General features: G+C 34.4%; 10 protein-coding genes and 1 pseudogene across 13 annotated transcripts; 6 read left to right on the top strand and 5 right to left on the bottom strand.

Moving 5' to 3' along the window:
* Positions 1 to 503: 503 nt before the first annotated feature.
* Positions 504 to 4,992, bottom strand: LOC122598870 (annotated as a pseudogene).
* Positions 4,993 to 22,631: 17,639 nt separating this feature from the next.
* LOC122600906 (G-type lectin S-receptor-like serine/threonine-protein kinase LECRK1) lies at positions 22,632 to 25,265 on the top strand. Its single transcript, XM_043773683.1, has 2 exons — positions 22,632 to 23,946; positions 24,106 to 25,265. The coding sequence occupies exons 1-2, from the start codon at positions 22,713 to 22,715 to the stop codon at positions 25,095 to 25,097; spliced, it is 2,226 nt and encodes a 741-aa protein (XP_043629618.1). The 5' UTR covers positions 22,632 to 22,712; the 3' UTR covers positions 25,098 to 25,265.
* Positions 25,266 to 27,124: 1,859 nt separating this feature from the next.
* Positions 27,125 to 30,558, top strand: LOC122600385 (G-type lectin S-receptor-like serine/threonine-protein kinase LECRK1). The gene is made up of 3 exons (XM_043773095.1): positions 27,125 to 29,185; positions 29,266 to 29,619; positions 30,252 to 30,558. Coding segments are annotated over exons 1-3 (2,361 nt in total). The 5' UTR covers positions 27,125 to 27,179; the 3' UTR covers positions 30,253 to 30,558.
* Positions 30,559 to 31,398: 840 nt separating this feature from the next.
* On the top strand, positions 31,399 to 34,547 carry LOC122599161 (serine/threonine-protein kinase SAPK3-like). 2 transcript variants are annotated; one of them, XM_043771617.1, is made up of 10 exons: positions 31,402 to 31,510; positions 31,633 to 31,756; positions 32,455 to 32,529; positions 32,792 to 32,893; positions 32,988 to 33,041; positions 33,138 to 33,230; positions 33,332 to 33,424; positions 33,501 to 33,605; positions 33,741 to 33,839; positions 34,085 to 34,547. In XM_043771617.1, the coding sequence occupies exons 2-10, from the start codon at positions 31,634 to 31,636 to the stop codon at positions 34,361 to 34,363; spliced, it is 1,023 nt and encodes a 340-aa protein (XP_043627552.1). In that variant the 5' UTR covers positions 31,402 to 31,510; position 31,633; the 3' UTR covers positions 34,364 to 34,547. The 2 variants fall into 2 exon arrangements, with proteins under 2 accessions (XP_043627553.1, XP_043627552.1); XM_043771618.1 differs by lacking the exon at positions 34,085 to 34,547 and having other exon boundaries at positions 31,399 to 31,510; positions 33,550 to 33,605; positions 33,741 to 33,833.
* A 2,662-nt stretch (positions 34,548 to 37,209) lies between these two features.
* On the top strand, positions 37,210 to 37,845 carry LOC122598822. The gene is made up of 2 exons (XM_043771309.1): positions 37,210 to 37,542; positions 37,654 to 37,845. The coding sequence occupies exons 1-2, from the start codon at positions 37,242 to 37,244 to the stop codon at positions 37,668 to 37,670; spliced, it is 318 nt and encodes a 105-aa protein (XP_043627244.1). The 5' UTR covers positions 37,210 to 37,241; the 3' UTR covers positions 37,671 to 37,845.
* A 4,959-nt stretch (positions 37,846 to 42,804) lies between these two features.
* On the top strand, positions 42,805 to 43,660 carry LOC122600940. The gene is made up of 2 exons (XM_043773719.1): positions 42,805 to 43,191; positions 43,427 to 43,660. The coding sequence occupies exons 1-2, from the start codon at positions 42,879 to 42,881 to the stop codon at positions 43,441 to 43,443; spliced, it is 330 nt and encodes a 109-aa protein (XP_043629654.1). The 5' UTR covers positions 42,805 to 42,878; the 3' UTR covers positions 43,444 to 43,660.
* Positions 43,661 to 57,458: 13,798 nt separating this feature from the next.
* Positions 57,459 to 59,765, bottom strand: LOC122599367 (40S ribosomal protein S3a-like). The gene is made up of 7 exons (XM_043771873.1): positions 59,666 to 59,765; positions 59,519 to 59,566; positions 59,323 to 59,428; positions 58,464 to 58,601; positions 58,189 to 58,374; positions 57,882 to 58,082; positions 57,459 to 57,709 (listed from the first exon to the last, which is right to left on the bottom strand). Exons 1-7 carry the CDS (start codon positions 59,674 to 59,676, stop codon positions 57,617 to 57,619), a joined length of 783 nt encoding a protein of 260 aa, XP_043627808.1. The 5' UTR covers positions 59,677 to 59,765; the 3' UTR covers positions 57,459 to 57,616.
* A 2,147-nt stretch (positions 59,766 to 61,912) lies between these two features.
* On the top strand, positions 61,913 to 63,434 carry LOC122600297 (trihelix transcription factor ASIL2-like). The gene has a single exon (XM_043773003.1). The coding sequence runs from the start codon at positions 62,210 to 62,212 to the stop codon at positions 63,251 to 63,253; it is 1,044 nt and encodes a 347-aa protein (XP_043628938.1). The 5' UTR covers positions 61,913 to 62,209; the 3' UTR covers positions 63,254 to 63,434.
* A 4,805-nt stretch (positions 63,435 to 68,239) lies between these two features.
* Positions 68,240 to 70,402, bottom strand: LOC122599800 (light-harvesting complex-like protein 3 isotype 2, chloroplastic). The gene is made up of 3 exons (XM_043772385.1): positions 69,956 to 70,402; positions 69,193 to 69,330; positions 68,240 to 68,626 (listed from the first exon to the last, which is right to left on the bottom strand). Exons 1-3 carry the CDS (start codon positions 70,311 to 70,313, stop codon positions 68,391 to 68,393), a joined length of 732 nt encoding a protein of 243 aa, XP_043628320.1. The 5' UTR covers positions 70,314 to 70,402; the 3' UTR covers positions 68,240 to 68,390.
* Positions 70,403 to 85,328: 14,926 nt separating this feature from the next.
* LOC122602036 (pentatricopeptide repeat-containing protein At4g04790, mitochondrial-like) lies at positions 85,329 to 89,133 on the bottom strand. Of its 3 annotated transcripts, XM_043774769.1 has the most exons (5): positions 88,814 to 89,133; positions 88,473 to 88,548; positions 88,044 to 88,255; positions 85,587 to 85,727; positions 85,329 to 85,508 (listed from the first exon to the last, which is right to left on the bottom strand). In XM_043774769.1, coding segments are annotated over exons 1-5 (582 nt in total). In that variant the 5' UTR covers positions 88,966 to 89,133; the 3' UTR covers positions 85,329 to 85,507. The 3 variants fall into 3 exon arrangements, 1 of the variants encoding a protein (XP_043630704.1); XR_006324145.1 differs by having other exon boundaries at positions 85,329 to 85,727; positions 88,473 to 88,724; positions 88,814 to 88,858; XR_006324144.1 differs by lacking the exon at positions 88,814 to 89,133 and adding an exon at positions 88,615 to 88,777 and having other exon boundaries at positions 85,329 to 85,727.
* A 7,076-nt stretch (positions 89,134 to 96,209) lies between these two features.
* On the bottom strand, positions 96,210 to 98,155 carry LOC122601832 (pentatricopeptide repeat-containing protein At1g62910-like). Its single transcript, XM_043774567.1, has 3 exons — positions 97,128 to 98,155; positions 96,288 to 97,004; positions 96,210 to 96,213 (listed from the first exon to the last, which is right to left on the bottom strand). The coding sequence occupies exons 1-3, from the start codon at positions 98,153 to 98,155 to the stop codon at positions 96,210 to 96,212; spliced, it is 1,749 nt and encodes a 582-aa protein (XP_043630502.1).
* Positions 98,156 to 109,435: the final 11,280 nt, after the last annotated feature.

Below are 109,435 nucleotides of genomic sequence, written 5' to 3'. Positions count from 1 at the left end.
TATGACGAAGTAACATAAGAAAAAATTCAAACTGGAAACGCCCAAGTGTGGCTCAATATATTAAAACTATACTAATCTTAATTCCCTACAAACTATTGTAACAAAAACTAATTATATCTCTAATCTAAATAAGTGCAACTTTATTTATACACAAAAACATATCACTAATCTGCACATCTTTAAATACTAGACAACATCCATCTTCACTTTTGAGACAATTGATTTAGTCCATTTGAACACGATGCGGTTAGCGATACAATGATTCAACTTATTTGCACTCTGAACCTAATAATCTACACATAGCATACACAATTATTGACCAAAGCCCACAACCAAAAAAGCTCCAGTTTTAGAATTTACAATCTAAAATGTGATCCAAACTTTCAAGATCCAAAATGGTTTCTCACACAAATAATAGTCTTTTGGTTTCAAAATGAATGCAATTTTTAATTCGAAGCAAAACAATATAGCAACAAAGACTTATTCGGAGTTTGAGAAGAGTATGACAAACTTAGAGCCTCGATCATAAATTAAAATTCTTTGATAATTACAAAATAATAAGGAAACCAAGTATCTGCTCCAAGACCTTTAGAAGTAAATGTGATTTTTAGTGTCAACTCAACCATATATAAAGACAACTGAATTTAGCTAAACACCATTTTTGTCGAGTCATTACCAAGCTCCTCGTGGTTGTTCCAAACTCACCTTCAGTGAATCTACATATTTAAGATTTTGTTAAAATATAGCAATAAAAACAAAACCAAAAAAGGCTCTCGATGACAAAGTAATTAAACAAAATAATAAGCCAAACACACCATTTCATATTCCTTTAAATTCTCTACATTTCGGCTGAGGCATACTTACACACCTCATCATAAAACCAAGAGAAATTGAATACCTGAGTAGATGCAGTCATTAAACAAAATAATACGCCATACTAATTTGTTTAGTAAAAACAAAAAAACATACCTCTCATCTATGAGCTTCGTTTTCTCACCAATTGGAACTTTTGGGTGGTCATATAACTCATATTTCTTGATAGTGTACTAATTGTTATTTTGTTGCAAGAGAACGTGGCTGGCTACAAGTATATTTAAAAGAATTAGCAAGCAATCCAATGCAAGCCAAGCTGTTTTAACTTTAAACCGGACATAACATCATGAGCTGTACATCAAAATTGCCGGTGTCAACCAAAACCCACTTTTATCCATTGTATAAACCATTCGAACCACCCATTTTGCCAGCAGATTTCATCAAATAGATGAATGATAAACCATGTAATTTAAAAATGAGAAAACCAAGGAATCATTACCGATGATGTGATTAATGTACTTGTATGATTAGGCTGCTAACTCACAGATCAGCAAAGCTAAACAAAACATCGAGTTCCAAGTGAAGTGTATCCAAACCCACAAACACCTGTATCATTGACTACTTAGCGACCATTCATTGAGAATTATAGAAGCGGGACAATAGGGGAACAACCAAAATATAATTAAAGGGCCAGACTACTACCTTTTAAACGCATACCAACATCTAAACTTTAATATGGGTAGACCTTAGAATTTGGTTAGCATTTTTCATAGTCAAGATACATGCTTGATTGACGAGCAATGACAAGATTTCCTTCAAGTACTAACCGCCGATCCCAGCTTAAACAAAAGACACGGGGAAAAGTATTGTACACTTTTTATATACCACAAACTACTTCAAGCAACTGCATTTTAAACATTAAAATGTAAGGGGGTATATGTTTATAGTTATGAGATATATAGACTAAATATTTTCAAACACTACTGGTCAAATTTTAAAGTCGTGTTTCTTGAAGTCAAACCTTGTTCAATAACAAAATCAGCCGATACCCATCTCAAATGAGTTCTTAATTTCGATTTTTTTTGGAAAAAAAATGGGTAGAAGCTTAATGCCGCTATGACTAAAGTATATATTACAACCAGGTAATTCACCATTAAGCATATACTTAAGACCAGAGCCGGTATTTGGGATATAATACCTCGCCCTTTTGAAGATAGAGTTAATGCCGCTATGGCTAAAATGAACTGATTTTTATGAAGTAAGTTGCTGGTGTCATATAATAGCTATTTAAAAGTCACAACAGAGTCAAACTATATTTAAATGCAAAGTCAAACTGAAAAGATTTCATAAAAAGAAGTATATCCACAAAAATGGATCAATTCTGGTTATATTGCATTTGACAAGTCATTCAGGTAAAGTAAAAAAAAATTGTCTAAAAGAAAAAGATTCAACATAGTAACTTGATGCGGAAAAAGATAGTTTTGTAGAAACTTATTCGCTTTTTACCTAAAGTTGTCATGTATCTCAATAGCATTTGTTCTGGCATAATCATCGTAAGTAGTTCCACTCCCTTTTTATCCTGCATCATTTAATTACGTAAGTGAACATGCTATTGACCATAGCCCGACTCTACCAAATCTATCCAGATAACCACAAATAGAAGGGCAAACAGAAATATGAAAATAACATGTGCATATACATACTGTCTTAGTCAACACTATCACCTTAGGGAGTATTTGGAATCAGTGCATTCGAATTGGAGCCGAGTCACGTTGGAAGTGACTCAGCTTGAAGCATTCAGATTGGAGCCCGTACAAATTAAACAACTTTAACGGCACTAATCTGCATTCGAGTGGAGAAAACAAACTTTTTTTATTTTACCATTTGGGTTACTACCCATTAAGATTTAACCCAAAAGTTACATTATATACTAACAGAATAGGTGACGGGGTCTCACGGGTACGTCACCCATAGTTAAAAAAACAAAACTTGAGACTACCTGACCCGTTACCCAACCGACTAACCAGCCCAAGGTCTCTGTAAAAGTATGAATCAGAGTACCTCCTCTAAAGCCATGATAGTTGCGGGGACATAGTCAAGTTGACGAGCTCCATGATTGGATACAATAACTCCCGCAGCTCCAACTTGAATAGCTAACCTTGCTGTAGTATCGAACACACCAGCAAAAACAGTTGAGCTTTAACAAACCTGAAGTTGAACTAATTGAGGTGGCTATTTCTTCCATTTTGCTTATGTATATGTCAATTTGGGTTGAGATGTTATATCAAACAGGTCAAATCAAAACTTTTAACTAAAAAGGGGACTGGTTGAAGGTCAACCAAGTGGGTCCGATTCAACCCGTAATATAAAAGAACCCATACTGAGCAGAATCCATTACCCAACACTACCATCTTTCTGCCTATAAAGAGAACTTTATACAAAGGTTCAGATTTTACTTACTATCCTCAACAGTGATCACACCCTCACAAGGATTGGCATTGTAGTGATTGTTTGGAGCCACTGCACGTCCTGCAACCATATTCAATCCAACATTTATATGACCATCTGTTGCACGTCACCTCACAGAAGACCAACCCTATCACACGTGACTAGAAAAACAGTAGGAAATCATGCCAAACAGCAACAACCGCAGAATGGCTGCTGGGTGAATTGTAAATGTAGAAAAAAATATTTGTTCAAAATATATTGCAATGTACCTTTCATCTCAAAGTGCGGTCAATCTGACCAGCAACATAAGAAGCTAATCCAGAGTCGTTAGCCTGCATTTACTCATTATGTCAGGGGGGGGGGGGGGGGGATGCTGAAATGATATCTGTTTGAGACCTATTAAATCTGCATGTGATATTATTTACTCACTTCACTCATCTTGCCAAGGTCCAGAACCTCAAAGTTCTTCAGTGTCAAAAATGGGGGTAAAGTAAACCTGTTTTCAGCTTCTCAACGTCCTAGTCATGGTGTGTCAACATTTAGAGCTATGCCTTTGAACCCGGCTCATTCAACTCTTCTCACAAGTTGAGCCACAACGTTGTGGTCCTTGTACACCTGAATTTGGGCCAGTAAAGTTATAGCTCCATACAGAAGGAAGATGGATAAAGCAATAAAATCATAAAAAAGAAACAATGGCTCACTTAAAGCTGGAAGAAGCGGATTCCAGGTCCTAATGATGCAACCTCCTCAACACTTGATGTTGCCCATGATGAAAGCGTCTACAATATGAAACATTTAAAATCGTAAACATAAAATTTCAGTAAATCATTAAGGAGGTGTTCGAATCATGCATTTGTGAACAGTTATCTGGTTTGGTTTATTTGATATCAAATAATCACCATCAAAACGCACATCTAGATACCCTTTAAGAACAGAAGATAGTTCAGAGAATGGGATCATGGTCATATATGTTACCCTAAACTAAGGCTCTCGTTAGTTTGCCACCCAAAAACGGTCAGAAGAAAAGTTTGATTACTAACCATAATAGTCCCAGCTGCAGATGCAGCTCTAGCTATTGCATATTCACCTGCATCAAGGATATAGACCATATTATTATGAACTTGACCCGCAATGACAGTGTAAAATACCACTACTCAAGAACAATATCGACTTAGGTATGAACTATGAAGTATGATCTATATGCACAACTGGAAGATGATTTACATGTTTACCTTCAGGGTGAGCCATCTTTTGCATAGCCGTTGGGGCGATCATTATGGGCATAGATATTTTGAAACCCGAAATGGTTGTGGCCATGTCAATCTTGCTCACATCTACAAAGCAATGCCGATTTCAACCAAAACCAACAAAAGCCAAGCTGTTTTAACTTTTAACCAGACATAACATCATGAGATGTACATCAAAATTGCCGATTTCAACCAAAACCCACTTCTACCATTATAGAAACCATTAGAACCACCCACTGTGCCACCAGATTTCATCAAACAGATGAATGACAAACCATATAATTTAAAATTGAGAAAACCAAGGAATCATTACCGATGATGTGATTTATGTACTTGTATGGTTGGGCTGCTAACTCACAGATCAGCAAAGCTAAACAAAACATCGGGTTCCAAGTGAAGTGTATCCAAACCCACAAACACCTGTATCATTCACTACTTAGCGACCATTCTAACCCATCACCCATTCACCAAGACTATTTATGATCAGAACATGCACTTTTGAGCTAATAAACCCAACGTTTCTATAAGACCGTATAATTCATCATATATTTATTTGGCTCAGACATGCTCTAGCAATAGTAATGATTCAACATGGCTGCATCAAAGAAAGTTGTCATGTGATAGGAATCACATTCACACCTCAAATGCCACGCCAAGGAACACATAAACTCAAGTTTCTTTGAATATATATACACATCATCATAGCCAATAAAAAAGGGACAATTATCATCCGTGGACTTTGTTTCGGTCTATGAGAAAAATATGAAAAGTTAGAACACCTAATAAGTTATCATCAAATAGCAAGTGTTCAAAAAGCAAGAAAACGTAATCGGTTTCATTTGTTACCAAGGAATCAATCACAAATTGTGACCAATTTCAACCGGCATCAAAGGTTCCAATAAAATTGCAATTTTTCTCATACGATGAATAAACCGAAAACACTAATCATATTCAACTCGAACTCAGAAGCCAAGTCAAGGGCTTCAGCCTGACCCACAAATTTCACAGCACCCCTGCAATTTGTAAGACATAAAATTTTATATAAAAAAAATTTACAAATTTCTTTTAGACATTTCAACAAACACTTTATATGCATCACCATAAATTATATTTCTTTATATTAGTAATCACCTAAATCACAAATATGGAGGTGAACTCACAAATTGTAATAATTACAACCTCTTTTAAAACAAAAAAAATACTCCAAAAGTCACAAATAAACTGCCTATAATTAGAATAAAATAGAGTTGAAAAAATAAGAACACTTACAGATGAGTAATCTTTATACCTTTCTCAGCTCACTGAAAAACACATTCTTCCCCTTTTTATAACTTTTCTGAATACTACCAAGCAAAAATAAACCAATCAATCGTCTTTCCTTCGGGGTTTTTATTTGAACGGCATATAGAAGAAGAAACATAATCCAAATGAGAAAATAGTAGGAAGTCTGTGTTATTTTTGAGAGAGAGAAAAAATATGATAGTGTGGAAAGTGGAATAAAAGGCTGGCAACTCTTTAACCCTCAAATTCAAATTTTAAAACAACCGCCCAATTTTTATACACAAGATGCAGAGAAAGAAAATAAAGAAAATTGGCTAGACCCTACCTCTCTCTCCCATATTCTGATCAAAAGGCCCACCATATTCTTTCAAAAATACGAAAAGCAACTTTTTCACATAGTATAAACACCTCCAATAACCTCAAAAACTAACATAGCCTATCTATCTATTTGACAGCTCCTATTTTGTGACATCAACCGAACTCCTCCTCTAGTAGAGGAGGAGATACATACATAGAGGAAGGGTTATTTGAGAACTCACAAATAAAAAAGAACGCGAGAACAATTCTGGACCACTCATTTTCTTATATTTTCTCTCTCTTTCATTAAATAAGAAAATTCACCCAAATCATTTAAAATGTTTTATCTCACAAACCGTAAATCGTTAGACGAAACAAAAAGCATGGGTAGTCTTAAAATTTCGTCCTCTTTCGTTAGAGATCCAATTCGATATAATTTTGACGACTTTTTAATTTTCGTTTTTTTTTTCTCATCGCGTTTATCCTACACATGTGTAAAATTATTGTTTTCACATGTAAATTAGTAAATGAACATATGTACACAACAATGAAGGTCAAGGGCGGAGCCCGTCAATCCATGGCAGAGCCATGGTAGCCAAGGACGGAGCCCGTCAGTCCATGGCGGAGGAATAACGGCTAAGGACGGAACCCATTAAGTAGAACACCCCTCACTGGTCACCCCCTATGACCTATCACCCTCTATGACCTATCACCCTCTATGACCTATCACCCTCTATGACCTATCACCCCCACTAGCTTTGGTTTATGAATCTTCTTAAGGGCGAAGCCCGTTCCGAATCATAATTTTTGTTCAACCTATACATGTGTAAGTTATGTGTAACTACCAAAAAGAAAACGAAAATTAAAAAGTCGTCAAAAGTATATCGAATTGGATATCTAATGAAAGAGGACGAAACTTTAAGACTACCCATGCTTTTTGTTTCGTCTAACAATTTACGGTTTGTGAGTTATAACATTTTCAATGATTTGGGTGAATTTTATTATTTAATTGAAGAGGGAGAAAGAGAAAAAGAATATGTGGTCCAGAATGGTTCTTGAGTTTTTTTTTTAGGAGTTCTCAAAATAACTCACCCCTACATACATAATGTCATAATGAATTGATATCTATAAACCCTTATAAAGGGTATTGGAATTAAGAAATTAAGCATTATTTCACTTCCCAAAATACCCCTCCCTATGCATAAAATCTATCTTTTTCATTCTGTCAATCTGTCTAATTACCCATCGCTCCACCGCCTCCCTCCATCACCCATCGACCTTCCATCAGATCTCCACTGCCGCCCTCCATCATCTCCATTGCTGCCCTCCATCTCCACCGCCGCCCTTCATCACAATTCACAACCGCCACCATCTTTCTTCTCGACGGTCGACCACCGCATATCGTTCCCTTTTTTCATCGGGGAAACTCCATCATCCATTTCTCATCGTCCGATTTGTTGATTAAAAATATGGGTTATAAACATGTTCTTCGATACACAAGTTTATATATATACATGATTACATCCATATATCCTATCAAATATTTGATTATTTTATGATTTTGCTATTTTTAAAATTTAAGAGTTTTATCCGATTCAAGTGTGGAATGAAATAAGGAGCGATCTTGAGCGGATATGGTGTAGCATCGACCAGACCCTACGGTATTTTATTTTTTACTAATTTTGGTGATTTTATATATTAAAAATTACATTACAAGATATATATACACTAATGTAGACGACTAGATGGATCATCACTTGTATAAAACAGGATTGGCTAATTAGGTTACAAATGAATTCAAGAAATCTAACATCAAAGGTCAATGTACTTACGGGTATAAAGTAAATATATAGGATACTACTCAGTATTTGATTTTTGCGGTCTTATTTTTATACTTTTTAAATGTTGATGGACAGGTACAAGATAGATGTATTAGGATGAGCGTTGGTGGATAAGTGAAAAAATGAAGGTACGTTGTATATCACCCCACGGTTCTACACTTTCTTCAGGGGAGGGCTGACGTGGATCAAGCATATTTAGGATGTTCATGAGACAAACAAATGTAAATTACTTAATTTGCGGTGAAGTCGGGGAACAATCACACTTCCAACGAGCCGAAAAAGGATCAATGTGTGTATATGTATGCATGAAGTAGTATTTGGTCACACTTCATATTATTGTTATTTGGATGCCACTTATCGTTCTTTTACATGTTGGTATGCAGTCAAGACTGGTCGACCTAAATGCTGAGTTATGAAGCAGTTCGATCTTGGATCCATAAACGATGCAAAGGTATTTGCTATTTCAATTATCTATGTTTCCAGTTTTGAAACATTATCTGTTTATACCTTTTAAAGTGATCTGTTTAGTGGGTATGCTATGATCACACATGATGGATGCTTCTTTGAAACTAATAGAAACAACAGTCATAGTGTCGTACCTTATCCCCCTTATGGGACAACATATCCAAACTAATGTTGGATGAGTGTGATTTGTGATAAACTGTTTGTTTAGTAAGGAATAGGAATTGTTACCTATTAGCTTTATTTCCTCGGTTGATTTTGTATACTATGTGAAGACCTACTTTTAAGTTTTTGTATGAAATGCTCTTTAGATAGAAACTGGTGAGAACACATGGTGCTGTTGTCGGGCTTCCCACCGAAGTTTTAATCAAGTCACCTAAACAAATTGGTTAAATAATGATGTTTAATAAAACTAAAAAAGCTTTTCGTAACATGAAGCGTGGCAATTTTATCTACCCGATAGTTTACCTTGGATGTACTAAGAACTAATGGTATGTACATGTCTGCTTGGTAAGGAATAATTTTTTTAGTTATTGCCAAGATAAAGTTCAAGGCCTTAAGATACAAAGCTGTCTGACTATATTTTCTTTGATGTCTAGATACAATTATTACAAGATAAAGTTCCAGGCCCTTAAGTTACAAAGCTGGCTGACTATATTTTCTTCCATGTCAAGATACAATATCCTTTAGCTTTATGGAATAACTATTTGTAACTGTTTGCAGCTTAAATCTTCATTGCTTTTTCACATTGTCGGAACTAGCCCCGTTTCCGAAAACATTGGACGACATGTACACCTATAGTTTATCTGGCTTCATGATCATGGACGGTTCTACAATGAGGGTAGTGGGGGCAACTGCCCCCATTCCATTTTTGATACAATGTAATTTTTTAGAGGTATATTTGAAATAAATAAATATTACAACAAATGTCATCGTCGTTGTCATAAGTTTCTTCTTTGGAAGTACATTACTTATGCTAGAAACATTATTTTTGAGATAAATTCTCTATTGGTAGAGAAAAAATCTTGAGTTTTAATTTTTAATAAAGTTGAAAAAGGAGTTTGAAAAAGGGTGAAGATTCTCCTAAGTTAAAGGTTACTTGAGGGGTAAAGTTGGAAGCTAAATTGTACATCATGGCTCCAAAATTGCAAAGACCAATATTCATGTAAAAGATAAATATTTCCATAACTGGCACTCACCTGTGCTAAACTCGGTCTTCTCAACTCCGATCATCAACGAAATTCTTTTAGGAGTCCGGTTTTTTCTAATTACGGGTGAGGGTCCATTTTTTTTAACCCCCCCCCCGCGAAGATGGATCTTATATATAATAAACGACTTTTAAATTTGACCGCTCACAAAAAATATACTGGCTTTGTCCCTGTTCATGATAGTGAGGTATATTATCTTTTATTTTTTGGTTTTGTTACTAAATTCTTACATGCACATCACTTGAAATTTAAGTTTACGTTCTGCAAGTTTTATTTACCAAATTTGTACCATGTTTTTATAAGTTTTCATACTTTTCTTAATCACCGAGTTAAGATGTATGGACCTGTGGGACTCTAGGTTCATGTTTGTAGATTTCTCAAGCTTACAATTTACCAAATGCTCACAATTTAACTTCATGTTGTTATCTCCTTTAAAAAGATTAGTTAACAGATATATATTTATCTTTAACTTTTGATTTGTTAACGAATTGGAACTAGCGCAGTTGTCCGGCAATGCGGCGGTGATAGTGGCAAAGGCGATATGGTGGTGGCCGTCGCGAGTGGTCTAGATAATTGATGTAAATGTAATTTTTATATATTTTAAAAATAAGGGGGTCATTAATTTTTATATGCGTTGAAGTAAAGATATACATAGATTTGTCTATCTATTATTATGTTTCAGGATAGTAAAGATGCTCACCATGTAAGAACTTATGAGGTTCTTTGAATGATAAGGACTTTCTTGAAGGTGTCACCATGTAAGTTGTATGCCAAGGATTTGCAGATATGATTATGAGTATAGCCAAGGCGTCAACTGAGTGGTTATATTAAGTCATATATCATATCATGGGTATAGTTATTGTGAGTATTTAAATAAAGTATGTTTCTTTACGGATTATTCCAATTAATAAACTTTTATGTTTATTTTGTTTGGTCTTGATATATAATGGTAATTTTTACGGTTTGGTTTGCAATTATTTTCGTCGTCTCATCTCGCATGCTTTGTATTATAATCACCGTTTAGCCGCCGCAACGCGCGGGCACCTTGCTAATATTATAATGTAGGTAAGAACTTTAGCAACTTTTGTATACAATTATTTGCATCAAATCAGTAAATATTATGTGTTCGCCCTTGCTTATCAAAGATGATAAATCATTAACTATTAACAAAATTCAAAATAAGAACATTGTAGTAGACTAGTAGTATACTTTTTTGGAAAATGATTAATACTCTTAAAATCATGCTAAAAGCTTTAAAACATGATTAGTGTTACATACTAATTCTCTTTTTTAATCTCATCTTCTGATTTTGCTACATGTCTCAATCTAATAGTTAAGAGAATTTTTAGGCAATTATATTAAGAGGATTTACCATTTCCCTACTTTTTTAATACAAAACTTTTAGTTATAACGTTTAATCCAGAGTACTTGATTATTTAATTGGAAAAAACTAGCTCATGTTCATGGGTTAAGGAATTAGGCCCAAACCGTATTATATATTTACATTATCTGGTAACTAGTATTGGACATGATCCGTTGAATAATGAGCCCAAATTTGTAACCACGACCATCTTGAAATTTTTGTTATTATGCTTATATATGCATAATTATCTATATTATTTTATTCAATAATAATTGTAGACCTAGTCTTCGAAAGTTAAAAGGTTAGAATATGGGATAGGAAATAAGGTCGCGTTTGGTTCACGGGATTTGATGAATTTGATAGAATTGGAATTGAATTTCATTCTTTAGTGTGTTTGGTTGTTCAAATAAAGAGAATCTCATTCCGTAGGAATGTAAACATTCCATCAAATGATGGAATCTCCATTTCTTGGAGATAGAGGAAAGAATTTCACTCCTTCCGTCACTTGAATTTTCAAAAAATAAAAAACATTCCGTTAAATTTTATTCTTTTAAATTTCAATTCATTCAAAAGATTTCATTCTTTTCAATAACTATATGTGAACCAAACGCGCCCTAAGAGTATTACATTATAATATATCTATCATCTTTTAACACACACATATCACCCTGTTTATATAAATAATTTTACATCTACCTTGACCACCAACAATCGCATTTACCATTTCGTCACTGACGTCACGATCATCACTGCATTCGTCGTGTGATTCTTGTATACGACATACAAGAGCTGGCAATTCGTGTCTTAACACGTCTTAACAGATTTGGAGTGTACAAAATTCATAAGTTTCATATATAAGAATCACTAGTTTAACACTTGATTTTGATAATTTAAGCCCAACAATGAAACGTTTTATGTATTAAAAAGGTTAAACTATGAATCTTAAAATACTAAAAATGATTACTTTAAAAGAGTAAAGAATTTGCATAGTAGATTTTTTGTTTAACAGGTAAACCAACTGAGTTTGATCAGTGGTTGGAGTTCATGTCTCTGGAAACAGAGGTCATGGGTTCGATCCTCATGCCTAGCAAGGCTGGAGGTCCTAGTCTACCTATGGTAGAATCTGGAAGCAGCCTCTCTATCTTTGATGGGGTAAGGCTGTCTACATATCAACCTCCCCCATACACCGTCGAAGACGATATTAAGACCCAAAACCCGTGGAAGACGGCATTGGGAGTTACTTTACTTTACTTTTTATTTTTTGTTTAACAGGTACCCAATTTTTACATGGTAGATTAATCCTATATCTTACCTTTAAAAATTAAAAAAAAAAAAAAAACCGATTTTTATATTCTGAGTCTGTATTAGTGAGGGCGGGGTCATTGGTACATCAAGACTAGTCACCATTTAATCCCGATGATTAGCGAGTGACACACTAGTCACCAACATACCTCTCCTCAATGTCTAAATTGCAGAAATCTCGTCGCAATAACGATAATAATGTGGCCCGATTCCTATACAGGTTTGTTTCCAAAACACTAATCTTCTTTTTCAAACTGAAACCGTAGCTTATGATATTAACTGTGCAAAGATCCTCATCATATTATACATCAACTAATAATTGGAAGTAATAATAATAATTCTTAAATTGATTTGTATGTCCCTATAAAATAATAATAATAATTCTAGATTTAACTCATTCTTGCAGCACTGTCTTTTTTTTTTCTTTTTTTTTTTAATATTTATTTTTTATATCTGTTGTTTTGTTTTTGTTTCTAAATTAATGGAGATCCCATTTATATGGTTGCAGGCAGGAGAAGATGTGAGTGTGATTGTGTGAGTGTGATTGTGGACCAGTTGATGTCTTGACGATGACCTCGAAATTGATCGAAATGAATATACCAAGTGAACATAGGTACCTTTACATGCTTTTATTGTTATTCACCGATACATACATAGATACATATATTTTGTCTGTATTGTGTTATTTATACTGTTAAGCCTAAAATTACAAATTAAAGATGAGGGATTTATATATATATATATATATAGGGTAACACTCCAGTGAGAACAGTCTTAAAATAAAAACGGTGAGAACACTTAAAAAACATCATTTTGATGCATTAAAAGTTCATAAAACTAACATAGTGCTTAACTAATTATTATTATTTAAGTGTATAACAACACATTGGCCTGTCAAAATCAAGAAAATCATGTTTTTTGTTTTGTGCATCCAAGATGGATGCATATTCTTCAAAATAATGCATCCACCAAAAAACGTGATTTTTTCGATTTTGACGGATCAATGTGTTGTTAAACAGTTAAATAATGATAATTAGTTAAGCACTATGTTAGTTTTATGGACTTTTAATGCATCAAAATGATGTTTTTTAAGTGTTATCACCGTTCTTATTTTAAAACTGTTCTTATTTGATTGTCCCCATATATATATATATATATGCTAGCCTTGTATCCGCGCGATGCGGCGGGACATAAAAAAAATGCTGGTTAATTAGCGGTACCCGTGCGATTACCGGATTACCGTACCTATGGCTATGTGTGTTTTAGACAGCAGAAACGACGTTTTTGGGGGCAGTGGCTATGTGTGTTTAGAGGGAGGCAGTTATGAGGGGATGTATGTGTGTATTTTGTCTTGGGGGATATATGGGTGTGTTTTTTGGTATAATATGTGAGCAGCTTCAGGGGAATAGAAGGGAGACAAATTCGGCATAAGGTTTTCTTAAGGGTATTTTCGATATTTCATGATTAAAGTGTTTGGTGGTAGTGTAAATTAAAAGGGTAAAATAGGGAATTTAAAGGTAGAGTGTTTAATTTGAAGAGAGATAGTTTGTTTATATAGGGAGTATAGATATATATTAGGTTAGGGTTTATGTGATTGTTAGACACCCAATTTGGGTGTAGAACCCCTTGCATCTTATTTTTTTAATCCATAAAAAACATGGGGGCCAAACATTTATAGATATATTAAAAAATTAGTATGTGATGAGTTTTACACCCAAAACTTGGGTGTCTAACAACCACATATTTCATTTTCTCTCTCTGTCTCTCCCCCCCCCCCCCCCTCTCTCTATATATATATATATTAGGTTTTTGGTAAAATAAAATAAGTATTAAAGTAAAATAAATAAAACAATAGGTTTTTCTTCACTAAAGATCACCATGCATCATGAAAATCATTGTGCATCAATTGCTCCGTGAATCTTCGTGCATCAATTATTTAAAGGGTTAAATCCATAAAAAGGTAACATATTTACACGAATATCTTATTAAAGGTAACCTATATTGTTTTCACCTATTTAAAGGATCTTATTTTCAAAAAATTCATAATAAAGGGTATCTCATTAGTTTTTGACATACGGAACTCGTTAAGTGCCACATCATCGATGCCACGTCATCAGTTTTGCTGACGTGCCACTTGACTTTGACAGTCAAGTGCCTCGTCAGCAAAAATGATGACGTGACATCGATGACGTGTCATTTAACGAGCTCCGTCTGTCAAAAACTAATGAGATACCCTTTATTAGGAATTTTTTGAAAATAGGATCCTTTAAATAGACGAAAACAAAATAGGTTACTTTAATAGGAAATTCATGTAAATAAGTTACCTTTTTATGGTTTGTCAAAATTGAGAAAATCATGTTTTTTGTTTTGTACATCCATATTGGATGCACAAAACTCAAAATGATGCATATACACAAAAAATGTGATTATTTCGATTTTGACTAATCAATGTGTTGTTAAACACTTAAATAATAAAAATTAGTTATGCACTATGTTAGTTTTATGGACTTTTAATGCATGAAAATGATGTTTTTAAGTGTTCTCACCATTCTTATTTTAAGACTTTTTTTACCAGAGTGTTACCCTATATATATATAAATGTATATGAGAAAGATAATTAGAGTACAAGCAATCCAATAAGTAGAAGGGAATCAATCCTGGCGGTCCGATCAAGGGCTCAGATCAAGCCTTCATCCTACTCTAGCCAGCAGCCGCCACCGGCTTCTTCTCCGGCGAGACTGTCGCCGCCAACCACCACCTCATTCTTCTCCGGCAAGACAACCACCATTTCCACCATCATCTCCGACCACCCCAACCACGGCGCCGACAGCAAGGGCTTCGCCGTACCGTATCAAACCGCCACATCTCCTGGATCCCGCCCATCAAATCCATATGATTCCCATATGCGTTCGGTGACAACTAGTTTAGAACGGATGAGGGCAACGCTGGTACCGTATCAACCGGAAAACGAAACTAATGATTGTCGGAGATGTCTTTGGAGATGGTGGCAGTGGTTGTCTCGCCGGAGAAGAAAGAAGGAGGAGGTGGTGACGGTCGCTGGAGAAGAAGGTGGTGGCTAGCGACAACAGTCTCGCCAGAGAAGAAGGAAGGATGAAGAAGATGCTTGATTCAACGGTGGAGATTGATCCTCTTGTACTTATTGGATTACTTGTACTATATTTAACCCACTTATATATATATATATAATATATATATAACGGTGGAGATTGATCCTCTTGTACTTTTTGGATTACTTGTACTATATTTAACCCACTTATATATATATATACATATATACATGGGGGATGAAAATATAAGACTGTCGGAAATCTAAGTTTAGGTGTGGAACACTCACATATTGTTTTTTTAATCCATAAAAATCATGGGGGCTCATGCGTTTATTCATTAAACAAGAAATAATAAAATATTAGTATGTGAGAGGTTCCACACCTAAGATTAGGTATCGGACAACCTTATATTCTTTTTTCCCATATATATATATGTTATTAGACAACTCATTATTTATTTGATTTGTATAACAAAAATTAGTGTTTTGGCCCAATTTATATACCCAACTTATTTTTACGTTCTCGGGACAACCAATGCATTATTAACAATAAAAACTTTCGTATTATCGAACACAGGCTACTTATATTTGCATATGTGGTCTTATATGTTGCTCCAACTATATTATTTTTCTCATTTGCCTCAACAATGTAGTCAAGTCAAAAATCAAGGATCTACGTAAGTTGGAATCCTGAATCCGCCACTGTTTCACACTACTGTATGTTCCAAGTTTATGTTACAATGCCAAGCTATCTTGTGTAAAGCATGTAACTTCTTTCATATGGTAGCTTTTTTATTTGTGTTTGTGTAAGTAAATGTGAGTTATGCTATGTGCGAAACAACAAAGTTCCACTAGTGCTTTGATTTGTGACTAGTCTGAGTAAACGGCTGCTTTCGATCTTCCACTCTTAATTGCGAGTGTAATGACATTAAAGATTGATGGGTGACCAGAGTGAGTAAAATATGGTTTTGGTAGTACGAGTAGAAAGACTTTTTGTTACCCAGGGGCCACTTTTGTGACCCCGAGTCTTCTTTTGTGTTTGCAAGTTTGCAATTTTTCCACACGCTTTCTGGTTGGTTTCGATGTTCATGTGTAGTGAAAGAATTTTACGAACCAGGGCCAAGAAGTTAAACGGATGGGTCAACAAGTAAAGGTGGACAACTTTATCATGGTAGACCAATGTATCATTATTGTGTGGAAATTGACTTGCAAAAATGCTATGTGGTCCTTAGACATCACTTTACCCACCTCTTTCACCTATCTCTTAAACACGGTCTTATATAGTAGAAGTTAAAATGGTAATTTAACCACTAATTTGAGACATTTTTAATCTTCTCCAAGATAGACTATATCCCACTTCACCTATCTAATATGGCGTTGTTGTTACTTATTCTTTTAAGGATGTATTTTTAGTCACAAAAGGAGCTCTGGTTAACGAGTCCATCTCCTATATATATAATATCAGCCTAGGTTCAAAACTGACCATAGACACAAACTCATCATAGCTCTCACCTTCAGGATTCTTTGCATTTGGTTTCTACCATGAAGGTGACGGTTATTTTGTAGGAATATGGCTGACGAGCAAATCGCAAATCACTGTTGTTTGGACTGCAAATCGCGATGACCACCTGTCTCTTCCAACAGTACCGTTGCCCTTTTATAAAATGTTAGTCTATATTGTTTGTGAACTAGCTACAATCGGCAATCGACTAAATAGGCTTTTTGGATAGGATTCTGGCAAATTGGTTTGCATTATTTCTTTAAACAATTAGATAATTCTTGGTCAGTTGATAGTTTTACGAGGAAAAGGAAGAGTTGATCACTTTTAAACAAAATGGGTACATTAATGCTCTAAATTAAATATATTATAGTTATTCGAATTTATAATAATTTTAATAATTTTTAATTTTATTTATTTGGGGAAATATATGAGTTTTAAAATTTAGTTTGGGCAGAGGTAAAATAAAACAACAATTAATGTAAAATAAATAACACACCGTATAAAGATGACATGTGACATAAGAATTTTAAAAAATATATATAATGTCAAGGGTATTTTAGAGATTAACTAATGTATTATTTTCTCTTATTAATAGAAAATAACTTTGTAACGTTTCAAATAATATAAAATTACATCAAATTCACATCCAAATTTCTCTTTAATTAGTTCTATAGCCAAAGTAAAATATATAACCTCATCTTCACTATAATAGAAAAAAGAGCTTTTGTTTTGTTTTCGTAGTTTATCCAAAAGTCAACATTTAAGAAAAATATTATGTTCCATTTTGTACTTATCTATTTATAAGTCTTTATTATTATTATTATTATTATTATTATTATTATTATTATTATTATTATCATTTTTATTATTATTATTATTATTATTATTATTAATCAACTATCACACTTTTTTTTAACATCAGCCTTAAAGTGTAATACTTATGCATCAAAAAAAAAAGTTTATTGGTTGTGCATCATATTTTTTTAAAAACTTTGTGAACTAAAAACATCACCGTGCATCATCTTATGAATATTGATTCATTTATATAAATTAAGATGCATTGATATATTTATCAAAATTATGGTGTACCAACTCATTTTTATTCATTTGTCTAAATTATAATACACTTAAAATTGTTGGTTGAAATTTGAGCTATCAACAATTTATATACAACATTATTTAGACAAACGAATCAATATGATCCGGTGCATAATAATTTAGATAAATAAATCAATATATATATAAATTGGTGCATCATTATTTAGACAAATGAATCAATATGCATAAATTGATGCATCATAATTTAGATAAATGAATCAATATTCATAAATAGTAATGTGACATAAATGTATAGTACAATAATTACGTTTAAATGAAATTCAATTTTACAATTTTTTTTCCAATTTCTATATAAAATGTTTAACTGTGAATTCAAATGTATCATAAAAATGTTATTTGTTGATAAAAAAAATAAGTAGAAAAAGGATTGGAAACTTATTTTATATAAATTACTTTTTGTTTTTAATTATTCTTTGATATCCGTTAGATATTTTCATGATTAACAACTTTGATTTTTAATTTTCTTTATTAGAATATATGTTGAAAGAACTGAAAGTAACAAATGGGAAGCTAGTTTTGCGGCACGTTCATCTTGGGTATCAAATTCATCTTTTGAATATAGCATTCCAATTCAACAATATTACATAAGTGCCATTGCTAGCTTAAATTAATAAAATCTCATCTAATATACAATCCAACGGTTGTGATTATATCTTATTTATCTTACAATAATAGTTATTTTATAATAACTAACCTCTGATATGATATTATGATATTTAAGTGGGTAAATATAAAAACAAACTAGTGTTATACTCGATCATTGGTCGAGAATAACTAAATGTTTGGAAAAAAAACAGAAGGAATATAATAAAACTGAAAAATAAAAAAAGAAAATACGAAAATTAAATGAAAAAGTTATAAAAAAAATCCAAACGTTACATCTAAAAAATATATAAAAATCAAATTTTTAAAAATAAAAAAATATATATAATGTAACAAAAGAAAACGAGAAAAAAGGATAAAAGATAAAATATATAACATTTTAAAAAGTTAGGAAAAAAAACAAAATATAAAAAAGTATAAAAAAACAAATGTTAAAAAGATTGAAAGAAAACACAAATTATATAAGGTTAGAGGGTATAGGTAATAAAAAAAAGAAACAGAAGGTGGAAAAAAGAAAAAAGAAAAAAAAAAGAGCAAAGTGCAAAAAACAAATAAAAAGTGCAAAAACAAAAAGCAAACAAGAGGGTTTCAAACCAGTGACCTCCCATCCCGCAGGCGAAGTCACAAACCACTTTACGAAGCATCACCTTTTCTCTTTATTTGAAAAACTGTATATTTAACTTGGAAATATAGATTAGGGGGAAAAAAGCTACTATTTATGTAAATTTATTTTAAATAAGTTATAATAATGTTTAGATGGGAGAAATATGAGATTCACCATTTTATAAAATGGCGCTAGGTGAAATCATCATGGCATTTCATAAATTAAGGAGAGAAATTTGACGTAATCAAAATGTTAGTAGTATTAAAAAATGAGTAGTTTGTTTATGAAATTTTTTGCTAATATATTCTATATATATTTGTATTGTCAAAAATAATTTCAAAGTAATAAAACAATTTAAACATATATACTGAAATAGATACACAAACTTCATCTCATGTATGATTTTTTTTTTTCGGTAGATATGTGACTTTATGAATTAGATTCAGGAGTTACTTTAGCTGGCCTTGAAATCATGTATCTATAATCCCTTATAAAGATGATTGAGTTTAAGAAATTCAGCATAATTTTTGTTCTTAAAATACCCCCACTTTATTTCTAAAGTTTCAAACTTACCCTTTCACAAAAAAAAACCCACACTTCCTAGAAATACATATCCACGCAAACAAAAAACCCACCGGTGTTTTTCTTTATTTTTCTTCTGATGCCGCCGACGTTAGAATCAAATCCCCACCGTTGTTTTTTTTTTTGTTTTTCTTTCATGTTTCGTATGCGATCACCATAAAGCCGCCAAAATGCGCGAACACCATGCTAGTAAATGAATAACCCAATTACTTGAGGTTGAGATAATGAGATTAATACATTTAAATCAAATATGTGTCATAGGATGAAAGGTCTTTTATAATCATGTAGTTAGCATGAAAAGAAAGGAAATTTGTTTTATATTTACTGCATTTTAGCAATATAATAGGAATTTATAGTTGTAGAATGCATGTTAATAAGTTTATTTATAGAATGGGTGGATATGAAAATTTTAAGGTTTAGATTGGATATACATAATATTAAGTTATTTAAGTGAGGATATATGTTATTTTGATGTTTATAAAAGGGATATAGGATAATCTCCTAATATATTAGTAATAATATTCTTTTAATTTAATTGTATTTACATTTTTTATATTTAAGTTTACATATTTAACAATCTATATTATCTATATAAACAAATTACCCCTTAAATTTAACACTCTATCTTTAAAATCTCTAATTTACCCTTTTAATCTATATTACCATCAAACACTTTATCCCTGAAATTCTAAAAATACCCTTAAAAAAAAACCTTACGCGTGCCTTTTCCCTTCCCTGCAGTTGCTCACATAGTATACCAAAAAAGCTCACATGCGTTACTGAATTTAATAATCAATCAATATAAAAAACGCTCACTCTAAAACAACAACGGCGGTTTGCACTTTCAGCCGGACTAAGAAACAGTTGAGTTGAATCATACATTCCTGTAATAACACGATATCACTACTTAACCAGCTTTTTTCCTATGCCCCGCCGCATCGCGCGAGTACAAGGCTAGTTTATCTAATATTGAAACTGTGACATGAGCTTAAATCTAATTTATACGGCATATGCCATTTTACATATGCCATCACCACCAACAATCGTTGTCACCATTTTATCACCAACGTTACTATCATCACCGCATTCGTCACGTGACCCGTTCGGAGTAGACGAAATTCACAAGTTTTAAATATAAGAATGACTCGTTTAATACTTGATTTGTTAGTTGAGCCTAACAATTATGGGAAAAACGAAAATGCTGCAGAAAAATTTCCCTCTCCATGAAAATCATGGAAACAAGCTATTTATGTATTAAAAAGGTTAACTCATGAACCTTAAAATAAAATAAAAAAAACAATTACTTTAAAAGATATAAAGAATTTGCATAGTAGATTTTTTGTTTAACATGAATTTTTTACATGGTAGATTAATCCAATTTCTCACCTTTGAAAAAATAAAATAAAATCCGATTTATCTATTCTTTGTCTGTATTAGTGAGGGGTCATTGGTACATCAAAACTAGTCACCATTTAATCCCGATGATTAGTGAGCGACACACTAAATCTAATCAGTGATCACTCAATGTCTGAACAGAAGAAATCTCGTCGTAACTCGTAAGCATCTTGATGATGATGATAATGTGGCTATACAGGTTCGTTTCAAAATCACTAATAAAAACTAATTGTCAAACTGAAACCGTAGCTTATAATATTAACTCTGGAATGCAATTATATATCAATTCAATTAATCAGTAATTAACATAAACTTAATTGACTGATTTGTATATAAATAATATTTCTTAATTTTAACTCATTCTTGCAGCACTTTTTTTTTTTTTTTTTGCTGTTTTGTTTCTGTTTATAAAAGTAATGGAGGTCCCATATGTTTTCCATTTACATAAAGTAATGGAGATTTCATTTATATGGTGGCAGGCTGGAGAAGATGTGAGTGTGATTGTACGTGGTCCAGTTGATGTCTTGACATTGACCTTTAAATCGATCGAAATGAATATACCAAATGAACACATATACAGGTACTTTTACAAGCTTTTTATTGTTAGATAGACACATATATATTTTATCTGTATCTTTATGTTGTATATGCTTTTACTCTAAAATTACAAATTAAAGATGAGGGCTTTATATATATATATATAAAGTATATATTGGACCAACTTTCACACTGCTGTATGTTCCAAGTTTATGTTACAATGCCAAGCTATCTTGTGCAAAGCATGTAACTTCTTTCATATGGTAGTTTTTTTTGTTTGTGTTTATGTGTAAGTAAATGTGAGTTATGGTATGTTAGAAAAAATAAAGTTCCACTAGTGCTTTGATTTGTAACCGGTTTGTGTAAAGGGCTGAGTGTGATTTTTCAGTCTTTATCATGAGTGCAATGACATAAAGATTGATGGGTGACTATTAGACATATATTAGTTAGCATATATTAGTTTCTATATATCTAGTTACCATATATTAGTTAAGCTCTGATACCATATTGTATTATTATTATTGTATTGTAATTAAGAAGGATTACAAGGCCATATATATAGAGTAGCCTAACTAATATATGGTAAGATATATAGAAACTAATATATGCTAACTAATATATGTCTAATAGTGACTAAAGTGAGTAAAATTTGGTTTTGGTAGTACAGAGTAGAAAGACTTTTTGTTACTCAGGGACCACTTTCATGACCCCGAGTCTTGTTTTATGTTTGCAAGCTCGCTGATTTTTCCACATGCTTTCTGGTTGGTTTCAATGTTCATGTATAGTGAAAGAATTTATGAACCAGAGACGGGTCAACAAGGGCAAGGTAGCCAACTTTATCATAATTGCGTGGAACTTGACTTGCAAAAATGTTATGTGGTCCTTACATAGCTTGGCATGCTGGATGAGTAGTAACCATGTATGTAGGGTCGGTGTAAGGAATATGTATAGCAGAATTTAGAAGGCTAATTTAACCACTAATTCGACCATTGACACCCTTTTAATCTTCTCCAACATAGACTATTCACTTCACTTATCTAATATGGCGCTGTGGTTACTTATCCTCTTAGGGATGTCTGTTCTTTTAGTCACAGAAGGAGCTCTGGTTAACGAGTCCATCTCCTATAATATCAGCCTAGGTTCAAAACTGACCACAGACACAAACTCATCATGGCTCTCACCTTCAGGACTCTTTGCATTTGGTTTTTACCAGGAAGGTGATGGTTATTTTGTAGGGATATGGCTGACGAGCAAACCGAAAATCACTGTTGTTTGGACTGCAAATCGTGACGACCCACCTGTCTCTTCAAACAGTACCATTGAGCTCACTGAAGATGGTTGGTTTCTTCTGCACTCTGTTTATGGTAAGAAAAACATAGCAGAGCAAGAGGATGCGGTAACCTCAGCTTCTATGTTTGATTCTGGTAATTTTGTACTCTATAATCACTCTGAAGTCATATGGAAAAGCTTTGATTACCCTTGTGATACAATATTAGGAGGCCAAAAACTTACTTCTGAAGCGCAACTCGTCTCTAGTGTATCTGATTCCCAACACTCGAGTGGACGTTTTGTACTGTCCATGCAGTCTGATGGGAATCTTGTTGCTTACCCTGAAAACAGTTCTAAGTGGGACTCTGATTCATACTGGTCGACTGGAACGTTTGATTCCCCTTATCGGTCATTAGTTCTCAATCTTGATGGCTCTCTCTACTTAGATTCGATTTTCAATTCGTCGACAAAGATGGTCTTTAATCAAACTATGAGCTCATGGTCGAGAATGAAAGTGACAATAGTCTTTCGTGCCACTCTCAGTCCACTTGGTAACTTTGTTATGTATTCCCACAGATTCACAAATCCCTCTAGTAACTTGTCTGGGAGTATGGAATGGGAGGCGTTACAGGACCCATGTAAGGCTAGAGGTATTTGTGGTGTTAATAGCTACTGTTTTACCACTGATGGCAACGCCGAGTGTCATTGCTTTCCTGGCTTCTTATTTTTAAAAAATTCAAGAGATGGGAAGTTCCTTGGCTGTTACAGAAATTTCACAGACGAAGAAGCCTGCAGTCAAAGAGGGCTAGAACTTTCCTACGATATTACTGCTCTGGATCATATGGAGGTTGGAATCTATCCTTACTCTGTGATGAATCTTAGCAAGGAAGGTTGTAGTAAATCTTGTCTTGATGATTGCAATTGCTGGGTAGGCCTTTATCTAAATGGCAGTTGCAAAATGCTCAAGGTTCCAATCATTTACGCAGTGTATAATAAAAACTACTCAGGTACAGTCTTTATTAAATATAGTTACCCAAATGATCAATTCAAGAATCCACAACCGTCACCAGCCTTAGTGGACCAAGAGCCAAAGATAGTAGCAGAAAGGAGAAAACTTGTTTCTATTCTCGCCATAACACTTGGTTTTCTTGCTTTTATGTGTACAGTGATGGCACTTGCCAGTTTCCTTTTCTACAGAGTGCATGCACATAGTCATAGATATGGAATTATATCAGACAATGTTGATTTTGGGTTGAGTAGTGATCACTTTACTCTGCGATCATTCTCATTCGACGAGCTTCAGAAAGCCACAGATGGTTTTAAAGAAGTGATAGGAACAAACTCTTACGGGGAAGTCTACCGAGGGTTTATTTCTGAGGGCAAGAAGGCAGTAGCTGTCAAGAAACTGCGTAGGGCATTTGAAGGAGAAGGAGGGTTCCGAGCAGAAATTACTGCTATTGCACAAACTCATCACCGGAACTTGGTCCGTTTACTTGGTTTCTGTATAAATGGAGTGACAAAGTTACTTGTGTACGAATTTATGAGCAATGGCTCACTGGCAGATCTTTTCAACTCCAAAACACCACCCGGCTGGAAAGAACGTGTCAGAGTGGCACTGGATGTAGCAAGAGGAATCTTGTATCTTCACGAAGAGTGTGAAACTCGTATAATACACTGCAATATAGAGCCTCATAATATTCTTTTTGACGAGTCTTGGACTGCTAAGATATCTGATTTTGGTCTATCAAAGCTCTTGAGTCCAAATCAGAGTGGAACCCTCACCGGTGTTAGAGGAACAAGGGGGTATCTGGCACCTGAATGGCACAAAAACACCTTAATATCCACTAAAGTGGATATTTACAGCTTTGGGGTTGTACTGCTGGAGATATTGTGTTGCAGAGGTGATATGGAAATTGACATTTCCTGTGACGACAAAATGCCTTTTACTACTTTGGCTTACAGTTGCTTTGTAGCCAACGAGTTAACTAGGCTGATTGGAGATGAACAGGTAGATATCGACATGTTTGAAAAAATGTTGAATGTTGGACTTCTGTGCATTCAAGGTGATCCAGATGCAAGGCCTTCCATCAAAGGTGTTATATTGATGTTAGAAGGAACAGCTGATATACCAACCCCTCAATCACCAATCCTTCTTTGATTTAGCTCAATTGTTACTTTTTTAATATTTTTTTTATGTGAATGATAGCTTGTCTAAATCAGAAAAACCATATCCTATCCTATTATAAATTTATAATGTATATATTGAATTGAATAGATATCAGTGAATTTATAGTTATGAATCAGAGAAACCAAATTCTTGTCCCAACTTATGTGTTGCTTAGCTAAGGAGCTCAGGCTGATAGATTCCAGCCGTAAATATGTATCTTCTGCCAAATAAGCATGTGTGCTTTAAATCTTTGATCTGCGACTGAGTCGATGTTACTCGTCAAACACATTAGTTCAAACCTCTTAGCCTTTGGGGCTGGGGTGTTGATTTTGGATCAGCCTTTGGGGCAGATGAGTTTCGGGTGGCGGATTTGAGGGTGAATTTTGACAGCGTTAATCATCCATCTCTGCATTAGAGTAACCACCGGAATAATTGGGTCCCAAAGAAAGTAAATGTTAGAATCTGGAGGTTGATGCTTGATAGACTTCCAACGTTAATTCAGATCCACAAGATTCAGATACACAAGAGAATAATTGTGCCTTCATCGTTATTATGTGTGTGGTGCCTATTACATGAGGAGTCTATTGATCACGTGATTACAGCCTGCCTGATCGCTATGGTAGTCTGGAATCTGATTGGATTTTAGTGTATGATAAACCCGATATATGCTTTTCAGGTTGTGGACTTGGTTAACCTGCACAAGAACTTACCCGGAGATAAAAAATTGGAGGAAAAAGATTGATGCTATTATTCGTATCGGCATTTGGAGCTTATGGAGAGCAAGAAATGAAGGAACTCATGATCAAATCTATCTTTCTCCTAATATCATTGTTGAAGAAATTCGCTCATTGGCGTATTCATGGATCTTGAATAGAGCTAATCAAGAGAGGTATGAGTGGGATAGATGGGTGTATTGGGCCTAGCATTGTTTATCTGTAATCTCGATGTTACTAGCTCCTTCCTAGTATCCACCTTTGCCGTTCAAAAGAAAGACAGTAACTGTGAATGTGACCAGTAGTGCACGTTTACATTAATTTTTCAAAATAATCAATTTTATTACTTAATATTCACCTGTTTGTTCAAAGAATTCAATTAATTGTTTTATTAAATTTTTTTAAGGTGTAAGCATTGGAAAGCTTTATACAAATATTTTGGTAAATCCTTGTTATATTCGAAGTTTTCGGTGACTGTCAAACTTCCACAATTAATATGCTGTTTTTTTTGACATAAATACGTTGAACCAAACATTTCTGGAACTTGAATTTTATGGAACCCAAATCGTATACCGGAGAGGCCTGGAATGATTTATAAACTTGATTGGGAACACTGTTTTTTGTCAATTTGCAAATTGCGATCTGGATCGACCACAATTCGGTACGGCCGTACCAGAACAAAAATCGTGGCTGGTTCTGGGATCCCTATGATTCAACATGTTTTTGGGTTGATTCGAGCATTTGTTAATAAAATTTTAGACTTCTATATTATAATATACACATAGTTATCTTAACGCTGGGCAAATTTTTAGGAAATACATTAACATAGTTATGTTATTCCTAATTGAGGAACCAAACATGATCCTCAGCATGGAACATAACTAGAAATTCCTAATTAGGGAACCAAACATGAAGTTTAGAAGGAGATTTACTTGGTTTATTTGGAGGGGAAACTTTGCATAAACCCCATGGAATGTGACCCACCAAAGGTGAAGTCCTTACCACAGTGTATCAAAATGGCCTTAGGGTTTATGCTTGAATATCCAAAAGGATTTGGTATTATTGGGTAAATGCCCTAGTCGACGAGAGAGATCATGGACCTATTTATCGTGGATTAAACATATAATTTGTTATTAATCTTCATTGAATATTTAAATTGGACTTGAATGATGAGAATAGTGAAATAATTCTGTGGTCAGTCTAGACTTGATTAGTCGTGCTGACTGGCACTACTGCTCTTTATGGGTCAATGCTCCAAGTCTTTGCTCTTAATTTTAGTATTGGAAAAGCCTCATTGGCAGCCTCACTAACATACAAATCACAATTTACTAATTTATTAACCATTTCTTTGCTGCATATTATGTCTCCATTACTGTTTGTTTTTCTCTTTCTCCTCTTCTTCCAGACCTCGGCTGATGGGGGATCAGGTGACACCATAAAATTGGGATCTTCACTTGTGGCTGGTGCACAATCTGGTGCATGGTACTCACAGTCTGGTCTGTTTGCATTTGGGTTTCACCCACAAGGTTCTGGGTATGTGGTTGCCATCTGGTTAGTGAGCATTGATGAAAACACGGTTGTCTGGACTGAAAATCGAGATCATCCACCCGTTTCTCCAGATGCCACACTAGAACTTACCAATAAAGGGGAACTAGTTTTACTCTCTGTGCGGAGCAGTGTTAATAAGACCATTGCAGCCAATATTTCCTTTGCTGTGATGACTAACAGTGGGAATTTTGTGCTGCATGACCGTCGTATGAATGTAGTGTGGCAGAGTTTTGACTATCCTACCGATACGATGTTACCAGGTCAGCTTCTGTCTGGTGGGTGTGAATTGGTTTCAAGTGTCTCTAAAACCAACTATTCTAGTGGACGTTTCCGTATTAAGATGCAGATAGATGGTAATCTTGTTATGTATCCAGTGAACACAGAGGAAGTGGGTGTGGATTCTTACTGGGCTACAGATACTGTGATTAATAACTCAAAGTACTACCTATACCTAAATGATACGGGATTGCTGCTTATGAATGGCAGTAGTTCAAACATCATCATGGATTTGTATTCTAAACCTCCTTATCCTCTCATGTATCGTGCTACACTTGGTGATGATGGGATCTTTCGTCTATATTTCTACAATCGTACTAACTCCCCGCCTTCAATAGTATGGAAAACGCCAGATCGCCCTTGCGATGTGAAGAACTTTTGTGGACTTAACAGCTATTGTACTATGGATGACGAGCGGCCTTATTGTGTTTGTCTGCCCGGCTCTGATTTTATAGATCATGATCAGAATATCCGCGGTTGTGAGAGGAATTTTACAAAAGCATGGTGTAAAAATGGGAAAGAAAACGTGACATATTACAACATGGTTCCCAAAGAGCAATTAGTCTGGATAGACCATCCTTACTATCAGGAGCACATGGAGGATAACACTCGCTACAAAGAGGACTGCAGTAAATCATGTTTGGAAGATTGCGATTGTGATGCAGCTCTCTGGCATCAAGGTATCTGTGAGAAACACAAATTCCCATTGCGGTATGTAAGAAGAGTTTTTGATGATGAGCTATCTACAGGTTTCTTCAAGACAAGCACTGTAAGCTTTAACTTCCATGTCAATGAATCCTCTAATACAAGTTATGGGGATGTGGGACAGGGGGTGACCACAAGAAAAAAGACATGGGCTTTAATTCTAGTTATTAGCATTGGATTTTCCATCTATTGTTTCATTTCTTTAAGTTTGTCGGGATTTTTCATATTCAAATTCCGGCTTCTAAAGTACAAGAAGTTGTTGGAAAGTAGAATGTTGGGCTTCGCTGAGGACCTCATCTTAAGATCGTATACTTTGAATGAGCTCAGAAAGGCAACTAACGGGTTCAAACAAGAGTTAGGAAGAGGCTCATTCGGAAGGGTCTATAAAGGGTGTATCTACAAGGGAAAGAAAACAATAGCAGTGAAGAGACTCGAGAAGGTGGTAGATGAAGGTGAGAGAGAATTCCGAGCTGAAATGCAAGTGATTGGGAAAACTCATCACAAAAACCTGGTCCGCCTTCTTGGTTATTGTGCAGAAGGTAAATCCGAGAGGCTTCTCGTTTATGAATACATGAGCAATGGAACCCTTGCTGACCACCTATTCAAATCAGAAAGGCTGCCAGAGTGGTGTGAGAGAGTGCAAATCGCGCTAGATGTTGCAAGAGGAATCCTTTACCTTCACGAAGAATGTGAAACACCCATCATTCATTGTGACATTAAACCTCAAAACATTTTAATGGATGATTTCTGGACTGCGAAAATCTCAGACTTCGGATTGGCCAAACTACTAATGCCCGATCAGACCAAGACATTCACCATGGTTCGAGGGACAAGAGGGTAAGAGTACTACTTCAATTTCAGATATATGTTATTTAACGGTTTCATAGTATTGATACACCATATGTATTGTGTTACAGGTACTTGGCACCTGAGTGGCAGAAAAACATCCCCATATCAGTGAAGGTTGATGTTTTTAGCTATGGGATCGTATTGCTTGAAATCATATGTTGCAGAAGGAATTTGGAAGTACGAGTATCCGATCCTGATGAAATTGTTCTTTCTACTTGGGTTTACAAGTGCTTTGAAAGAGGGCAATTGGATCTGCTTGTTGATCTTGAAGAAGTGGAGAAGGAGACATTAGAACGGCTGGTTAAAGTGGGACTTTGGTGCATCCAGGATGATCCTGCTATTCGACCCTCTATGAAGTGTGTATTGTTGATGTTAGAAGGGATCACTCCCATTGCTAATCCCCCTTGTCCAACTTCCACCTGGTAATTCTTATTTCTGTGCCCGATAACAGTTTCACTCTATTATTTTGAAACTTTACCAACTAATACGCCTCAAATCGTTACAAGATTCTTACAGTCATAACATGTATGAAAGTAAGAGCTTCAGGTCAAAAGGGGTTCAGGTCACAGTGGGTATATTATTTTGCAGGTCAACCCAGGTTGGGCTGACCAACAAGCCTTTTGTTAAATTTATATATTATAGATTCGATATGATTTTACCCAAACTGTATCATTGTGAGAATTTAACTTCAAGTAAATTTAACAGGGGTTTTGTATATTTGAATGCACTTTAGGATGGCTCTAGAGTCTAGACCCATTACCTTTTCAGGTTATTCCTACAGCATAATCCATTTGACCCATTACAGATGAAGATAAAGTAACTTGATCCATTTATAGGTATATAATGATCACGTCTTTTTAAGAAACTGTCATGCCCTATATTCATTACTGTCGGCTATTCTTGCTTTGATTTTATGAGAATAGAGATTTGTAGCCATTTTGTTTAGGTCAGAATTTATATACAAATATACTACTTTCGACACGAGCTAGCAAAAGTTCCATTCAAATCTTCATTGCTTTTAAATTGTTTAACCATGTATTATCCGTCTTTGTAGATTACTTGAAGAAGACCTGACTGTCCAAGTTGCCTGTATTTTAAACATCAAAAGTACATGAATACTGAAGGCAAAACCTTTGCTTGGTTAATTTGGAGGTCTTCACCGATGCTACTTCAATGGCCAAAACAGTTTTCTTCTTAATAATAGGTTGTTTGAATTTCACAAGCTACCAAGAAATAAATTCATTTGAACACATGTATGCTACTTCCCTCACTTTGTTATGTAAGTTGTCTATATTATGTATTTACAGCTCCAAAACATCTCATCCTTTTTTTATCATGCAAATAATTTTCTGTGCGACCAACCAAATATGCTTGTTTTACCGAGTGGTTATGATATTTTAGAGAGGCTAAGGTAATATTACTCCCCGTGGGTCGAACAATGGGTCACTAGGAATATGCATTTATTTTCATAAAGGGCATACATATTTTCTCATATGACACTAGAAAGCGCAACCAAATGGTTTGTGTAGGGTAATTGGGTCCAGGCGGTGTCCAGCACATCGGTCAAGGAATCTGTAAATGGAAGGTGAAAGTTATTCAGTTTTCACCCACTCTTTGGGGTCCAAAAGAGACGTATTTTTGAAAATTCGTTTGAATTCAATATGATGCTCTCGAAGTTATGAGTTACAAGTTGCTTCAAATTATGTACTTGAAGGAAAAATATTTGGTTTAAAAAAAGTTTTAACTTTTAGGAATTATACTAATGTAATGGATGTCAAGTACAAAATTTCAGTTGAAACAATAAAGTCATTTTTACCTTCTCTCATGTTAGTCAGAGAATTAGTGAACGAATGTATCCAACACCAAGTCATTTTCTTTAAACCGACCATAGTCTACAACACTCTTACAGCTCATTACTTATAGTAACAGAGACAGAGACAACATTAACCAGAAACATCAATTGTATGATATTTTCAAACTGGACCTACATTACATTCCAATATCTATCTAATATATATTCAAAACCAAGTTAGTTGGCCATATTACAAATGTCACAAATGTACAATATGTTAACTTGCCAGCGCCTTGAAGGCATCTCTCTCTTTAAATGCAGGACTGCCCTACCTCCCTTCATTCTTGTTTATATTCATACGTGTCTCTTTACCATTTCAGCAATTTTAAGATTTTTTTTAACATATCAAATTCCTTGTTGAAAACAATACCCTTTATATATCCTTTCTTTTCAAACTTAGTTAACAACGACTCTTTCTCTCTATACTTCACAAAATACTACTTCTAAAACCCTGTCTTCTTGTAAGTCTTTTTCTTAAAAAAGAAAAAATTAATTTAAGTTCATTTGCATGTTTTTCATGTGGCTTATCATATTAAATATTGATTGTGTGTTTTGGGTTCTTGTTGGTCTTTTTTGTTGCCAGAATGGAGGAAAAATATGAGCCGTTAAAAGAGCTCGGTTCCGGGAATTTTGGAGTTGCAAGGCTGGTTAGAGATAAAAGGACCAAAGAGTTGCTAGCAGTCAAATATATTGAAAGAGGGACTAAGGTTACATTATAATTTATTTTTCTTTAATTTCTTGCAAGAACCTACATTTATGACAATAGCAAAGTTTGAACCACTGACCATTAAAAAGTTGTAAACTGCTACTGATATGCAAACTATTTTTTCAAAAATATGCCGCTAAGTCCGAGCCCATTGGTTAGTCACTGTTTAATTTGGTTCTCACTATATATGTGATGATGATCAAGAACATGTACTGTTGTGTGAAACTGAACACTCAGCTGCTCAAAAGCTACAAAATCTACATAATTTGGCATGTTGGATATTAAGACCTTTTACATTCTCTACATGTCAGAAGTTGAGACATATTTAAAAAAAAAACACTTTTTTCGACAATATCCAACTTGCCAGGGTCTGGCATCGGTCACGGGGATACCCCGGTTAAGTCTTGTACATTTAGGTCAAAGACTCACCTACTCTGGCTAACATAAATAGGAAAAACCTCCTCGTTTACCCGTTTAATATTACCCTTGCATATACAGTTATACACCTACTCATCTTGTCTGTCCCTGCCCAAAGCAATATTCAGTTTATATGTACTGATACTAATGGGCATAATATAAGTATATTCGACTTGAAATTTTTCCATATTACAGTATTAAAGGGATTTTCAAGACAAGGAAGTGTTTAACATGATATATGTGGCTTTGTGTGATTAATGAAACATCTTATTCTTGTTTCAGATTGATGAAAATGTTAAAAGGGAAATAATCAATCACAGATCACTCAGGCATCCAAATATCATTAGGTTCAAGGAGGTAAGTCTGAGCTTCTCCCCATGACTTTCGACGCATTGGTGATAGGATTGTATCATCATTTGTAAACTTCAAATTAAAATGAAAGTTCATATTGAAGTCCACGTTTTGCTATTCATATGCCGGAACCACAAAAAGTTGGGCCTAAGGGATAGTATAATGCTAAGAAGTTTAATACCCTTTTGTACTATAAAGACAATCTGGAAACGTTGCTTGTGCTGTACATTTACCACACCCTATTTTGAAAGCAATAATTTATGTACAGGTCTTTTTAACACCGACACATCTGGCTATTGTGATGGAATATGCAGCTGGTGGTGAACTCTTTGTCAAGATTTGCAGTGCTGGTAGATTTAGTGAAGATGAGGTTAAACACTACAGTACTACACTACCTTCTTTCTTATACCTACACTTAAAACTGTGAAAAACTAACACTTGGTAATGATATTTCTGATAAGCAGGCTCGGTTTTTCTTCCAACAGCTTATATCTGGGGTCAGCTACTGTCATTCAATGGTAAATATTGTATCTTTAGCAACCTAATGTATTCTGGTAATTTTGAGTACTTTGTATCGTTTCTACTTCAGAATTATACCTTCTTTTATGCTCCAGGAAATTTGTCACAGAGATCTGAAACTTGAGAACACTCTCTTAGATGGAAGTCGTACCCCACGTCTCAAGATTTGTGACTTTGGTTATTCAAAGGTTTAAAATGACATTTTTCATTACTAAATATTTAGGACCATTTGATATCGTGTCACATTATTAATTTTCTTGATCAGTTACTCTTTTCGGTTTATAAACAGTCTGGCTTATTGCACTCGCAACCAAAATCGACAGTCGGAACACCAGCATACATTGCTCCCGAGGTTTTATCTCGTAAAGAATATGATGGCAAGGTACCTTTGGTTAAAAAAGTTCTTTATGCAAGAAAAAATTACCATAGTTTTTGTCTGATTGTTTACTTTTGGTTAGATTGCAGATGTTTGGTCCTGTGGGGTGACTCTTTATGTTATGCTTGTAGGTGCTTACCCTTTTGAGGATCCCAGAGACCCTCGAGATTTCCGTAAAACAATCGGGGTAATTAATATATTTGAATAAGTTACAGAACGTATAAGAATTCATGTCAAGTTGAAACTGTGTTTGACCATAAAAAGGTATTTTGACTGGTCGGATTGTAAGTTTGTAATGCTGGGTTATTCCTTTTTTATGCAGAGAATCATGAGCGTTCAGTACTCAATACCTGATTACGTGCGTGTTTCACGAGAATGCAGACACCTGCTTTCACACATTTTTGTTGCTAATCCATCCAAGGTACCACTTCTTTCTAAATTATGGTGGCCGAATTAAGCTGTTGAAATACTCTGCTTTTTCTTATTGTTATATGACCCAAGATAGATGTAACATGTAATCAACATGCTTAGTTATATTTTATGTTGTTTACTTGTTTTTGTTCCTACAAAGTGTCATTTTGACATATGTACGTTGTTATTGCGACAAAATGTGCAACCTTTTACTTGAAGCACATGAAACTAATGGTTTTCCAATTGTGGGTAAAGAGGATCACAATAGCGGAAATCAAGAAACATCCTTGGTTTATGAAAAACATGCCAAAGGAGCTGGTGGAAGGTGAAAAAACAAACTATGAGAACACAAGCCGTGATCTTCAAAGTGTTGATGATATTAATCGGATTTTACAAGAAGCTAAGACTCCCGGGGAAGGATCCTCCACAAATGAAGAGATTGTCATTGGAAACGGGTCATTTGATCAAGATGATGATGAAACTGATTTGGAATACGAGATCGAATCTAGTGGAGATTATGCGGGCCAAGCTTGAAGATTCGATCACAAATACTATGCTTGATTATATTTTTTGAAGGTGTGTTTTGGGTTTCTAATTTCTTAGTGTGAAGCTTTCTTTTGTATTCATGGGTGAATCTTTTTTGTAATATAACAAGTTTGTGTAGGTTGCATTTGGTATAAGATATTAATGTGCTATGTCATGATACATAAGTTTTGAATTTGAAGCTTCTGATAAAATAGAATATATCGTGTGCAAATTGTGTTTCTACAGTTAGTTCATCGTATATATGTTACCGGTCTAATTGGGTACTAACTCGGGTTCAAAGAATCATCTTGAATTTATAAGCAAATACAAAAGACAAATCTATATATGCTGTGATCGAGCTCTTTGATGCGAAGTTGTCAATTTGAACTCCTTGACACAAGAAACATTTTGCCAAAAAAATAATTAAATAGGGACTCAAACCGAAGATGGTGCCTTTTGATCCGAACTACGTACACCCAAACTCTTGTTTGGGTTAGCTGGATGGGTTTCATATGATCTAACTACAAATTTGGGCCAATAAAACATATAATCTATTAATCCGAACCCAATAGCGCGCACAAGTTGCGAATAGATCGCACTAGTTATGGGTTGACCTGAATTATATTCACTTGTACAAAACGGTATATCAATAGTATGATATGAAGGTGGAGGCAAAACTTGAACATAGTATAAGTATGAACATGAATTAATTAATAATAATAATCAGCCTAACATATGGCAATAACCTATGTTGGTCCCAAAGTGGAGGAGTAGTAGAAGACTAATTCAATCCGTATATCACTTAACTATATTGTTATATTGGAATTTTTTACATGTTTAGTCAAGGGTCAACGCATTGGGTGTAATGAAATATTTCCACTAATTACGTAAGTAATTAATTAATCGTTGCTTGGTGGCTAAACCATGTAGCTCAATCTTTAAATATCTAATTAATAAATACTTTGGTACTTATGACATTTGGAGTATTGATCTCACCCGTCAAATAAGAAGACAGCCATATGTTAGTTTAAATGTTGAAGGTATTCTTTGACTGAAATTAGTATCAATAGTCAATGTTAAATACACATGATTTTTTTTTTTATCTATGTACTACGAGTATGTACTACGAGTATTACGTTAATCTGTTCAAACATACAACATATAATATCAAGGCCGGCTTAAGCTTTTTTGAGGCTCTAAGCGAGACTAATTTTGAGGGTCTCCTTTAAAAGTCTCCAATCATTTAGTTAGTTCTACAAGAGACCAATTTTAAAACTTTTGTCAATGATTTTGATTCATGCCACTATCATATTTGATCGCTAATTAGATCACATGCATAACAATGAGGAATCTGTTATTGTTATTGACGTTTTCATGTGTCTTCTTTGAAACCCATCACCCACCTATATACATATGCATATAAAGATTTGTAAATACAAATAAAACTCATATTAGAAATCAATAAAAAAAAAAAAAAAAGAGTACCTAACAATTAAAACATACGAAACAAAAATAGAGTTAAAATCATTATACATAGTAAATAAAGCCAAGTAAAAACTTTAGTATATACTTAGTAGTATATAGAGACGGAGCCAAAAAAAATTTTTTGAGGGGGTAAATTTAAAAGTTTCTTATTATATTTATTAGAGTCATCTTTGAGGAGGAAAATTTTTTAAACAAAAATTAACTCTCACCGGAGAATTAGAAAAAATGGACCCTTAAAAATTTTGTCAGGGTGCCAGTTATGAGAACATCTATCTTTAACTTGAACATTGGACTTTGCAATTTTAGAGCATGTGATAAATTTTGATACAATTACTCACACAAATAAAACACTTTCTTCAACTTCTCTTTTTCAACTTCGTTAAAAATCAAAATAACTGAAGATTTTTACTTTACCAATGCAAGATTTTATCTCAAACTAATGCTTCCAACATAAGTAGCATACTTCCAAAGAAGAGACTTATGACAACGATGGTGACATTTGTATGTATAATGTATTTTTTATTATTATTATTATTTAGGAACAAAAAATTACAAATATACCTCTAAAAAATTATATTGTACCAAAATTGGAATGAGAACAGTTGCCCACACTGCCCCCATTGTGGAGTCGTCCCTAGTAGTATATACATAATAAAAAAAGTATTGTTGACCTTAATACATACTCAGTAATATAAGTATAGTAAATATCCATTCAACTAAGTGTGGGCCTTAGGCACCTGCCTAGCCCACCACACCTATTAAGCCGGCACTAATAATATCTATAGTTATAACTAATAAGAGTGGATATATATCAAAAACCCAATTAAATATCTTGTATATAAAAAGATGCTCTCACTTATACTTAATTGATAGAAACTTTTTATGCTTGTATGCACTTACAATTGTAGAGGTCAATTAGTCACACTCGGTTTCTTCTTACTTTTCTCGCACGAAATTTTTGGTGCCATAAATTGATCATCAGAATCACGGTAGGTGTTGAAAAATGGACATCTACATATATACATACAAAGTTGACATATATGAGAGGAAAATATAGTTGACCTCAAAACTAGAATTTGTTCTACACTTATGTCACTTTTATGACCAATAAACTTCAGACTATATCGTTTAAGGAAATGGAATAAAAAATAAAAATAAAATAAAATAAGAAAAATGTAGGTGAAACTTGAAAGTGTGAATGGTCTATAATAAACGATTAATTTGTCAAATTAGTAAGTCATTGACCTTCAATATTCTCCCACTCTATTCCAAAGTCCCAATCCCAACACATAATGAACCCACTATTACACTCTATTCTCTATAAATATGTCTTTATATAGAGTGTAAATAACTAAATAAGTCAAAAGAAATAGAAAATAAATTCACAAAGTTATATCTCAAAATGAAGAATTGTTGGAGTTTGGCTATAGTTTTGATGCTTATGATGTTGCTAGCTATGGTTAGCGCCGCGCCAAATGCTCGTCAGTGCAAAAAAGAGAGGTCACTCGCTCTGAATGCGTGCAAAAGTGTGATGTATGGTCGACCTCCATCGTCGTATTGTTGCCAACGAATTCGTGTTAGCCATACTAAATGCATATGTTCTGTGATCACCCCAAAAGTAGCTGCTCTTGTCAATGCCCACCGTTTTTTAAAACTGATCGAAGGTTGTGGACGCAGAGTTCCTCATCACTTCAAATGTGGAAGTAAGTTTCGTTCGATCCTTTTGTCATGGTTTAATTATTTTGCTGAAATGAATAATTATATATAGCCTTTATGGGTAAATTATAATTACCGTTTGATAATGGGTTTTGTAGGTCTTACATTACCATGAAAAATGGTAGAATGTGATTAAAAGGGGTTGTGCCATCTCTGCTCAAAGTCTATGTTGGATCATTAAATTTCATAGGTAGCTTATTTGGTTTAGCAAAATGCTACTAGCTCGTGCCTCAAAATTAAGGGTTGTAAGGAAACGTTTAGTTTATCATTCCATCTTATATATTTCGAAATAATAGCATGGTTGTAATGGAAATTAAGCTTATATGGCCATGGGCGCGTTACATTTATTTATACCAGGTTTGATATATTTGATCTGGCCCGATAACATTAACATGAAGACGGTTTTCATGTACGGTTTTTCATGTTCGGGTTAAATAAGAGGGGCCAAAAACCAAGTTCAACAAGTTACCAATATGTTGTTCTGGTTTGGGCCTACTTATACGTTCTATCCTTAATTGCCATCAAAAATTTATATCTAACTGAGAAGTTAACTCGCCTCATCCAATCAGAACCGACACAATATAACAGAAAATATATATATAATATATATATATATATATATATATCATTCAAAATGTGAATTGTTTTCTAATACTACCGACTACCGAACTATTTAAAAAAACAAAAGAAAAGGATGTATCATAATATCGCATGCTGATGGTCTACTAGTTTGGAATTTATTTAAAAATTCTTCTACATTATAACCTATTTAGTGAATTCTACGTAAACAGTAAACATAACCGTATCTTATGATTAATGGCTACATGATTTGTAAGATAAATATATAAAAAAAATAGCACTTTGTCAACAATGTTGATTATTTCCTGGAGTTGTTAGTTACTTAGGTGTCTCTACCCTTCATAGGGAGGTCTTGGGTTCTATTCATGTCACATGTCTTTTTTTTTATTTTTTATTTTTTTCACTAAACCCATTGTTGGACCATATACAACCTTTTTCTTTTGAACAAATTCCCATTTTAACTTTTTTATTATATTTTAATTTTAATTTATACTATTATTAAATGTGCTTATCATTATTATTTTTATCATATCTCCATGACTTTATCTCACTAAAATTACTACATTTGACGGTTATATTATTATTGTTGATTTAAATGATCAATGTTTATATACGTAGAATGCGCAATAAATTTATAAAGTAACTTTTTAACTATATTTGTTATTCCCGGCCAATAGCCGGGTAATCAGGTATAACACTAGTTTAAATTTAACCCTCTTTCTCTCCTATTTAATGAGTTTTTACGTAAACAGTAAACATAACCGTGTCTTATGATTAGTGGCTACATGATTTGTAAGGTAAATATATAAAAAAAATAGCACTTTGTCAACAAAGTTCATTATTTACTGGAGTGGTTTGGTAATTAGGTGTCTCTACCCTCCATAAAATTTCTATTCATGTCACATGTCTTTTTTTTTTTCCTTTTTTTTTTTTTCACTAAACCCATTGTTGGACCATATACAACCTTTTTCTTCTGAACAAATTCCCATTTTAGCTTTTTTATTATATTTTAATTTTAACTTATGCTATTATTAAATGTGCTTATCATTATTATTTTTATCATATCTCCACGACTTTATCTCACTAAAATTACTACATTTGACAGTTATATTATTATTATTGTTGATTTAAATGATCAATGTTTATATACGTAGAATGCGCAATAAATTTATAAAGTAACTTTTTAACTATACTAGTTTAAATTTAATCCTCTTTCTCTCATATATGATTCTCTTAATAGATTATGAATTTTTATAATAAATGTGCATTAAAAATTTATATAGCTATAATATTTTAAAAATCGAGAACGTACCCTAAACAGTCCTCCAATGTACCCTGCAATATATGTCTTGCACACACGAATATTTTGGTCATTTCAATTCATATATTTGTCATTGAGACTTGAGAGGTTATCACCTTTGGTCCTTATCTTTTAACATTAAGAAAATGTTCATGTGAAAAGTATTTGAATTAGAAAAAATCATAAAAACTTTTAAATTATAACTTAATTTTCATAGGTCAATAATATATGTAAAAATATTCGTTTATATATGAACTATCAAGTTATAAGGGATGGTTATATAAGGCTTTTAGGTATCTAAGATTAGGTGTGGAACACTCACATATTTGTTTTTTAAGCCATGCATTTAGTTTGTAAAAAATATATTAAAAAATAATTAGTATGTGAAAAATTCCACATATAAGCTTAGGTGTCAGACAACCTTATATTCACTTTTTCCTTATATATAAATTATTACCTTAAAAAGCATTTGCCCTTTCTCAAAAAAAAAAAAAAAAAAAAAAAAAAAACTTGATCTACCCAACTTACACATCTTTTTTATCACTAGTTTGAATATCATCACCTAATATACCTATAATATCATTAAATCTTAACCACCCATTTTTTCTTCTCTCTGTCCTCACATCTCAGTTACTCATTTTTTCACTTTCTCTTCCATAAATCATTTTATTTCTCTAATTCATTCAAAATCTGTTATCTTAAAAACCGTACATTGATAAATTATAAAAATTATATGAGTATTTTTAAAATTTCATGATCTTTCATTAGAGATGTCATTCGATATATTTTCGACGAATTTTTAAATTAGAAGACAGAGTCCGTCAAACAGATCACCCATGATCGATCACCTCTTATGATATGTCACACTTTGTGACCTATCACTCTCACTATCTCACCGTCACACTATGTAAGTATTTGGCTAGTTATTATATGTACATAGATGTTTCGGAAAAGAAAAAGTATGATCCCAAACCACTCAATATATCGCATTCCATTTTTGGAAAAGTTGCAACAAGAGCCAAAGTCACAAGGCTTAATATTTTTCATTGGTTTCGGTTCACTTTTGTTTTCGATAATTAATATTGAAGTTATATCCCGGCCTAAAGTTGTATTCTACTATCCTATTTTTGAAAATTTATTATTGATGGCAAATGGTGTAATTATTTAGATATAAGGATTAATGTAGTTATTTTAAGAGTAAAAGAATTAATATTATAAATTATTTAATTAATAGTATAAAGATGGGTTTTTACATGCCCATGCAAAAAAATCAACGTACATATAATTTTCATGATGGCAAAGGGAGATTTTTCAAAAGTAGTAATTTCTATCTAACTATTCGCATAATTTGCCGGTACGAAAATAATTGTCATTTTTTTATAGAAAAAATCCCGACTTCACATAGTTTACTAGTGTAGCTCTTATTGTTGGTGACTTGTTTCTAGGAATGGAAGAATATCTATACCACATATTCATAGCTATTCATATATTTATCACACGAGAATAAGTATCCGTGCGTTGCGACAGTGAGATGGTGGGGGTGATAGCTAGGTCAGAGAGTGCGATAGTCAAATGCCTACGGCCTCCGCCCTAGGATTTAAAAATTCGTCAAAAGTATATCGAATGACATCTCTAATGAAAGAGCATGAAATTTTAAGAATACTCATACAATTTTTATAATTTATCGACGTATGAGTTTTGAGATAAAAGATTTTGAATGAATTGGAGGAATAAATGATTTATGGAGGAAAGAGAAAAAAGATAATTAGTTGAGATTTGAGGTGAGAGAAAGGTTATTATGGTTATTTTAGATAAATATAGAATTGATGAGAGTGGTATTTTGGGGATGTACTTAAAATCAATATTTAAAATTTCAATTTAATGTTGAAAATCTGAAAGAAATCTGCTTTATAATATATTGTATAGATAATATAACTTTTAAAGCATATTATATTATACATTATACAAGGTAGTAAAACATGTTTGTAGTAAATAAAAATGAGTTTGGGATACGAATTTGACTTCCCTTACGAGTAGTCGACCAATAAATCACATCTAATCTAGTTATAAAATTTGGACATTACCAAGTTTAGGAAAAGCCAAAAAAATGGGGTTTGGTGCTCCGTACCAGGTAAAAAGACCAATCACGCGTAGCAGGTAAAAGACCAATTCAACCCGGATTGTTTGTATCAAAATAATTTCGTTTTAACTTATACTATAACTATCATATTTTTTGTTTTGTTTTAATATAAGCAACAAATTAATAAAAATTGATAATGTACTTTCAATTATATTTTTTCTAATGTTGGCAATGAATCCAAAAATTAGTAGTGTATATGATGTACTTTCAAAATTCGATCTACTGTCAACATAACGTACAAAATTTATAGAGTGAACAAGTATTATATGTTGATATTTGAATAAAAATTGAAAAAAGAATGCATACACTAGCACTTTTTTAGACAATAAAAGAAAATAGAAAATATTTCACTATTTTATAGCTTAAACCCAAATAATATCAAAAACATTGGATTAAAGTAAACAACTACCTAATATTTGGTATTACATGGAATTCAAATATAATTTGATATAACTCGTATGCTTGTTATATTAAGATAACAATTTTGGTACATGTGAAAATTATAATATGTTTGGTGAAGCTATTTTATTATAATTTATTGTCATGTCGTTTGATGTTTTATTATAATTTATTTTATTTTTTTTGTAATTTATGTGGTGATTTTAATTCGTTTCAAAATGGACTTAATTACCATTAAAGATAAATGACTCTATCATTGGATGTTAGTAGTAAATAGTCCTACACTCCTACCCAATCAAATCAACATAAGGACTATGTCCAATACAAGATTGATGTGACTTTTTTAATAAGCCTTTCAAAAGCTATCGAAAAGAGTATGGTTTTTTATTCTCTTCAACCTATTGATCAAAGATCTTTTTTTTTTTTTAACTCTTTTTGATTTTCTCATTTATATCCTTATAAACTAAAATTATAAATTAGATTAATAAAAGATGATATGATATGAAAACAATAATACATGAATATATATCACATATCATTACATGGTCTATATGATAAATTGACGACATTTCTTAGTAGAATTCCCAATTTCCATTCGAAAATTTCTTATGTAATAAATGCTTATTTTTAGACTTCAATTTACAAAATTCTCGCAAGGTATTTAAAAACCGTATGTATAAAGTGGTATTATCTTTATGTAATGTATTCTTGGGTCGACAAATTGAATTATCGGATAAAAAGACAAAAATGCCAGTCTTGACTACACCGTGTGAATGTTCAACATATATATGAAAGCCAAGTTGAAAACATGGATCACGACACCACTTTATAAATACAACTCATGACTCATCATATCATTGCGAAAAATAACTAGAAAATTTTCAGAATAATATAGATATCTAAAAATGAAAGTTTGTTCATATTTGGTAATAGTAATATTCTTGATAATGGCAACGATGTTGTTGGCTAACACTACTAATGCAGCACCAACGGCTGCTCAGTGCAAGGAAGAAAGAAGGCTAGCAGTGAACGAATGCAAAAACGTCTTGTATGGTCGGCTTCCATCCCCTTCTTGTTGTCAACGAGCTCGAGTTAGCCACGTCGAATGCATATGTCCTGTTATCACCCCTAAGCTGGCCGCACTGATTGATGTCAATCGTGCTGTTAGACTTATTGAAGGTTGTGGACGCAGGGTCCCTCGTCACTACAAATGTGGAAGTAAGTTTTTTTTTTTCTCGTTCACTATAATTATTTAGTCACTTACAATATATGACGTGTGTAATTAATCTTCTTAATTTTAAGGTTCTCTACAGACAAATATTCATGAATAATGTAACATCGTTTTACATGAGTTTCGTTACATGTGTGTGATTAATTGTCTTTTTTTTCTTTTTTTTTCCCTATCCGCAACCACATACACTTCTATTTATATAGTATTTTCCGATTTTTACAGGTATTACAACACCTTAAAAAAGTGACGACGAATGTTAGGGCGAAAGCGGTTCGGGAAGTAGGATCAGAGAGCAATCTACCTCGATCTATTAAGTACTCCTTAATTAATAATGTACTCGTATGTTTGATGTCTTATCTAGCTTAAGCTTAGTAATTGGCTAATTGCTTGTACGCATTTAGTTTTAAGAAGAGTATGATAACGGATAATAAAGGAGGCCAAACTTAATTTGGTTAATGCAATACTTTATCATTTTTTTTTCTATAAGAGACACTCAATGACATTTAGGGATGAGATTTAACCCCGGAAATCTGAGATCCAACCTAGACCCTTCCCGAACCATCTTGTGCTCATTGACATGTATTGGGAGTTTTTCAAAAGTGCCGAGTTTCGTCATATGTTGTTTGAGCTCCATATATTAACCAATTTGGATGTTAATTTGGTATCTTAAATGGTAACTACTAACTCGTTAAGTTGTTAAAAGAAAAGACAAACATTTATGTCGATCTATCTTTGAATGAATAAAAATCAATCTCTAGTGTACATTTATATTTCGAAAAATATGATTAGAAATCGGTGAGTATAATACATAATTTTTCAACATACATAAGAAAGTTACAAAAGTACATACATAAAATTGTCCTAGATTAATTGTTAATCACTCTTTAGAGTTTAGCCTTTTGATTGATCCACTATAAAATATTTTTGGTACCACTACAAGAAAAATATTAATTAGTGACGACTTTGCTTAATAACGATTAAAATTTGGTCACTAATAACCTCAATTAGTTACCATTAAGAAAAAGTGGTCACTAAATTTGGCCACTAAACAAACTTAGTGGCCAAAAAATAACATTTTTTCGTCTCTAAACAAAATTAGTCACGGACCTTTAGTGACGAAGAGTGACAAAAAGTGACCACTTAAAATTTGGTCACTAATTTATCATAATGACCAAATTTTCGTCACTAATTTTGTTTAGTGACCAAATTTTGGTCATTATGATAAATTAGTTACCAAATTTTAAGTCGTCACTAAAGGTCCGTGACTAATTTTGTTTAGAGACGAAAAAATGTTATTTTTTGGCCACTAAATTTGTTTAGTGACCACTTTTTCTTAATGGTAACTAAATGAAGATATTAGTGACCAAATTTTAGTCGTTACTAAGTAAAGTCGTCACTAATCAACATTTTTCTTGTAGTGTACGTTAAAGTAACAGCATGTGATTTATATATTGTATTTACCTATATAAAAAGAGAGATGATCTGTACACCACCTACTTTTTATCATACACCGCTAAATTAATTATATTGACTTTTCCGCCCTTTACACATTTAATCCCTTCATTCCTAAAGATATTCTATTACCTTCTGCCATTTCTCCATCTATTCAAAATCAAAATCCCCAATAAATCCCTAATAAACCATAAAAATTCCTGATCTTATTTACCTTGTTGCTCTCATTTTTTGAGAAAATGTCACAAATGGTTCATGTGGTTTGTCACATTAGCGTTTTGCCCTCTGTGCTTTTTTTTGTTGCTACTGGTCCCTGTCTTTTTCGTTTTCATTGCCGGAATCCCCTGACACTAACTTCCGTCCAAAATCTCCGTTTGAAGAGGGTATTTTTGTCCAAAAAACTTTCACACCATATTTAATCCTTTTTATATGTTTTTCTCATTAAACCCCCAAATCAAAAATTAAAAACCCTAATTTCTCTTTCTTCTTTCTTTCTTCTTCCTCCCTGGTCTACAAACATCCACTCAATCAATCAACATGCCTTATTGTTCGTGTGGAAATCCATCTATACTTCGAACATCATGGACTCCTCTTAACCCAGGTAGAAGGTTTAATGTCTGTTCCAACAAAGTAATGAATTGTGGTTTTTTTCAATGGGTTGATCCACGTATGTGTTATAGAGCTGTCGAGATAATACCTGGGTTATTAAGAGCAAAAAACAACCTTTAAGCTGCTCTGTGTAAAAGAGAACAATAAGTTAGAAGGTTGAAGATGTACCTAGTTTTTAGTATGATGTTCTTTCTTTTTTATATTTATATTTTGCATCTGAAGTTAGCTATGCAAGTAGTTTTAAGTTAGTTGTTTGTTGTGTGTAATGTAATGTAATGGTTTTTAGTAAGTTGGACTGGTTTGTTAATGTAATTTTGGAATTGTATAAACTGCAAAAATGTTGTTTGCATAATCCGCAAAAATGAATGGGCATACCTAAAATGCATACATGAAAATGCATAAAAATGAAGCTGCATACATAAGTCATAAAAATGAATGTGGGTGCATAAAAATGTCATAAAATGCATCAAACAACATAAGTCATAAAATGCACACAAAAGTCATAAGATGCATCAAACAACAAACTCCATCAGTCATACAATTCATATAGAGACTAATAAGTAATTTGCCACTTAAACCAAAATTTTCTTCTTAGAAAACATCAACAAGTGACACCAACATAAGTCATACCAAGTTATTCATAAGTCATAATTGCAATATTTGGCCCAGCATGCCGAGTATGGGCTCCCACGCATTGGCTCGCTTCATGGTGCGGCTTGGTGGAGAAGCATTATCGAGACGAGAAACGTGTTGGATATGCTGTTTTTTTTTCATGGCTTATAAATTATTAAAATCACGATGCACACAGCACCGACAAAGTAAGTTTTGTTTTTACGGTGGATCAAAGTCCCCGTTGACGATGCTTTTTACCCTAAAGAAAAGTGATTTTTACCCCAAATTGAGAAAACTAATTAATGATAACCGGCCTTTTAATTAGAATTGAAACTCATGGGTATCATATTTTTGACTTAAAAAAATTAGTAATTAAACTTATGTTACCAACAATTCAATATAATTATGAAATCTTTATTGTCACTTTCTAAATGTATGTTTAAAAATTGGAAGTAAGTTCGCCAATGGGATAAAGTTTACCCTTGTTAAAGAAAACCTCATGGACTTTGTGAGTGTTGGGGTATACCTATCTCACATTCGGTAAAGGTTGAAAATCGGCAATCTAAACGAGCCGCAATTAATCAACTGCCTAATTCATAATCTTAAGACATGCCTAATTCACCCATGAACCAGGACTAATGTGAGTGTCTAGGCTTAAATCTAAGACCGGCCTTATGCTATATATTATAGCAACAATGGATCCCAATTTTGGTTTGAAGATTTGAAAGAAATTATTTTATAATACATACATATATATAGGTTAATGGATGTAGGCCATCTTTGTAAACGTACAATAGATCAACATGGTTATAAAAAAACGAAGTTATATAAAATAATTATTTCATATCTTCTAACCAAAAATTGGGATTTTGTATTCGATCATATATATATATATAGGAAAGTTAGTTTGAGAACCCTTTAAAAAAAAAAGAACGCGAGAATCAATCCTGGTCATTGATTTTGATCTTGATGATATTTAATTTTCTCTCTCCTCATTTTCACCCAATTCATTCAAATGGTTTTATCTCACAAACCGTACATCGTTAAACGAAAAAAAAAGCATGGGTAGTCTTAAAATTTCGTGCTCTTTCATTAGAGATGCGACTTGATATACTTTTGACAAACTTTTAAATTTTGATTTTTTTTTTAATTTTTTTTTTTAGCGATAATCCTACACATGTGTAGGATGTATATCCTACACATGTGTAGGACGTCCTACACATGTGCAGGACATGTGAAGGGTATACATCATACACATCCTACACATGTGTAGGTATGTCCTACACATGTGCAGGTAAAAAAAAAAATTCGAAAAAAAAAAAATTTCGAAATTTAAAAGTTTGTCAAAAGTATATCAAGTCGCATCTCTAATGAAAGAGGACGAAATTTTAAGACTATCCATGGTTTTTTTTTCCATCTAACGATGCACGATTTGTGAGATAAAACGTTTTGAAAAATCTGGATGAAAGTGATGAGAGAGAAAAAAGAAGATGAGATGTGTGACCCAAATTGGTTCTCGCGTTCTTTTTTTTTTATGGTTCTCAAAATAACCCACCCCTATATATATATATATATATATATATATATGAAAGCCTTACGTGTGAATTTCAGCATGAAAGCCAATTAAGTTGAAAGCATATATATATGCATCGATCACGACACTTCTCCTCTATAAATACAAAAACTCATGTTCGAATCATCGTGAAAAATAATTAGAAAATATTCAGAATATTATATAAAAATTTAGAAATAATGACAGTTAATTGTTCATATTTGATTATAATAATCTTAATGGTTGCAATGATGATGTTGTTGGGTAACACTCGTGCAACACCAACGACTGCTGAGTGCAATGAAGAAATAAGGCTGGCAGTGACCGAATGCATAAAAGTATTGTATGGTAGACTTCCATCCCCTTCTTGCTGTCAAAGAGTTCGAGTTAGCCATGCTGAGTGCATATGTCCTGTTATCACCCCTACGTTGGCCGCGCTTATTGATGTCAATCGTTTTGTTAAACTTATCGAAGGATGTGGACGCAGAGTCCCGCATCACTATAAGTGTGGAAGTAACCATTCCCTTCTCACTTTAGTCACTTACTAAAACATGTTATCTTTTATATATCTATATGAATTTTTTGTACTGATGCAAAATTTTTCGAAGTATTTGGTGCAACTAAGAACTTCGCTTCAGATTTTTGCAAAACTATGAAAAACAGTGTTGAAGACACCGGTCTTGCTTTTTCTTGAGAAAGCCGGTGTCTCCAACACCGGTCTTCTTCTCCATTTCTATCTCTCCCAATGTCGGTGTCTTTGTGACCGGTCTTGCTAGTACGTGTCAAGCCGCGAAAAACATTTGTCCAAACATTCAAATTAATTAATAGTTTTGCATCTCGAATAAGAAAGAGGACCAGTGTTTGTAACACCGGCTTTCTGTCCAAACATTCAATTAATTAATCGTTTGCATCTTTCTTGAATAAAAAGGAGGACTGGTGCTTGTAACACCGGCTTTCTGGGTTTCTATCCACCAATCAAAAGCTACACATGTACATGAACATATCAACTAAAACCGGTGTTGGAGACACCGGCTTTGTCAACCAAAAAAAGACCGGTGTCTTCAACACCGTTTTTTATAGTTTTGCAAAACTCTGAAGCGAAGTTCGTATTTGCACCAAACGCTTCGAAAATGTTCGCTTCCTTACATAAAATTCATATCTATATATAAGGTTCTTAATTGATTAATTTTAAGACAAATTTCCATGAATGTAACATTGTTACATGTTTTATAAATTTTTAAAAATTGCCGCCTTTTATATTTTTTGTTAATTTATGATTTTTTTATAATATTATCCTTTTTAAATTTTTTTGATACCGTCTCTCTGCAATCACAGTTCAATTTATATTTCCTGATTTTTACAGGTATTACGACACCATGAATAAGTTCGCAGATGGTTCGAGAAGTATAGGATCAGATGAAGCTTTACAATCTACCTTTTATCAGTACTATTGTATATTTGTATATATTTAATTAATTTGAAGTTGTGTTTTATCGCGTGTTACAAGTTTGCAATAGTTTTTTTTTCCCTTCTAGGTTTGGTTTTCTTATCTTACTAAATTGTAATGTTATTTGAAAAGGAGAGTACTAAGAAAATAAAGAGAAATATATATCATTTTAGTCATTTTTGGATTTTCATAAAATAAGCGACAAATTTTAAATAAGAATGTGAAAATTATAATGAGAAAAGTAAGTTTGCAAAATGATATCATCAATCACAAAGGCGATGGTTTGAGATTCTGTAAACATGAGATGTGTCAATAATAAAATCACAATGAGATATTACAAAAAGCGTAATCTTAAAGTATAACAATAGGATATGACAAAATCATTTACGATCAAATCTATCTATTATATAAATAAAAGAAAATTGTGATAACATAAAAATTTTTAAAAATTGTCTTCTATGTTTCTCTCACACATCTTTTTAATTCAATAATGACATCATTATCATACTTTTTTTAATTTAAAATTTGAAATATTTTTTTTCTTTTAAATATATATCATTAATATAGATTTTTATTAAATTAAATGTCCATATTTTTATTATATAAGATTTTAATCACCTTAATTTGTCGGTATAATAGGCCGAAAATTATGGTGTCTTTCCGAATAACGGTTTTACTTTTTTGTTTTTACATATCGTATGTATTTCAACGTATGTCCACAACTACACAATTTTTGTTTCCGTTTAGTTTCGTTTTTTACATAATAACTTGTTATAACTTTTCAACTTATTTAACGATGTTATTATAAATTTTAATATGACAACATATTTCAAAGCTACCTCGACATCATCCGGTTTATTTGTAAAACGTTTATATCCCGGGTTCATTAGCTAGTATTATAAAATTGGAATATCTGAAAGTATAAATGAATCGCAGTAGATAAACAAACTATAATTTCATATCTTCAGACCGATATTCAGAAATGCCATTAAAATACGAAAGCGTTTCCGTAAAGGGAAATTAAAATAGAGGGATCGGACTAGTTGACTTGACTTTCACAAAAAAAACAACTTCAAAATATATATGAGTTGGTGTATGATTTTTCCTCGTAATTAATGTACGCTGTTTCTTTTCAGATATAGCTAGTGATGTACAAATATTTTATTTAGGGATAAGTTCGACTGTTCTCTTATCAATCAATTTTTCAGTTTGAATTTTGGTCAGCTTTGAAAATTTATGTCTTGCAATTTTGTATCTTTGTGTTTGTCGAAGTAATTTATCCGGTCTCCGGTGGTGTCAAAGCTAGAAATAAGAGTATGTTTTTTAAGAATACAAGTGAAAGTAGCATGGATAATATAGACATAGCAAACAAATAATGATTAAATGAAGCATATAATAATATAACTTTAACAATACAACAACCAATAAAATAGACATAGCAAACAAATAATGTTTATTTATTAAAACTAGATTTAAAAAAGAAGGTTCAGCAACCAAAAGAATTGACCTGTTGAATTCATACACCAGTTTTACTAAAAAAAAGTAAAGAGAAATGCTTAATTACAATTAAACTGGTAGACAAAACAAGTAGCGGTTCGATCGGTTGGAACCGGCTTTTAAAACATTGAATTCTATCGCAGTAAAACAGGACAAATGGGTCTCGACTAATTAACACCGCGTGAATGTCCTACATGAAAGCGAAGTATAGTATTTCAAAGCGTGTATCATATTATGTATTAAAGTGAAAATAACTACACACGTACACTTAAAACTTCAAAAGCTTTAAAAATGAAAGTTTGTTCATATAATTTGGTAATAATAATCTTAATGATGGCAATGATGATGTTATAAATTGGCTTGTATGTGCAGCTAGCACCAACGGCTGCTCAGTGCAAAGAGGAAAGAAGGCTAGCTGTAAACGAATGCAAAAATGTCTTGTATGGCAGGCTTCCGTCCCCTTCTTGTTGCCAACGAGCTCGGGTTAGCCATGTTGATCGAGTGCATGTGTCCTGTTATCACTCCTAAGCTGGCAGAACTTATTGATGTCAACCGTTTTGTTAAACTTATCGAAGGTTGTGGACGTAGAGTCCCTCGTCACTACAAGTGTGGAAGTAAACTATATCTTTCTCTCAATTTAGTCACTTCTAAAACTTGTTATCTTATATTTTCGTATATGGGTTTAATTTTATCTCTATATATGGTAGATGAATTATTGTCGTTGTCCGTCAATGTAACCCTCTTAATTCTCTTTTGCTTAATTGGTTATCTGCAACAAAGTTGAATTTATAATTTTCGATTTTACAGGTATTACAACACCATAGAAACGCAACGAATATGGTTAAACAAAATTTCCCTTGTATGCCATCATATTATGTCTAAACGCAATCAGACAGCGGAGAATTGAGGAGAGGAAGCTAGCTTTGATATCTAGCCAGCTAGCTCTAATAATTAAGTACTAGTGTGCTACAAGTTGTGATAAATTTGGTTTACATGTGTGATTGTTATCTTACTCGTGTAATTTGAAATAACATAAAGGTCAAATTCTAGTTTGGCATTGGTGTATCGCCAGCGATAATGCTCCAATCTTGTTAAAGGCGGAGTATGTGGGCTATTGGTGGTGTATATAACACTCTATATTTCTTAACCCATACGTTTTCAAAATAAAGTATTTGCATACATGCCTTTTTATCCTTGATAGAATGATAGATCCACTTAAAATGATTTAAGTTGACTCTTTAATTACTCATGAGGATTTACAGAAAAAATATACAAAACAAACTAGCATATATAACAGGAAAATTTATTTGCATACAGGCCTTTTTATCCTTTTTATCATCTATACTGATTAATCTTGTAGAATTAGAGGCATAAGTTAAGGTGCATTTGATGTATCGAGATTTCTTTTGGAAATTTCAAGCGCATAGTCACCCGGTTGAGCGCAACTGCACCTTTGGTATTTGAGTAGGACGGGCTCTTTGGTAGTGACTTTTTTCAAGACATGTGATACATGAAAAAGTCCTTCAAAAGTTCTTCTACAAGTAAAAACCAAGGTTGTAAATATCGCTTTTGGTATCGTCTTGATCGACCACGATAAGCGATATATCTCGGCCGACATAAGCAGATTTACAAAAACTATAAGAATTTCAAGTGCATTTAAAAATCATAACATTAATGTAGATGGTCAACTTATAAAATTTGATTCAATAACGACATTAGCTATAAATGTAGATCTAAATCTACTCCGTAATAGAACATCATCACTTATCATCATACCATCTTACTATCTTAAAAGTAAAAAAAGTAAATAACTCCCAATGCCGTCTTCCACGGGTTTTGTGTCCCAATACTGTCTTTTACGGGTTTTGGGTCCCAATACCGTCTTCGACGGTGTATGGGGGAGGTTGATATGTAGACAGCCTTACCCTACCAAAGGTAGAGAGGCTGCTTCCAGGTTCCACCATAGGTAGAAAAGGACCTCCAGCCTTGCTGGGCATGAGGATCGAATCCATAACCTCTGTTTCTAGAGGCATGAGCTCCAACCACTGATCCTACCCAGTTGGTTTTTACCATCTCACTATCTTAGTGGGAGATAAATGCATCAACAATAAAATGTAATCCACCAATACAGAACCAAAAGAGAACCAAATAACCAACCATTCACCTTTAAATCACCAGCTCAACCCAAAACCACCCAAGACCTAAACCAAACCGGAACTGACGAGACCAAGGAAGCAAGACAAACATAAAAAAAAAAAATAAGCATTTCTATAACACCCACTACACCAGAAATGCAAAAGACAAGCCAAAACACAAGCTTGTCCCCAGACGAGCCCTAAACCTAAACTGGATTATTAAAGACGGAACAAATGGCTTGGGTCAGAACTTAAAAGCTACACGCAGATTGAACACAAGATACAACTTACCAACATCATACTTATATTATAATCAAACAAAAAAAAATCAGAGAAGTGAAACAAAGTTACCAAGAAACAATCATCTGAGATCTTGCTGAATTAAGATGGATCTACTTTCCATGTCACTAGCAAATATTCTCACCTCCCTATGTAAGCCTCTTTTAAGACACCATTCTAAAGCGATATTGAAAAATCTCGGGGAGGCGAGATTCTCTCCAACAACTCTCTTGATTAACATTAAAGCAACTGGAGTATTTCCAAACCTATGATCACACTTTCAAAAGTGAACTCATCCGGCAAATACCCAGTCTTCCACATATCACATATAACTGTTGGAGTGTGATCATTTTATTATAAATCGCATGTCCGAGAATAATTTAAGCCTACGGGGTCACACGAAATGACACGGTAACTCGATAATATTAATTGATATATTAAAGTAATATATTGATTAGTTTGATCACGAAATGATTAATTAAACATAATTAAAGGGTTAGTTATATTTAATTGATTAAAGAGGAGGATTAAAATGTGATAATCGAAAAATGGACTTAGACCTAAAATCCATGAGGAGGCCGTCCACTTCAAAGGCTAGGAAGGCCTTGATGTGGCTTATTTTCCAAGTTATGTTAACCTAATTAAGTCCTATAAATAGAGGCTTAACTCTTGGTTTTTCATATACTTTTTCACATAAGCAATTCTCTCCTTTTCTTTGAAGTGGCCGAATTCCCTTTTCATTAAGGGTGTTCGACTTTGAAGTTAAGGTTTAAGCAAAAGGTTTGTTTGGTTTGTGATTGGGTACTAGCATACGTTATTCGGGGTGTCTAGTGTGCGATCGTAGAGGGGTTTTGCTTTAAACCCTAAGCATTAATACATACATACTTGCTCTCGACTAAGGCATTTGGCTATTACACTCCATGGCATATCACCCCCACCATCTTACCGCCGCAGCGCGCGAGTACTTGCTCTCGTAAGTTATAATTATAGTTGGATGAAGTCTAATTGTAAGCAAAATTGGTTTCCTTATATTTATTAGAAGATATTTTTTCATTTATTCAATTAATTGGATATCTGGGATAAATTCTGAGTATTATATTTTATGTATATTTCAATTCAACTATTATTTTAAGAAAAATGTTTAAAAATATAAATGGGTGATGGAAAACCAAAATGTTTAGATTAATTTAGAGATGTGTGATTGGTCAGTTGACTTTTAGTAAGAGTATATATTAGATTAAGATTACTTATGGCAGTCCCATATTTGTCTGCATTTGCTTCTTGTACTTTAATCACAAGCATTGTTTGTTAATATCGGAATATGTGTTCCCAATTACATAAATTGTAAAGATTGCTTGTTAATTATTGCTAAAGTTTTGAACATTGGATTAATAGATGAAGGAATTGAAGCCGCTCGGACTGTTGAAAGAATTAAAGAAGATTCAACAAATCAGAAAGGGTGTGATTTTCGGCTTGGAGGTTGCGCCGAAAAATGTGGGGGTGGCAGTGTCCGATGGCGAGAATAAAGTTGCATTGCCATGGAGGTAGTCTCTTATTTCGGGTCAATTATCATTATTTATTGGTTGAGTCACAGGGGTACCTTGACTACTACAACAAGGAGGCCTAAAGGAATCAGTTTTCTTGGATTGAAGAAGTATTATTCGGCTGACGTGTGTTCCAAATTTTTGCATTAACTTTAACTGAATTAGAATCTTTTGATATATCTACACTCTTCTTAAATCAAACTTATCTGTTGGTCTGTTGGCTTTGGATCAGTTGTGCCAGCAGATTGGGAAACCCGTCTCTTTCCGACTTAGCTCCTTTCGTAGGTTCCTTAAAAAATATGTGTTCTCTATTATAAGTTTGTTGGTTGGCAAACAATGTGATCTAGGCATTCTGATGATTATTTTCTGGTTATTTTTAACTGATATCCATTGTTGTCACTACATGTCCATACATAACTGGAGGCTGTTGGATAGTTTGCTTGCTTGTGGATCATTAGCACCCTAATGTTGTTACTCAATTGTCCCAATTTCAGTTATGTGTAAGATTGCATGATGAGATTGTTCTGATCTGTAGGTTTCTTTGGTTCCAAACACCCTGGCCTAATCATCATGATCACTGTTTACCATTTTTTCGTAGCTATTACCCTTCACTTTTAGCATTATTGCTTTCTTGTCTTCTCATGTTCACGAGAACTTCGCCTCATTCGTTTGCTGATACGTCTAAGAAAACTTTTTCAGTGCATTAAACCATTGTCCTTCACTGCTTCATGGTTTATTGACATATGTGGGTTGGTTCTTTTTTTCCTTACTCTTTTCTGATAATTCTTTGATGTTGCATGGTGGGATTGTTTACTGTTTGCAGGTTTGTTTGGTAATGGGTCTCATGATTACTATTGGCCTTGTAGGTTTTACTCGTAGAAATTATTTTTTTTTGCCATACTAGTTTGAGTCTATAACGGTTTACAGGAGACCCTGTGCTTTGATGCTTGTTAAAATTGTTTTCTTTAGTCCCATTGCAAGCTAGAAGATAGTAACATCATGGCCATCCTTACTGCTTGGATGATCATTTTCCTAGCTATTATCATTCACTTCTAGCATTATTGCTTTGCTGTCTTCTCATGTTCATGAGAACTTCGCCTCATTCATTCGCTGATAAGTCTAAATAAAAAGCTTTTTTTAGTGCATTAAACCATTGTCCTTCGCTGCTTCATGGTTTATTGCAATATGCGGGTTGGTTCTTTTTTCTCCTTTTGCCTCTTTTCTGATAATTCTCTGAAGTCACAACCTTGCTTGCATGCTGAGATTGTGTTCTGTTTGTAGGTTTGTTTGGTAATGGTTCTCATGATTGTATAAATGTAGGCTACTGGGTCTCATGTTTGGTAAATTCTAAAATTTTGCTATACATATGGCGTTAAGCATGAAAGTCCGAACTTCATTGATACATCTTTAACACAATCAAATAAACAAATGTTGCTTGAAGTATCTACATCACCAAAATATATAAAGAGACTTGCATGAGTTTTTTTGTTTCAAGACTTTCTTGATTTATAATCTTTTTTATATAATTATTTGCAATGGGGTTTATCAAGTTTTGAGAGAAAAAAAAAAGAGTAATTATGTTGTTGTATAAAATATTAAAGGATGTAAATGAGTAAAATAATAATGTTAAGGACCTTTATGCAACAACTTACAATTAAGATAATGTGGATAAGTTAACTGGCTTTCTTTTAATTAAAAATCCTTTTAATAGAGAGAGATATTTCCTAGCCATGAAAAGAACTACACTAGTATAAACCCATTTGTTTTCAAAAAGTAGTGTCACAAAGACAGCATAACGAAAAAAAAATTTAGTTTACCCAACAGAAAGAAACCATCAGACAACCTAGCTTAATTGGTTGCTGAACTGGCAGCCAAAAAGCCATGGGATTCACTATTCGATGAACAAATTAGTGAATCTCCGTTCACAAGACCTAAATTGTCAAACCTCATTTACCGGCTGCAGTGAGTACCATTTTAGTTGTCATATCGTAAAAGAAATAAGCAGATTTCACCGATAGCCATAATGATTCACTATTCGATGAAAACTGAATCAGTTTTCAGTTTTCACAATGGTGTACATTGAGCGGCTAGACAGCCTTAGAGATTCACTGTTTGATGAAAAGTGAATCTTCTTTCACAATTGTGTATTATATAACAATTTCTATATAATACCACACTTGAACAAAATACTCACTTGATTACTATATAGATTTGATATCATGGGTTTTACCGTTTCAGAACTTACCACGGTGTCTGACCCTTGAATTTCTGTGGTTCTTTATTGCTACCGACCCAAGACTCATAGATCATAAAGGCCACCAAAATAATAGCAGTCCAAAGAGATGGGTGGTACTGTAACTAGCTGTATCGGGTATTACCCGACAAGAGCGATACCAAATTCCATGGAGGTCAATGACTCATGAAGAGAAATGGTAGAGGGTGAACCTATATAGATTCAAACATAGCAACACATACGTACTTACATTCATACCTGTGTCACTGGTGATCATTGGTGAGTGACTACACTGAAAAGTAGAATGTCTTGTTTTTTTTTATTATTGAATGGGAAAAAAACAAAATTATGAAAAAAAATGAGGGGCTATCATGGTGACTGGTGAGTTGAACAAATGGTGCATATATGCGGCATCTTATAGTTAAAACGCAAGCTGAAGCTGAAAATAATGCGATGTCGCCAGGCTACCATTTCTTGTTATGAATAGTTTACCTACGGTTAAATTCTTAATATCTGCTAAAAATTCCATCTAAATGGGCTTTAAGCTGGAGACAATATACAAGGAACAAAGTACGTGTGATCTTCTGCACAGCAAGACATTTTTTGCCATAAAAATGAATATGAAAAATGTTTAAGACCAGTATTTTGGGTGAACGAAAACTAATTTGTGACCAGCAATAGCACAAGAGCAGAAACAAAAACAAAAAGAGTTTTCCATAAGGTAGTTTGAACCACGGGCATAGCAGATCAAAAAACAACAGAAATTATGCATATATTCTGTCATTCTGATAACCAAAGAATATAGCAAATACACCTGAGAGCATGGGCCGACAGAAGCAACGTAACAGACAATACCATAACTCAATTCAAGCACCAGAAAACTCATTCAGAAAATAAGATTTAAAACCATGGCAAAGCATACTTTATCATCTCAAAGTCTACAACAAAAATTGCATATTCAACTTAAAAGACAAAATATTGACGCTACTGTAACCAACACCACCTATTGTTTTAGGAAATGATAAGGTGAAAACAAACTAACAAACTCACATTTAAGCACCAATAACTTCGGTTTCTTCAACCATCGGCTCATCAGCCGGCCTGTCCACTTTCACGCCAACATCTTCAGAATAATCTCCATGAACCTACATATCAGGGAACATAAAATTATCAATTTGTGCGCTACAACACAAATTCCAACTATGGGCTCTCTTTGATCTAATAAAAGCAACAGTAAAACAAACCTAAGTCCTAACACACACATGCAGCTCCTTAATAAACAAGATATCAATCAGTATATAAAGTATAGCAAGTTACCTCCATCAATTTCCCAATGTCAAACTTGGGTGCCTTCAAGATCTTGACTTTGCGGATGAACACGTTCTGAAGTGGGTAGATGCTGGATGTTGCCTTCTCAATCTCCCTGCCGATAGCTTCAGGAATAAACTTCTGAACCAACTCTTTCAGATCACATGATTGAGCCTGAGTCACCATGATCTCCCTCATCTTACGACGGATCTGGCATAACAAAACAAACAATTAATATTCTGCAAAAATAACTTTCAAACCACAAAATCTGAGTAGACTAGCGGTTACAAATAGAGTGTGTACTGAATTTGTATACCTGTTTGATTTGGCTGGATTGAGCATAACAAGTCCTCTTCACCTGGTTAGCACGCTTCTTAGTGAAACCAATGCAGAACATTCTCAATGTGTAACTGTCCGTAGTCTTAACATCAACATGTGCCTCAATCAAAGACTGCCATTTCTTCACAAGTGACCTAAGCTTATCTGTGGTAAAGTCCATTCCCTGAAATGAAAAACACAACATTAACAATACCTTGGTACAAAACTATTCACAAAATAACACATATAAAAAAGGTAGCTATTTTGTCTTACCCAGAAATTGGTCAAAACATTCTTCCCTTGGACATCTTCAGCTCTGAGACGGATCTTTCTGTAAGCATGATCCTCGTCGTTTTGGAGGTCAGCCAAAGACACCTCAAAAACACGATGTTTCAATCCTTCCGAAGCAATCTGATATCAAAGGACAGAACAGAAAGGGGGCATTTGTTAATAACAAAGTATCTTTTCAAAAAATTATTATGAGGAACCCAAGAAACATAAAGCCTGTTCATTATAAATGTTAATTCGAAAAATATCACATCAAGATTAACAATAACAAAATAATACTTTGAAGCGCTTCTTTTAAATTCTCAATATTGAAATATCAAATGTACTTAAAGATGTTTTACAAACTTTCATTGGTTTAGTAGATAAAGATAATAAAAGTTCATCTTTTTAGAATTTACACCAAAAAAACATTTCACCAAATAAGCACACTATCATCTTTTAATCAGTGAAATCCAATCATTTCGGAAACAACAAAGTTTATAGGAAGATGTTGTGCTGTTTTAAAATTTAGAAAACAACATTATTGCACAGTCATATCTATTCAAGCCACATAAGAAACAATACCCTTTTTTTAACAAAAGCACTATTTAACTTGTAAAATCAACATAATGTCTATCTTTTATAATACATCACATCATAATGTATAGATAACTAAACTACTCCATTATACTACATACATACAATATATAATTTAAAAATCACAACATATATGTGCATATCACAACAAGTTAGAACTATTCAAATGTCTTCCATGAAAAAATATGGCAAAAAAACACCTATATGAAACGAAACAAAAACTCAGAATAAAAAAATATAATAGAAAAGAAATTAATTTGTTGTATACCTTAGTACCCTGAGTACGAGAAACAAGGGTCTTGCCAACATTCCTAGTGTTAAATAGTGATGGTGCTTTTATGTCATACCAATCCTTCTTTGAAAACGGATCCGCTCTGTATTTACATATCATATCAAAACCATATAGCTAAAACATACATACAGATATATATAGTAGATAAATATATATTATCAGTATAACTTACGCTTTCTTCTTTCCTCCTTTCTTTCCCTTGGAAATACGCTTGTTTTTTCTGTACCAAAATCAAAACATATACATACATGTAAGTAAAATGATAGATAGAGATCGATGTATGTAATAATTGGATTAAAGATTGATAGAGATGGAATACCCGACAGCCATGATTAGGGTTCTGAGCTCCGAGAAGATAGAGGTTTGAAGAGGAGGAGGCTGCTGTTGTGCTGAGACAAACACTGATATAGAAGAAAACCCTAGTGTGGTTTTTAGATGGGTTTTAGTTGGATTTTGTTTGTATGGATCCACACCTTGAAAAAGCCCAATACTACTTTAGTGGAAAAACCATTATAATATTTGGGCTTTCTTCAGCCCATTAGACCAAAAGTTAAAAAAGAAAATAATAATAAAAAAAAAAGGTACCTTGTTGAGGAAAATTTTCAGTTTATGTCTTTGTGGCAGTGAAGCATCGAATATAAATCTTCTTGTTCATGTACCAAATTCAATAACATGATGTGTTTGTAGCATTTTAAATTGTTAAGTATAAAGTCGCTCTCTCATGAGATGATGACTCTACCTGTCCGCATATGTACTAACAAGTCCGATATCCTGTCGAGAATAGTTAGATTTATGAGATCATAACTGTTATTTGATTATGTTTTGAATAATTATGAACTATTTTACACCAGTATCAATAGTGAAGTTATTTATAAAATGTGTATGATTATCTTATGATATTATGATTATCTCTACTTGGTGGAAAATCCTTCCAGTTTTTGCCTTTCAAACAAAAAATCTCTTCATTACAAATTTACTAGTTCCGAGGCCTCTTCCATCAAGGTTCAATTGATTAGTCTGATAATACTCATAATGGGTTGGCTTATATAGAAGGTCCGAAATAACAAAACATTCTCTAACAATAATACCACTCCAGTGCGAATATATGAAGACACTAAACATTCAACATTTGTATGGTTAACCGCGAGATCAAAATACAAAGATTTAGATTACAATTCGTGAAACACTTTCTAATGTGACTTTCTCATTTCTGTTATGTAAACTCTTAACTTCTTGATAATTTATTAATAACAAAATGTTGTCGTTCAAAAAGAAAATACATGATTGGTAGTTAACGTATAGTTTTATTAATTTTAGCTTATATGTAGGAGGTACATAATGTAATGTCAAATGATATTTTGATTGATACGTTTTATTGAAATATGAAGACAACAAGTGTATTTTAGACTTTTGGTTAACTCTATTTGAATAGTTATATATTTGCATATATTCGTTAGAGAAAGTTTATTTTGATATTTGCTTGAAAGTATATGGTAAAATTTACATAAAAACCTATAATTTTTGTTATTTTTTTCAGAACAGCAAAACAATTATATTAATAAATGAATCTAACTGTGAAATTATGATGAAAAGTTTATGTAGTTTTTCTTAATGTTATTTCAGAATAACAGCATTTTGTTACTCAGGTGTATACAAATCGAACCTAGGACAAATCACTAGGCCATTTTTGGGCCTCTTAATTGTTTGACAACGAGTAGCAGCCACAAACTTTCGCTTTCGAAGAAATGTTGAGTTTAGACACATTGCATTCGTACACGAGAACTTCACAAATAGAAAGAATAATAAGGATGTATACATAAAGCTAGTGCATCATATCGTCAACCAACATCGCTTTGTCATTTGTTTTTCGTTATCAGCCCCTCACACAATTACAACCGTTACATTTGTATAAATTCGGTAATTTTAAAGTTAACTTGATACCAAAAGTAATTAGACTCCGTTATCCCAGCTCAGTTTACAATGATCCATCGTATATCTTCAATCAACATCATGCTGTCTTTTGTTTTTTGTTTTTATAAGCTAACTTTATACCAAAGGTAAACTATGCGATTAAAGGCCAATTGGCTACATGCTTCAAATTGATTAATCAGGCTTAAGTGAAAGAGCTCCATGATTAAAAAAATTTCATAAGAACTGGAGTCAAGTTTGGCCAATCAAATAACAAGTGAGGTTCCTAATTAACTTCTAATGTTTAGGTTATTCATATATGGTAAGTCTTCGATTTATTTAGATGCATATACAGTCTAAACAAGCATAATTCATTTTACCTGGGTCCTGGCTACTCGTATGCTATCTACTTTACCACCCGTCCATCACGATATTATATAGACCAATATCATTGGAGACGCGCCTGATCTTATTACCAGGCCACGAGGGTGGTTAAAACTCGACAGTTTTAAGTTTAAAACTTGTATAGTCTTATTTAAATGTGAATATAATAGGTGGCGGCAGACATAAAACCATATATTATCACTCCAGTAAAAAGAAGATAGATATTTGTTTGACAACAAATCATATATATAACTATAGATTAGAAAGAAAGAGAGAATGATCAGCCGGACCACTGAACTTTGTCTATAGAACGAACCACCGTCAATGAATGAACGAATGATAGTGTGTGTGAACTACTGATGGTGGGACGGTAAAACTACTACTATTATATGTGTTGTTGCACGTCACCAATCGGTGCATTTTAGCCCCCACACCTTTTTTATTTTTCACACTTTATTTTACAACTCAATTCACACACACACTCTCACCACAAAAAATATCCTCCCACCAAACAACCACCATCATTTGCTAACCTGCACCGCAGATCTGCTACCATACACCGGTCCACGGTATGTCAACCACCGCCGGTCAAAAACCGACACGCAAGTTTCCTCCGCCCTGCTGGACACGCGACGAGGCACTTTCACTCATCGAAGCTTACCGTGAAAGATGGCACGCGCTCCACCGCGCGTTCCTCCGTACAACGGACTGGGATGCGGTGGCGGAAAAGGTTAACGATGCTTTTCCTGACGTCATGCCGTTAAAAACCTCCGCTCAGTGCCGTCACAAGATTGAGAAGCTCCGCCAGCGTCATCGAGCTGAACAGCAACGCGCCGCCGCGTTCGCCGGTGAGAAGTTCTTTTCTAATTGGTTTTATTTTGAAGCTATGGAAGCTTTGGATAACGGATATGTGTCTGAACCCGGTGATCAAATGGTGGTTAATTTGAAAACCCGGAATAACAATGGGTCAAACCCGGGTCGTGGGATTCGGTTTAAACCCTCGGAAGCTCAAAAATTAGCAATTTTACCTGCTAAAAATAATAAGAAACAAAACCCTAATTTTATTTCTAAGGTTTCAAATCGTATTAATAACGGGTCTTTAATAAAAACCCCAATTCAAGAAACCCCCAAAATTCAGAACATTCGACCCAGGGTTACGGCGAAACCCGGGGTGCAAGAACCGGTTTCCAACGAACCGGGTCGACCCGGACTTAGGCCAAGAAAATTTAGTAAGGTACTTTGTGACGATGATGATAATGAAGATGTTGATGATGGTGAAATGTGGTTTAAAGTGCCAAGGAGGAAGAATGTGGCAAGAGGGGAATATCGAAATGAGAAGTATTCGGTACCGAATGGGAAGGATGTGAAGAAGGGGAAGGGGAAGAAGAAGGGTGGAATGTCGGAGGTGGTGGCGTCGATTAGGTTATTAGGAGACGGGTTTATGAAAGCGGAAATGATGAAGATTGATATGGCTAGGGAGATTGAGAAAATGAGAATGGAGTCGGAGATGAAACGTAGTCGGTTGTTACTAGAATCGCAAAGACAGATTGTGGACGCGTTTGTGAAAGGTGTGGTCGAGTCTAGGAAGCTGCCGGCACCCTTGGTGGATTTGTAGGTGCCGGTTAACTTGTTATATCATAAACGAATGAACGAAAGCTAGTTTAAAAGAATGTGTATCTACTATCTAGTAGTAAGTAGTATAGATTTAACAGATGTATAAAGTGATGCAGGACAGTTTGTGACTTTTGTATTCTGATTTGTAGGTTGTTGTTATATCATGATCTAGTTTATAAGAATGTGTATATGCTATGCAGTACTAGTTTAATACACTTATATTTTTTAGTATATGTCTAGTTGCTATATGGCAAAATGGCAATCAAGTGAGGACCTATGGTCAATCTGGTCCCTATTGCACCAAGCCAGTGGTTAAAAAACGGAAATTGCTTATTGTGGTGAAGCATTTGCACATGGTCCACAGCTACACTTGCTTTGTTGCTTGTTCTCCGGAGGCTTGAATTTGCTTGAACGGGGCATGTGCATTGGGTTGTAAACGTGTCGGTACCGGATTAAACCAAAGTTGTAAAATGGGTAAGTGGAACCGAGAACCAAACGATTCCGAATCCAGTTAGGACTTAGGAGAAACAATGTGTAAAGTTTGAGAAATGAGACAACTCTGTTCCATTCCAGTTTTCAGTTGGATAATGAACTAAGAACTTGTTTTACGACTGTATAACTTTGAATTAAAACATTTGACATACATGGTCTAGTTAACAAGTAGAGTAAAACACTAATGTTTGTAAAAATTTATTCATAATTTGTTTGTAAGTAAATTTTTCGAGGTCTCATTTTAATATTTTATCAGCTAGCTGGTGTATTGATTAGTTCATGGATACTTCTGAATTGGGAGTTTAGGATAAGCTCATTGGTCTTCAAGGGCTATTGGTTTTTTAGCCAACCAAAATTGGAGTAACATAGTAATGGGCCTTACACGTAAGCCTTAGAGGAACATTCCATTAAGTTTATTGATTTCCCAATAAATAATACTACACATTTTTGTAATTTTAGTCTAGAGTAAAAGCAATATTCGTATACGAAATGCATTCCAAGATAAAGAAATAGGAGTAATACACTAGTTTCTAAATGATATAGTCTTTGGATCCACGTTTAGTGAAGTAACAAATTACATTAAGTTTGCCAATAGGTGTACTATATCTATGAGATAAACACAACAGTAGAATCAGGATATGTCAAACATACGCAAACAATATACATATAGGAATATAGGATAATGTTTATGGTAATTAAAAACAAGTTTCGATCCAAAGTCATACAAAAAATGGATCGATAAAACCGTAACTTTGATCATTTCACCTATACTTTTGTATGGTTGCCATCAATTTCTTGAAAAATCGACGTGCTCCTTTTTGTGTTCTTGTATATGTTTTCATGACCACACTCGTGTTCTTTGATGAGGAATCACCGCTTCTCTTCTTCTTCCTCTTCTTTATCCTTTTCTTAGCTTGTGACATAGCAAAACACTTGAACATGCTATTCATATCCAAACAACTCGGTTGCTTCTTTAGCCTTTTCTTTTTTGGATCATGAACTGCCTACACAATTAATTGCATACAAGTAACAAACCATTTCAGCTTTATATAAATGCTACATCAACAATGGTCAAGAATAAACCTATATATAATCATTTGCTCATGTTTATCATTTTCACTTGCAACATTTATTTTAGGAACCAAAAACATGACAAAGTCCATTCTGAAACGATCTTTGTAATTGAGGGCGATAGATTTAGTACATTTCTCCACGTCCACATACACGCAAGAGAAATAACTTATTCTATAGTTACAAAGTTTTTTCAAAAAGAAAAACTAAAAAAAACAGGTCTTCAAAGACCGAATAATAGAGACTAATATTCCTGTTTTATATAGGTTGTTACTTAATTTCTATGACTAAACTGTAGTAACTGACTAATCAACAACGACTGGTTTTTCAGTCTCTGAAGACCTGTTTTATTAGTGAAATTTTAGCAGGATATATCATTATTCGTGATATTTATATTTGTGGCAAGATATAAAATTAATTACCGGAGTGTGTTGTCCCTCGTTGGTGGCTGGGGCTACTAAGGGATTGGGCCGATGATCGGATGTAGATGGTTCGAGCTTTGAAGATTGTCGAAGATGTTTCGAGTAGCTAAGAAGCTCGGCTTTACGGTTACTACCTTGACCACCCCTTTTTGGATCGTGGACTTGGAGGTGGTGATGGTGATAATGGTGGTGATGATGGTGGTGATGTTTAATACTACTAGTAGTTTTATTGTGGTTGTTTCTTGTTAATCTTTTTTTCCTTGGCTTCTCCTCATAAACGGCCACCAAAACCGCCTTTTCTTTGCAACATGTCATCTACGTGTTGTCAATCAACCACAATTTGTCATATCAAACTCCACGTAGCGATTTATGAATAAATATATATACGCTAGCATACATACTTATAATAAAGGTAATATATAGTGAGAGATAGTTAATTACCATGATGATCGAGGAGGGGCAATCAAGATAGATAAACAAAGAAACACTTGATACGAACTATGTTAACAACTTAACATATTTATGTGGATACATAGAAAGAAAACAATTGGCCGGTTCCTCACAATAATATTAATTAAAATTTTATTTTATGTTTCAATACATGTTTAGTAACACAAAAACCGTTTAAAATATATACGACGAATTGAAGTAGGCAAATGATCGATAGACAAGTTTATAGTTGCTGGCCAAGTAAGTCAATGCTGCATATTCTTGGGGTTGATCGTTAACCGAAAGGACATGCTGATTCACACATAGTTCCAAATATTAACATCCATAATATTTATTATACATTTGTTAATTATAATACTAAAATAATATTAAATACCAATTTAGTTTTTCTTCTACCCGATCAAGTGATTATTATTTGAAGCTTATATTCACGTGTTATCTGATTAACAATCACATTACAGCATTAATAAACGAATGATAAAATTACTTACCAGTAAACATATATGGTTTAATTTATAAAAGTTATAATAAGACATCAGAACAAAGTACATGACTAATACGTTCGTTTTCTATTTTCCGTCGTCGATAGATTTAAAACTTTTTTCTAGAATGTGTTGTGTTTTATTTTCTTTATACATCTTGTCATTTGAAAATGTATTAAATACTTTCATTATCGTACTTTATTTAATAACTATATATATATAAAGAAGTTAAAAACTGTATTATTAGTATATATTTTTGGATTAAATACATGTATTCTGTTGTTTATATATGTGAATGAAAAGGAAACACAATGTTGTTTGGACGTATGCGAACTCATGACTCATGTAACACCATTTGTCATGGGCTGCGCTGGGCAGGGCAGGTTTAACCCTTTTCAATTTAATACTTATATATATAATGGCCACCAAAACTGAAAGAGATCTATAAAAGTTGAAGCATGAAACATATTACACGGCCCACACATGTTTTTTGTGTAAGTGAATGTTTGGTTATAAAAAAAAGCTAGCATAGTATGTAAGGTTAGCAAATGGACATATATTAGCTTTTTAAGGAAAAAATTGGTTGAGCATTGATACCATGATCATAAATACAGGCCTCAAAGTTAAATTTTATTTTTCAATGTATATTCTTTCTTATTTGTAAAAACTATATTATATTACTGTTTTTATATTCTATTTGAACCGCAAGGATTAGACTGTTAGTTATCTTCAATTTTTCACTATTAGTAATTAAACGTCAATACTAAGATTTAAATTTGGGACATACAGAGATCCAAAACCTCCCATCCCTCCTTGGATAACTAGACTAAAAACTCATCGGCTGAATTATTTACCATTACAAAACATAAGGACTCGAAGTCTCGAATAGAGGGACCAAATGGGGTTTAGAAGTACATAACCATACATGAAAATACCATTACAAGAAACAACATAAGGACTCGAATAGAGGGACCAAATGGGGTTTAAAAGTACATAACCATACAAAAAAAATAAGCTTCTACATGTTCAGTTACAAGTAAAAAAGAAAAACTTGAGCCGCATATCGGTAACCCAAAATCCATTTTATAACGTTGCTTCCATGCAGCGATTATAAAATCCAAAAAAGCCGGCATAATGTAATATATATATTTTTTTCATATTACATCTATGAATTTGAGATACATATCTCGATTCTACTGACAAAGCCGGCCTAACGGTATATAAAAGTCAAGCCATTGCTTTAGGCCTCTATATTTTGGAGGCCTCCAAATTTTGTTATAGTGGGTTTAATGTATTGGATACTTGGGCTAATGTCATTATTAGGGGGAAAAAAGAATCATAGTAATAAATCCTATAACTCTTGCCTCTTGATGATAAATAATCATTAGCCCTCAGAATGGTCCCATTTTAATGAGTTCAAACTCAACTCACTATTAAACAGTAGCAAGTTCCATAAAATCTCCTTCGGAGCCTCATGTTTAGTCAGGTACTTTTTTCTTTTCTTTTTTTGTATTTTTTAGGTTAGTAAACTAAGCCCCTGAAATTTATCTCGCTTAAGGTCACTAGAAATCTTAAACAAACACTGTCTATTGATATGTGCATTTCGGGTTCATGTTTAACTATTTAAGCATATCATTCATATGTCTTAGAAATATGTTGGTAAATAGACATGTCACATGGATGTCTATAGAAAACCCCTTGCAATATACATAGCACTATATAAAAGTGACTTATCCTATCATTCTCTCTTCTTGTATCATATTTTACTCTGGTATGGATTGCTATTAAAAGAAGTAAGCAAGCAGTAGTGCAGTACTAGCACCCCAGCCAATAAAGTTTCAATCAATTTCTTGGTCTAACTAGTACACCTCAACTTAGAAACTATGGCACCGAATTAACATATTTATCTTATGCATTAAAAGAATGTACTTCCTACTACTAAATGCAACCTACCAAGATATCTCGGATATCGAAAGTTTCGCATAGAAGTCGATTAATAAGGTTAAAATGTCCGACTAGGCTCGTGCCCTTGTCCAAGGTTTGGTCAATCTAGGCTAACCAACAAAACCATTTCAAAGTTGTGTAATCTTATACTGATTCCAAATGTAACATTACAGCCTTACAGGAACACCAATGAAGCATCAAATCATAAGCTACAACAAAGATGATCTACAATAAATATAACAAGATTCTCACTTTACCAATCACTCATTGTCAAATTCTATTCTTTCTTCTCGTCTTGCCAAGTTGCTTGCCATTGCTTGTCGTAAAAAGTTGTTTCATCAATCAGTTTCTTTAAGGTATCAAGATCCTCATTCTTTCGGATCAGAAGAACACCAGCTACTGCTACAAATAATAATGTTTTGCAGAAGAAATTTCCCATTTGGTCAACTAGACCAACCCCGGTTAAACTATCCACAAAGTAAGCCATGAAGAACCCAACCATTGCAGCTCGGCCTGCAAAATAGCAGTTAAATGTGGGATCAATGAGGACCATATAACTCAATTTCTCATAATTGAAACCACAACAAACATTTGATGCTTACATAATTCCAAGATTTTTTATTTTATATATTCTTATGATATTTAATACTTAATGCAAATTGCATATATCCAATGATTTACTTCAATTAAGGTATACCTTCGGTAGAGGATTTCAGATTCATCTAAGTTTCTACTTAAGGTGTCAAAAAGAGCATCATCCTATATAAAAGACCATTTTGAAACCCATAAAGATACGAGTCTTTCAGACTAATGATCTATGATATGCCTAAAAAAATATGTAATCCACTCGATACATGACACGTGACTAACATACTTTCTCTGTTACTTTTAACTTTGATTTGGCTACGTGTTTTAATCTCTTTATCAGTCGTACTCTTAGGCACGAATTTTATGTTTTCTTTCATATAACATTTTACTTGTTTCGCTTGGACTACCTCTGTCTTACATCAATGTGACCTCGAGAGCTCTATAATTCTTTTTTTTAGGAAAAATAAAAGAACAAGAGATGATGGGCTAACCATTGAGTAGTTCAGCTTCAGGAAGATGGAACCGCTTCATCCATGCCCACCAGGGAATAATGGAGGTGTCGAAAACTACAGGGAAGTCATTGTTTGATGATTCTGGATTATCTTCAAGCCATTTCCTTCTTTTAACCTCTGCAAATCAGTAGCCAAATTTATCATGTTAAACGACCATCAATATAGCCAAGCAAATGACCAAAATGAAAAAAACTGTATATATATTACGTGCTTAACTGAGCATACTTAGGCGGTTAAACACTTAAACCCTGGGCGAGACTATGTACTAAAATATCATCTTCAAAGAAAGGCATCTCAGAACTCAGATATTACGGAGTTTACGATCAATATCATCTTCAAGGAGTTTAACAAGTACATAACATATGATTCAAGCAAAAACTATAAAACTTTCATAAAAAGATAAGTATACAGAAGGGTCATCCTCATTACGGAGTGTTTGGGATTACTGCTAATCTACTTACTCAGTTACTCCGTATTTTATTAGGAATAAACACATAAGATACCTGCTAATTTTAACCAGATAACCGCTTTAAAATAAGCAAATCCCAAACACCCCCAAAGTACAATTTTTATGGCCTAAAGTTGGAATTAAAGCTAAAGTTCAATATTGGGAGCATACAATTCAAGGCATGTTAATAAAATTAAGCAACTTTAATAAAATTAGACATTCTAAAATAAACCTTAAATAAACAAAAACTTTAATTTAGACATTTTATCAAACATATGGAGTGCAATATCTCACCAGCATCAATAACAGCATCCCAATCAGTAGCTCCATTCTTCTGAAATTGTTTCAAATCCCAAGTACCCGAAACCCATTTCGGATCTTCAAATTTCACAACCACTTCCTCAACCGCTTCAGCAACCGGAGCTCCATTTCCAACCGGACCCTCTTCTTCAGAATCTTTCTTTTCCTCAACAACAATGGCAGCTGCAGCTCCAGACCCATTTTCAGTACTTCTAACAGACACAAAAAGCAGCTGCCTTTGTGGCTTTAGAGACAAAAATGGGCTAATTGGGAAGTGGGTTTTTGATAAAGATGAAAAAGAATGAAGATTTGTTGTTGGGGTTGATGAAAATAAAGCCATTGAAGACGACATCGTTTTGCAATTTTTGCAAAAGAAAGATCAGAGCATTGTGTGTGTGTTCTTTTTTAAGTGTGGGTGATTGTTAAGATATCTTTAAGGCTCAGAATTGATGGGTTGAAGATATTGAGAAATTTGTTTACTAGTAGGACACAAGGACTAGTAGAATTTTTACTTTTTGAAGGTTTGGTGAGAATTTTAAAAGTTTTTCAGCTTCCAACTACTTTACAGTTTACCCGGTTTACTCATACATATGTATATTGTATTCAATACTTATAAAATACGAGTAGTTTTTTTCTTAATAAATCGGATTTCCAATATATGAATCACGATTACCGGGAGATTTTATATCCACACATGAGGTTTTTATGTTCGAATGCAATTAGATACAATCTCAAGAGTGTTTTGGAATAAGTTCAATGATGCTCAACAAGATATCATTTCGCTAGATTTCATGTATTGTCTTATCCACTAAGCTAAACTAGAAACGCCTCAATCCGTTTATGCGTTTTGCTATACATGATTGTTAAATCCTTTTGTTCTATAAATAAAAATCGATGATGGATTAAATTTTCTAAATTAGTCACATATTTCATTACTCTTTTGCAACAAAAATGATACATTTGGACTAATTGGGTTGGCACCCGAAACTGACTCATGATTTTAAATCACTCTTTTTAATTTAGTCTAATTCGTGCAAACATTCATATATCAAAAAGTTATAATTAATATAGGAAAAGTGATATCATATGTTAGGCATCTAACTTTTAAACTTATCAAATGGTCTCATATATCATTGATCTTTTGCAAGCATTTGCATATATAGCTTTACTAAAAGGGAAAATTACCTATTTGATCAAATTCTATGGTCTATATCTTAATTTGGTTACCTATATAATTTTTTACCTATATGGTCATATAACCCTTACCATTTAACACTTTTGATAAGAAATAATACTAATCAGTCAAATGATGACATATGTCCATGAGGGTTCCATAAATTTATACTAGACTTCTCATTCTTTCAAAATATTTAACAAAATTGGACTTTCGAGCTCTACATGAAGCGAGATAAATGCAGCTATTGAATAATACATTAATATGATGCATACATTTTTCATAATCTGAAGAGTTTTTTTTTACTATATCTAAATTCTAAACTTTAAAGTTCATATCAATATTTCAATAGCATGGTTTTTAAATGCTACTAGCAATATTAACCAAATGAGACATTTGGATTAATGTTTTTCCAATTTAAAGTTGAAACTTGGGTTCAATCATTCTTTTATATATATTATTTTTTCAAGTAAACTGTAAAAAGTTGAATAAGTTTAATCTTAAAATTATCCATTATCAATTTGTATATGTAAACAAAGGAAATGTAAGATTTATGAAAGAAAAAGCATCGTTTTTTTTTAATCGGAAACAAAAAAAAAAGATTTATGGGAACGTATATGACTTATGCTTTAGTGAATTAAAATCTAAATCTAATTTCATTGGTTAATTTTATTTCTTCCCAAAGGTGTTAGGTGGTAAGAATTTTATGACCATTAAGGTCATTTATTTTGTAGGCGTCTAAATTAAGATATAGTGTATACAATTTGACCATCTAATTAATTTTCCCTTACTAAAATATGATGAAAAACCTGATCCTCATTGTCAATAACCCCTTATAAAGCATATTGACCTCTCTATTTTAGGAAATTCAGTACTTTTTTATACCCAAGATACCTTTATTTCTTAATCTTAATTCTTTAATACACCTAATCCATACTTTTATACTATTTAATAAATAAAACAACCATCTCTTTAAAAGTTATGGAGGAATTATATAAAATACCATTAATGATTAAATTACAATATCAGTCATTTATCCAAAATATCTTTATTAACATTTTACATCAATTATCTACACCATTTGACGCCGCCTTCACCACCAACAGTCGTCTCCACCACCACACTGTTGTCGTTACAACCCCCGCCGCATTGTGCGGGTACCGTGCTATTATCAGAATAAACGGCAAGGGCGGAAAAAAAAATCATTCTATCTTTGCTTACATTTTCCTTATCCCCTTACTTTTTGTCTTTATATACTAGTCACTTATTCATTGCTCCATTTTTAAGACTCAATTACCACTCGATAAATCATCTTAATTTTACAATGTTAAATAGAGAGTACAATAATAATAATAATTCAAGCATGTTAAATGTACCATACCTATACTAACATTATATAAAGCCAATAAGGGATCGTTTGATTCGTTTCAAAATAATTGAAAAGAGCAATTAATTGAAAAACTTTAAATTCCTCGCACAATATAAACAGATCATGTCCGCTTGATCCCGTTTGAACATGATGTGGTTCCAACAATCAATTTGTTGGCCAAAAGAAACTAGATAAGAAAATATAGAGAAAGAGACGTTAGGGACTTGATTCATTTTTTCATTCATATCTCACAAAATATATAACATGGCTATATATAGCCTTACAAACTAACTGATACTAAACGTGTGACATACAGAAATACTAAACATTAAATAGTCACAATCAAAACTAAAGATAACTCCTAGGGTGAAACTGGTGATATGAAGAACAACTCAACATATTGAAGAAATTACTTAAAACTTATATATAAACGAAATATTATTCGAGAGGATTCAACAATAAGAACACAAAATATAGAAATAGCCATATGATTAATACTTCAAGGATAACAATCTTAATACAAAAAACATTTAAATGAACAAACCCTAAACCGTTTAAACAATCACATCGAAAATATCTGGTGATGTGACACAACGATAACAAAGAGAGAAAACGGCAGAGAATGTTATTGATCTAGGCATCCTAGATTTACTTTTAAGGATAAATAAGTTACATCAAGCACCCTTCGACTTTCCTCTTCTTCTCTATTAGTCCTTTTGCTCCAAGATTGAGTCTTGAACAACTTGAGTCCCTTCACTTCTTTATTTCTCAAAACCTGCACAATTCTGATAATAACAATAAGAATAAACACAAGATATATCATTCAATTAAGCTATATAATTAACACCCCCTATAGCTTAATTGTGAAAAACATCATATAAACCCAACTTGTCACAAAGAAACTGGTGTTGACTAATTGAAAGTCCCTTAGTGAGAATGTGATGTGTGAAATCGAGTTTAATAATTTATAACAAGATCTACCGTTTACTGTCTACCACACACTTACGGGCAGTGTACCCGTTCGTATGTAGTATAGTTAATGAGTAAAACCAGGATCGAACACAAGGACTAAATGTTGTACTTAAGGTTGTAAAAATGTAAATCAAGAGAAAGTTTAGTTTGTGACCGAGTTGTTACTTTGCGTTTCAAAAAGCTAATTAATCGACAAGTAAAATAACTTAAATACTCAACCGGTGTCAATCAAGAGTAAGCGAAAATAGTTTGAGTTGTAACGAATAATTAAAAAGCCATCTATGTCGAATCCGCTACACAAGAAGTTTAGGTTGCATATGGTTTAAGCTCAAAATTCAATATTGTTGGTGACAAGACTAAAACACACCCGGCGTGCACTCTGGTTGTAAAATCGACTCAATCACCTAGCCAATTCAATTCCTTGCAACAAGTGGTACCACCAACCTTATTACACTTCCTTGAACTAACTAGTTTGTTTGACTACTTAAATAACAATTTTATCTTTGTGAAAGAAACGTGGTACCACCAACCGTTAAATTCACTTAACAAATTAATTTCTAATAAACTTATATTCTTTACTATCATACCATGACCTAGCAAAAATTGTTCATAGACAAACAACTAGAATAATACTTGCATTCAACTAGTACCACTATTGAAGAACACAAATATCACCAAGAACACAAATTTAAGTAGAAGAAATCACTTCATTAAGATCTTGACAAAATGTTAAGTAAAACCAACTTGAATTCAAAATACTATGCAACCATAACCAATTGTTTCACTTCATCTTCATAGATGTATAAGGATTTAGCTACTCATAATGTTAAAAGCTAAAGATTGAAGTAGAAAGGAAGACATAATGTACCCAATATAGAGAACGAATCCAAATCGAAGTTACAATTGAGCTACAATGAGTAACAATAGCTAAAATTAATCTTCAAGTCTTCAAACGATGTTGGAGTAGTGAAAAACTCTTAAAAACCTTTGAAAATCGGCTGGAGTATAAGTATGTGAGCTAAAGTGTCCAAGACTAGGGTTTGGGTGGAGTGGTGGATGGTATTTATACCCCAGGAGAGAGAAAATGGTGATGTCAGGCAGAACTCGCGCCGCTAGGGTCTTGGGTCGCGCCGCTAGCTACTTCAGGCCAAAGTTCTGACTTCGAAAGTGCCCAACTCGCGCCGCTAGGGTCCCTTCTCGCGCCGCTACTGGGTTGAAAACCTGGCTCGTGCCGTGAGAGGGCCTAATCGCGCCGCTAGGGACTTCAGTGAAAAGTTCTGTCTTAAAAATCCACAAATCGCGCCGCGACCTGCATCTCTTGCGCCGCGACTGGGTTGAATTACCCTGGCTCGCGTCGCGAGTCACCCTCCTCGCGCCGCGAGGTCTTGCAGGGATTTGCCGTTTCAGCTTCGTTTTTCTTTGGTTAGTGCATATGGACCATTTCTGAGCTATTTTCTACCATTTGGGGCAATATACCTGCTTTAGGCCTGAAACCACTTGCAAATACCATAATGCACCACAAAACAAGTATAAATGGCTATACAACTAGTACAAAACGTCCAATTCAGTGTAGGGAAACATGTACAATTTGAGGCTTATCAGAATGTCAGCCACATTCTCTTCAGATGGAATTTTCACAGTCTCAATAATGCCATACCCAATTTTTTCTCTTATGAAGAAGAGATCAATTTCGAAGTGTTTAGTTTTTTCATGGAAAACTGGGTTTGCAGCAATCTGGATAGCAGCCTTGCTATCACAAAAGATTGGGACAGGAAGGTCTCTTTTAACACCAAATTCATCTAAAATCTTAAGCACCCAAATGATTTCACATGTTATAGAAGCTAAGGCTCTGAATTTAGATTCAGCAGAGGATCTGGAGATTGTGGCCTGCTTTTTACTTTTCCAAGAGATAAGTGATCCACCAAGGAAGAGTGAGAAACCAGTGGTGCTCTTCCTTGATGTGATCTTCTTGGCCCAGTCTGCATCAACAAAGCCAGAAAGGGAAAGAGTGGTGCCTTGTTTAAACAAGACACCCTTACCTGGGGAACCTTTGAGATACCTTAGCACTCTCATAGCCGCCTTAAGTGAGATTCAAGAGGATCATGCATAAACTGACTAAGAATATGAACTGCATATGCTATATCTGGTCTAGTGAGGGTGAGATAAATCAGTTTTTCCCACTAATCTTTGGTACCCACAAACATTAGACAGTGGCTTGTCACTGCCATTATCATCACAAGGTTTAGGATTGGGTTCAATAGGGGTCTGAACAGGTTTACAACCCAAAAGTCCAAAGTCCTTAATAAGATCAAGGGTATATTTTCTTTGAGACAAGCACATACCATTCTTTGTATCAATTGCTTCTATGCCTAAAAAATATCTCAATTTACCAAGGTCTTTAATTGAAAACTTTGTGTTCAAAAATGTTTTGCATTTATTTATTTCTTCCTGATTGTTTCCAGTTATAATGATATCATCAACATACACAAGTAACACAATGAACACATTATCAAGATTCTTAATGTAAAGGGAGTAATCACTCTTACTTTGAGTGAAGCCATGCTCAATTAAAGTGGAATTCAATTTTTCATTCCACTTTCTTGGAGCTTGCTTGAGCCCATAGAGAGATTTGATCAACTTACATACCTTTGGATTAGAGGCAGAATGATATCCAGGAGGAGGTGTCATATAGACATCCTCATCAAGTTCACCATAAAGAAATGCATTATTAATATCAAGTTGATAAATAGGCCACACATTATTAACAGCCAAAGTAATTAAGCACCTTATAGTAACCATCTTAACAACAGGAGAAAAGGTCTCATCAAAGTCAATACCAACTCTTTGGCTGTAGCCTTTGGCAACAAGCCTAGCCTTATACCTATCAACATCCCCATTGGACTTGTACTTGATTTTGTAGACCCATTTGCATCCAATGGGCTCCCTATTAGGTGGGAGATCAGTAAGGACCCAGGTTTTGTTTTTATACAAGGCCTCAATCTCATTGTTCATAGCATCAACCCAAAGTGGGTTTTGTGATGCTTCCTCATAAGTGTTAGGCTCACAGTGTTTACTAAGATTAGCAACAAAGCATGCAGTTTCAGTATCTAACTTTGAATAACACACAAAGTTTGAGATGGAGTGTTTGGTCTTAGTGTAACAACTGTGACTTTTGACCCGTTGACTATTTGTGCAACTTGGCTAACAATTTAGTTAGTAATATAATTTAAGTCTTTTGGAGTTCATTTAAGTGCAATGTGTTCATATAGATCAATTTATCGTTCAACTCGGGACTTATGTTCTAGTTGAGGTCATTAGTCATGCTAATCAAATTTACATCTTGAGATGACGTTTAGATTAATTGGCGGTGTTAGACGACATTTAATCTAGTTAGAAACTTGAAATGGATCCTCCATGGGTTTCACCCAACCCATGACCTACCCAACTCACGATACTCTTATCTTTCCCCATCCATTCATTTCTCTTTCACTCTTTCTCTCTAAACACACCCAAGAACACACTCACATACTCATCTCTCTCAATCTCTAAATTTCTTCTTCAATTAGTCTTGTTTGAGAAAGATTTATACAAGAATCATCATCATTATCATCATTTCTTCATCATATCAAAAATATTTGGAAGTTAAAGTGCAAGAAACCTTCCATCATAGCTCAAAAACGGATTTTTGACACTTGGGAGAAGATTTGGTAAGTTAACTCATCTTAAATTCATCATTTTATGTTAATAATCATGTTTCTAAAACAAACCCATGAGTTCTTGGTCAATTTCGGGTTCAAAAACGAATTTGGGTTCAATTAGGGTTTCGAAATGGGTCAAAATGGATTTGAGCAAGGATTTGATGTTATGGATTGAAATTATGATGTGGGTTATGTTCAATGATGTTAAAATATGGTGATTTATGCATAAAAATGTGTTTTGGAGCTTCCTTAGTCGATCTTGGAGTCAAAAATCTGCCAGTAGGAGCACGGCCGCTCAGACAGACGCTCAGTGCTTGTGGCTGCAGTTTTCCCATAATACAGATGCTCACACGGCCGACCGTGCGAGCGGCCGCAGTATTTCTGTTCCTTCCCCAACTTTTTCGTTCGGTTATTGGTCGACTTTTAATGATCCAAAACTTGTTTATTGGTCTTATATTAATATACTAAGGTTAACAAAATTGGTTAAACACATTTCTAAACACTTTGATTTTCAAGTGGAATTTTGGTGCTAAGTCATTGAACCGTGTCTAACCAAAACTCTTCATTTGTCATTTAAACGTTCTCGAATGACTTATAAAACATCTTTAGGGGAAATTATGGTATAGTATAAGTAGTATTGACCATGTCTTGTATTGTGACATATATTGTTAGGTTGTGGACTTTTGACGACCATTGGGCATTCGTAGCTTGATATTAACTTGCTATTGCCGATCAAGGTGAGTTCGTAGCTCCCTACTCGTTTGAGATTCGGGCTGAAAAGTGTACAACCTTTGTGTGATTACTTGTTTGTTTGTGCAATTCTGTGTTGCCTTGATTGATGACATAGTTCAATTGAGCATACGTTTGATTTCCTTGATGATGACATGACTTGATTGTGCATATGTTAAGTGTCTTGAGTGATGACATTGTTTGATTGATGGAATTGTTAACGTGTAAATACGTGGTTGTTATATGATTATTGTATGTGCATGTTTGGTTGATTATTAGGTTAGTCATGCATATATGGAAGACGGTAATACTTTCGAAAGGTTGGAGATGTGGTGGGAAGGCTGCGGGTGACCCTATATATAAGCATCAAAGGCCTTTCAAAAGTAGTATCGTACGAAGTATATACACATAGTGTTTGTTCCTGGGTGGACATTGATGGTCATGGTGCAATCGAGTACAATGAAGTACATTACGCACAATTGAGTACAATCAGGTACATTACGTGTAATTGAGTGCAATTGAGGGATATTGATAGACATGTTGGGCATTATAGAACTTGTTAGATACTTCTTAAGAGTTTTTTTCTAAAATAATGTATTGACTAAAATTATTTACCAAATTAGTGTAGTTTTAAAAATATTTACCATTTTAGTAGAAAACTTTATTTTTAACATTATAAAGATTGTAAGCTATTTGTAGACCAGGAAACAAACTCATAAACACTAATCACTCACCAGTTCTCAAAGCCATAATATATCATTTTTTAAGATCTAGTAAAATTTTATATAAAAAGATCATCTGCTCAGTAGTCAGTACCCATCTCTTATATAAATCTATATACTCATTCATGTATCAATACATCTATTTTTAAAACAAAACAAGCCAATGAAGAGGAAGTAAATTCAAATTGTAAATGTCACTAGACTTTCAATAACAAAATTTATTGCATGATAGACCTCTCATCAACCAAATGAATACAAATATGGTTTTCAGATGGCGTGGACTTCAGCTTAATTTACAAACGAGATACACAATCAGGGGACCAAATTCACAATTTAACAGTGACATCCGACGAGCGCTACAATCAGATGATTTTGCCGTCGATGATTATTATTTATTAAATAACAAACTCTGAAACCAACCAAGTTGGCGGCAAGTTCGCACAAGCTAAAAATGGATGAGTGTTTGATTACCTGGGCAAATAATGTATCATTATTAATTTATTATATGTTTATATTTAATGATTTTATTTTAGGTTATGTGAATTGGAGGTAATTAGTGTTAGAGCCTAGAGGTTTATAGGTCTACCCATTGCTTTTGATTTTTCTTTTCAATTTTTAAATTTAACAAATATAATGTTAATAAGGTTTTATACTAAAATGGTAAATAATTTTGAAACTATACTAGTTTGGTAAATAATTTTAGTCACTACACTATTTTGGAAAAAAACTCTACTTCTTGATATCATTATTACTTGTTCTTGTTTACTATGCGTATTCTAAATACCTTGCGTAGTTCATTATGTGAGTACATATGTGAGGGTCATGGATGTACATTGATTGATTATGTATTGTTTGAGTATGATTGATTTATTTATGATTAGGGTAGTTGTACATACATGGAAGATGGTGATACATTTAATGAGTTGGAGATGTGGTGGGAAGGCTGCGGGTGACCCTGTATACAAACATCTAAGATTTCTTAAATGTAAAGTCGTATGAAATGTATGTGCATTGTGCATGGTTGAGTTGATGGACATGATGGACATGATGACATTAAACGGGTACTTACGTACTTGATGACATTAAACGGGTACTTATGTACTTGATGACATTAAACGGGTACTTATGTACTTGATGACAATATCGATGACAATAGGGGGACAATGTGTGCATGTGCAATAAACGGGTGCTATACGTACTTGATGACAATTAGATGACATGAGAACAATTGAGGGACATTGATGGACATGTTTGACATTTTAGAACTTGATGGATATTTGTTGAGGTCGACATTCTGTGTTTTTGTGCATTATGTGTGTTCTAGCTATGGTATGATTGTGCAATGGATACATGTGGGTCCAGGTTGCGCTACGAGCCAACCTATATTGAGTACTCGTGCCTTTTAAGGGCTTACTGTAAGTGTGTTCCTTGTTCATTAGCTTAGTTCATAATGTGAATGGCTTTGGCATTAGATCCTCGTCATTGCCCCTACGAACTCACCAACCTAGTGTTGACCTTGTTTAGTACACTTTTCAGGTAACCTTGTGAATCTAAGACGTGATGGTTGATGGATGCTTGCGCTAGAGTTTGGGCTTAGTCTTACATGGATCAAGGATTCATTTGCCCCTATTTGCATTATGCGTTATGTACTTGTTTGTTGATGATGGATTCTCCAAATCTCTTTATTTTCATATAGTTCATGTTCTACGATAATCCCATGTATACGCTATATCTTTTCGGTAGTATTTCGTGCCTAGCTCGGGGTGTTACACTTAGTGTTCAGCACATAATCATCAAAATTTTTTGGAGTTTTAACAGTTCTATTAGACCTTCTAGGTACCACAGGACTGTCAACCCTTTGAGTTAAATTGGAGGGTTCACCATCAGAGTTACCCTCAGAATTAGTGTCATCATCCCAAGATGTTGAAGTGGGTTCAGGGGGATGTAACTCCCTGGCAGATTCAAGTGTACTGCCTTGGTGATCCATGGTAGAACCAGGTGCACTGCCAAATGGATCACCACCACTACCTTCATCCTCAGATGGATGTTTTTTCCCTTCATCATTGGGATTTAGAGCATTAAAGTTATCCTCATTATTATCAGGGGTGAAATCAAAGAAAGGTAAAGGACTTTTATTTTGATCAGAACTTGAAAACTTGCTAGACTCACTTGCCATTTTTAGAGGAAAAACATTTTCATAGAACTTGACATCTCTTGAAAACAAAACCTTTTTATTATCCAAACTAAAAAGTTTGTAACCCTTTTTCTCATTGGAGTAGCCAATGAGAACACACTTTTCAGACCTAGAAGCAAACTTATCATGATTATTTAAAACTGTTGAAAAACAAAGACAACCAAAAGCTCTTAGATGGGAGAAATTAGGTTTATTTTTATAGATTAACTCATAAGGGGACTTTCCAGATAGCACATAAGAAGGTAACCTGTTGATTAAATAAGTGGCAGTCAGAATACAATCAGACCAGAGATATAAGGGCAACCCCCCTTGAAACATAAGAGCTCTTGCTACATTTAGCAAGTGTCTATGTTTCCTCTCAACAACACCATTCTGTTGAGGAGTATACACACAAGAGGTTTGATGGATAATACCATTCTGGTTTAAAAAACTGTCCATTTTTTGGTTAATAAACTCACTTCCATTATCACTCCTAATTATTTTGATATTCCTTTTGAATTGATTTTTCAGTAAATTGTGAAAGATAACAAGGTTTTCAAAAGTTTCATCTTTTTTTTTTAAAAGAAAAACCCAGACAGCTCTGGTGTGATCATCAACTACAGTGAGAAAATATTTAAATCCTTCTCTACTTTGGACCTTGTAAGGTCCCCATAGATCTAGATGAACAAGATCCCCTAGATTGTGGGATTTGTGTATACTCAAAGGGAAAGGGTCTTTGGTTTGCTTGGCCCTGTGGCAAACCTCACAAGGAGAGATATGGACATTGTCCAAGTTCAACTTGTTTTTAAGAACATGAAGAACAAGAACAGCAGGGTGACCCAATCTGTTGTGCCAAATTTGGGCAGACAAGTGACATTGAAAGTTAACATGGTTGCTAACAATATTTTTACCTCTACAAGACTGATTGAACATATAAAGACCATCAATTTGACTACCATTCCCAATCACTTTCTTTGTTTGTAAATCCTGTATGACAACTATCTTGATCAAAACCTATAAAAGCTTTGCTATCCCTTGCTAAACTATGTACAGATAGTAAGTTTACACAATATTCAGGCACATATAAAACCCCAAATAATACAACATTTTCATCAAGTCTTAAATCACCAATTTTAAGAATTTTAGCCTGAGTCCCATTAGGGTGACCCACAGTTAATCCAAGACCAGAAATATCAAACACATTGAACAAACAGGAATCATCACAAGTCATGTGCTTATTTGCACCAGAATCACATATCCAACTTTTAATGTACTTAACACATTTCATAGCAACATTAGAGCAGAAGAATTTAACAAAGTTAGAGTTGAAAAAATGATTTGAATTAAAGATAGTACCTGTCATATTAGACTGCACACCCTTACTGGAAGGTTTATCACTCAACAAATTCATCAATTTTGCATACTGATCAGGAGTAAGACTCATTCCAGAAACAGACTCATTACCAGAATTGGAGCTAGAAGAAGTGTTAGAACTAGAAGGAACACAATTGTTGGTTAAAGCATTGTTGGAATTAGGTTTAAAGTATGATTGAGAACCACTTTTTCTGTTATATGTGTCCCTCCCATATCCTGGTGGATACCCAATAATTTCATAACACCTCTCAATGGTGTGACCAGGCTTGTGACACTTTTGACATTCAAGGGAAGTATTGGAGCTTCTTTTAATTTCAGTGTTTCTATTACTCTCAAAACTTTTGTTATTTCCAAAATTCCTTTCATTAAATCTGTTAAAAGGTTTGTTACCCAACCCCTTGCCCTTGTTATCAAAAGTTTTGGCTAAAAAGGCACTGTTTTAAAGTTTTGAGGAACCATTAGTGGAGACAGAACCTCTAAGTGATTCCTCTCTAGAGATAATAGCAAAGGCAGTTTTAACACTTGGCAGAGGGTCTCTGGTAAGAATGTTACTTCTTGTAGCAGAATAAACATCATCTAAGCCCATTAGAAATTGCATTAACTTTAAAAGATTTTGGTGTTCCTGAATTTCTTGAGCAGCATTACAAGAGCATGTAGGAAGTTTAGTAAGAGCATCAAACTGTTTCCAAAGAGAATTCAATTTGTGGTAGTATTCAGAAAGAGATGCACCATTTTGAGTTAATGAGTTAATTTTGTGATGCAAATTAAAAGTAATGGAGCCATCAACTTTATCATAGGTTTCCTTTAACTCTTCCCACACTGTTTGAGCATTTTTAGAGAAAATTTGTCCCAAATAAAGTTCTTCAGAAATAGAACTCAAAATCCAAGTTAACACAACAAAATTACACCTATCCCATTGTCTAGCAAGAACATCATTTTCATAAGATTTAGCACAAGTACCATCTATAAAACCCATTTTGTTTTTTGTTTCAAGAGCAAGTTCCATTACACATGCCCAAACCCTGTAATTCTCAGTCCCTTTTAATTTGAAATTAATTAAAGGTGTTCCAGAAGTATCACTAGCATGCAAATACAATTCATCACTAACATCAAGCTTACTTATCAAAGTACCAAATATATTTTCATTCACAAGAGGATTAATATCAGCCATAGTGAACACACACAGAGAAAAAAGACCAAATAAAAGTTACAAATAAGCTTAAAAGGATAAACCAAGTGAGGAACCAAATTCCAGGACACTTATAGTGCCTGAACAAGTATCACTAGGATCCTTCTCTTCTACCACAAGAGGTTAGAACAAAAAATATTAGATAAAGAGAGAATAATAGTAAGCACAGATAGCCACAAAGCACACAAGACAAATAACACCAACAATGCAAAGAAAATAAAGAGATCCAAGCCTATAGGCCAAACTCTCTGTGTTCAGAGCCCTCCAAACACAGAGCAGTTTGCTACTGACAAGGTAGGAAGAGTCCTTACAGTGGGGTCGCCAACAGTAATTCCATTCAAGACAATAAACAAGGACAGAAATATAGATTTCTCGAGGAAAGATCAAGAAGTCACTGAATCCACTTCAAGAGGCAAGCTTACAAACCCTAAAAAAAGAGGAAGCCCACACACGAGCAGATGAACAATATAATCTGAATATTCAAGGCTAACGACTTATAGAAGGTTGGAGATAAAGATTCAGAAAACTATTTTGAACAAACAAGACGGAAAAACCCTAAAAAGAAGAATCCCCAATTTGATTTTATGTACGAAATGAAAAAGGTAAACCCTAGTTTTGAAAAGATATAAATATATAAGATTAATCAAATCAGATGAGGATTTGATCGAGAACCAGACTAACCTGGCTCTGATACCATGAAGAAATTACTTAAAACTTATATATAAACGAAATATTATTCGAGAGGATTCAACAATAAGAACACAAAATATAGAAATAGCCATATGATTAATACTTCAAGGATAACAATCTTAATACAAAAAACATTTAAATGAACAAACCCTAAACCGTTTAAACAATCACATCGAAAATATCTGGTGATGTGACATAACGATAACAAAGAGAGAAAACGGCAGAGAATGTTATTGATCTAGGCATCCTAGGTTTCCTTTTAAGGATAAATAAGTGAGTTTTTTTTCCAAAATAGTGTAGTGACTAAAATTATTTACCAAACTAGTATAGTTTCAAAATTATTTACCATTTTAGTATAAAACCTTATTAACATTATATTTGTTAAATTTAAAAATTGAAAAGAAAAATCAAAAGCAATGGGTAGACCTATAAACCTCTAGGCTCTAACACTAATTACCTCCAATTCACATAACCTAAAATAAAATCATTAAATATAAACATATAATAAATTAATAATGATACATTATTTGCCCAGGTAATCAAACACTCATCCATTTTTAGCTTGTGCGAACTTGCCGCCAACTTGGTTGGTTTCAGAGTTTGTTATTTAATAAATAATAATCATCGACGGCAAAATCATCTGATTGTAGCGCTCGTCGGATGTCACTGTTAAATTGTGAATTTGGTCCCCTGATTGTGTATCTCGTTTGTAAATTAAGCTGAAGTCCACGCCATCTGAAAACCATATTTGTATTCATTTGGTTGATGAGAGGTCTATCATGCAATAAATTTTGTTATTGAAAGTCTAGTGACATTTACAATTTGAATTTACTTCCTCTTCATTGGCTTGTTTTGTTTTAAAAATAGATGTATTGATACATGAATGAGTATATAGATTTATATAAGAGATGGGTACTGACTAATGAGCAAATGATCTTTTTATATAAAATTTTACTAGATCTTAAAAAATAAAATATTATGGCTTTGAGAACTGGTGAGTGATTAGTGTTTATGAATTTGTTTCCTGGTCTACAAATAGCTTACAATCTTTATAATGTTAAAAATAGGGTTCCAAACCTTTCTCTAATAATCAGGTAAGCTTTCAAGCCCCTTGACTTTCTATTAGATTAGTTTAGTCAAGGGCGCTGTGAACTGTAATTGTGAAAAGGTTGGAAGATCTGGCCAAAGAAGGTGATAGCCCTGTAGATTCGTTCCCATGGTTCGATCCTTTCCAGTAAAACGCGGCGTGTTCGAAAGTTTTCTACTAAAATGGTAAATATTTTTAAAACTACACTAATTTGGTAAATAATTTTAGTCAATATACTATTTTAGAAAAAAACTCATAAATAAGTTACATCAAGCACCCTTCGACTTTCCTCTTCTTCTCTATTAGTCCTTTTGCTCCAAGATTGAGTCTTGAACAACTTGAGTCCCTTCACTTCTTTATTTCTCAAAACCTGCACAATTCTGATAATAACAATAAGAATAAACACAAGATATATCATTCAATTAAGCTATATAATTAACACATATACTAGGTTTCAACACAGCCAAAAGTTGAGTTATTCGCCATAATTAGAGGCTCCATAAACTCGTCAAGAAAACTCCTGGGCATGTTCTCAAGCAGCAACTCAGCTTGTTCATGCTGCCCAGAGGCAAGAAGGGCCTGATGCATGCTGCAAAAGAAATTCACAAAAAATCAAATAACCATTTTAGACAACGCACAAACCTACCCAAAATAGAAAAAACTGGAACTTGGTTATCCATAATGGAATTCACTGAATTCCCGTAAAGATTCTAACACAGTTGCGGGTGCTTGTTGCCTGTTGGAAGAAAATTAATGTCATAATATACGTATATGTCAGATAGTATTAGTGGGTTAAAAACCCATAGTTTACACTAATGGGTCAAGTAGAAAACAGGCTATTCGTGTTTGGGCCATAGGCCAACAAACACCCCTTTGTAAATAGAATAGGGCTGTGTCGTTTAGATAGAAACGTTGCCAACTATTGCTAGTTTACAGTTAGAGCGGTTTATAGAGAAACCACAATATACACCTGATGGAGACAACGATTCATTATGCATATATAGATATCATGTATTCAGTTTTTAAGTGTGTCTCAATTACAATGTAAACATTATTGTTTGTTGTAATAGAAATCGACTTCTTGTTAATCTTGTGTTTAAATCCGATCCTGGAGACAAAGGGAATTCCGATTCCCTACATTGATATCAGAGCCTAAGGCTCCAAGATTGCAAGAAAATATATTCAACTTTGATCAAAAAGATCAAAAGGCGTGATTGATCGCTCGTTTCTGAAACAGGGAAACGAATTACTAGGAGAAGGCACCAATAGAATTGTTAGTGCAACAATTCTCAAGAAAGAAAGAAAACAGTTCGAAGAAGAAAGGAACAGGGATTCTCGTTGAAGGCAAACAAAGTATTGTTTGTTGGGTGTGCGTTTTAAACAGAAGAAATAATGCCACGCTGGTATTTTTGAATGGTATTGTGGATGTTAACCAGAATTGAAAAGGGAAAAGAACACAAAGCCGTGTTCTGTTTGTACAAAAAGGAAAGAACATAGATTTTGTTCATGTAGATTTGAAAGGAACATCATATCTTGATGTTTTGGATGTTACAGGATGAAAAAGAGTTTCTTTTTTTTTTTGGCAGACTCGACATAAGAACAGGAACAGAAGAGGAAGACAAACACACTTACATATGTATGCAAGAATCGAAGATGGAAACACCACTAATAAAGACGGTTATACAACATGCTTCTGTGGAACAAAGATATGTTAATAAAACTAATTACAGTAGATTTGCGTTAAACAAACCCAAGGAAGAGTTTGTAGTGTGGTGAAGATGGAAACCGGGAGGAGTATTTCAAGAAGGATTAAAGTAAATCAAGAAAAACCAGGAGTCTTTGTCAAAGGTTACAATAAGGATGAAAGTGTTGATCAAAAACGCGAAGAATCATTTTTATGCTTGGACTGGACCTCTGAATTCTTAATGTGGAGATGGGTGATTCATGGATGAATCAAAGAAAGATCCATCAAAGAAAATTTGTAATCAAGAAAGACACCACGTTTGGGAATTAGTTTCATGAGGCTACGATGTTGCCTTAAAGAAAGGAAGAACATAAAGCAGGAGCATGAAGATTCATAGATAAAAGGCTGCTGCAAGTATGGTCTAAATGGAGAAAACAATCAGACTTGTAAACGTAGAGCCGACAACAAGTCAAAAGCATGAGCTTATATGCAGTAACTATGTAAGATCAGAAACATGAACCCTAGAAGATCAAAGATAGAAATAATGATCATGACTGATCAAAATAAAAGGAGTCAAGTTCAAGTGCAGAAGATATTTTGACATTAGGGGGGAATATGTTGGAAGAAAGTTAATGTCAAAATATACGGGTTAAAAACCCATAGTTTAGACTAATGGGTCAAGTAGAAAACGGGCTATTCGTGTTTGGGCCATATGCCGACAAACACCCCTTTGTAAATAGAATAAGGGCTGTGTCGTTTAGATAGACACGTTGCCAACGATTGTTAGTTTACAGTTAATTAGAGCGGTTTATAGAGAAACCACAATATACACCTGATGGAGGCAACAATTCATTATGTATATATAGATATGATGTATTCAGTTTTTAAGTGTGTCTCAATTACAATGTAAACATTATTGTTTGTTGTAATAAAAATCAACTTCTTGTTAATCTTGTGTTTAAATCCGATCCTGGAGACAAAGGGAATTCCAATTCCGTATATTTCCTAGTTAATTACTTTCTATGCAATTGGCTATTCAAGTGCCAACAAGTTTTGTACTATAAATTGCATTTTATCACATTATATAGTTGAACCCAAGTCTAAACACAAGATAGAAGAAGGGGACGGGGCTATAATTAGGGCCAATTGGATATAATGCAACTGACCTAAGATACGCATAGGTTTAGTGACTCGCAACTAGAATAATATAATGCAACTGACCTAAGATACGTAAGCTGATTGTAAGGCAAACCAGCTAACTCATACTCTTTCCAAACAAGCCCAGCACCTTCCTTTGCAGCAACGCTTGAGGCGAGCAAAAAATCAGGACACCCTCGTGGGGGTCTAATACGCAAATCTTCCTTAATTGCTCGAAAGAGATCGATGCCGAACTGAATGCCAGCTGGCTCCGTGTTCGTGATTTCAACAAACGCCTGAGATCAACATATGAAGAAAACTTCATTTATTTTCTTAAATGTTTTATAAGAGGGGAAAGCCTCGTTAGTTATTTTGCAAAAATGTAAGTTGAAATCAACCCATTTCTTATTTAAACCATTGCCCACCCCGTCTATACAAAATATTTAGTTATATCGTCGTCAAGCTAAGCAACAAGATTTATGATAGATACATAGATAGGAAAAAACCAATTACCCCGACAAAAATGCTGTTAATGTGGAAGTCACGAGTGGCCTTCTGCACCCGTTGCTTCAACAAATCATATGTCGAGCTATTTCAAAGTAAACTATGTGAGACAATAATAGTACTTAAAACAAAACAAAAACGATAGACAGACCACAAAAGTTTGTGCCGAATACAAAATGATATGATCAAGTCACATCCTTTAACCCAAAGATCATGATCCTCTAACTCATAGAGTAGCTCACATTCATCTTGGCCATGTTGCTGATAACATTTTCAGATTCTTAAGGGCAATGAATGAAAAAGTATACAAAAAAAAAGCAACTTAACAAAGGATTATATAAAACTCTTACAATAAGAAGTAAAACAGCTTGCGGCTCCAAATTTTCCCCATCTCATCATAAATAACAAGGGCATCAGACATATGCCCTTTTATTGCAAGTTCGGATACAAGAATGCTTTTAGTTGCTGGGGTTGATGAAAATAAAGCCATTGAAGACGACATCGTTTTGCAATTTTTGTAATAGAAAGATCAGAGTGTGTGTTTTTTTAGTGTGGGTGATTGTTGAAGATTATCTTCAAGGCTGAGAATTGATGGGGTTTTGAGAATATGTAATGTAAGCATTTAATTTTTCAAGGTTTGGTGAAAGTTTTCAAAACGGGAAATTCTACGATGATGGGGCTGTGTTTTTTAGTGTGGCATGGCCATCCACATCATTCCAATATTCCAAATTAGATATTACTTAAATCAAAGCTAATTAACGTGGGTTAATTAATTTTGTTTTTATCTTTCTCTCTCATTCCAGCATGTTATCACCAAATAACATTTTTCTTTTTTTGATTCAAAGATATCGAAACAAAAAATTCCAGGTCTTTATATGCCATTAAGAGGCTCATAACTCATAAGTAATTGATATGTTTATAAAGCAATGAAAAAAAACCCAGGATTGCAATTATGTTTATCAATCACTCATAAAACACTTTACAACATATGACGTTCAAAGGAATATAATCAAAATTATACACTGGGCCATGTGTATCAATCAAAATTACAGTTGACCCATGAGAGAAATGGTACATTTACATGAACTAGAATTGGAGTGATCATCTGAACATGTTTGTGGATTACCAATATACAAATCATAGTCAGTCAAATATATATTTGAAGAATTTTCTAAAATACAATCCATATAATAAATTTCTTCACTCCACTAATAACCTCGATGGAAAAAAATCAATAAGAACATCAAGAAAAACCTAGAAGAATAAATACTCACAACAATCCAACATTCTTTATTTGTAGCCTTTATTTTCCTTTTATTTTTAAGGAGATCTTGAAGACCTTTGTTTTAGGGAAAAGGTGAAGGTCTTTTTAGGAGAGAGACAAAGAAACCACCGCTGGTTAATTAAAGGAGAAGTGGTTGAGGTTGAGTTAACTAGTAAAAAGGAATCGATAACCATAGTTAAGCAACATGATGTGGATGAGCCACATCATATGCCAGGTAAGTTTGTAAGATATTTGTTAGTAAAAAGTTTGTCATCGTAGAATTTCCCTTTTAGGTTTTCAACTAGCACCTACTTTACCCAAGTGTAAAGTGTTATTCAATACTTTCAAATAGTTTATTCTGAATAAATTGGATTGCACCGGGCGATTTCATAAGGATTTATGTTCGGATGCAATTAGACGACATCTCAAGAGTGTTTTGGAAAAAGTCTAAGATATCCTCTCGCTATAATTCAGTGTATCGGAATCAAAAGATTCGTGATTTCTAATAAGCTAAGAGCGAAACGGTTCAATCTGTTTACTCATGTTGCTATATATGATTGTTAAGTCCTATTGTTCTTCACATATGTAGAAAATAAATTAAATTCTTTGATGGATCAAATTTCTAAATTAATCCCATGTATCATTACTATTTAAAATATCTTCTTCACATATTTAATATTTATGATAGGAATGTGCACGGCTCGAAACCCAGTTCGACCCACGACCCGCGAGAGCATGAAAACGTGACCCTTGACTCGGCCCCTGAAGGTTCGGGCCGGGTCGTGTTCGGGTCGGGTCGCGGGTTTCCTTCACAAATTTCGGTTTTTCCTTCACCCGACCCGTCCAACCCGTGACCCGCGAAAGCACCAAAAAGTGACCGACCCGTTAGGGTTTCGGGTGGGTCGGTTCAGGACGGTTCCGGGTCGGGTGAGGGTCAACGGGTCATTTGCTCATCCCTAATATATAATATCTACTTGAAATATTTATAATACATTTAGGCCTTATTTTTTTTTTACTCAATAAACTTAATAGTTTAGGACTTAATCATTGAGTTAAATTTTATGTTTTTTTTTAACTTAATAAACAAAAGTAACCGTCAATTACATATATTTTACTTAATACATACAAACATTCTTAATGCATTCAGACTCTTTTTACACTAAACACTTAATGACTTAATAAAGAAACGGGCCCTTAATAACTTAAATTATAACATCTATCATTAATTATTAAATAACTATATTAATACTTTTTACACCAATTACTTTTACATAAATAAGTACACTCCTACTTGTCGGCTTGCCGCTGCCACTACTGCCACATGCCAACGCCACCACTGTCGCTACACGTCACCGTCATATTGCAGTGGCAATGTGGCATATGACTGGTATCGGAATTAACAACAAGGGAGGGGCGGAATCATTATCTCAACATCACAATACGCTATCTTCAATGGGGGTGCTCTTAGGCGTCATTGGATATTTTTTACCGTTAAAGTTTGTCCAAAACTAAGGATTTTTTGAAGGATGCCCTTACCTAAAAGCATGCCCTTACTTGTCCTTAGCTAATATATTTTTGTTTTCATTTAAAGGTAAAAGATATGTAAGGATGTTTGTATGGTTGAAGATAAAATTACAGGATTTGAAAGATTTATAAGGATGTCTAAGGATTTGTAAAAATATGATGTGACAGCTCATGGACGCTTAAGAACATCCTTAATATTGGAGATAGTCTTAGGTTCACACATTTTTCTTATCCCATTACTTTTGTCTTTACTAGTCTCTTATTAATTTTATCCAATGATTTCGTTCATTTTTCATCTAGTCAAGAAACTTTGTACGCATTTTTCATGTATTTCGCTCATCATTTTGATTTTTGGAGAATCACCATTTCAACAGTCACCCCTATTTGTTGATATGAGAGTGCAGAATAGCATTAATGTGATAGTGAATAAACTAGTATTGGCTGCTTCTGTTTATTATATTTGGCAGGAAAGGAATTCAAGGCTCTTCAAGAAGGTGATAAGGAGTGAGGAGGAAGTTTGTAGCAGAATTAAAGATGTTGTTAGATTCAAGCTGATTTCTTTGAAGGTTAAGAATTCTAAGAATGTGATAAAAATGGCTGCAAGATGGAAGCTAGTTTGGAAGTCAAATGCTTTGTTTGCCAGTTAACTTTGAAGAATGAATGTATGTTTCTAATGTTAGAATGAGATGAACTGGACTAGTGTATGCGGAAGGGAATAGAGAGTGGTGAAAAATGATACTTCTTGGTCCCTTTCTAGCACTAGTTCGTATGGTTTCTAGTGTTTCTGAATTGTTTTGTATTTGAGTCTGTTTGGGAGGTTAAGTAGAATTAGATTGTTATAGAATTGGTGGTAGAAGAGTACATAGTCATGTATGGTTTCATTTTATTTGTTTGTAAATTCTGTTGATAATACAAATTCGCCTTTAAATTAAACAGTCACCCCTATTTATAATTAGGGCCCATAATTATTTGAAACGATTTCTGTGATTATAATAAAGCCATTTGATGAGGACATCGTTTTGCAATTCGCAAACACGATAAATTTCGTTAGCCCAAAATCTTCACACTTGCAAACACAATAAACACAATCAGCCCAAAATCTTCACCATATCCATTCCAATGAAATAAGGGCATAACATATCCATTGAAAACATCAGACAAATAAGGACCTAACATATTTAACCCATAAGTTAACCAAAAGACTAGCTAAGTTATCAACAAAAGCTAAGTTTAATAGACACCACTTGCATATGTCCGACCCGTATATATTACACTACATAATACACTTAGGTTTAGATTCTTCTAAGGTTCTTTTAGTTTTATAACTTTTACTAGATTTATAGTTATGTGACCATAGTTTGATACATATTTTAAAAATGGTAGGTTGTAGTCAACTGTGATGCCAATTGATGGTCATTTGCACTTGTTTCAATGCTTAAAGGTAGCAACGGACATATCCACGCAGTATAAGTTGAAATAAGGTATTCTGTGTATCGTAATTTTGTGGAAGATATGCATTGGAGCTTAGAACTTGACAAGATTGATAAACGAGTCCATCAAAAGTTAGAGAAACGGGATGTAATGACACTTGAGATTAAACGAATTTTTACCATGTTTACTAACTCAAATGGCTTAACTGAATATCCTCCGTAGTCCATCCACAAAAATGAAAACATGAAAAAATAAGAAAGGAAAAGAAAAAATAATGGATCCCCAATTACCCGTGGAAAAACCCGTTACCCCACGGTCAATATGTACGGGGGACCCATCGGGTCTGGGTTGGGATGAGTATATATAATCGGGCCCGGGATTGCTTAAACCCGGCCCGTTTCAATTTTCCTTCCATATGTAAAGTCTCCTCATGACTTTATGCATCGTATACTCCAAGAAGACCCATCCTAATTTTACATCTTCACTTTTCCACGAATGTTCTCATCATCCTCACCTTCTTCTCCGACAAGATCAAGGCAACATACATCAAACTTTTATCTGTGAATGTTTCCTTCTTCCACCAGGTCTATTTCTCTGCTGTCGGCTTCACCTCCCTCACCGTCATTAACTTTTTCGAGCACAACTGAAGTCCTATTTCGAGGTCCGTTACACGACACATCACATGCACCGCCACCTTGGTGGTGTTCACGGCGACACTTCCTTCCGGAACGAATACTAAACCGGATCTTCAACTTCTCCAAGACAATGGCTGACACGAACAGCTATCTTGTCTCCGCCTACTGCTGTACACAATCACGACAACAGCCCTCTTTTGAACCAAAACTTGGTTCCTGCTACTTTTATGCTGCTTATGCGTTTTGCCCCGCAGCCAAGGGCCACCCTTTTTCTAAAGATGACTCTCAAACCGGCCTTGAATCTCACTGGCTCTATACCTATTGTTGAATCAAAAATATAAACTCACACACACTTGAACAAAGTGTACTAACAAATGATCAATCTACCTAATTAGATATGCTTTTACAGTTTGTGACTTAGTCTTGTTAACCAAGTCATTTGCTTTTACAATCAGGATTGAACCATATTGTAACATGCATGATGGCCATGATGTTACTATCTTCCAACTAGCAGGTGGGACTAGAAAACACATTTTTAACAAGCATCAAAGCGCAGACCGTTCAAGAACTAGTATGGTAAACATTTTTTCCTATGAGTAAACCTACAAGGCCGGCCAATGGTAATCATTGTCGATCTATCATCAAATGCAGGCTACAGGCTACATTACAGCATATATAGCAAAGTTTGGTCATGAGGTTGTGAGACGTGTTCTAGCTTAATCAGTAAAAATGGATGGTCTAAAAAACTTCAAGAGAACAGACCTGGTAACAAACACTGAAAAAAATGTAACCAGCAAAAGGACAAGCGACGAAAACAGCCCGTGCAAACAAAGAACAACCTATCAGAAAAACGGAAGCATACATTCTCATGATGATGAAAACACCTTTTTACTGACACGGCAATTCTCTTTTTCTATCCATAGGCAAAGTCAAAATTTCTAACGAGACTGGACAGAAGAAAACCAAGTAGGTTAAGGCAGAGAAGGATCACAAGAATTATAAGACAAATAGCCTGCATTTTTACGATCATGAGAACCATTACCAGACAAACCTACAAACAGAACACAATCTCACTATCCTAAAGGAAGCAAAGGAGAAAAAAAGAACCAACCTGCTATGGCATTATACCATGAAGCAGTGAAGGACAATGGTTCAATGTACTGAAAAAGTTTTCTTAAGCAAATGTATGCAGCGAAGTTCTCGTGAACATGAGAAGACAGGTACGCAATAATGCAAAAAAGTGAATGCTAATAACTACGGAAAAACAGTAAATGGTGATCGTGATGATTAGGCCAGGGTGTTTGAAACCAAACAAATCTACAGATCACATAAGTCATATCATCCAAGCTTACACATAACGGAAATTGGGACAATAAAGTATCAACATTCGGGGTGATAATGATCCAAAAGTGAGCAATTAAACCTACAGATAATATCAATCTCATCATCCAAGCTTACACATAACCAAAAGTAGGACTATTGCAACATTAGGGGCGCTGGCTCCAATTATGCATGGACCTGTGGAGACAACAATAAATACTCATGACAGATACAAAATTTGGAACATATGTAAGTCGAATAAGACTTACTCAATCCAAGTGGTTAATCCGATTCCTTTGCCGCCTCTTTGTTATTGTAGTCCAGGTACCCCTGCCACTCAACCAATAATTAATGAATTCTTCATTAGAGATCAGATTTGAAATCCCATCAACATAAGCAGGTGAAAATCGTACAGAATTTTATTGAAGTCTAGAAATATTGTATGTTGTAACGAGTTTCGATGTGAAAACGTAGACTTAAAGAGGCAATATATATAAAGTAACAATACCTGCAGAATTGATATTGCAGCGAAGACATCGGAGTACTCTTTAATTAACGTGGGAGGCAAATTTTGGTAAGGCCTCAGAAGTAACTCTGCATTCTGTTAGCAAGATAAGCACGGGCTTTAGAAACTATTTACTTAAATTATGATTAGTCGTATTATATAAAAGAACAAAACAACATCCATTCACATTTTGTACGTGATATTCTTCAAACAAATTAAGCATGCAAGGCTACAATTATGAGATATACATAATACAGAAATTTGTAAGAACCTTGGAGGTATAACTCTCATCCCAGTAAGTGAAAGGTATATCTCCAAATATGCCAGATCTGGAGAGTTCCTCAGTGAACTCTTTCACATGGAAAGCCTATAGAAATGGATCGAGGATTAATTAAGATCATGACTCTAAAGTGAACACGTAAGAAAATATGAAATAGAGATTCATCACCTTAGGGTTATTGGCTTGTTGTAGGTAGGGGTATCCTACAACAAGCCCCAACAAGGCCTGCTGGTATTTTGGTACCGATGAGCTCATCTGGCCATGATATATTAATATCTTCCCTCGATGTGGATACAGGTCAAGCGATCAAGTACGAGTAACAACTATAATATAATACAGTACTAAACTTGTTTTTGCGGGTTGATATGATGAAGTGATCTACGTACTTTCATGTGGGAGTGGTTATGGAAACACGTACAACTAATTAAGGAGAATAGCAAACCAAAAGTTAAAGAAAAGCATGCGAAGCGAAACGTATATAAATTTTGCAACGTCGGGGGAATTAGAATTGAAAAAGCTAGCAAAAACAAACTGATCCAAAGTTAAAATGAGGCAAATTAAGTCAATCTAATTATTGTGGACTCACTCTCCGGGATCCAGATACAACTCAGGAACATGCTTCTCCATCAACTTCATACGATGATCATCTGAATCACTTTCACTTTAACTTTCACTATCACTATCACTCAGATCATACAATCTCTCAAGATCAGATTCGCTGCATCTGCTCATTTCTTCTTCTGGCGGCGAGCACTCGTTATTGCTCTCTTCTTCTGGCGGCAACTCATCATCTGTAGATGAATGGACGTGTCTCTCCTGAAACACAGATTTATATTCTTCTGGCATGCACTCATCGCGAATAAACATGAGAAGGTTATCTGGAATATTTGCTGCCCCGTATCTTAATTGATCAATCAACTTCATTATATTTGGGTTACTGATTGTCTCGCTGACACTGTAACCTCTTCCGTGCAATTCCTCTAGAAATGAAATCACATCATGTAAGGGTTTGTTCTCCAGATATCCTTGGATAAGATCGTTGAAAATCAGAATATCCGGCTCGCAGCCTCTCTTTTCCATTTCATCAAACAACCGTTTTGCATCTTTGAGAAGACCCCGCCTACAAAAACCACGAATCATCACTCCATATGTCTTGACGGTAGGCGGTGGCAATCCTCTTTCAAACAACAGATCCTGGAAAAGAAGTCTGGAAACATCAAACTTGCCGATGCTGCTTGCAAAATCAATGATCATACCGTGCACATCAGCATGTGGGTGCAAAGTAAGAAAGTCCACCACTTCATAGTTTCTATGTCGACAATGGTCTAACGACTTGCGTTTGGATAGATAAAACAGTTCTGCTGCTGGCTGCTGCTTGTCAAAAGGGGGGGATTTAGACTGTAAAATGACCCTAGCCGTAAAATCTGCATACCTTTGGGATCGGGCAGTATTGTTGATGAAGAAGTCGCAGTTGGTAGTTTCAACTTTTACTGAGTACATATTCATAGCCTCATCTACCATTCCGTACTTGCTATTCCCTGCCAGTAACTTGTTTCTTTTAAAGTAAGCCCCCTTCACCGACCTGTCAAAACATAGATAGCAACAAAACGATGTGTTACGTTTGACCCCTCAAGCTAGATGCTTATCAAAAGCTGTATGTAATTTCTATCTAGTAAAACTAAAGCAACAAGTGAATCTATCATACCTCGTTAATAAGTCAGTATCGATGTCAAACCCGCAGTTTCTCATGATGATTAATGCATCAAATGTACACTGCTTACCTTGTTTTTGACTTGCATCATCTAATATGTCAAAGGTTTCTGCAGTCGGATACATACGTGCATCCCTAACTTTTCTTAGCATCCTAGAGACGTCACCCCAACGACCTGACATACAAAGAGCATAAATCAAAGAGTTGATGGTGGTGACACGTGACCAAGAGCCCAATTCTTTAAAGAGCTTGAAAGCATCATCTATCATTGTTACATCTTGGCATAAACCATCAATGATTGTGTCATATGTGTCAGCAACAGTGAGAACTGTACGAATCTCATCATAACTAGGCTTCAATTTAGGTGATTCCCCATTACGCATAAGCCTAAGCAAACCAATAGCTGTAAAGTGATTCCCGATTTTGCAAAGACCTTTAATCATAGCGTTGTATGTGTAAAGATCAAATTGGTCGTTATTGATGCGGAACAACTTTTTGAATAACGTCTCTGCATCATGTGTCCTGTGGTTCGTGACGAACCAGTTTAAGAGTGTATTATAACTAGAAATATCGGGTTCAATACCAAGCTTGAAACAATAACCCAAGACGGCAAAACCTTGTCGGATTTCATTCATGCCAGAATAAGACTGGATGGCAAATTTAGCAGTGCACTCGTCAACAGGAACACCAATGGCACACATTTGTTTAAAAAGTTGGACTGAATGAGGATAGTGTTCCATGTGGAAGACGTCATCCAACAGTTGATTAAACTTACAAACACAGGGCAAAGGTCGGGTTTGTGTCAATCCATTAAACTTGTTCAAGACGTCATCCACTTTCATATCCTTTAAACCTGGAATGACATACTCTACCGTATCACCGCAATCTAAACAACTACTGCGTGAGTGGAGCGATTTATGACCTAAGTGCTGGACATTAGACCAAGGTGCTAAAAGACTACTACCTGCTGCTTTGAATCCTTTGATTAAATGATGATCAAACCTACAGAGAATCACTGCCATCCCTGCGATTAACTAAGCTTTGTTGATTTTGTGTTTGTGTTTGCACTGACTTAATTTGCCGTCTAATCTCCAACCTATCTATGATAAAATAAAATTATTTATATAGAGTTGAATTTCTTCAGCGTGTTCAGTCGATCCATCTTCTGTCCGAGCCCATACTGCAGCCCAGCAGCTTTTTTTTTTTTTTTATCTTTCTTAGGTTTTGTGTTAATGAAATGCATTTTTGTCCAAAACATATGCAATTTTAGTCAAAAGTAAACCATCTGTTTGTTTTTCTCGTTAACGAGGTCATGTGCTTCTTACGCGATGGGCAATATCGTCATTTTCATATAAATAAATATAAATAATAATTAATAGACATAAATATTCAATCCATCCCTTATTTCTTCCACTTTCATCAAACAAAAAACAATGTAGATATGTTATAACTAAAATGAAGGCCCGTGCTTGAACTTTTCCTTTGTCAACGCTATGTGTACGAACATGGTTTCATCACAAACACAAATATAAAACATTAATGGACAAAACTATTAAATCAAACCTTTAAGGAACTTTTAACCAAATCAAAGAACAAATCCTGATTTAAGGCAACCCAAATCAAAGGAAGAAAAATCATGAACAACCAATAAAACTATGCTTAGAATCACATCCACGTGTTTTGTGCGAATCAGTGCTTCGATAATAGGACGACAAATCAGGCGAAGTATCCTGTGTACGACGAAAGAAATCGATAAACCAATAAACATGGCAGTCATGAAACCTATTTGATATCGTAACTATACGTGAGCTGATCACTACAGAAATAAGAACCTGGATAGACATACCATATGTTATCACCGCAATCTAAACAACTACTGCACGAGTGGAGTGATTTATGACCTAACTGCTTGCAAATAGACCAAGGTGCTAAAAGGCTACTACCTGCCGCTTTGAATCCTTTGATTAAATGATGATCAAACCTACTGAGAATCATTGCCATCGATCTCTCGATCACAAATTTCTTTGGAGCTTCTTGATTAATTATTAAACTTTGTTCGTCTTTGTGTCTGCACTTACTTTGCCGTCTCTCACAATAGTAGCGTCTTTAGTTGTAGTACTCCTTTTCTGTTTTATTAAACTCGAACCGAGTGTGGGGTCTTTGGTCCTAATCAACCAAACTCATATTTGATTAGCTGGATTGGTATCAGATGTATGGAGTTGGGCCACTAAAACATATATGCATGTTTGGGCCATTAAAACGTGTTTCTAGACCATCATCATCTTTTACCAAACATTAAACATGCCCAAACTGAGAAAATCCTGAATCGAAACATAAAACAAATCGGTACTTGAAGAAACTTGGATTAAGAATCACTGTAGCACTCACATCTATGTCACATCGTCTCAAAAAGCTTGCGAACCTGGGGATGGCAAACTTGGATTGGTCTGGAGTGGCCAAACCCGGGTTTCCAAAATCCGGATTTACGTGTTTCGTTAAGAAAAGTTGCAGTGTCGTCTCTGAGGAATTATGAATCTCGGCTGAGGAAAAAAAAAGACCCGGAGAATAGGTGCAACAATTATAAATATATAAACTAAGATATAAAAACGATGATAAATATTATAGCAAATTAGTACGTGAGCTTTTTTTGGTAAGTATTATTATTAATTTTTGTATAATTGTTAAAATATGTAACGAGCTTAGTTAATAACATATATTTTTTTATATATATACATAGAAGAAAAATAAAAAAGTCGAGCCCTTTTAAAAATCAGACCTCGGCCGGTCGTCTACTTCGTCCTATGCTTAAGCCACCCTTGAAAATTTGAGCAAAAACTGTTTGATAAATCACTCGTCATATATGCACGTTTCAAAAAAAGATATCTAAATTACCGCTGGTCACGTATAACTATTTTGTCATAGTTAGATTGTCATGGGTCTAACAACTTTGACCAAATAACAAAATTCACATGCCTTACGGCATGGGTGGAGACAAGAGACACGTCCGTTTTATCATTGCAATACTTTGAAATTGTTTTCTTTATTTGGGCCGTGGATCACTAACCAGCCCAACTCCCTTACTTTCTTTTATTTGGAATGAGGAAGCCACACAAGGAATGGCCCATCTTTAATTCTTGTTTGGCTTGGTCTTTTGTCGGAGCCTATCATTAATTTTCGAGGGATATGAATAGTATATTATTCGGCTGCTATTATTTTTCGTGGGGAGATCTTCTGGCAGAAACATATTCGATACACATATATTTGGCTGCTCATTATTATCAGGCAGGAGAGAATTACGGACGAACGACACGGCGTCGGCAGCAAGGGCTTCGCCCGTACCGTATCAAAGCGTCACCATCTCTTGTATCGCGGCCCATCAAAATCTATACAATTACTATATGCGTCCCTTGACAACCAGTTTAGAACGGATGAGGGCAACGCCCGTACCGTATCCACCCGAAGACAAAACCTGATTCTTGCCGGAAAAGTCATCGAAGATGTCACCGGAGGTGATGGCGGTGGTTGTCTCGATGGATAAGAAGGAAGGAGGAGGAGGTGTGGCGGTCCCCGGAGAAGAAGGTGGTGGTTGGAGGCAGTCTCGCCGGAAAAGAAGGAAGAAGGAGGAAGAACCTTGTACTCTTGTACTTTTTTTTATGCTTGTGCTATAAATAACCCACCATATATATATATATATATATAACATGTACATTGTCGTTGCTTCATATACATACTTGAGTTTTCTAAATCACATTATTATTATTCGGTGTTAATTAATTTTTGTTATAAATAATTGCATGCAGATGACACTGCTCCAAAATTGACCAAGAAGGAGAAGAAGATAAAAAATGAGGAATTGAAGGTTTTTGTAAATCACTAATATGAGAGAAAACCAGGATAGACGGAAAGTTCTTAACTAGTTACTTTTTGTGATACTGAAAACGTACAGAGGTAGTCCCTATTTAAACTAATAAGAAATAACCAACTACACTAGAAAGTAGGCACATAACTTCCACTACCTCCTGACTTATTCAACACATTAAACAAAAGCATTAAACTAATAAAATAGATGCTAGATAACAGAGATCCTCATGAGTACGTGTGTAGATTTATTCCACCATTCTCTCTTCAGCCACTTTTCATGGAGGAGGTTGGAGTAATTTCATCACCCCCCCCCCCCTTACTTCAATCTCCTTTACACTGAGCATGTCACAAAAACGAACAATTTTTTCTCTCCCCAGTGCCTTAGTTAGTACATCTGCTAGCTGAATGTCGGTACTGCAATATTCCAAACTGATTTGCATTTGAGTTACCATGTCACGAACAAAATGATGCCTTAACTCGATATGTTTCGAACGACTGTGCATAATCGGATTTTTAGACAAGTTGATGGCTGATCGATTGTCACAGTAAATAGTAGTAGGAGACTCTTGCATCAAACCTAAATCACCAAGAACACGCCTTAACCAAATTGCTTGACACGCAGCTGCAGTAGAGGCTATATATTCTGCTTCTGAACTTGACAATGCCACTGTATTTTGTTTCTTTGAACTCCAAGTGATAGCACCACTACCCAAGGTAAAAGTATTGCCAGAAATGCTTTTTCTATCATCAGGTGAGCTCGCCCAATCGCTATCAGTGTAACCAGTGAGCTTAATATCCACCCCCCGTTCATACCAAAGACCAAAGTTGATAGTGCTAGACACGTATCTTAGAAAACGTTTTGCGGCTCCAAAATGCAATTTTGAGGGTCGGTGCATAAACCTGGAAATTAGACTAACCGAGTAAGCCAGATCGGGTCGAGTATGAGTGAGATAGATAAGGCCGCCCACTAGACTTCTAAACTGCACCTCATCTGTTTTATCGGCCATATCATTGACTTGTAACTTCTCGTTTACATTCATGGGTGTATTTTCGATCTTACATCCATTCATGCCAAACTTTAAGATAAGATTTTTGGCATATTTTTCTTGTGACAAAAATACACCTCCTTTATTTTGTCTGACTTCCAAGCCCAAAAACAGTTTCAACAAACCCAGATCAAACATTTCAAACTCACTTTGCATTCTTTCTTTGAACTCTTGTAGCAAGATAGATGAAGAACTAGTGTAGATGATGTCATCTACATACAGACACACATAAATGAATTCACCTTCTTGTTGTTTCACATAAAGTGTCGGCTCATTCTGACTTCTTATATACCCATTCTGAATGAAGTAGCCATCAATTCGTGAATACCAAGCGCGTGGTGCTTGCTTTAAACCATACAACGCCTTTTTCAACCGGTACACCTTGTCTTCATGACCCGGTTTCTCAAATCCTTCGGGTTGTTCGACATATATCTCTTCAGTCAACTCTCCATTTAAAAATGCGGTTTTTACATCCAGTTGATGCAGCTCCCATCCTCGTTGAGCCGCCACAGATATCACCACACGTATGGTTTCAAATCAAGCAACCGGTGCGAAGGTCTCTTGGTAGTCAATCCCTTCATGTTGAGAATACCCTTTAACGACCAACCTTGCCTTATGCCTTGCAATTTTTCCATCAACACCAAGTTTAGTTTTGTAAAGCCACTTGAGACCAACCACATGCTTTTCTGGAGGTAGGCTAACGAGTTGCCATGTATGATGCTTTTCAATTGCCTCTAACTCAGTAACCATAGCATCTTGCCATTCCTTTTTAATAGCAGCTTCGGAATATGTTGTGGGATCGGTAATGGTAAGTGCAAAGAATTGGTCATCCTCATCTGACAACCCACTGCCACTAACATAATCTTGGAACCATACAGGTGGCTTAGAAATTCTTCTAGTGGGGTCTGCTTCTGATTGAGATATAGGTACTTGTGTGTGAACAGAGTTTTGGTTAGTAGAACTAGATAAGGAATTTATTGACATAGTAGGGCTAGGCAGGTCATTTAGTGTTGGAGTAGGGTTATTGGGAGTCAAAAGAGATGTTGGAGTTTGAGGTGACATTGTTGAATAATTAGGTGATGTGTGAGATGGGTCCATGGAGCTCATATGAGTGCTAGGTGTTAAAGTTTCTACTGATATGGGGTTTTGAGAATAGGTGTAGTCACCATCAATTTCAATAGAGTCCCAAGGAAATGGGTCTAGCCATGTGCCTCCTGTAACTTTCTTAAAATTATCATTTTCTGCCCAATTCCAAGATTCTTTTTCCAAAAAAACAACATTACGCTTGACCATGAGGTTTTTATTTTTTGGGTTATACAACCGGTAACCTTTGCTTTCTTGAGAGTACCCCAAAAAGATGCATTTTTCAGACCTGTCATCCAACTTCTTTCTTAAATGAGATGGTATGTGACTAAATGCAATACAACCAAACACTTTCAAGTGATGAACCGCAGGCTTCTGACCATACCATGCCTCATAGGGTGTTTGGTTTTGTAAAGCTTTTGTAGAGGCACGATTGATTAGATAAACAGCAGTAGCAACACTCTCGGCCCAAAAACTATTAGGCAACCCCTTTTCTTTTAACATACTACGAGCCATACCCATTACGGTTCGATTCTTCCTTTCCACCACTCCATTATGTTCGGGAGTGTATGGAACGGTAAGCTCTCGTTTAATCCCGTTAGTTTCACAAAAACGATTAAATTCAAGTGAACAAAATTCACCGCCACGGTCCGTTCTTAAAACTTTAATGGGATGCTCAATTTCTTTTTCAACAAGAGATTTAAACACTTTGAATTTTTCAAAACCTTGGGATTTCTTTTTTAAAAAATATACCCAACACATCCGGGTGTAATCATCAATAAGAAGAAAGTAGTACAAACTACCACCTAGACTTTCCATTTGCATCTCCCCACATAAATCAGCATGCACAAGTTCTAGGGGTTTATTGGCTCTCCATGAATGAGAGGAATATGGTTGTTTATTTTGCTTTCCAAGCAAGCATCCCTCACATGAGGGTATATATGAAATACGTGGAAGTACATGAACCATACCCCTATCATAAAGATTTTTTAAACCAACAAAGTGAAAGTGACCATACCTCAAGTGCCACATTCTTGACTCTTCATCATGAGAAGAAGTTATAAGAGTCTGCAAGCTTTCAACTTTGGAAGCATCAAATAAAAACATATTGTTGCTTGACATCTTTATAATCAAAAGATCTACTCCGGTGCGTTTGTTTTTTATCACACATTCGTCCTCATCAAAAGTAACAACGTACCCTTTCTTTATCAATTGACCAACACTCAAAAGATTGTATTTGAGTTTTGGTGCAAAATAAACATCCTCCAGCAATTTGTAACTGCCATTACTCAAACCGATGCGAACTGTTCCTTTGCCTTGGACATCGAGTTGTTTCTTATCACCCAACTTAACCTTCAATCTGAAATCCTCATTCAGTTTGGTGAAGCTTTCTTTCACTCCCGTCATATGGTGTGAGCAACCAGAATCTAAGTACCACATAGAGTTGATGGAGTTATCGGTGTCATCGTGAAACATCATGAATAAATGCTCTTGCTCCGCTTCATTTTCTACAGCCTTTTGAACCACGGTTTCATTTGTATCTTTTGAGCCCTCCGGGTCTTCTTCAGTAGCGACTTGAGCTTCGGCTTCGGCTTCATCTTTATACCAACAATCTTTCTTAAGGTGTCCATACTTGCTGCAAATTTGACATTGAGGCACCTTACTTCGATCTAGAGGACGCCCTCGGCCACGTCCCCTTGCTGCTCCACGACCTCTCCCACGAGGAGTGAATGACCGATTGTTATTTTGCATGATTTGAAAGGCTTGTTCATCAGGCTTTTCACCCTTATTCTTCAAGCGACTATTTAAGCGAGTCTCTTGAGTTTGCAATGTGCCCATAAGTTTGACAGAGGTGAGTTTTGAGAGATCTAAATTCATTTCAATTGAAGACGCAATGAAATCGAATCGAGGAGAAAGACTACGTAAGACTTTCTCCACAATACTTTGATCAGAAACATCTTCACCATATGATCTTTGTTGACTCACGATTGCCATTACACGAGAGAAATAATCACCAACAATCTCTCCCTCATTCATGCTTAGATTTTCGAAGTCTCTTCTTAAACCTTGAAGTTTGATAGCCTTCAACTGCCCATCTCCTTGGAATTCCATTTTCAGGATATCCTACGTTTCTTTTGCACTTTCTGCAGCAGCAATTCTAGAAAATAGTTGATCATGAACGGCTTGTTGAATTATAGCCATTGCATGAGCATCCTTTTTCATTGTTTTCTTCAACCGATTTTGATCTACATCTTTCATGTCTACCCCAGTTTCAACCAGGTCCCACAAGTCGCGTGAGCGTAGGATTGTTTTCATCCTTATGCTCCAGTAGTCGTATCCGTCTCCTTTGAAAATGGGGATCGGAGTTGGTTGGGTTTGAATCGCGCTGGAGGGTTCTGCCATGATAGGGGTTTTGAAGTTGTTTTTGGTTTTTTTTTTTGTTTTTGGTTTTTTTTATTTAAAGAGTATAGAGAACTTGGCTTTGATATCACTGAAGGTTTTTGTAAATCACTAATATGAGAGGAAACCAGGATAGACGGAAAGTTCTTAACTAGTTAATTTTTGTGATACTGAAAACGTACAGAGGTAGTCCCTATTTAAACTAATAAGAAATAACCAACTACACTAGAAAGTAGGCAAATAACTTCCACTACATCCTGACTTATTCAACACATTAAACAAAAGCATTAAACTAATAAAATAGATGCTAGATAATAGAGATCCTCATGAGTACGTGTGTAGATTTATTCCACCATTCTCTCTTCAGCCACTTTTCATGGAGGAGGTTGGAGTAATTTCATCAGGAATCAATGCGTAGTTACTACGGGGCTCGTATTAAGCGTTACATAGATGCTGCTGATGCCGAATATGATGAGAGAGTCGCTTTAGGATGCATGGTTCAATAAGGCGGTTATGGTATATCGATACATGAGAAATGAAGGTGTTTTTGCCGGGGAACGATTGTATGGGCCCCTTCTCAAGTACCTCACCATGCGGACTATGCCTCAACAATTCTACTCCTTATGTCATTACATTGATATAGAAGATCCACGCTCTTTCATGGCCTCTTCCAAAACTTCATTTCTATGAGAGGCTTTTCTGGATCAAAATAGAATCCGAAATTTGGAAGGTTTCTAGTGATGGAGCCGAGCGACAAGAGAAGATGTCAATGCTTTTGGAAACAATAGATGTAAACAAATGTTTCTCAAAGGAGAATGTGGAAATCATGTTTAAATTGATGGGAAAGCTTTCACTGGAATCCCATGCAAAGAAATTCCTATTGGATATCAAAAGGAGCGGTAAGTACTAGCTGTGAGTCTTTTGTCAAAATGTTCTAAATTTTTTGTTTTTAAAGAATAATGGTGGTTGAATCTAATGTATTGGTAGTTGTACGTGGAACGAGGATTGACTAAAAATTAAATGGATAATTATTTGAAAAGTACCCCAACTTGTCTCAAATAGCTTTATGAGGGTCTGAACAAAAAACCCGTCTTTTGTGGGCTAAAACTTGGCAAAAACATCTATTGAGGGGTCTCCGTTATCTTTTAGACGGAATGTTCCGTCTGTTCCATCTAAAAGTTAACGAAGATCTTCCAATTGCAAAGTTTTAGTCCACAAAAGACATATTTTGTATTTTATAGAACAAAAAAACTTTAGAAGAGATGGTTTTTGTTTTGCTTCTGTATAATCTTCCTACAAGATAAAGTGTTGTGACATGATTTACTTTAGGATAATGACGTGAAGTATGATTTTGAGTTATTTGGCTCATTCCGTCTAAAAGATAACGGAAACCCCTCAATCGATCACTACAAAAAATTTGTCGTTTGTACGCACCACTTTTTAAAAATGCGAAAAATTTTCCTAAGTTGTTCGCACTTAAAAATGTGTACAAATAGTCTACATTAAAAAGTGTGAAAAAAGTTACAAGTTTCACATTTAAAAGTGCGAAGAAAATTTTTACACACTAATAAGTGTGTAAAATATTAGATTTGTACGCACTTTTATTTGTAAAGAAAATTTCTTCACGGGTGATTTCTACGCACTATAGAAATCATTTTCTTCGCAGGTGAATTTTACACAAGTGCGAAGAAATGATCTCCACACTTATAAGTGTGTAAAGTATAAAATTTGTGCATACTTATTAGTGTGAACATTTTTCTTCACACTTTTAACACACTTTTAAATGTGAAGCTTCTAGCTTTCTTCGCACTTTTTAATGTAAACTATTTTGTACACATTTTTAAGTGCGAAGTATTCAACAAAATTTTACACACTTTTCAAAAGTGTGTAGAATAAAGTGTGTAGAAATGATTAATTTGTTGTAGTGAATAGATGTTTTTGCCAAGTTTTAGCCCAGAAAAGACGCCTTTTTTGTTTCGACCCCCATAAAGCTATTTGAGACAAGTTAGAGTACTTTTCAAACAATAAGCCCAAAATTAAATATTCCTTACTTTTGGACGCGGTTATCACAAGCCACACAAATTAAACTTCAATCTTTTCGAAAAATACATACAATCCGCAGTGTCGCATATAAAGATCTTATGTATTACTGTATTATAGTGCAAATGTTTCTGAAGTATATTCTATATATACGAGATGAGTATCCGCATAATACGGCGGTGATAACAGCAACAGGTGATGATGGTAATGATATGGTTATTAATCTAAAAGTAATTGATGTAAATGTTAGTGTATGTAGTTATTATATGGTAATGGGTGTATCTTTGTAAATAATTTTATTAAGAGTTTTTTAAATATTAGGTGGAAATATTTAAATTAATGAATAAAGTAAAGATAGTCTGGATAAATATGTATTTTTAGGAATATTTTTGGTAGATTTAGTGTGTGAGTAGAGGATTTGTTAAAACCTAAGGATTTTGAATATTTTAAAGGTAGAAAGTTAAAAGATAGATAGGGGGTATAGGCATGAGCACGGTCAAAAGACCGGACCAGACCGGACCGATGTGGACCGAAGACCGGACCGAAACAAGCTCGGTCGGTCCGGTTCGGTCCCGGTCTATGTAGGGTTGGACCGAAAATGAGAAATGGGCTTGAGATGTTGGACTTGTGTGGCTTTGTTGGGCTCATTTTTTGAGTATTGGACTCTTTTTGGATGTTGGACTCTTTTTGTATGTTGGACAGGAGGCTGCAGGTTGGAGTTTTGGACTCAAATGAAGACTAAAGCCCATAATAAACCCATTAAATACTTAAGCCCACAGTCAAAGTCGGGTTTCGGTCCTGGACCGGCATTTTCCGGGTTTTGGACCAAACCGACCGAAGTTGCAGGAAACCCCGGACCGATTGTGGCTCGGTCGGGTTTTGGTCGGGCTTCGGGTTTCCGGTCCATATGCTCTTGCCTAATCTGAAAAGACCTTTAATTATAGAGTTGTATGTGAGTGTATTAGGTCACAATGTTGGTTTTCGTTGTTGATCCACTTTTTGAATCATGTGTCCTGTATATGTGTTGTATTGTATAATCAACCCGTTTAAAATTGATTACTGTATTATAAGTATACACATCTGTTATAGTACCACGCATGAAAGTTGAAACCATAACCTAAAACGATAAAAACCTTGTTCAATTTCATTCATGCCATATATGATACGAGTATAACATTGGTCTATGGAGGAGGAGGACCGAACACCCTGTTAGAAATTTTATGTAAAGTTATTATTTTATATGTTGAAATAATATTACATAAAATATACAAGTGAATAGATATGTTAAACTGATATTAAAAGTGTGTTTAACTAATGTGAATTTGTCCCACATTGGTAGAAGTATAAACATTAAGTGTTAGAGAAATAATAATTCCTTCTGGGTTTAACCATATCTTTAGACCATTTTGCCCTCTTGTATCTTTAGTTTCTGTAATTTTTGTTTCTTGCTTTGTTTGTTAGTTGTTATTTAATTGTAATTTTGTTTGTAATACAAAATTATTTATCAATAAAATGTTATTCTACCAAATGGTGTTCCTACACAACTTACACTTAACCGCTAGAAATTGATTAGTATGGAGGAACTAAACCACAGCTGGTAGTAACGCAACCTTTAAATCTTTTGATTAATTAAATGATCGAAGTTGCGAATTGCCATCGCGATCACAAACATAGGTTCTGAGATTCTTGATTAATTAAACTCTCGTGATCAGCTTGACTCTAATTCAAACTTGAGTAGCTCCGCGTTTAGCTTGACTCAACATATCAAATCGACTTCATATATTCCACCAAGCCAATCTCGACTAACTCAGTAAGTAAGCGTGAGTTTTTATTACCTTCTAAATGATCCTATATGATTATAATTGACAATTT

This window comes from Erigeron canadensis, chromosome 5 (assembly GCF_010389155.1).
Source record: "Erigeron canadensis isolate Cc75 chromosome 5, C_canadensis_v1, whole genome shotgun sequence".
In the NCBI taxonomy this organism is placed as follows: Eukaryota; Viridiplantae; Streptophyta; class Magnoliopsida; order Asterales; family Asteraceae; genus Erigeron; species Erigeron canadensis.
The sequence above is the reverse complement of the archived record's forward strand: the minus strand, read 5'-3'. Positions and strand labels throughout refer to the sequence as shown.

Excerpts from the sequence above, each read along its gene's own strand:
- LOC122600940 (XM_043773719.1), top strand. The coding sequence starts at position 42,879 with ATGAAAGTTTGTTCATATTTGGTAATAGTAATATTCTTGATAATGGCA.
- LOC122599800 (XM_043772385.1), bottom strand. The coding sequence starts at position 70,313 with ATGTCGTCTTCAATGGCTTTATTTTCATCAACCCCAACAACAAATCTT. Across the intron at positions 69,331-69,955 it reads GGATGCTGTTATTGATGCTG|AGGTTAAAAGAAGGAAATGG; the intron begins GTGAGATATTGC and ends ACTGATTTGCAG. Across the intron at positions 68,627-69,192 it reads TGAAGCTGAACTACTCAATG|GCCGAGCTGCAATGGTTGGG; the intron begins GTTAGCCCATCA and ends GCTATTTTGCAG.
- LOC122600385 (XM_043773095.1), top strand. The coding sequence starts at position 27,180 with ATGTCTCCATTACTGTTTGTTTTTCTCTTTCTCCTCTTCTTCCAGACC. Across the intron at positions 29,186-29,265 it reads ATGGTTCGAGGGACAAGAGG|GTACTTGGCACCTGAGTGGC; the intron begins GTAAGAGTACTA and ends ATTGTGTTACAG.
- LOC122600906 (XM_043773683.1), top strand. The coding sequence starts at position 22,713 with ATGGCGCTGTGGTTACTTATCCTCTTAGGGATGTCTGTTCTTTTAGTC. Across the intron at positions 23,947-24,105 it reads GTATAATAAAAACTACTCAG|TGATGGCACTTGCCAGTTTC; the intron begins GTACAGTCTTTA and ends TTATGTGTACAG.
- LOC122602036 (XM_043774769.1), bottom strand. The coding sequence starts at position 88,965 with ATGTCGTCTTCAATGGCTTTATTTTCATCAACCCCAGCAACTAAAAGC. Across the intron at positions 88,549-88,813 it reads AAGCTGTTTTACTTCTTATT|CTCGACATATGATTTGTTGA; the intron begins GTAAGAGTTTTA and ends ACTTTGAAATAG. Across the intron at positions 85,728-88,043 it reads AATCAGCTTACGTATCTTAG|CATGCATCAGGCCCTTCTTG; the intron begins GTCAGTTGCATT and ends TTTCTTTTGCAG.
- LOC122599161 (XM_043771617.1), top strand. The coding sequence starts at position 31,634 with ATGGAGGAAAAATATGAGCCGTTAAAAGAGCTCGGTTCCGGGAATTTT. Across the intron at positions 32,894-32,987 it reads GTAGATTTAGTGAAGATGAG|GCTCGGTTTTTCTTCCAACA; the intron begins GTTAAACACTAC and ends TCTGATAAGCAG. Across the intron at positions 33,840-34,084 it reads TTGTTGCTAATCCATCCAAG|AGGATCACAATAGCGGAAAT; the intron begins GTACCACTTCTT and ends TTGTGGGTAAAG.
- LOC122600297 (XM_043773003.1), top strand. The coding sequence starts at position 62,210 with ATGTCAACCACCGCCGGTCAAAAACCGACACGCAAGTTTCCTCCGCCC.
- LOC122601832 (XM_043774567.1), bottom strand. The coding sequence starts at position 98,155 with ATGGCAGTGATTCTCTGTAGGTTTGATCATCATTTAATCAAAGGATTC. Across the intron at positions 97,005-97,127 it reads GATACTGACTTATTAACGAG|GTCGGTGAAGGGGGCTTACT; the intron begins GTATGATAGATT and ends ATGTTTTGACAG.
- LOC122598822 (XM_043771309.1), top strand. The coding sequence starts at position 37,242 with ATGAAGAATTGTTGGAGTTTGGCTATAGTTTTGATGCTTATGATGTTG.
- LOC122599367 (XM_043771873.1), bottom strand. Across the intron at positions 58,083-58,188 it reads AATCCAGCCAAATCAAACAG|ATCCGTCGTAAGATGAGGGA; the intron begins GTATACAAATTC and ends TTGTTATGCCAG. Across the intron at positions 57,710-57,881 it reads ACATTGGGAAATTGATGGAG|GTTCATGGAGATTATTCTGA; the intron begins GTAACTTGCTAT and ends CCTGATATGTAG.